Source organism: Molossus molossus, unplaced genomic scaffold (assembly GCF_014108415.1).
Source record: "Molossus molossus isolate mMolMol1 unplaced genomic scaffold, mMolMol1.p scaffold_m16_p_4, whole genome shotgun sequence".
In the NCBI taxonomy this organism is placed as follows: Eukaryota; Metazoa; Chordata; class Mammalia; order Chiroptera; family Molossidae; genus Molossus; species Molossus molossus.
In genome coordinates, this window is record NW_023425377.1 from 87,090,487 (window position 1) to 87,234,665 (window position 144,179).

Here is a 144,179-nt window from a genome sequence, read left to right on the forward strand (position 1 = left end):
GTCATACAGTCATAGTAGGAAATTTTAAGCCCCATTGACATCAATGGATAGATCTTTCAGACAGAAAATCAATAAGAAAATGGCGGCCTTGAATAATACACTAGGTCAGATGAGGTACTCAGAGCATTTCACTCCAAAGCAACAGAATACACATTCTTTTCGAGAGCACATGGGAAATTTTTCAGTATAGGCTACATGTTAGGATAAAAAACAAGTCTCAATAAAATTTAAAAAGATTGAAATGATATCAGGTATCTTCTTTGACCATAATGGAATGAAACTAGAAATCAATCACAACAAAAAAACTGAAAAACACACAAACACCTGGAGGCTAAATAACATGTTACTAAACAATGAATAAGTTAACAATGAGTTCAAGGAAGAAATCAAAATATACATTGAAACAAATGAAAATGAGAACAGCCCCAAATCTATGTGACATAGCTAAAGCAGTACAAAGATGGCAAGTCATAGCATTACAGGCCTACCTGAAGAAAAAAGAAAAATTTCAAATAAACAATCTAACTTTATACTTAAAGAAACTAGAAAAAGAACAATATGAAAAGCCCAAAGTGAGTAGAGGAAAGAAAATAATAAAGATCAGAGGAAAAATAAACAAAATAGAGCATAAAAAAATATAAACAGTAAATGAAACCAGAAGCTGTTTCTTTGAAAAGATTTAAAAGATTGATGAAACTTTAACCAGACTCATCAAAAAAAAAAAAAAAAAAAAAAGAGAGAGAGAGAGAGAGAGAAAACCCAAATAAATAAAACCAGAAATGAAAGAGGAGAAGTGACAACTGACACCAAAGAAATACAAAGGATTGTAAATATATATATATATATTATGAACAACTACAAGCCAATAAATTGGACAATCTGGACATAATGGATAAGTTTCTAGAAACATACAGTCTTCCGAAACTGAATCAGAAAGAATCAGACAATCTGAATAGACAAATGATAACTAGTGAAATTAAAGCATTAATCAAGAAACTCTCTGACAAACCTCAGAGGGATGGGGTGGGAGGGGTGGGAGAAGATAAACCAAAGAACTTATATGCATATATACACAACCAATGGACACAGACATTAGGTTGGGGAAAGAAGGAGGGGGTTGAGAGAGGGGAGGAGGTGGTCAATGGGGGGAAAAAAGGAGGGACATCTGTAATACTTTCAGTAATAAAAAAAATAATAAATTACAAAGCAATATATATATATATATATATATATATATATATATATCCCAACAAACAAAAGTACTGGATTGGATGGCTTCACGGGTGAATTTTATCAAACATTCAAAGAACTAATACCTATCCTTCTCAAACTATCCCAAAAATTCAAAAGAAGATCCCAAGCTCATTTTACAAGGCCAGTATTATCCTAACTCCAAAACCAGATAAGCACTATGAAGAAAGAAAATTATAGGCCAATATCCCTGATGAATATAGATGCTAAAATCTTCAACAGAATATTAGCAAACCGAATCCAACAATACATTTAAAAAATCATACACCATGATCAAGTGGGATTTCTTCCAGGGATGCAAGGTTGGTAAAATATCTTCACATAATAAATGTGATACACCACAAACAAAATGAAGGATAAAAACAACATGATCATATCAATAGATGCAGAAAAAATATTTGATAAAATCCAGCACCCATTTATGATAAAAACTCTCAGCAAAGTGGGAATAGAGGGAACATAACTCAACATAATAAAGGTGATCTACAACCAACCAAAAACCAACATCATATTCAATGGGCAAAAACTACAAATATTTTCCTTAAGATCAAGAATAAGACAAGGATGTCTGCTTTCATCACTCTTATTCAGAAGAGTACTGGTAGTCTTAGCCACAACAATCAGACAAAAAGAAGAGATAAAAGACATCCAAAAGCCTTCAGAAAGGAAGTAAAACTGTCATTATTTTCAGATGACATGATACTATATTGATAGAACCATAAAGATTCCACATAGAAAGAACTACAACTGATAAATGAATTCAGTAAAGTAGCAGGATACAAAATAAGTATTCAGAAAACAGTTGCATTTTTATGCACCAATAATAAACTATTAGAAAACAATCCCATTTATAATTGCATAAAAAAAATACCTAGGAGTAAATTTAACCAAGGATGTAAAAGTCTGGACTCATAAATTTACAAGACACTGGAGAAAGAAATTTAAGAAGATGCATATAAGTGGAAGCATATACCGTGTTAATGAATAGAAAGAATAAATGTTATTAAAATGTCCACACTGCCCAAAGCAATCTATAGATTCAACACAATTCTTATCAAGATACCAATGGTATATTTCATAGATCTAGAACAAAAGAAAAAATAAACAAATGAGACTACATCAAACTAAAAAGTTTTGCACAGCAAAGCAAACTATCAACAAAATTAAGACACCTCACTGAACAGTAGAACGTATTCGCCAATGATACATCTGATAAGGGATTAATACCCAAAATTTATAAAGAATTTATAAAACTCAACACACACACACACAAAAGACAACACAACATGGGCAAAGGACCTGAATAGCCCTGACCAGGTTGCTCAGTTGGTTGGAGTGTCATCCCACACACCAAAAGTTTGTGGGTTCGATTCCCAGTCAGGGCACATACATAGGTTGTGGGTTTCATTTCTGGTTGGATCTTGTACCAGAGGTAACCAATCAATGTCTCTCTCTTATATCAATGTCTCTCTCTCTCTCTCTCTTCCTCCTTTCCTCTCCCTTCCACTCTCTCTAAAAAATAAATACACATATCCTCGAGTGAAGTTTAAAAAAAATGGGCAAAGGACCTGAATAGAAAAGATTAAAATTAAAACCATAATGACATATCACCTCATACCTGCCAGAATGGCTATCACCAATAAATCAACAAACAACAGTGGTGATGAGGATGTGGAAAAAAGGGAACACTGTGCACTATTGGTGAGAATGCAGATTGGAGCAACAACTTAGGAAAATAGTATGGAATTGCCTCAAAAAATTAAAAACAGAACTGCCTTATGACCCAGCAATTCCACTTCTGGGAATATATCCAAAAAAATGAAGAACACAAATTTGGAAGAATATATGCACTCCTGTGTTCATTGAAACATTATTTACAATAGCCAAGTGTTTATCAGCAGAGTGGATAAAAAAGCAGTGGTACATTTACACAATGGAATACTACTCTGCTGTCAAAAAGGATAAAATTTTACCATTTGCAATAGCATGGATGGACCAGGAGAGTATTAAGTCAGTCAGAAAAAAAAACAAATGCCATGTGATTTCACTCATATGTGAATCTAATGAACAAAATAAACTAACAAACTAAATAGAAACAGACTCATAGAGAATAGAGTGACAGTGGTCAGAGGGGAGGGGCTTGGTGTCTGGGTGAAAAGAGTAAGGGGATTAAGAAAAATAAGTCATAGCCTAGCTGGTGTGCTCAGTTGATTGAGCATCATCCTATGGACTGAGAAATCCTGGTTGGATTCCTAGTCAGGGCACATGCCCAGGCTGCAGGCTTGATCCCCCAGTAGGGGGCGTGCAGGAGGCAGCTGATTGATGTTTATCTCTTACATCGATGTTTCTATCTCTCCCTTTCTCTCTCTGTAAAAAAAATCAGTAAAAACATATTTTAAAAAAAGAAAGAAAAAAGTCGTAGACACAGACAGCAGTCCTTTGTTTTTTTTCTGACTGGCTTAATACTCTCCTGGCGATTACCAGAGGAAAAGGGGGAGGTAGAGGAGAGAGTATAGGGCGAATAAATGGTGATGGAAGGAGACTTGACTAGGGTTGGTGAACACACAATAAATATATAGATGATACATTGTAGAATTGTACACCTGAAACCTATAAAATTTTGTTAACCAATGTCACCCCAATACATTCAATTAAAAAAAGACTATGCCCATCTCTGCAAATTTCTCTCTGAGATTACTGTGCACAATAACCCAAATGGTTATTACTTAAATTACCTAAAGGCATAGGTTGATATTAAGATTGACTAATATTTTCAAAGTTATTTGTGCTGATTTAGACTATGTTATTTAAATGAGAGGGTATGAATAAGGAAAATATCAAAATATTTTTAAAAATATATTGTAATATGCAATTCAGTTTCACATTTTTCTTTTTCTGGATTATAAACCTTGTGTTTAAGCTTTCATCCAAGAAATTATAATTGAGCATTTTCATTCAATTCATATTCATAATTACAGATACCCAAAACATACTAAGGGGGCATGGAAAATTTTGAAAACCTTAATAAGCTATAATCATTTTAAAGGATTAATTTAATCAGAATAGAAATTTGCCTAAAGAAAAAATCAGCAATATTTTTGGACATACATTGTGTGTGTGTGTGTGTGTGTGTGTGTATATATATATATATATATATTTGCATATATTTATGTTTGAGCCACAACCATTAACCATTTGACAGTTTATTCTGGCATAAAACTGAAGGTCATATGTTTAGTCTTAATGTGTGACAGATGACTTTCTTTTACAATCTCTGACCACACCCTTAATTCCAGCCATACTAGTCACAAATTTATTGTCACAGACAGAAAAAAACAAGTCCAAGTATAAGCAAATGGGCTAACATCATCATCATTTGCATGTTCATAGCAAGTCTTGAAATCATGCTCATTTATTTCTATTTGTCATATGTGCACATTATATGGCAATATAATCCTAGATTGGATCACGAATATAGGGAAGGGAGGTGGTTTTCAAGTGGCTATAAATATGAGATGTATATAGTATAAATGACTCTTGAAATTGTCAAAGAAACTGGAGAATGATGACTCCTTTGTTCAGGTAAAATCTTACTCATCTCTTAGAACCCAGCTTGGAAATCATTTGTTTAGGAAGCTTAATTAATCTATTCTTCATTTACTCCCACCTGTAGATAATTTGTTTTTTATTGTACTACCTCTATGTATTTTTAATGACTCCTGTAGTTACTCCATCTACTGTAATTTATTTATTTGCTGTCTTATTAGATCACAAACTCATCATAGGGATGAATTTCTATGCCTCCAGCTTCTAGTTCAATGCTTTCTACATTAAAAGCATTCATTGAAGATGTGTTGATGCATGTTGCTAAGTGAAAGAACCAAGTCTGAAAAGACTACATACTGTATAATTTCAAATACATGACATTCTGGAAAAGGGCAAACTACAGAAACAATAAAAAGATCAGTGCTTGCTCCCTGGCCGGTGTGGCTCAGTTGGCTCAGTGTAGTGCTGTGCACCAAAAGGTTACCTGTTCTATTTCTGGTTTCATTCCTGGTCAGGGAACATGATGAGTTGCAATGTTTTATCCTCACAAAAAAAAAAAATCTTAAAAGGAAGTAGATCAGAGGTTGCCAGGGTTTGGGTAGAGGGGAAGAGGATTTTTAGGGCAGTGAGACTATTTGTATGATACTTTAACGATGGATATATGACACATATTTATCAAAACACACAGTATTGTTCAACACAAAGAATGAGACCAGTGTAAACTATGGCCTTTAGTTAATAATAATGTATCAATATTTAGATCGCCAATTGTAACAAATGTACCACACTAATGCAAGATAATAATCAGAGAAATATGTGGAGTTGGGCCTAAGGGTGGAGAGGCGAGAGGACACTGGAGCTCTGTACTTTCTGCTTAGTTTTTCTATAAACCTAAAACTGTTCTGAAAATTCAAGTCACTTCACCTAAGAAATGTATTAAAAAATAATATATTTAGAGGACATGATTTTGTTTCAAGTTCCTAAGCAAGGTTAATTTTTTTCTTGAACAATACAACTGCCATTAGAGTATTTGAAAACTCTAATGTCAGCATGTTAAGATAAATGTGGTCAAGCTGTAGTTTGAATATCTCAGATTCTTTACATTTCTGACACACTGCCAGTAATCATTACTTGACAAGGCAAGTAAGTATCTCCTCAGGGAATCTTCCCTACGTCTGAACATACTTTCTAGCTGTCAACAGCCATATCCTCTATCTGCTAATGTTTAAAGTGTATGTGCACACAAAGGAAGGGTTTTATGTGTAGCAGTAGCATTTATGTGAGGATTTTAGTGTAGTTTTTTTTAAGTTTTGTTTTATTTTATTTTATTTTTGTTACAGTTGTTTCTCCTATTTTACCCTATTGACACCCTCTTCCCCATCCCCCCCCACCCCGCCCCGTCCCTGGCTTTGTTGTCCATGTCCATTGGTTATGCATACAAGCATATAAGTTCTGTGGTTTATCTCTTCCCTCCCCTCACCACCCCCTCTTCTGAGGGTTGTCAGTCTGTAACCTACTTCCATGTTTCTGGGTCTACCCTATTCCTCAGACTGTTATGTTCATTATATTCCACCAATAAGTAAGATGATGTGGTATTTGTCTTTTTCTGCTTAACTTGTTTCACTTAGGATAATACTTTCCAGGTCCCACCATGTCATCTCAAAGGATAAGAGACTTTTCTTTCTTACAGCTGCACAGTACTCCATTGTGTATATGTACCAATGCCTTTTTATCCATTCGTCTACTGATGGACACTTGGGCTGTTTCCAGATCTTAGCTATTGTAAATAGTGCTGCTACAAACATGGGGGTACATATATTCTTTCTGATTGGTGTTTCAGGCTTCTTAGGGTATATTCCTAGAAGTGGGATCACTGGGTCAAATGGAAGTTCAATTTTTAATTTTTTGAGGTAATACCATATTGTTTTCCATAGTGGCTTTTATGTGGAATTTTTATAATGTAAATTTCTTACACCAATAGATTGTGTTCAAATAGCATGCTTTTACCTCAAATCTGTAATGTTTAGTCTGTTTTCTCTATCAAGACAAAGTTTTAGCCCTGACCAGGTGGCTCGTTTGATTGCAGCACTATCCCATACACCAAAAGGCTGCAGGTTCAATTCCCAGTCAGAGTACATAGCTAGATTTTGAATTCAATCCCTGGTCGGGGCCCATATAGAAGGTAACCAATTAATGATGTTTTTCTGTCTCTCTCTAAAAATCAATAAATAAATTTAAAAAAAAAAAACATATCCTTTGGTGAGGATTAAAAAAAAGATAAAGTTTTAAAATATTGCCCCAATATATACTTGTCACTACTGTGTATCCAATGCTATGAAACTCAAAGACATTGATGTAATTAAATATTTTAAAATAAGTTAACTAGAATCTCTTGTCTTCCAATAAATGTTATTGCTGTTGTTGTTTTTCATTACAAACTAAATTCCAGGCCTTGTGTGAGGAGCTGGGAATATGACAGAATATCATAGTTCCTACCATTAAGGACTTTATGCTTTCTTGAGTGAAAGGGACAAGTGAACAGATAACTAGAATACAATAGATTTATTTCTACAATAATAAGTAAGTTTAAGTTTATTGATGAGTAGAAATTGTCCACAAAACTATTGCTTTTACTGTCATTCTGAAGATGTTGCAGAGTTAAAATAGCCTGGCTAAGAAAACAGATTAGAAAAGGAGAGAAAAGATGAAGAAATAATAAGGCGACCACCATCATGTCTGACAATTCAAAGAGATATGGCACATGGGAGGAGGATCGCTTTCTGTGGGCAGTAGGAGGTGAGAAGAGGACAGTGATAAATATACATATGAAATTTCAGGAACAAGAATTGGGCTTTAGAGTCAAGAACTATCTGCATTTAGATAATACTGATGCCACAGAAATGAATCTGCAGGTTCAGGGAGTCTGTACAGTGTGTGGAGATACGAGAAGGCATTAATATTTAGAAGTTGGCATTAACAGGTTAAGAGAAGAAGAAGACCTTACAAAGAACTCTGAAAAATTAGATGGCAAAAACATAGGGTGCAAGGTCATAAAAGTCAAGGCAAAAAAAAAGTTTCAAGAAGAGATAGAGAGGGTAAGGTGGGGAAGAGAAGTAAAAGATAGTAACAAAGTATCGTTGTCACCAAAATGTGTCCTTTGCTACTTGGATAGTGCAACATGGACATTGTCATTGTCTTAAGAGAAAATTTAAGATGGCTTGGTTTCCTCTCCCTATTCTTGGTGCATTGCTCAGTGTCTATCATCTATTCACTTATTCAAGAAATATTTATGAAAGGTCTATTATGTCCCCCGAAATGGAGCTCTTTAGAAAGAGAAAGTTAAATCTTTGAGGTGCTTGGGATACATTAAAAACAAAACAGAAAAAGCAAGAGAGGCCTGATAGGCAAGAAGTAGAATGTTCCATAATCTGGAGGTCTAAAGTTTAAAAGCCTCAAAAATATTATAATAATGCATTGTGATTACTGAATGCCTAAGTAAGGAAAAAAGTTCAAAAGTACAAACTGAATATTTATATTTTTAAAAAGTTTTATAGCAGAATATCTTGGACAAATATTCATTTAACTATCGTCCATCATATCTTAAATAATTTTAAATATTTTCCTAGGTTTTTAAAATTACTTCACCGAGAAATTCAGGTAGGTACAACAAAAACGGTGGACTTCTTTGGAGTTGTTGAACACAGAAAACATTTAGAAGAATATTTTTGATTTTTTGATTTAGGTAAAGTTTTATAAAAAACAAACAAGCAAAAAAAAAAACAACAGAAGATGATTGGGTACAACATTGTGCAGACTCTTGTATTCATGTGTCAGGGCAGAGAAGTAAAAGCAGAATTTCAGGAGGAAAATCTAAAGAAGTGCAGATGTGTTAGGGAGAGACTGGTTTTATATTTGCCAGCAATTCTCAAGGAGATAAAAGAAAATGAAAGTGGGGGTCTGCTTTAGTTCATTTAAAAAACAGTCTTTATTTTTTAGAGCAGTTTTAGGTTCACAACAACAACAAAAAAAGAGCAAAAGGTATAGAAGTTTCCTATAGACCCTATACCCTCCCCTTCATGCATCGCCTCCCTCACTATCAACCAGTTGGCACCCACTAGAGTGGTACAGTTGTTACTGAAGATGAACCTACATTGACATATCACTATCAACCAGAGCCATAGTTTATATTAGGGTCACCCCTAGTATAATGGACAAATGTATTATGACATCTATCCACCACTATAGTCGCATACAGACTCATCACTGTCCTAAAACAATGCTGTGTGCTACTTTTTTCATCACTCTCTTCCCTGTAAGGCCTGGCAAACTCTAGTCTTTACATCTCCATATTTCTGCCTTTTCCAGAATGTCATGAAGTTGAAATTATGCAATATGTAGCCTTTTCAGATTGGCTACTTGAACGTAGTAATGTATAGCAAAATTCCTCCATGTCTTTTCATGGCTTGACAGCTCGTTCAGCACTGAGTAATAGTTCATGAAGTACTATACATAGTTTATCCTTGTACCTACTAAAGTGCATCTTGGTTGCTTCCAAGTTTTGGCAATTATGAGTACAGCTCCAGTAGACATTTGTGTGCAGGTTTCTGTGTGAAACTATTTTCAATTCATTTGGGTAAATTCCAAGGAGCATGATTGTTGGATCTTATGGTAAGAGTGGGTTTAGTTTTGTGAAGAAGCTGCAAACTGTCTTCCAAAGTGGCTATAGCATTGTGCATTCCCAGTAGCAATGAGCGAGTTCCCCTTGTTCCACAGCCTTACCAGCATTTGTTGCTGTCAGTGTTCTGGATTTTTACCATTCTAATAGGTGTGCAGTAGTATCTCATTGTTGTTTTAATTTGCATTTCTCTAATGGTATACAAGTGGAGAATCTTTTCATGGGTGTATTTGCCATCTGTGTAGCTTTATTGGTGAAGGGTCTATTAAGATCTTCGGACCATTTTTTACTCCGGTTGTTTGTTTTCTTAACTGTTGACTTTTGAGTTCTTTGTAAATTTTGGATTGCAGTGCTTTATCAGATGTATCTTTTGCAAATATTTTCTGCCCATCTGTGGCTTGTCTTCTCATTCTCTTGAAGGTCTCTTTCATAGAGAAGAATTTTTACATTTTAATGAGGTCCAGCTCATCAGTTCTTTCACAAGTTGTACCTTTGATGTTGAATTTACAAAGTCATTGCCAAACTCAAGTTTGTTTAAATTTGCTCCAATGGTATCTTTCAGGAATTTTGTACTTTTGCATTTCACATTTAGGTCTGTGATCCATTTTGAGTTAATTTTTGTGAAGGGTACTGTAAAGGTCTGTGTGTAGATTCACGTTTTTGCATATGAATGTCTACCAGCCCAGAGGGACCTTTCAATTGTTCTGATTAAAGAAAGGGGCCCAGGTAATGAGACCTGGTTTAGTATAAGAGCATGGAAGGAGTAACTTTGTGAAGGAGTCATCTACCAGAATTGAACCCCATATATCAGAACATACATTGGGAAAGACTTGCCCTAAGTTCTAGAAATGTGGAAAGCTTTAATGTGCAATACTGTACTTTTTAACCTGCCCAGGCAGAAACCCTTGCCAGATCTTTGTCACTACTGGTTGCTATGGCACAGGCCATTTCACTCTGCCAGCTAGTGAGTCCCCACTGTGTAAACTAATCACCCCAGTGTAGTAGAGGCAGGCAGGTGTTTCTTCCCTCCCTTTCTCTGGAGAAAATCATGAATAGTCTGAGTCCTTGGGGGTGGGGGGCTCATTCCCTCCTTTCTGAGTAGTTAGAGCATGGTGTTGACCCAATTTTGACCAATAACAGCCAGTTTGTATATTACTGACAACTTGCAAAGAATTTTATCTTCTTTCAGTTTTGGTCTAATTTGCATTGTGGACAAAGACCATCTGGAAAAGACCACAGCACTCTGTGGTCCCTTGCTTACATTCCAGTATTATTTTGTGAGTCCAGAGGTCACCCTGAGGAGGGAAGAGCTGTCATCATTTCCAGTACTCAGGGGAGAAGGAAAATTGGTTTCCTTTTCCCCAGAGGGTGTCATATAACTTCCGGCACTACTGAAGGGAAGCTGTTCCTCAGGTACTACCATGAGCCCTGTATCCAGAATTTGGTTTGCTGTGTCACTTGGGGTAAGACTCCAGGGGCCAGGCTGAAGCCATAATTGATACAGGATACTTCATGTGGTTAATAAGGTCCAGAGGAGACTGCACCAAACTAGAGAGAATACCTCTTCTGAAAGTGCATCCACAGATGTTCCAGTCACTATGGCTATATGAGATGAGTGTGTACCCTTCATGCCAGTGTTTTTTCATGGAGTTGTGATCATTGCCAGAACAAATGAGGGTTTGTTTATACCTATAGCCTCTGAACTGTTGACCTCAAGACCACTGCTGACCAGTCGAGAAAATAAAAATCCAGAAAAGGGAAATCCCAGAGTCCAAGGATGTGGCTTTTACTTCCCAGCTAGGATTTTTGTTGACTTAGATAGAAATGGTCCTTACTGCTTGTCAATATTGCCTGCCACTAATGGTTGGCTATGCTGCCCATGGAATGAAGAGAAAGATGGTCAAGTTAATATAAGGTTGTCTGCCTGGCAGGTGTGGCTCAGTGAATTGAGTGTTGTCCCATTGACTGAGAGGTCCCGGTTGAATTCTGGGTCAGGGCACATGTCCAGGTTGAGGGCTCAATCCCCAGTAAGGGGCATGCATGAGGCAGCCAATCAATGTTTCTCTCTCACATAGATGTTTCTATCTCTCTCTCCCTTCCTCTCTCTCTAAAAAAAAAAACAATAAAAACATACTTTAAAAAATATGTATATAGGGTTGTCAGACCTGGATTCTTAACAAAAAGTGGATCCAAAGTTTCATTTTTATAAGTTTTATTGAAATGTAACTGACATGCTATAAATTGTTAATATTTAAAGTGTACAATTGGACAAGTTTTGACATATATATAAATCTATGAAACCATCATAATCATATCAATGAACACATCCATCACTCCTATATTTACCATTTGCTCTTTTATAATCTCTCTCTGTTCTCACGGGTCCTCAAGGCAACTTTGATTTTCTTTCTTTGGCAGTAAATTAGTTTGTACTTTCTAGAATTTTATATGATTAGAATCATAAAGTGTTTTTTATTCTGGTATTCTTCCACATGCATAATTACTTTAAAATTCATAAATGTTACGTATGTGAGTAGTTTATTATTTTTGTTGTGAAGCAATATTCTGCTGCATAGCTATACCATTATTTATCCATTCATCTGCTAATGGACATTTGGGCTGTTTCTGGTTTTTAGCTATTAAAAATAAAATTGCATATTTAAAGGGTACAATTTGATGTGTACTACAAGCTTAAACTCTTAAAACCAAGTTTCTTCTTGCCCTTTTTAATATATCCCTTGTGATTTATGAAATTATTAGAACAAGGACATCTCCTATCTTTTGGAATAGGTATAAATGGAGAGGAATGTGCTAGAAAGCTCCCTGAACTTTCTCCAACCTCCCATCACTGTCTTTCATCTCATGGCCATTCTTCATCTGTCTCTACCACATTACTGGATTATTTTATTAAAAAACCCAAACATCATGTAATTTAATGTATAACCTGTTCAGAATACATTTTGAAATGTAATTTCTTATAAACTTACAAACTAATAAGATTTAAACTATGACAAAAAAATGGGTAAGGTGAATAAATCAACAAATCAAAGAATAAAAAAAAAAAAAAAAAAAAAACTAACAATGACCAAGAAGTATATGAAAAATATCCAACCCTACTAACAATAAAGATATTCAAATAGAAACAAATTTTGTGCCCACATTTGGCAAGATCTAAAATTGTGACAGTAGTAGACAATTAATAGAGAAATGGTCACTCTCATAGCAGTTGGTAGGAATATAAATTAGTATCACATTTTTGGAAGGCTAACCTAGCATTTCCTTTTAATTCACAAAGTTTACTGTTAATCTAAAAAAATAATTTAACAAGTAAAAGAAAATTAAAATGCAAATAATTTAAATGCCAAAATAGAAAATCAGTAAATTAACTTATAAATTTCTGCATATTCCTTCCACAGAATATTCTGTTATTTAAAATAATGCTATTAATAGGACAGCAAATCCATTTCAATTCATTTGCCAAATTTTTACAAACCATATGAATAACCACAAGCCATAGACAAAAGTGATAAAATTATTAAAATATGTATATTTTATTATGGATCACATTGTCATTATTTAATACAATTAAGACTGCTTAATGTATATGTTTAAATGTGAACAATTTTCTTATAATGTTAGCAAAATCATGCATATCTTAGCAATATTTTGTCAATGGCACTATAATTTAAACAATCAATTCATTTAATTACACTCTTTTTGTAGACCACATAAATTTAATGGAACAGACATTTGAAATACAATATGTGTTCATAAGAATATGATTTTTAAAAGTTATAAAGCTATATGAGTAACAAGGAAAGCGTTTTCTGGCATTATTCGGCAACAGACCCATTACTTCTTAGCCCTGTTAAATTTTCATTATGATGGTTATACCATACATACAAAAAAGAATGTTCTTGTTTATTGAGCCCAAATATTATGGTATGATTGGCCATTATGTTCACAACCTACTCTCAAATGATTCGGGGGGGGGGGGAATTCCCTTTATTATTTTTTAAGACAGTCTCTAAATTATTTCAAAATAAAAAGTAATTTAAAAATCTTACCAAGGGAACTCACTCATAAATCACACCTGTGACATTACAGCTCACTGACACCATGACAGGCTGTATCTCTGCAAATATCTCACATATAACAGACTGAAGTATATTTTAAATTACACGTCAGTAGCCCTGGCCGGTTTGGCTCAGCGGTTAAATCATTGGCCTGTGGTCCTGAGAGACCCGGGTTCGGTTCCCGCTAAGGGCGCGTACCTCTGTTGCGGTTTGTCCCCGGCCCTGGTTGGGTCGTGTGGGTGGCAGCCACTCGACGTGTCCCTTCCACGTTGATGTTTCTCTCTCTCTTTCTCCCTCCACACTCTATCTGAACAAAAAATTGAAAGAAAAAAATAAAGATCATCTTTAAAAAAAATAAATAAATAAATAAATAAATAAATAAATTACACGTCAGTATTTTCCACCTTACATACTGAATAAACTCAGTGTTTCATAAGGTCACATACTGTTTTACCAGAGGTAAATATAACTATACATTTATTATAAGTCAATTTATCCCATCGTATACTCTTCAAAACCAAAATAGACATTCCATTTACTAAAAACAGTTTATATTTGCCATTTACTTTGTGCATTTTACTTGGAATGTAAGTTTCTAAAAAGAAAAGAGAGAACTATTAATAATGAACTTCTATGTCATATGACTATTATGTTTGCCATCCTAATGTAGTTGTGTATCTTTTTGAAACTGATTGAAGTTTATAAAATGTTAACTTTAAAAAGAAAATTATTAAACCACACTTTTTCCTTCTATGCCTTTCTCAAATCTAGACTTGTTTTGCCTACCTGACTTTTCGGTCTGGAAATTGTATTACATTAGTTTGCATAAGAAATTCTTATTAAACACAGGCTGGCTCCTAGTAGTAATCATCTTGCCTCACTAAGAGTTCAAAAATAATTGGTTCAATATTCATGCATCAAGTTATACTGAAAATGATGTCAAAGTCATCCCACTACAACTTCTGGAATTTATCTATGCTAACCTCTTCCCCTACCCCACTTCCCCCACCCTCATCTTGACCTGTCTTTTGAAAACATATCCATTTGTGCATTTCTGGTCTTCTGTCATATTTTCCTCTGAGTCTGTTCACAGCAGGTCTTCAATCACACACACAAAAATGCTTAGACATTGAAGAATTTGTGGATTAATAATTAACTCATTTTAAAAGTATCCAGGTGATGTCTTTAAATCTTCTAAACTTTTTATGATCTCCAGAACAAGTCTGCTTTGTTCTTTCTAGTTCAAATAATATTCTCCTGGATAAAAAAAGACCACAAACAAAATAGCATCATAAAAGTATGGGTATTAAATATTCACTATTATCTGTTATGTCACCTCCTTTAGCTCCTCTTCACTTTTACATAAAGTTCACTTTTACATAAAGTACATGCATATATGTCCATAAACATATCTTATGTATTTGTTTATCATTTTGCTTTGCTTCACATATTTTAAAGAGCCTATTTATTACCTGCCCCATGATTTTGAAATCTCAGTTCATAACAGACTTATCACCAATAAAACTCTTCTTCAAATGCTGTGCCTTTCTTTTCATCCTTCTACCAGTCTTCACACAGCCACCCCTTTCTTCTTCTCTCAATCTCCTTTCCTCAGAGACCTCCTCCCTTCAGGTCTGGAAATCATAGACTCCTTCTTTGTCCCCCATTCATGTCACTCCACCTCAATCTGTTTTAGCGCTTTTGTAGCACTTACACTTCCTGCAATCATCGTTTTTTCTGTCTCCTTTAACTAGAAGGTAAACTCCATGAAGGCAGGAATACTAGTGTTACCCCAGTGCTTAATACTGACCCAACCACATAAACAATATCAAGTAAATATCTATCAAATGCAGTGCTAATACTCAAAGCATTAACTGGCACAGCACAGACACTGACCGATCTGAACAGGTGCGTGAACGACTGGAGATCCCACCACTGAGCGAGCACTAGCCTTAGTTCATGGATACGTGATTCTAAGCTTATGTCATCTGTCCAGAAACTAGTTACTGATTTCCCTCTGGGCTTTTTAAAATTTTAGAACACTTTTCAAATCTGTACCTATAGTAGTGATCACTTTCAGCTGTAAAGCAGAATTGTTTTATTGCAAATCTAACAAATATGTCCAATAACATTTCTTTATATCGATGACTACTTATAAGATCTTTCTGATATTCTTCTCTGAATTTTCTATAATCTGATTGTTGAAAGATGAATTCTAATTTCAGCGTTTTTTTATTTGGTCAATATGAATTCCAACATGCCAAATTTATTATATAGTCTCAATATACAAATCGATTCTTTCTTTTGGAGTAGAATCCAATACAGTTATATTATTTCTTTTTAACTTCATCTATCTCCAGAGACTCAAAACTGATAATAAAGTAAGTTAAGCATTTTTCTTATGCTTTGATTTTTTCAGTTGAAAATAGACAAAATATACACCCCGGTCTATCACCTGCTCTACTCACATCTACCAAGAAATAAATTGTTTAAAGTCAGACCTCATTTCTTCATATTTAAAATTCCTTGCAACCACTTTAAGTAGGAAAAAGTGATTTTAAGTTAAACTGAACTGATTTATGCAAGCTAGATTTCAGTATGTACTGTACAAAATTAATAATTTCACAATGCCACCTAACCATGGTTGTTTAATACCCAAGATCTTATTCCTACTATGTAATTCAAAAATTACCTAAATATATCAATGATGTCTTCTAAAATTTCATCCAATTTCAACACAAATCAGAAAAAAAAATGGTGGTAGATAATAAGCATCACAAAATTTGGCAGATTTTCAAATGTGCAGCAGAAAAATATAGCGGCAACACACAGGATGGTGTCGTATTGGTCAGCTCTGCCATTTACTAATGGTGTGCAGTTAGACAACTGTCTTAACATCTCTAAGCCTCACTTTCCTCTGCTGTAAACCAGAAGATATTGTAGCACCAACCTCATAGCAACATGTTAGGGAATAAAAGAGATAATGTGTGTAAACCTCTATAATGCCTATTACAGGGCAAGCCCTTAATAAATAACTACCATCTTTGTTATCATCATCATCATTACTACTATTTTGGAAACATGCTCCTGGAAACTAATGCACATCTATTTAACCATGTCAAGCTACTGTAATCCTGACCACCACAATTCACTCCTCTGCCTAGTCTAATGTAGTTTCCGAGTAACTTTTGGTACCCATAAGTCCCATTAATTTTCCCCAGGAAGATAGCATAAAATGTGCTCCTTGAAATAGTGAATCTAGCTTCCAAAATTCTCCCAGAAGAAATAGCTCTTCCTTGTTCTGCTCTCATTCTTTGTTTTCTATTTGCAGGGAATTCTAAGTCTGGCTTGTAAAGAGTTTGGGGGAGGAAGTGAGAGAAAGGGAAAGGAGATGAGGGGGAAGACAGGGGTTTGGGGAAGGGAGGATAAGCAGCTTCCTTCTTTAGAGAGATATATGAGCTCTCATTAATTCAAGCCCTACTGTTACAGAAGAGGAAATAGGATTTGATTTGCAGATGCTCACACAGCTCGATCACATCAGCCTATATAAGGACAAATTCCCTTGACTTCCAAGTCACAGATTCCTGATGTTCTGAAGCTGGTTTTCTGTTATGCATCTAACTCAGAACCAAAAATAAATTCATTAATGAATGTTTTTCTGCCTTAATTTATAAGAGCTGTTCAATGTACCATGTTAAAAACCCTAAGAATTTATGAAACATGGAAAATCATGTATTGCGATGTCTCTTCAATGCCTGGGCAACATGCTTCTGAAAGTTGGCAGTACCCCTTCCACTCCTCCCTGGACTGCTCCTAGACATCTGTCAGGATTCAGGAGAAACAGTACATTCTAGAGGGGCCTACTCTCCCCTCACCCCAGCTCACTCCATTAAGTCTTTCTGACTCACACTCCCATACACCTGCCTATGTCCAAATTATTGTCTCCCTCCCAGCCAGCTTAGGTTACAAGTGCTATTGGGTGGGACCATTTATTTTATTTACTGCATGGTTTCATGTCCTAGTGCAGGATGTATCTTTGGTGCTCAAGAAACATTTGTTGAATAAATTGTACAATTCATATACAATTAACATATGAAATAGAAGTTACTTTGGAGCAGTTGTTCAAAACTGATGCTAGACAGTGTGGGGACACAGGTGTGGCGTTTAATCAGAAGTTCCTCTATCTCAATTCTCGAGTCATCTGCCAGAGAGAAATTTCTCCCCCTCACCACGGCCCGTCACCACACATCACTGCCATGCGACCATTTGGCAGCTGTGACCTTGGCTATTCCCATCGCCCTTGCATTCCACTTCTTACCATTCACAGGGATGGGATGCCTTGTCAATTATAATTCACAAGTCTGGCTTAGTCCTTAATGCATCTATAAGGTTCCCAAATATAGTTTAGCCAGCAAACAGACTTCCATTTCAAAATTGTAAAACCATCTGTTATGGGATGAATTGTGTCACCTCCCCCCACAATTCATCTGGTAGAGGCCTAACCCCCAGGACCTCAGAATATAACTATATTTGGAGATAGGGCCTTTAAATAACTGATTAAGTTAAAATGAGGCTGTTAAGATGGACCCTGCTGTCATCTGACTGGTGTCCTTATAAGGAGAGGAAACTTGAATAGGCAGGAAGATATTCGGGGCTCATGCACCCAGGGAAAACCATGTGAAGACACAGGCAGAAGGTGCCCATCTGCAAGCCAAGGAGAGAGGCCGCAGAAGAAACCAAACCTGCCAACACGTTGATCTTGAACTTTCAGCCTCCAGAACTGTGAGAAAATAAATTTCTGTTGTCTAAGCCACAGACTCTGTATAGTGTTGTTATGGCAGCCCTAGCAGACTAATACATTATGAAAAGTTAAAATCTCTCACCTGTACTATGGAGCTAAAAGATCTGTCCTTCTCATCATTATATTTCCATTGTTAACTAAGGGTTTATCTCTAAATCTATGACTACATATAAACATTAAGGAAGAACCTGGTAATAATAATTTATCAATCACCATATAGTGCCCAGCACCATTCTGGGCATTTCATAGAATGTCAATTTATTCCCCACTTAACAGCTCAGAAGACTTGGGACCACAGAGGTTGATTAACCAGACCACAATCACAAAATTAGCAAAGAGGAAGAAACTGCATTTGAGCATCTATTTGTCTAAGACAGGTAAGTGTGGTAGAAACAGCAAAGGCTTTGGAACCACATGAAATGAAGTGGGTTTGAACCCAGATTTGTTTCTAAATTTCAAAGTGTGACCTTTGGATAGGTCACTTGTCTTCCATGAACCTTAGTTTTATTTATAAATCAAGAATAATAGTTACCTTGCACGGTTGGTAAAATGATTACATGAAATAATGTGGGAAGAAACAAGAACATAGTAAATACTCTAGAACAGTCAGCTCCTCTGTTGTAACTTACAAAGGCAAAGCCAAGACAAGAATCCTAGACTCCAGTGCTAGTGGAAACTGCCTTATTTATGCAAGGCTTTTGGTTTCAATAAAGAAAAAAACAACTTATTGCTATATCAATTTATTTATTTATTTTTTAAATTTATTTTTATTAATTCATTTTTGTTACAGATGTTTCTCCTTTTTTTCCCCCATTGACATTCTCCTCCCCATCCCCCCATCCCGTCCCCAGCTTTGTTGTCCATGTCCATTGGTTATGTGTACATGTATATAAGTTCTGTGGTTTATCTCTTTCCTCCCCTCACCACCCCCTCTTCTGAGGGTTGTCAGTCTGTACCCTACTTCCACGTCTCTGGATCTATCTTATTCCTCAGGCAGTTATGTTCATTATATTCCACAAATAAATGAGATCATATGGTATTCGTCTTTTTCTGCTTGGCTTGTTTTGCTTAGGATAATACTTTAATATCCAGGTTCCTCCATGTCATCTCAAAGATAAGAGACCTTTCTTTCTTACAGCTGCATAGTACTCCATTGTGTATTTGTACCATCGCTTTTTTATTCATTCGTCTACTGATGGACACTTGGGCTGTTTCCAGATCTTAGCTGTTGTAAATAGTGCTGCTATGAACATGGAGGTACATATATTCTTTCTGATTGGTGTTTAAGGCTTCTTAGGGTATATTCCTAGAAGTGGGATCACTGGGTCAAATGGAAGTTCAATTTTTAATTTTTTTAATATTTTGAGGTAACACGATATTGTTTTCCACAGTGGCTGCACCAGTCTGCATTCCCACCAGCAGTGTACTAGAGTCTCTTTTTCTCCACACCCTTGCCAACTTGTTGTTTGATAATTTGTTGATGGTGGTCATTCTGACAGGTGTGAGGTGATTCCTCATTGTTGTTTTAATTTTCATCTCTCTGATGATTAGTGATGTTGAGCAATTTCTTCATATGTCTCTTAGCCATTTGTATGTCCTGTTTGGAGAGGTATCTATTTAGTTCCTCAGCCCATTTTTTTTTTTTTTATCCTCATCCGAGGACATTTTTCCATTTTTTGTACAGACAGAGTGGGAGGGAGAGAGAGGAAGAGAGAGAGAGGGAAACATCGATGTGAAAGGGACACATCGAGTGGCTGCCACCCGCACGACCAACCAGGGCCGGGGACAAACTGCAACCGAGGTACATGCCCTTAGCAGGAACCGAACCCGGGTCTCTCCGGACCGCAGGCGGACGCTCTTACCGCTCAGCCAAACCGGCCAGGGCCTTCTGCCCATTTTTAAATTGGGTTCTTTGTCTTCATTTTTTTGAGTTGTGTGAGGAATATATATATATATATATATATATATATATATATATATATATATATCAGTGAAAATTCTGCTGCGTATGATGTCCTAAACTATATCAATTTATATGTGATCATTTACAAATTAAATAAACTTATATTTATGAGGTGACTAATCTCTGTCTGACTGGGCCTGTGACTGGTTGATACCTGGGATATCTGTGTTCACTCCTGGGCACAGGATGAAGGGAAATCAGATTAAGACTGGTTTGCCTTAGCAGTTCAGAACTGAGTCAACTAAGACAAGTGCGTTTCTGAAAATATATTTTTGATAAAGAAATTCTGATTTGAATTTGTCTAATTTTAACTTGTATTTTCTAAAGAAATCACTATTCAATCATGGTTAAAAGTACTGCTTAGCTACAATGATCTCAAAATAAAAAGTTTAATTATAAAATAATAAATGCAGTGCTGCTCAGGAGTCAGTCACATGTTGAGTCAAAGACAGCTCCTTCAATATTCTAGATAAGTGACCTGGGCCCAACTCCCTAACCTTCTCAAACCTGTTCGCCTCATCTGTAAAATGGCCACAATAATAATTACTTCACAGATGGATTGTAAATAGTAAATGCAATTATATATTTACAGTGCTTAGTGATAATAGCATTTACATAACATTTGCTATGTGCCAGAAACTGGTCTAAGCACTTGACTTGTATTTATTTAATTCAATGTAGTCTTCACACCACCTTCATGAAATAGGTACTATTATCACCCTCATTTTACTGATGAGGAAACTGAGATTCAGGGAAGCTAAATAACTTGCTCAAGGTCACGCAGTTTGGAGCAGTGGAGCTGGATTCAAACCCAGGCAGTCTCTCTGATTCTAGAGGCTATGCTTTAGTGTTTAAGGGATGTCTGCTCCTGAATAAATGTCCAATACCCAGTACCCACAGTTGCCTGAAGAAAAAAAAGCATCCCTTTTAATTTGACTGCCACTTCATTTTGCATCATTTGACTTATAAAAACTTTTAAATGACTAAATAAAATATAACCTGTAAATAGGAATGCTTTCTCAAAAATATATAAATGGTGGTTTGTTTCAGATTTAACTTAGTTTAGGGTAAGAATCATTCTTTTAATAACTCAAATCATGTTGATGATAGAAATATATAGCTAATGTACATGAAACTGAGTGGTGCTATGAAAAAGAAATATACATCAGCCCTGGCCGGTTTGGCTCAGTGGTTAGAGCATCGGCCTGCGGTCCAGAGAGACCGGGGCTCAGTTCCCGCTAAGGGCACGTACCTCGGTTGCAGTTTGTCTCCAGCCCCAGTTGGGGTCATGTAGGAGGCGGTCACTTGATGTGTCCCTTCCACTTCGATGTTTCTCTCTCTCTCTTTCTTCCTCTCTCTCCCTCCCATTCTACCTGAACAAAAATGGAAAAATGTCCTTGGGTAAGGATAAAAAAAAAAAAAATGTGCATCAAAACCCACCAGTGGGGGGGTGGGGGGGTTAGAGATGTGTTTACTGGTTTTATAATATACTATACATAATGCCTATACATATGGACATTTAATATAAAATATCAAAACATTCTTCTTCATACTAATGTACTTTTTCTTTTTTCTTTCAGCATTATACTTATGATTACTGTGTTATTATAAAGGACACACATAAGATGAGGTACAGGAGGGATGCAGGGCTTCTGTGCTCCCTCCACGAAGTTAGGAGACATACCACTCCTCCAGCATATTGATATGTTCACCAACCACAAAGCTCCACTGAGCTTTGGTGTCCAGGGTTTTATTGAAGTTTCATTATCTAGCATGATTGATTATATCACTGGCCATGTGATTGAATTCAATCTCCAGCCTGCTCCCCACTCCCCCAACCTCACTGCTCTCCAGAGGTAGGACTGTCTCAAAGTTTTAACCCTCTAATGTTGTAGTGGGATTTCTAGTGATCAGCCTGGTCCTAGAGGACAAAGAATCACCTCATTAGCATAGCAAAGACATCACTTAGGAAATCCCAAGGCCTTTCGGAAGTCTATGAATCCTAGACAAAAAGGAGACAAATTATCATAGTACAGCTGGAAAGATTGACTAGAAGTTCAGTAGTGAGTCATTAATATTTTGTATGACTGAGGAGCCTCCGCCAACCCTGGCTTCTGAGTCATCCCTCCTCACTCCAGCTACCTACCTCCATGTGAGCAAAACATTGTCATGTGAACAAAACAAGCCCCGATTTCTCTGAGCCCTTGTTAGTTGAATCTTCTGTTATACACGTTTGAACCCATTCCCAACTTATATGCGTTTTCTACAGGTCTAGAATCCTAAATACTTATTGAAGACTGATAATGTATAAAGCACTGGGTAAGGTGCACAAATAATTGTTAAATATAGTCACACCTTCCAGGAATGCACAACACTGGCAGGGGAAGAGATCAGGACACATGGGCACGTTGTATCCTTTTTGAAGTCAGAGTGGTTTGCATCCAGGCTCTCACTCACAAAATGAGAAAAATAATGCATTCCTTACTGTGGACTGATGTGTGGAAGGTGAGAGTTCATCTTTCTTTTCTTAATTTAATTTTTTAAAAATTAAATTTACTGGGGTGACATTGGTTAATAAGATTATGCAGATTTCAGGTGTACATTCTTATGATACATGATCTATATATTGCATTGTGTGCCCACAACCCAAGTCAAATAATCTTCTATCGCCACAAATTTGGTCTCCTTTACCTTCCCTCTGGTAACCATTGCACTGATGTCTGTGTCTATGAGTTTCAGCTGTTGTTGTTTTTTAATTTTTTCTTTATTGATTTTAGAGAAATAGGAAGGGAGAGGGAGAGAGAGATAGGAACATTGATGAGAGAGAACATTGATCAGCCACCTCCTGCATGCCCCTCACTGGGGATTTGACCCACAACCTGGGCATGTGCCCTGACTGGGAATCAAACCAGTGACCCCTTGATGCTTGGGTCAACACTTAACCACTGAGCCACATCAGCTGGGCAAGTTTCAGTTTTATATTCCACATATGAGTGAAATCATATGGTTCTTAGCTTTTTCTGACTGACATATTTCGCTTAGCATAATATTCTCAAGGTCCATATATGTTGTTGTAAATGTCAGTATTTCATTTTTCCTTAAGGCTGAATACTATTCCATTTGTCTTAGAAAATATTTTATGAATTTGACCCCAAAGGCAAAGGCAGTAAAGGCGAGAACAAATGAATGAGACTGTATCAAACTAAAAAGCTCTGCACAGCAAAAGAACCGGCTAACAAAACAAAAAGGCAAACCAACCAAAAGGCAAACAACAGCTCTGAAAAGGGGCCAATATCCAAAATATATAAAGAGTTCATATAATTCAACACCCAACAAACAAACAATCCAATTAAAAAATTAGCAGAGGACCTGAATAGACACTTCTCCCAAGACATACAAGTGGCCAACAGATATATGAAAAGATGTTCAATTTCATCTATTAGGGAAACACAAATCATCAAAACTACTATGAAATACCTCCTCATGCCTCTTGGAATGGTTGTTATCAATAAGACAGGTAATAATAACTGGTGGAGAGGTTGTAGAGAAAAAGGAACCCTCATTCACTGCTGGTGGGAATGTAAACTGATACAGCTTACATTCCTTAAAATATTAAGAATAGAGTTACCATATGACCCAGCAATCCCTCTTCTGGGTATCTACCCGAAAACTTGAAAACACTTATTTGCAATGATATATGCACCTCTGTGTTCATTGCAGCATTATTCACAGTGGCCAAGACAAGGCAACAACTGAAGTGTCCTTCGATGGATGCTTAGATAAAGAAGATGTGGCACGTATATCCAATGTATTTTTTAATTGCTTTTGTTAGAGAGAGAGAGAGAGCTAGAAACATCAATGTGAGAGAGAAACATTGATTGGCTGACTCCTGCACACCCCATACTAGGAATGGAGCTCAAAACTCAGGCATGTGCCCTGACCAGGAATCGAACCAAGGCCTCTCAGTCCATGGGCTGATGCTCAATCCCCTGAGCCACACTGGCCGGGCACAACGTATTTTTTGCCATCTTACTTTCAAGTTGTGTTAAGAGATAACCATAGTATACAAAAAGTCTCACCATCTAGTTCAAATTTTCCAGCTTCTCTTGACTGATCACCCATCTCATGTTTATCTGAACTTCATTCGACAAGTACAAACATATTTTGAGCTGGATGCTGGAACCATCCAGAGATAAAGATACAGCTCTCCTTGAAGACACTCAGAGATAGTGAGGTAATTATCACAACATGATGGGCATATCCATGGTAGAGTTTCCACAGCTCAGTTGGCAGACAAGTGAAGAAAGTGGGAGGTGAAAGTCAGACCAGATGCTGTACCACAAAGGCCTGAAGCTGGGAGGGTGAGGTAGGTTTTAACCTACCTGGTTTCCTAGCACGTGGAGACGGCCTACAGCAAAGACATGGGGCATTGAATGCCTCCTAGGCAATTCTCTGCAGTTTAAATATTTTAAGGATTTAAAAAATGAAGATGTCTAAATATGATCCAATCTATGTTTTAGAATATTCACTTGGAGGACTGTGGATATTGAATTGGGTTTAAGAAATGTGGAGGCAAAAAATTAACTCAGAAGGCTAATTGCTGTTGCCCTCATCACTGGTGAACACATCAGGGTCTGAACAAAGACAATGGCAGTGGAAACTGAGAAGAAAGAAAAGGGTAAGAGGTACACACCATTTATTACATTCCAGTCTTTTCTATGTACTGAACACAAATAAACAAAATAAAACAAAAACAACAGCAACAAACACTGCGTCACATTTTCCTCTATCTCATATGTATTTTATATTAATCCAGAAGTAGTTAGAACTAATATTTACTGTGCCTTCTGAATTTACTAATTATTGTCAAAGCATGTCCTTTTCTATCCTTTTCCTCTTCTTGAAACTATTTTCCCACATGTGCTGCAACAATGGTCTCTTAACATGTTCCCATGTCACTTTAGTGGTTCCTTCTGTCTCCTTCGTTAGTTTTTTCCAGGTTTAAAAAAAAAAAAAAAAGGGTTCATTTTCTTCTCCTGTGTTCTGTGCATGTGCTAGAGGTGTTGGGTTTTATTTGTTGCTTTCCGTTTTTGTCCTCTGCTGTTTATTCAATAGGATAGCTCAAGTTATTCACTCTTCACATTACAATTTTAATGATCATGATAGAATATAACTATCTCTTTCCTTGTCTTAATTTCTCAAATTTTTTTCAGGACCCATTTTTCAAAGCAACTTTGAGGACCTGCTTCATTGGCTTCCTGACAACATATATCTCTCTTACGCGGAGTCCCCAAACATGCCTTCCCTGCTGAGCCAATCTGCCTGTGTGTCCTGTAAGCAGCAAAAAAGTACACAAACATGACCTTCCCAGCTATTAGATTTCTTTGTTCATGAAAATAAATGTCAACAGGTATTAAGCTTACAAAAATAAAACTGAAGCCTGCCGGTACTAACATGAAAAAAGGAAAGGGAAAGAAAAAAGTGCCTGGGTCAGCAAAATAGCCCTGCCTGAGTGCATCTCAGCACACAGCTCCCACTCAAGTTCCTGGAGGACAGGGAACCTCTGTCCCACACTTAACTCCGAGCTCCGAAGCAAGTATGACTCAACGAGTAAGCATTCCATTGAACCAACAATTCAGCAGGCTGACAGCGACCTGGAAGTCCTGTGCAAGTAAAAGATGCCAGTTCTTGCAGAGCGCTCTCAAGATGACACTCAGTTGATACTGATCTGAAACAGAAGTATCAACAGGGCTCTTAAAGTACCAGCTTTGAAATGATAGATTCCAGGATTTCGGAGCAGAGCACAGTTCACTTATTTATCATGTCCAGAATCTGTACAAGTTTGTCAAAAACACAGCTAAGTAAAAAATAGTGGTGTTACTTAACTCAGCTGCCCCCATCCCCACCCCCGAAGGCCATGAGATAGGAATTCAGACAAAAACTTAAATTGGGACAAAAGATCAACATCCCTAAGTGTTGCTTTGTTTGTGCCTTTTTTTTTGGTCATGGTGCGGGTGGAGGGGTGGGTGATGTAAGGGAACGGAGGACCTGGGGGATGGAGGAAGAAACCAAGCTCCCAAGCCTTTTCCTCTGCCCTTCTTTTATGCAGGTGGTCTTTAGTGCACTGAAGGGAAATCTTTATTTTAATTTTATTTTTCAATTACAGTTTACATTCAATATTATTTTATATTAGTTTCAGATATACAGCATAGTGGTTAGATAATCATGTAGTTCACAAAGTGCCCTCCTCCTCTGTTTCCAGTACCCACCTGGCACCATACAGAGCTATTGCAATGTTATTGATGGAGGGAAATCTTTTTTCAGAAATAACCTTTCTGCTTTTCCTATGAGCTCACAGCCAGAAGTGGAGGGAGGGCTGTGACCTGGGTTCAGCTGAGAGTCAGGAAGGCAAAGATCGCACAGCTCGGTGCCTGGGAGCGCTCAGGGCAAGGTGACATAGTTCTGGTTGCCCCGGCGTTGGCCTGACAGTTTCATCCCCGCCCACTCGCAGGAGGGCGCCAGGCCGGGGTGCACGCGCGCGCCCGGGAACATAAAAGCGGCGGCGGCGCGGAGACGCCGGAGCAGCGGCCGCACCATGCACGTGAACGGCAAAGTGGCGCTGGTGACCGGCGCGGCGCAGGGCATCGGCCGAGCGGTGGCAGAGGCGCTGCTGCACAAGGGCGCCAAGGTAAGACCTGTGCGGGGCCGCAGAAACTTCTCGGTTCACCTAGAGACTCATCCCTCATCCCCGCCACTCCAAGAGGCTCCTGGGGAGATTGGGAGGCTGCGCTCCAAGTGCCCAACCTTGCCACTTCCAAAAGCCGCCGATGCTCGGGAGCAGACATCGAAAGCAGCGGGGAGAAGAACTGACCTTTAATTACCAAATGTCAGGTCCCAAAGAGGAGCGTTTTGTCTTTTTTTTTACTGTTTATTTACGTCTGGGTGTCTGTTTCAAGAGCTGCGCAGGACCTGGACTCTTATCCTCTATCCACAGGTAGCGCTGGTAGATTGGAATCATGAAGCAGGTATGAAGTGTAAAGCTGCTCTGGATGAGCAGTTTGAACCTCAGAAGACACTATTCATCCAGTGCGATGTGGCGGACCAGGAACAACTGAGAGGTAAGAGAGGGGATCCATCCATCAATGGGAACACGCCCCGAACAAGCAATAAACTGAAGGCAGCCCTGGCCCAGAGAGCCAGCTGGCGACAGGCAGCTGGGCCTCCTCCCAGAGAGCCCCTACCTCTAAGCTCCAAGAGATAGCTTGGAGTGTTGTCTTCTGACATCCCAATAGCCATTAAAACGAAGAGGGAGGGAGCCCAAGTCTGCCTGAGAACTCCTTTTATTTTAGTCATTTGGTAGTACATAATGTAATAAAAATTCATTTGTGTATTCAAAGACAGAGCTGCTAAAAGTAATTATTAAATGACTGAATCTGCAGAAGGAACTTGAAAAGTTAAACAGAGGCTAAGGAACTATGGCAAACTTCCACCAGAAAGCTGGAAGACGCAGAGTCCAATAACAATGAAATGTGGCTGTGTTTCTCTTTTAAAATGTACTAGAGTGCAAGGTCAAGGGTCATCATCACAGACAAGCTAGATGCTGTTAACCACATGTTCTTTTTGGTTTTTCCCCCTATGAGATGGTAGTTTAAAAATAATACTAGCTGTACTACAGTGTGAGAATGGCAGAAGAAAAGTTTCTATCAGACTTTCCTCAATGCTTTCCTGTTTCCGTCTACTCACTTAAAATAGAACAACCTACTTGTGAAATATCAGGGACAATATTGGCATATAAACAGAATTGGTCATATAGAGACCCAATAGATGTGTATAAAAAAATACATTTTGGGGGAGAAAAATAAATATTTGTATCTCACAAAGTTTTGCCGAAAGACTGAATAAATTATTGGGCACATCTTTTATCCAGGGAGCAAAAAGTTTGCATAAAAGTCAGTCTGCTCCTCCTGTTCTTAAAGGAACACCGAAGTGTGACTCTCTTTGAAAATGTTGGGCTATTCTGTAAGAGAGTGAAAATAGAACAGGATGTTAGAAGAGTGTTCCCCCACAGTTAAGGGAAATTCTTTTAAAGGGAGATATGTAATTAAAATCTGAAAATGCTAATAAAGATCTATAACATGGAGTCCAAGCATTAGTAGAAGAGATCTATAAACAGTGCTGGTGGAACACATTTTGCCAGAGGATAAAGTTTTGTTGATTGCGCATGATATTTTGGATTAAGAATAGAGGCATGTCAAATCTCAACATCCATGCAGATGGAATAAGCAACAGTATAGATCATCTGGAAGCTATTTCTGACTGAATTTATGTAGTTTCACATGTGACATTTAACCTTAATTGTTTTGCTTTTCTGTATTTAAAATTAGTACCTTAGCTGTAAACACATTCCTTAAGGATAAGTGATTGTGGAGGAGGAAACTCAGACACATAATGAGTGACCAGGAGAAGGCATGTGGTCATGAGAAATCCACATGTTGTCTGGACATCAGCGTTATTTGCACTTCAGAAAAACACGGCATTGACTCTTCCAATTTCAGGATTTAGTGCTGCCTACAGCTTTTGAAACGGTTTAGATATGTGGCTAAATCATAAAAATACAGGGGTGAAAATGTTCTTGGAGATGAACGAGACAGAACTCATTTTATAAATGAAGAAATGCAACACAGGGGGTGGGAATGGGTAGGTAAATTATAAAGAGTGCCACGGCATGTAGATGTCACCAAGAACTAGTTGTTTGAGCCCAAAATTCAGTGGTATGTTAGAAAGAAGATGGTACATCATACATTGGTAAGAGCAGAATATAAGAAATGCAGTGGAGACCAAAATGAGAAAAGAAAATTAAAGAAGCAATTAGACATACATATTTAATAGCCTAATTTCTGATCATGTGGATGTGGAGTTCTATTAGGATGGAATACAAAAAAAAAAAAAAAAAAAAACGAGAGAGAATATTTCTTAGATGTTTTCTACTAGAATCAATGTGAGATCTTAAGAAGCATTGAAAAAATTCCATGAAAAAGTAAACAGTTTTTATTTTGTTGTTTTTCATTCTAATATGGTAAAGGATACTGTAAATGGTGCATATTAAAAAATCTTGACACTGTTTTTGACAATTAATTTGTATAAGGATATATTTATTTTGGAACTGATTAATTCATATCCTCCTCAATATGTCTAATGGTTGCTAAAAATTCTATGATTTTACCTTTTTTTTTTTCTATGGCTGTACTTTATTCAAGGAACTCATATGTTGGTCCCAAGACCTGAGAACACACATTGTCATTTGGAAGAGCTACTGGAATTGTTATCGACAGTCTGAAGTAATAGAACTAGAACCAATTGTAGGCCCAGGGAAACAGTTTAAATCAATATAACTGTGTAAAAGTCAACTCTGAGAAATAATGTGTTTCTCAATACAAAGGTATTGAGACCTAGTATGAACTGGTTTAGTGGGTTTGTAAGAACTGGCTATGTAGTTGGATAATGGAATGAGTGACCTGCAGGCCTCAGAATCTATGCAAAGTTTATGTTGGCTGAACACAGTTTTTATACAAACTGGTAATACAAAGTAGTAATAACTGTGACAAAGAGAAAAGAAGGAAACAGTACACATTGAAGTTACAGTAATCAAGCAAAATCAACTGAATGAAAAGTTGATTTTACTCACTAGGATCTCAAAACTTTCCACAATTATGAGAATGGATTTGAGTACCCAAGAAGACATGTTTAATATTATAGTTTATGAAGATAATACAACTTATTATATTTGTATAGTCTACGCCACAGAGCTTCAATAACTTCTTAAGGACAGAGAGATGCTGGCTGCCCAACTGACTTTTGAGAGCTCTTAGCTTAGGAGGTTCAGTTCTCTAAAATTTATACCATTAAGTTACTGCTTAGCAAACTTTAATGTGCATACAGATAATCTATAAATCTCATTAAAGTTAAAATTCTGGATTCAGTAGGTCTGTGGTGGTCATAGATTCCACCTTTCTAAGAAGTTCCCAGGTGATATTGATTGATGCTGCTGGATCACAAATCATGCCCTGAGGAGCAAGGCATGAAGTCACTGCCTAGAGTATAATCTTCACGATCAGGGTGGATAAATAAAAATTCATTTCATGGCATAGGACATTACTTACATATATATGGAAAGTAAGAACTAATCTATAATGTCTCTTTTTTGATGTTAGATACTTTCAGGAAAGTTGTAGACCACTTTGGAAAACTGGACATTTTGGTCAATAACGCCGGAGTGAATAATGAGAAACACTGGGAAAAAACACTGCAGATTAACTTGGTAAGCTATCGGAGCCATGTTTCTTGACTAAAAGTATTTAGTGATGTGATGTTCTTCAAGGAAAATGGTTCTTATATTCATAGAAGCAACACAATGACTTGTGATATAGAAAAAGAGAAGTTACAGGAAGCCAGAAAAAAAAAAGCACTTCCTTTTACAAATAGAAAAAAATCAGAGATTTTTTAATCATGAAAATAAATCTGTCTTAAAATAATATGAGAAAATATGAAAAGGAACATAGTTTTTTGCATTACTTTGGAATTGGTGGACGGCGGCCCACTGGCCACACTAGCCACAATTTGTTTTTGTATGACTCACAAGCTGAAAATGGATTTTATATTGAAAATGATTAAAACAAGTGAAAAGAAATGTGAAAAGGATGACAGCTAGAGTCATTCATTTACACGTTGTCTCTGGCTACTTTTATGCCACAATAGCAGAGCTGAGTAATTGTAACACAGGCCCTGTGATACACCCATAAAACATTTATTATCCTGTCCTTTACAGAAAAAAAAAAAAAAAAAAAAATTCCCAACCCTGGTTTCATTTATTTATTTAAAAATAAATCTTAATATAATTCCAGTAATATAACAGAAAACAAGACCAAAGTTACTTTTTAACTTTGTAATTACTAAGATCTTTATCCTAGTGTGTATGTGTCTGTATGTACATGTGTATGTGTGTAATTTTCACAATGTTTGATGACTATTTAGCTCTTACTTAAGTTATAAAAATGTAATTTAGAAAGTAAAATTTCTGTTACATCCATTGTATCACATGTTTTTTGGTTACCCCATTTTATAAACACACTTGACATAAGATATTGGGGTTTAGTAAAACCCAAACCTCAGCTGAAGCAAAATGTCCCAGCTGAGCTGTGCGTGGGTTCACCCTGCCCTTGCTGAAGTTATTCTCACTTGAGAAGCGGGCATGGGTAAAGTACAGGGAGTGCCCCTACTTCACGCTATCCAACTAGGAGGTTATAAACTCCTTCAAAAAAGGAACTATGTTATGTTCTTTTTTATTCCTCTCTCAGTAATCAGCACAAATGCTTGGTCAATAAATGTTTGACTGGAATCAACATTCCCAGGAGTCATTAATTGTATTAATACCTGGATGGGTGTAATGACAATTACAATAATTCACAAAAGAGCTGAATCTATAAGCATCACTTTGATAAGGGCACAAAATTGCTCCCCAAATTTGATAGATGCCTAAACTCCTTTAAGTGGAAACAAAAGCTACCATTTGAAAGTACAGACACCCTCCTTATAGTTTTTTTGAAATTTGTTTCAAATGTTCCTGGATATCATTATATTTCAAAATAATCGTAAGACCTATTTATCAAATTTCCTTCAAAGTCTTTCTGGTGTATGTCAGCTAATCTGCCTGACTGTATTATAAACACGTAATAGTTGGACCATAAATTGGGGTGTGTGTGTGTGTGTGTGTGTGTGTGTGTGTGTATTTAGAGAAACCTGACAACTACTTTTCCTGAGTTAAGACAATTCTATGATTTTTCTTCTACTTTAAACTAGTAATGTAAGTAAAGTAAAATTATATTTTTATTTTCTCATTGTGAAAGAATTATCTTGGCTAGTTTTTACTATGATATTTCAATGTCTAATACATCATTAAGTTTGCTTAATTACACCCGATTTTATTTTATATTTGTGTGTCTCTGCTTATAAATGATTTTAGTTTATAATTTTATTTTCTTATAACATTTTTATTTGATTGAATGACACTTATTCCTTTGCTGACTTTATCTCCTTGATCTGCTAATTTTTGAATAGAATGCAATCATATCTCAAATGACAATCTAATCTGCCTGACTCTATATTATAAACATATAATATTTGGACCATAAATTGCCGGTGCTTGTAATTTATTGATTTTTTTATTTGATTTTTTTAAGTTGGATCTCCCTTTGCAACCTATGATGTTTTGATCCATTCTGTGTTTCCATGTTTTCATTTACTTAGACATACCTTTTTCTATTACATTATTTTGAAAATGTAAGTAAACTTTTATGTTAAATTTGTCTCTTGCTGATGGTATACTATGAGATCTTATTTTTTTAAATCACATTTGGAACATCTGTTTTTATATTTGTGAATTTAAGTCATTTATTTTTATTTTTATTTTTTCATAAGATTTATTTCTTCCACTTTATTTCATATTTTATATTTACTAACTTTTTGTTTTTGTTTTTGTTCTCTATTTCTTTCTTAAATTCCATTAGATAACTTTAATTTTCTTCTTCTGGTAAGAAAATTGTACATTTTATATTTAATCTCTGGTGGTTACACTGAATTATTATGAACCATATATCTTTATATCCTTTGGTTGTCAGATGAAACAAACAATATAAAGCCAATTGGGAGTTTTATGAATTTTTTGTTTGTTTGTTTGTTTGTTTGTTTTTTATCCTCACCCGAGGACATTTTTTGTTCAGGTAGAGTGGGAGGGAGAGAGAGGAAGAGAGAGAGAGAGAGAGAAACATCCATGTGAAAGGGAAACATCGAGTGGCTGCCACCCGCACGACCGACCAGGGCCGGGGACAAACTGCAACCAAGGTACATGCCTTTAGTGGGAACCAAACCCGGGTCTCTCAGGACCGCAGGCTGATGCTCTAACCGCTGAGCCAAACAGGCCAGGGCGGTTTTATGAATTTTTAAGAATATGTTTTAAAAACTTATGCTACTCTTCAAAACCACATAGTGACAAGAATTTGTTTTCTTTGCATCAAGCTATCCTAATATAAAAGCACAAATTTTGCCGCAGCAACTTTCTCCCTTTAGCATCACTCTTGATATTTATAATAGTTTCATCAGTAATACGTAGCTACAGATACTTTTTAAGTAAAGGTCACTAGAGCATAAAATTCCTATATTCAGGGTGTTCATAATGGACACCTACTGTGTCTTTCTTCTGAAAAATCAGATGTTAGAAAAGTGCAATGATCAGAGTTAAATATAAGAAACATAAAAATAGTGAAGAGATTGTCCCAAAGGATTCGAATTATCTGTCTTCATCTAGCTGAGAGGGCATATTTGCTTGAACATAGTTTAGGTGGGTAAACACCTGCTCCAAACTGGGAAGTTCTTGCAACATCTGAAAATAGAAAATTCTGGAAGACCAGGGGAATTTCATTTGACCCACTCTCCTGGATTGCTTCTAATGAGATTTAGCTGGCCTTTATTTTTCTTTGGACTCTTCTAATACAGGCCACTCCATAGCTTAACACCTGGGACTGATGACAATTGTTTAATTTTACACAGAACAAAATATAACCTTTGTTACCCATATATAACTAGAAAACATGTTACTTCACTTCCTACTTAAGACACCCATTGCAAGAGTAGATTGGAGTCTGACCAATCATTGACTTTCCAACTTGATTATCTCTGTTAGTGTAATGCAAATATTTGCTTTTGGTTTATATAATAATTTTTAGACACTGTTCTGAATATAATTTGCCTCCTTATACAATCCTATGTGTTCTTTGCACATTTTTTATATGTTCCTGTCCTTGTAAGAGAGTAACCATTTAGTTAAAGGACCTTACTGCATCTCTCCCTCTTCTGAAATCTCATATGACATATTCATACTACTCTTATGTGATGTACCAACTTTTAAATTTTATTAAATTATTATTTTTAGAATGACTTTCTTACATGCATATACTCTAAGCTCTTTCAAGGCAGAAAATTATTGTTTTGTGTACAGAGCAGATGTTCAGCTAATATTTATTGTCTAAATAAACTGCCATTCTATGATACTTTAAATCCATGGATATTCAATTTTGTGTTTTAATACTGTGTTTGGATTATTTCCTAATACATCAGTATTGCCAAATAGTATTAGCATCTGTCTTTCACTTTAACTTCTTACCAAACTTACCTCTTCCTTATTCTTCTGCCTCAACACTGTTCCCACACAAGAAACACACTAAACCTCTTCCCAGTCTTTTGTTTCCATTGGTTATTCTGTACTTCCTCCTTAGTCTGAAGCCACCGCATCAGCCTTACTAAGAGTGTTCAAAAAGAAGTCTTTGTATGTTTATCAAAGGTTACTGTAGCAATTGGGCAGAAGTAGAATTAGCTTTGAATATTGATAAGGACATTCTATAATGTACTTATTTTACATTCTGAAGTTTGGATAAACCTAAATAATTCACGCCCCACAGTGGGATTTATACTCTAATTTGGACATAACTAACAGATATTGAATCCCTTAGTATAGTCAAATAAAAATTAAACAAAATAGCCCTGGTGGGTTCGGCTCAGCGATTAGAGCATTGGCCTGCAGATTGAAGGGTCATGGGTTCGATTCCCAGTCAAAGTCACATACCTGTGTTGCAAGTTCAATCCCTGCCCATGATCAGGGTCATGAGGGAAGCAGCCAATCAATGTTTCTCCCTCCCTTTCACTCTATCTAAAAATTAATGGAAAAAATATCCTAAGGTGAGGATTAACAACAACAACAGAAACATTAAAATAGATGGCTTTTGTTGGTGATTTCTTTTTCAGAAATACAAGAGTTGACTAAAGATTTGAACTTGGCAAGGGTAGGCATTTAGAATTAGTCAAAACTAGATTTTAGTCCTGAATTTGGAATTCATGAACTTTTATTTCTCCGATCTTGAATTTCCCAGTTTGTGAAAAAATAAAGGTAACTTCTAAGGATGGGTAAGCTTAAATAAACCATAATTTGTATGAAACATCCAGCACAGTGCTACTACATAGTATTCACTCAATAAATTGCATTTTTCTCCAAAGCATAAAATTTATATTTTCTTCATTCTCACTAACTCATTTCTATGTGTGTTGGGTTCCTCTGTCCTCAAAATTAAAAGTTGAAGAAATGGATAGAAACATTGTTGTCAAACGTACTTACCCCTTTTCTTGGCTACTAAGACCTTCATTACAAATCAAATTAGTAACTACTTTCTGTATGTCTATTCTATAGTAACTAGAGATCCAGTTGAATGAACTATTATTACAGTTAGGCAGAACTTAAATTGTAAGTAATTTCTGCAAGGGGGGAAAACAATAATATTTACACCCTACACAAGCCAAAGTGGGAAAATGTTGAACATAAAAAAGGATTTCAGAAAGAGAAAGATCGTGTATATCACCATATTCCTTGAAAACTGATTGGAGAAAAGGCAAGAACCTGAAAGCTAAAGCATTAGACCTCGTCACGTAGACATATTCCAAGAAAGTTTTCATTTGAAAAGTTACTCAGTTCTTACCCTGATGATGGATGGAAAATTTATTCTTTGTTCTCCTCCTCCACCAGAGACCTGGGAATTAGTCTTGTTTTTGTTGTTTAATTTACAATAAAGCTCACACATTCCCAAAATTTCTATCTGGCTGCATCTTGTAGATGTTGAAAACACAAAAGTGGAGTGTCAGCACAGTAAATACCTGAGAATAAAAGCATAGTGCCAGCACGCGTAAACAGAAATTCTGTTCAGACATGCTGGAGACTAGGGCAGAAGCTAACAACATCTAACTACCTTCAGTAATTTTAGCCATCTACATTTCTCTTTCTTATATAAACTGTTCATGTTTTGTGTTTCCATTTGAAAGGGAACCATGCGGAGATTTTACTCATCCTCCTTAAGCTTACTTAATATCAAACTGACACGTGGCTTAAGTGAATAGAATCTTGAATTTACTCTTTTGTTCTAAACTCCTGTTAGGTAGAGAGGCAACTCTGAATGCTTTTCAAAAAAACTCCCAAGGGGCTTTTTAAATTAAAAGAAGGTAAACACTAATATGTACCCTCAGTTCCAAACTCATTGTCTATTGTACCATTTTCTTTGCAATATCATAAGGAATGAAAAAAAAGTAAGAATTAAGATGTCCAAAGAAAATTTTCAACTTTTAGAAGTCTGAATTGGAAGGGAGAGAGTTCTTAAATTAAAAGGGAAAATGGAGTTTCAATATAAGTTTCATATCACATGTTGTTTTGGGTAGTGGTGAATTGTTAAATATTAGAATAAAACAGAAAAGCTGCATACATATGATGAGTAGTGACGCAGAATAAACCATCAAAGGCACACTTGTAAGCCATGATGAACACAATGAAGTGACAGACATTACTGAAGATGGTCTGTCCCATGTAACAGAAAATCTGCCACTCGAACTGGCTCAAAGTTCTGTGACCTCACACAGCAGGATTGCAGTGTCAGGACTGTTTGATGTCGCATCTCAATGATATCATGAGGACCCAGTTTCTTAACTACTCTTCCACCTGCCATCCTTTATGCTAGCTTCGTAAGGATGCTAGCAATATTCATTCCAGCCATTGCATCCATACAGCGTAATGCAAAAAAAAAAAGGAAAGAAAAGAAATGTAGTAACTTCTTTCTGGTTTTCTAAAAAGTAACAAAATTTTTCTCATGAGTGTCTTCTTCCACCTCTCTTCCTCAGCCCAGACCCCCACCCCTCCCACCTCCCGCGGGCTACTCCTCAGGTCTTACTGGCCAGAAATGAGTTGCACTGCCAACTCCTGAATCAGTCACTGGCAAAGGGAGTGAGATTTCCATGACTGAATTAGATTAACCAGTGTCTAAAGCTGGTAGATTACTTTCCTCTGTATTATGTGGGAAAGAAGTAGATACAAATGCAAAAAAAGGTTTTATTAGGGAAAAAAGCAAATGAAAACTGTAAGAAATTAAGGGTATCTGCTATTATATACTGCAAGACCTAAGAGAATTAAACAGAGCAGGTGAAGAGAACCATATGCTTCTAATAAAGGGAAATGAATTTTGTATCTAATATTTAGAAAAGAAAAAGTATACAGAATTCTTCAAGATGTTGAGAATTGCGTTAAAGTTGACAAAACACCATAGGGTTACAATTTTTATCAAAAAATCTCAGATTGGTCAACTAAGTGAAATTTTGCAGAGATGTGATGAGCTCCACAACTTTAGGCAAACAAAAGAGATCCCAGGTCAATGACTTGATTAAAATAAAGAGCCATTTCAAAACCCTTTATTGAGAGCAGTTGCAGAAATCTAGCCAGGGGCCAGGGATAGCAATAAGAATAATGGTTTGTGATTATATGACAGAGTATAATGTCTCTGTTCCTTTTCCCATTCATGCCCCTGGATTAGGTTTCTGTTATCAGTGGAACCTATCTTGGTTTGGAGTACATGAGTAAGCAAAATGGAGGCGAAGGTGGCATCATTATCAATATGTCATCTTTGGCAGGTAAGGACACTTGTTTTGTTGATAATAATTTCTTATTGGTGATCTGAACCACAAAAGTAAATCTTCAAAAGTATATTTATTATCATCTTGGGTTTGAAGTGGAGACTTTGTGTGTTTTTTTGGGGGGAGGGGGGCAATGGCTCTATAGAATTGTCTACTGCATATCAAAAATTTGAACTATATGTTTATTTGTGTTATTTTAAATTGTGACTTCTTAAGTTATCTTACTGCAATATTATTAAAAAGCACACACACACACACATTTTTCCCAGAGTTACTATTTTTCAAAGGTTATTGTGAGGTTCCTGATCAGTAATATATGTGAAAATACCTTTGACAAAGTGAAAAGTACAAAATGGTCCTGGCCAGTTTGGCTCAGAAGTTTGAACACTGGCCTATGAGCCAAAGGATCTCAGGTTCGAGTCCAGTCAAGGGCACGTATTTCGGTTGCAGGTTCAATCCCCAGCCTCATTGGGGTTATGCGGGAGGCAACCAATCCATGTGTCTCTCTCACATCAATGTTTCTTTCTCTCCCTTCCTCCCTCTCTCCCACTCTGTCTAGCATTCAATGGAAAAATATCCTTTGGTGAGGATTAAAAAAAAAGTACAAAACAAAGTCAAGGTATCTCTACTCCCATGTGCCTTTAGTAAGAACATGGAGTTTTAAAATATGGCAGATGTACTGGTTGGCATGTGCTTTTGGGAAGCCAAACTCGACCTCTACTTTATCAGGATCTTTGGCTGGGCCTGAGAATCAAGCTGACATGAAATAGATTCACTGGAGAAAAGCATACCGATTTTTACACACACATGGGAACGTCCAGTGGAAAATGCAGACCCAAAGAAGTGGCTAGGCTTAAGTGTTTATAAACGAGGTTGAACAAAGAGAAGCAACTGTGAAAAAGTAACTACAATATGCAGGGAGGCTAAAAGAAGATAAGAGTTATTTTATTTTACCAAAGTTTGTTTGTACAGATTTCTCTTGGCCTTGATTCCTGGTCTCTGGTGATAAAAATGTTTCTTTCTTCCTGGTATACGTAGGGCATCTTTTTCATTAGTTTTTTTTTTTAACTCTTGCTTTAAGGAAGAAAGGGAAGGTCCAAGTGCCTTTCTTGCACCTGCTGTTTTACAAGTCTTTGTGCCTCAAAAAATAATCTGTATGCCAAAGTGGGGGTAGCCTCATCTGCCACCCTTCAATGCTAAACTGCTATCATAAATAGACCCAAGTATGTGATGGCTTAAACACAGGCTCCTCTTATTCCTCATTCATCTATCAGCCCAGGGTGAGCCTCTTGTTGCAGGCCACCTCTGTCATATGCAGTCATTTGGAAAACAAGGCTGGCAGAAGCTGTGTCTTCACCATGGAGCTCACAAGATGACTGTGGCATCGGTGGACTCCTTCCCTCCTGCAGAAAGAGAACACTGAGGAGGCATCATTGCCCTTTTGAAAACCCCACCCAGTAATGGCACACCTCACTTACACTCACATTCCAGTCTGGAATTTGATCTCATGGCTCATCTAACTACTGGAGAGTCTGGGAAATGCAGTCTAGCTATGTGCCTAAGGAAAAGTACATTCCAGTGCACAGTTCATCGTCTCTATCACAACGTGTAATCCAAACAGGCTTACTTAGGGCTGTATGATCTGCTATCAGCTGATACCACATTACCATTGGAGGTACTTAGCCAGACCTCTTACTTTTAAAATTCTAAGGGGGAAAAAAAATCAATGGTTGTTGAATAGTTCAAGGGGCATTATGAAGTTTTTGATGTCTGAGCAATAGTGACAGCAAGTCTAAACTATTCATGTTAAAAAATAGTGAGACTTTCTTAAATTATCTGGTTGGTTTCGGTTAGTGCAGTCATTTCATAATAGGTGCCCTCTGACCTTGTCCTCCACCTCCCAGCTCCAGTAATGTCTGAGCAGTCAGGTTTGGAGGTACCTGTGACCACACCAGTGTCTGATTCTCAACATTTTTCTTATTCCTCTGGGAATTATTGTCAGATGGTCCTTAAACCAACAAAACCTGCCACCAGTGGAGACTTGGAAATCTTCTTTAGAAGTTCTCGGAAAAAAAGACTCGTTTTCTGGGTTGCTTAAGGACAAAATTACATCCCTAAAGTTATCACAGGCCTAATTCTATAATTTGTTCAGGATAATCTGGTTATTATTCCTAATATGACACCTACTAACATTTCCATCCTAAGTATACATTAAGAGATAAGAGGTAACATATTTGGCCTCAGAAAGGACCAAATTTTAGATTCTGGGAGGCCAAAACCTTAATGGTAAATTGTCAAGGCAAAATCCACATGATTTTAAAATAAAACCATAAGAAAGAAATGTATAAATGATTAGAAAATTAACAAAAAATATTTAATGTTTTATTTAAAATATAAATGTGAAAACATCTCGGGTGGTGGTCAAGGGACAATTGCATGGACCTCTCTCTAAAGCTAAGAGGGCTAGCAAAGCTTGCACCATAAGCCCTATTTGGGAAGCCCCTTGCCCTGTATCTCTGGAGACAGTGATTTCTTCTTGGGAAGCATGGAAGGCCTCGGGGTTGGATCAATTTAGGACTCGCTGGAGGATGTTCTTTATCATAAGAGGAGGTTTACTTGCCCTAAGGATCATAAATAGTACTGCCTTTTATCCAATAAGAATACTTAAACATATAATAATCAGCATTCATTGAGCACTCACTGTTTACATGCTACTCGTTTAAACATTATGTATGAGGTTATCTCATTTAACACTCGCAATGAGCCCGTGAAACGGATTTTATAATCTCCATTTTGTAGATGAGGAAACCATGGCAGGAGAGTTCTGGTTTCTTCCAATAGCCTTTACTTCAAGGAAGTAGTCGAGCTGGAATTCAAGCCTGATAAAAGACGTCTTGTGTCTTAACCACTGGATTGTCTAACTCTCCCATCTATGAGTGTGACTGCTAATCTCTCTAGCCATATCCATCTTTGCCTGTGAAGTAAAAACAGAATTCTTACAACATAACTAAGCCAGTGTAATTTTCTAGGATCTTCAGGCCCCTGCACCGCTTTGATCTTTTGTCATTTTTTTAAAATATTTTTTTCTTTATTGATTTTAGAAAGAGGAGAGGAGAGATATTAATATTTTGCTGAGATATAATAATTAACAAGAAAAATACCTTAGCTTTCTTCATGTTTATGGCTCTTGTGGAACAAATAAAAATAAAAGTGAAAATAATGTTAATATATAATGAGTTAATATAATTGATAATTAGACCTCTATATTCTCAATTAGATGGGCAAAAACATAAACCTACAATTCACAGAACAGATAGAACAAATGGCTAGTAAACAGGAATAAACGGTCAACCTCATGAGTAATCAGGGTGATGCAAATGCAAACAGAAGAGAAATGTAATGTTTTAGCGCTCAGATCAAGGCAGAGTTAGTATAAGTAGTCCCGATTGGCCAGAATGTGGTGAGAAGGGGTTGTCAGATACTGTCAGTATACGCAAGCCAATGCTTTCATCTTAAAATTACATTTCTACACCTTCAGTGAAATCTTAAACTTTTGCCCCATTGGACACACAGAGTAAAGGCCTGAAAATATTTGGGGAGCTCACTGAAGTCAAAACATGCCACTGAGAAGTGGCATTACAATTAGAGGCCCAATTTGCTTTCTTGGCTAAGAGCTTGGTTTATCACACTACCCACCCCTGGGTGTTAACTCACTTCTTACCTATCTCAGAGCCAATATTTGGAACCAAGTGTGGACGTCTCTCTAGTCATGCAGATAGAACAACGGATGGATATAAATAGAATGATAAGCTTGTTCTGGTTTTAAATGACCGTTCTAGCAGTCTTACAGTTAATGAACTGCTTCTCTGATATGCTTCCTGACACGCAGGGTGACTCTGTTTGTAATGGTTAAATAGCTTATATCTTTGTCCCTTCTACTTGATTCAGTACATTCATCAGTATGAAGAAAAGCACCCTCCCTTCTTAATGCTCGGCCTCCACACTGGTGCACTCACACTGTTTCCTGTTGCCAGTGCCCAACCTGGACAGCCTCTGCTTTACCTCTCCGCCCACCCAGGGCTTTGTCACGAAGGTGCCCTCATCTCAGAAAGAATATAAAAATGTACTGCCTTGTGTTTTATCCACTCACCAAGGGCTTCTCTTCTTTCCATAATGAAATAGATTCGTTTGACAAAAATTCAGAATTTTGTAATAGTAGGAGATAAATGAGGACCTCTCAGAAATGTTATCAACAACTTTACACCCTTGAAGTCATAGCATGTTGGTAGAGGTCAGATGATCAAAATAGTCTTTGAGGAATGCTAGAGTCAAATTATGTTTCACCCAGCTTTACTGAGGTCTAATTAACAAAATTTTAGGGAAAGTATTTCTAATGTTTGCTCCCTTTGATTTTCCAAACTTTCCTTCCTCACAGATTTGTCCTGTGATCCCCCGGTGCCCCGTCACTGTTTACACTATTAAGGCAGGGCTGTGGGTTATATTCAGCTCAACCAGTCTGTCATGATCTCTTGCATAGATTTCGTGGAGTCCTTCACTGTCATAGTAAAAACCTTGACACACTGGTTTGGGCAGAGATGTTAATGAGTAATGACCACTGACGCAGACCGCATATCAAATGCAATTAATAAGTTTAACAAACATAGGAGTAGTTAGAGTGGAGAGTGATTCCTCAGCATATTGAGGGAAGGGTGTGCTCCAGTCTGGAGGCCCAGAAGTTCTTCTGATCTTTGTTAACCACATAGACATTTCTATATTAGTTTTTATTTGTAAACACAATATATAAACCTGCACTGATTTCATCACATTCATTCTAGTAAAAGAAGTTGGAAGGAACAACAGAGAAGAGTGGAGCCTGGTTTAATGCAGATAATTAAATGCCTGTGTTCCCATAAAACATCCCATAAAAGTCAGGTGTGTTTTTTTATATATTTAGTTGCTCAAAATGGTGAGGAGGGCAAAGTAGTTGTCACAGGGAAAAGAATCTGCCTGTAATCCTGCTTCCACCTGCCTACACACTCAGCTACTGAGGTCCTTGTGCTCTGGGGACAGTCTCTGTGCCTCTAAGTCACTCGCTGGCATTTTGTGGGAGATCTCATGAAAGCCTTATTTACTCTGAGTTGAAAACATGAGAGTCTCAAGAAAATACTTGAACATCATAATTTTATTTTTAGCATATCTTAACTATCAAACCAAGGACATACTCCTTTGCACTGTAAGTTTTATCTCAAATAATATAATTAGCTTGCAATTTGTTTAATGGCAGAAGTGCTAAAGTTACCACTTTGAGTAATAAATCCAAGTTAATCCAACATACATTGAACATTCACAGAAAAGAAATGGGGACATAAAGGTAACCAGGCAAAGTTTCTACTCCAAGAGCTATACAATCAGTATCTTGTATCAGTATGGCAGAACAAAATAGCATAGCATAGACATTTAAAGAGAAATATGATATTGAGTTGCAAGGTGTTGGGACTCCCATGGCCTGAAGAGCCATGGACTGGAATATCACAACAGACCATAAATTTCAAGCAAAAAACATTGATCACCTTTCTTCATCTCCAGGCCAAAAATAAATCATGTGGTATCTGTGCAACTATGCTTAATATAAGGCTCGGGGCTCAACATAGTTAGCAACTGCCAAGTTCCAGGCATTGTGATAAACTATTAGCCTTATGATATCACATTTAATTTTTTAAGTCCCTACAATAGAGGCCAATTTAAAAATATTCAATTTAGAGTTGAACAACTAGTATCAAACAGACTTTCATAACTTGGAAAATGTGGTGAGAATTGGCAGTAGTAATAAAAGCAACTTTATTTTGCTATATTTTAGTATATGTCATGGACTGGATGAACCTACATTTCTGGATCTTAATTGGTCTGATGCCAACTGTTATGAATATGTGAGCCACCTTTCTTGATTAGTACTGGCAAAGTTCTCCATGCTGTTCATTTTAAAGTCTTATACAGTAAAATTATTAAGAAGATAAACTAGAAGGAATAAGTAGGAAAGATTAAATAGTTATGAATTAGCCTTTTGAGGAGTGGATCAAAAGGTTTAGGGTTTCCTAACCTGGAGGATAAAAAGACTACTAGGAAATGAATAGTCTTCTAGAACTTAACATGTATAGATATTCCCTAGGGACTTTGTTAATATGCAGATTCTGGCTCAGTGGGTCTGGGGGTGGGTCCTACAATTCTACTCCTGAAATTCTGATTCTGATCCTCAGACCACACTTTGAGGAGCCAGTTTCCAGTTTGCAAAGGGATATCCTTCCAGTAGCTAGGAATCTCATCTCAGCACAGACAGTGATTGAACTTTCAGGAAGGTGGGTTTTGGTGGAAAATTAAGAGCAATCTTCTGAGAATTAACAATGTTGATTCCTAAAGTTACCATCCTGGAAAGATTTTAATTAGAGAAGATGTAGTAGCTTTATGAAAGCTTATACCACTTTTTATGTCAAGTCACACTTCAGACCTGCTTTGATTATGTCAAACATGAGACTGAGGGTAAAAGCAGCAACAGATGAAATGTTCTATTATGTGGGAAAATCTCATAATGAGGAAGTCCACCAGTTACTTCTGTCAGCCTTCTGCACAAACATAAATAGATTCTCAGTAGTTCTCTTTTTTTCCCTTCATATTAGAGAAGTGATGGTTAAAAAACAAAAAACAAAAAAAAACAGAAGGATGGGTAGACAGCTTTGGGATTTTTTTTTAATGGTAAAGAAAATGTGAGAGATTCAGATTTCTGCTATTTTGGCACTGCTACCGAGTTCAAGTTTGTCAGGCAAAGATCAATATCCTTAGGTTCTCAATATTTTTCTAAGTTGAATTTCTTTAGCACTTCTGTATAGTTTATTTTACAGTGTTTTTATTTATTTACTTTTTAAAAATATGTTTGATAATCCAGTACAATGGCCCTATCTGAGAAAATTTCAAGTTTTTGCAGTCTTTTTTTTAGCTTTTTATCTTCTATGAGATCTAGAAATTAAAGTTAATTTTTAAAAATATGGGTAGAAAGAATATAAAAGATAGAACAAATGTGGAAATAAAAATTATGTTTTATTTTTCTAAATGACTTCCTTATTTCTTCTATAATGATATATGTAGTGTTCAGGCATTTATTATTATTTTTTTATAATTATCTCCTCAGTCTGTGGTCGTTTGATGTTATTATCCTGAATGGTTATAGAAAATATGTCTCCTTGTGGATAGAATTTCTCCCTCTATTGATATCTTTTTTCTAAACTATAGTTATGACAGACATAAACCTGTTTCTAATTAAACCTGTTATATTTTGAGCAAAACCATTTTACAGTTTTACAAGTAAACTTGCACAATGGTGGTCTTAGAATAAGTATTAAAAATTTACCCTCATTTAATGTGAGTTATTCATTTTTAAGCCCAAATAAAATATCTCTCATGACATTATACACAGTGACATCTCTTTAGAGCCTGCTGTCTCATTATCACAGTCCTTTGCTTTGTTGTTACTCTTAAGTCCTTTAACATTCAGACAAATGAATTCCCTGTGCATATGGGAATTAATTTGCAGGTTTTAAAAACCCAACTTAATTCCATCAACTTATTGGTCTTATGTCATTATACTGGTAAAACTCCCCTGAAATTGGTCCAGCCAGTTTGGCTCACTGGTTGAGCATCAACCCATGCACCAAGAGGTCACTGGTTTGATTCCCAGTTAGGACACATGCCCAGGTTGTGGGCCCAATCCGCAGGGGGGCAGCCAATCGATGTTCTCTCTCATTGATGTTTCTATCTCTCTCTCTAAAATTAAAAAAAAATATATTGGGTAGGATTGAGCTGACTGTTCAGCCAGTAAAGTGCTTGCTACCCTACCCCTGCCCCAAGGGTCCTCCCATTAGTTTTACATGTTCTAGTAGAGTATATTTAAATACTACTTTATTATACTTTTATATATTTGTACTTGAAAGGTACTAAACACATCGATCTTACTTAAATGTCCTTCTATAAATCCTTTTAAACTAGGATTGGCAACAATCCACCGTTTACCAAGGTTCAGAAACCAAACCAAGTTAGGACTCTACCAGAATGGTGGCATTTTAATACAAAAAAATACATCTTCATAAAAAGGTACAAGGTGGATAAATAGGTAAATAAGCCTATAAAACAGAACTTTCAGATGTTTCATTTTAAGAAAAAATGTTGAACTTTAATTTATATTTTTATAAAATGAATAGCAAATAGTAGTGCTCATTATATGCCAAGCCCTGTTTTCAGTATTGTATGTAAATTAGCTCATTCAAGACTTATAGTAGTTACTATCTCTACTGTATTTCACAGAAGAAAAACACTGTCTACACAGCAGTTACTCCTCCAAAGCTAATATAGCTCATTGTAGTGGATTCAGGCTTTGAGCTCAGCCAGTCTGGCACCCAAAGTCCAAAACCATTGTGCTATAGTCCCTCTTGACAAACTCAGTTAAGAGGACATTTTAAGTGGCTAAGCATTATAAGGAGTAACATTCTGGTAAATGGTGGTCCTCCTATGAGTTTTATATGTTTCAATTGACTATATTTAAAACATGTTTTCATTTTATTTGGCACTTAGTTGGTACCAAATACATATTTTTAAAATGAATTCACCCCTATAAAACCTTTGACTTAGTGCACACTATATTCTGGGGAAGAAAACTAATGGAATATATGACATTAAAAAACCCAAACCTCCTTCTCTGGAGCTTGATAAAGAGTAAGAGACCCTAACTGGAGATCCGAAATTTAAATCTAAGAATCGTGTATGTGTGTGTGTGTGTGTGTGTGTGTGTGTGTGTGAGTGAGAGAGAGAGAGAGACAGATACAGAAATTGAGAGAATGCATTTAATCCCAAGGAGTGGATAAGGTCACCTAGGGAAAGAGTGTGCACAGAAAAAGCAGAGAGGACCAGCATATTCATGTGTCTATCTGGTCAATTAGAAAGAGCCAACAAAGGACACGGGTAGGAGCTGCTAGTGCCTGGGAGGCAGAAAGGCACCAGTGTAAATTTAGAGGAAAGTGTTTCAAGGGTTATTATTTCAAGCAGAGTCAACTGTGTTGGTTGCTACTGAGGAAGGTATGAAGCAAAATAAAGACAAGAGGTTTAACTTCAACAAGATATTGGTCACTGGCAACCTCAGATCTGTTTGCCTGGAGTGGTCAGATGAAAGCCTGGTTAGAGTGAGTTGTGGAGCAAATGGGAGGTGATGAGTAGAGGCAATGAATGCAACTCTTTTTTTCTTTAAATACTTTTTTTTTTTTTTTTTTTTATCCTCACCCGAGGACATTTTTTCATTTTCTGTTCAGATAGAGTGGGAGGGAGAGAGAGGAAGAAGGAAGAGAGAGAGAGAGAAACATCAATGTGAAGGGACACATCGAGTGGCTGCCACCCACACGACCAACCAGGGCCGGGGACAAACTGCAACTGAGGTACATGCCCTTAGCGGGAACCGAACCCGGGTCTCTCTGTACCGCAGGCCGACGCTCCAACCGCTGAGCCAAACTGGCCAGGGCTTTAAATACTTTTTAAAATTGATTTTAGAAAGAGGGAAGGGGAGAGGGAGAGAGAGATAGAAACACTGATGAGAGAGAACATCGATTGGCTATCTCCTGCATGCCTCCCAATAGTGATCGGGCCCACAACCCGGGCATGTGTCCTAACCAGGAATCAAACCGGCGACCTCCTGGTGCATGGGTGGATGCTCAACCATTGAGCCACACTGGCCGGGGAATGAATATAACTCTTTTGAGTAGTTTTGTTGTCAAGAGAAATGGTGCGGTAGCTGGAGAAAGATGTCAGACTAAAAGAGATACTATTTTTCGATGAATGATATTGAGACATGTTCCTATCTCAAAGAGAGTGACTCTCATTTGATTCTGCACTTAATAACAGTGACCACTCTAGGTCTCTTGAAATACTTTTATCGTTAATTTCTCTGACACAACATTTAGCTTGTTTTCTTCCTATCCCTACCAGCTCCTCCTTCTCAGTATCTCTTTTTCTTTTTATTCGTATGGAATTTATTAGGGTGACGTTGGTTAATAAAATTATATAGGTCTCAAATGTACAATTCTATAATACATCATATGTATATTGAATTGTGTGTTTACTCCCCAAATTCAAGTCCCCTTCCATCACTGTTTATCCCCCCTTTACCCTCTTCTACCTGCCCTCACCCTCTTTTCCCTCTGGTAATCACCATACTGTTGTCTGTGTCTATGAGGGTTATTTTTTGGCTTGATCCCTTCACCTCTTCTCAGTCTCATTTGCTTATTCACTATCCTCCATCATAAAGGGCTAACCTGTATGGTCGTATAGGTTATAAGCTGCACAAACATTAGGGGACCCTGTTTATGCTAACTACCACATGAATGGTGACCCCAGAGTCATACCATGCACACTCCGCACAGTTGGCACAATTCTATTTGTTGATCTTATTACCAGTGTCAGAACATATTTTTATTTGAAGCACATAGAAACATTATACGATGCTGTGTGGGTTTAAGGTCAGTAATAGAAGTGTGGTTAGCCAATACTGAAGCTAAACCACAATGGCAGTAATATTATACTTATGAAGGAATTGAATCTTGAGAACCAATAAAAAATGTTTGATTTCTGAAAAATGTTCACCTAAAGTAATTGTAAAAAAAAAACAAAACAAAAAACTTGAACAAGACATTTTCTCCCTCCATTTAATTTACCTTTTCAAAGAAACAAACTGAGGTAGAGATAGTAAATCTCTACATTGAAAATCAGTTGTGCTGCTTGAACCTGAGTCTTGACCTCTCTCCTTGAACAACACAAGCTTCAGCATCTGCTCCAGCTTCTCCACAAACTATTGGACCCTGGGTTTTGTACAGTCGCCAAGTCATCTGCCCCAGCTGTCTAGTAGTGTGTCCAGGTTCTATGCAGGTGCCAAGAACTTGGGTTCCTGGATCCATGTGTCCCAATCTACCATCATGTGGGGCAGCCGGGGTCTGGGTTATTGGCTTCAGGATGGCTGGAGGTCTGAAGGGCATAGGGGCATCCAGAGTGAGAAGGAGACTATGTAATGCCTGAGTGACCACCAGGCCTCCTACCTGGAGACGTTGAAAAGCCTGGAGGCTAATCAAAGACTGGAGAGCAAACTCTGGGAACATATGTAAAAGAAGGGACCCCAGGTCAGAGACTAGGGGCATTATTTCAAGACCATCAAGGTCCTGAGGGCTCAGATCTTTGCAGGTTCTGTGGACAATGCCTGCATTATTCTGCAGAGTGACAATGCCTGTTTTGTTACTGATGACTTCAGAGTCAAGAATGAGATGGGGTTGGCCATGTACTAGTCTATGGAGAGTGACATAAATGGGATCCAAATGTCACTGATGGTACTAGTGTCACTCAGCTACAGCTGGAGACTGAGATCGAGGCTCTCAAGGAGGAGCTGCTCTTTGTGAAGAAGAACCACAAGGAGGAAGTAAATAGTCTGCAAATCAGATTGCCAACTCTGGGTTGACCGTAGAGTTGGATGCCCCCATATCTCAGGATCTCAGCAAGATCATGGCAGACATCTGGGCCCAGTATGACAAGCTGGCTGAGAAGAACTGGGAGGAGCTTGACAAGTACTCATCCCAGCATACTGAGGAGAACACCACAGTGGTCATCTCTCAGACCACTGACATAGGAGCTACTGAGTTTAGTCATGGAGATGAGATATATGGTCCAGTCCTTGGACATTGACCTGGACTCAATAAGGAATCTGAAGGCCAGTTTGAAGAACAGCCTGAAGGAGTGGAGATGTGCTATGCCATGCAGATGGAACAGCTCAATGGGATCCTGCTGCACCTAGAGTCAGAGCTGACCCAGCCATGGGCAGAGGGTCTGTGCCAAACCCAGGGGTATGAGGCCCTGCTGAACATTAAGGTAAAGCTGGAGGTTGAAATCGCCACTAACTGGTACCTGCTGAAAGAATGGGAGGACCTTGATTTTGGTGATGCCCTGGACAACAGCAGCTCCATACAATCCATCCAAAAGACCATTACCCACAAGACTGTGGATGGCAAAATGGTATCTGAGTTCAACAACACCCAAATTCTGAGACACTAAGGCAGCAGAAGTGGGGCATCCCTTGCGGGGGAGGGCGGGCACAAAAAGTTAGGATATCATTGAAAAAAGGGAAAAGAAAAAAGAAAATTATTTGCAAATTGGGGAAAAGACACTGCAGATCATTAACCCATCCTACCTTTTGGAAACATAAGAAGCAACAGTTAACATCTACATGTATTGTGGAGATAAAGAAAAGCTCTCTATTTAACAAAATTAATTCAACTTGCCTAAATAATTGGAGAGAACCCACATATCTATCAAAGGTGAATGTATGTACAATTGATGGGTTTAACCTTACAGTGAAATACTATTCAGAAAAAAAGAAAACAATGAGCTATTGATACACACTACCACATGGATAAATCTTGTTTTTTTTTTGTTTGTTTGTTTTTAATCTCACCCGAGGATATTTTTCCATTTTTTTGACAGATAGGAGGGAGAGAGGGGAAGGGAGAGAGAGTGAGAAACATCGACGTGAAGGGACACATCGAGTGGCTGCCACCCGCACGACCAACCAGGGCCGGGGACAAACTGCAACCGAGGTACGTGCCCTTAGCAGGAACTGAACCCAGGTCTCTCCAGACCGCAGGCCGACACTCTAACCGCTGAGCCAAACTGGCCAGGGCCACATGGATAAATCTTAAAATAATTATCCTGAGTGAAAGAGATCAGACAAAAAAGAATTTTACTATATGATTACATTTACATAAACTTCCAGAAAAATACAACGAATCTATTATGACACAAAGCAGCAGATCAGTGGCAGCCTTGGGGGAGGGAAAAGGCAGAAGGAAGGGATGACAAAGGGACATGAGTAAACTTAGGGTGATGGATAGGTCCATCATCCTGATTGTAGTTGTGGTTTCATGGATGTCCACATATGTCAAAACTTATATGTGAATTATACCTCAATAAAGCTGTAAAAAAAATTTAAAGAAAAAAGGATGCTCAATTTCTGCATGTCTGAAATTAATTTATGCAACTTTTGATCTAATATCAAAAAGTGAAACACAGTAATTGTTTTCTAGGATAGCAGTGAAAATGTCATTAGAATGTTACAACAAGATTCATAAAACCAAGTGCCACTTTAAAATGCAAATTCTTTCACTTTCTGGTTGCATTTTTAGTTCTACCTTTATTTATTTATTATTTTTTAATCCTCAATCAAGGATATTCTTCCACTGGTTTTTAGAGACACTGAAAGGGAAGGAGGGAGGGAGGGAAGGAGGAAGGGAGGGAGGGAAGGAGGGAGAGAGAGAGAGAGAAAGAGAGAGAGAGAGATGTAGGAGAGACAACTCTATTGGCCACCTCCCACGCAGTTGAGGTTCAAACCTGCAACTGAGGTGTGCACCCTTGACTGGGAATTGAACCTGAGACCTTTTGGTCCTGGGGCTGAGGCTCTGACCCCTGAGCCAAACCAGCCAGAGCCAGTTCTACCTTTAAAGGAAAGTATATGTCTTGTGCTTACTTCTTAAACACAAACAACACAACAGTATTTGATTTATTGCACTTCTATGACACTTTAAACTAGCTTGGATTCAGAAGTTCAGTACCTGCACATATGTAACACACATTCATTCCAAATTCATCTTCAACAACATTAATGAACAGTGTCCGTGTGCTTTTTGTGGCTGTGTCAGCTAGCTTATCTCTGATGAAGTTTCCTTCTGCATTTCTAGTCGGTGGTGAACTCCATCCTACAACCATACTGCCTTTGTCTGAGAATCATTTAAGAAGAGGGTAAAACAGCGACTAACTTCAAAGAACAAGAAGCAGCAATGCCTGGTGCAACTATTTATTGCCTTTATCTCAGCTCCTAATGCTAGTGTGTACCCCGTGCAGGCATCATGACTTCTTGTTGACTGATATTGCCAAACTTAATTAACTTACACATTTTACTTAACCTAGAAACAAAACAAAACAAGAAGGGAACCACCTGTTACAGTACTTTGAGATCACTGGGTGGATGCACAATGTGTGAACTATCATTCTCAGAATTTAAACTGCTCCTGGCAGGCACCCAGGGAGCAGTTAAGGTGTGCATTTATTGCTGGACTTTGGCACAAGACTGGTGGCGTTCTAGGACTAGTTAGGTGGGTGGAGATGAGCATGCCTCAGCAAAATAATTGAGTATCATGAACATGACTTTTGATAGCAATAACATTAGAGTAATCAGGGATCACTGTTTCTTGACTCAGAAACCACAAATTTAAAAAATGAAAATGAGTTACTTCAAGAAATTAGTTAAAAATCAAAATATACAAATTAAAAGTCTTACTATTGATTAGATGGAGAATTGACAGTTATGAGAAATAATCTTGATAGTAATAGGTACTACAGTAATACAATTTTTTCTTGTTTTTTGTTTTTGTGTATGTGTGTGTGGGTTGGGGGGGGTTGGGCCAGTAGGTAAGGAAGAAAAGATGCTATACATATTACAATATTACTTTTTCTCCAGACCGTAAATTTAATCATAACTTTGATTAGTTACTATTATGTATATGTGGAAAATCAAACAAATTCTAATATTGCTTGAATTCTATTGTTGAGTACATGATTATGAAAGGAAATAAAATAGAACTATAGATTTTTATTTCTGGTTTTCTTTTCCGAGGTCATAGGGCATGAAGATCAAGACTTTACTATAGATCAAAATAAAATTAACTTTTAGTTTTCTTAAACATTTAGAAGTGTGATGGGTGACAGAAAAATGCATACTAATTTATAATGAAAACAAATAATAATCTCTAAATTCCACTTAAGCAATTTGAACTTCTTCAGCCATTTGGAAGTCTTTAAAAATATAGAATGCATACTTTTAAAAATCCAGATTTAAAGACTGAAAATGAGATGGTAATTTACTGACTTTAAAGATGATTCTCGTTATGTTTTAGATAACATTGACTTCTCTTGACAGGGAGTCAGGGAGACAGAAAAAGGTACATATCATTCTTGGCTGCATTCCTCAGCTGTAACTTGCCTACCATGAGTTCTGGACAGTGCAGTAAGTAGACAGAGATAGAGATCCTGGAAGGAAAGAACCATGCTAAGACTAGTGAGTTCTACAAAGTCGTCTGGTGATCATTTTAGTGTGTTTTCTAGATTAATTTAAAAATGAACAGGTACACAGTATTCATTTGCATAGTAATTATTGAGTTTGATCTGCTTATTGTTTAATAAAATTGCTTCAATTTTTTGTTTGTTTTAGGACTCATGCCAGTTGCACAACAGCCTGTTTACTGTGCTTCGAAGCATGGCATAATCGGATTCACGCGCTCAGCAGCGGTGAGGACATGACCACCACAATATCTCTTTTTCTCTCTCATGTACATATATGTAGCATGAGCCCTATCTAGTCAAGGGGAATAAATTCAGAATTTAATACATCTGAGTAAAAGAAAAATATTATATTTCTATCTTTATTATAAAAAATACTTTCAGATCACATAAAGGACCAAATAAAGAAGAGATCATTTTTAAATGAGGTAGATTCTAAACACAGATGTGTTATTGAAAAATACGCTAAGGCTAAATAATGGGAAGACAGTCTTTAATTTTAAAATTGACTCCAAATCTAAAAAGTATTAGCTTCAGCCTTCTTTAAATAGAATTTTTAGTATGCTGCAGCCACTGGAGACGCAATAAAAATGAGTGAGAGCCTGGGGGCAGGCAGAAGGGGTAGGGCAGGAATTTGCTTGGGAGAGTAGTCAAGGATGACGTTTCTATGGAGGTCTAGCGTGAAAGGTGTACAGAGCTTATAGAAAATATGTTAGACCTAAATGACTACATACATTGATAATGTAAAGTGGAAATGCCTGCCTTTTCATAATGACTGGGGAAAAAAAGGTAGTTTGGATGAAGCTAGATGAGTAAGGGGAAGTATGATGAGAAATGACTGAAAATGTAAGTATGAGCCAGACCAGGAGGAATTTATGGATTATAGTAATGAGCTTGGATCTTATTCAATGTGAAGCCATTACACACAGGAGTGACAAGATCAGATTTCCCTTTCAGCAAGACCATTCTGGCTGCTATTTAGAAAATACATTGAGAGGACAAGTGTAGAAGAGGTGAGGACATTAGAAAGTCTCTGCAGTGGTTAGTCTAGATGAGAAAGAGAATGAGACCAGACAGATGAAGAGAAAAATATTAACAGAAGAAATACTACGGATAAAGAGAACAAGAAGATAAGCAACTCTCACAATCTTAATTTAAATGTATTGAAATTTTTAATTTAATTTGCAAAGACTTAATTCAGCTTAATGAACACATAAGGTACTAAAAAGCACAATAAAGCTCAACAACCAGAAATCTCGTATTTACGATTACAAGACTGCAAACTTACACAGTCTACTCTTATTTCTGGCAGTTATGTTCTCAGATCACTCGTACACACTGAATTAGAGAAGTTTCTTTGAGCCTCTGGTCACAGTTTCATCAGTCAATTAATGCATGTGAATTTCTGTTTGAAGTTTTATGTGAATTTCTGCCTAAATATACCTTATTTAATTTGTATTGTATTGACACTGAACTTATGGCCACTGGCACTTATACCTCATGCTTGAGTGCAGCTTACCTAACACCCGCATTGGCTCTGTAAGGCACAGTACAGCCCTCTTAGCAACAGGAGACAGCACTTCAGCACTATGCTGTGTGGGGGTGTGGGGTGCATTTTAAATAGCAATAGCGAAATCAATAGCAAAAAGCACAAAAAGAAAAACGTGGACTAAGTACACTGTGAAAAGGACAATTGTTTATAGTTAGAAGAGCTGAAACAAGAAAACAGAACATTATTTTGTTTGATTTTATTTGGAACATCGGCATTGGGCAGCTTATGTTTCTCGCTGCTCTGTGCTTGCCCACGAATGACCCGAAAGCTCCCTATTTATTTTGGTAGGGTTACAAATAAATTTTAGTAAGTAAGCAAATAGAATCCTCAAATAATCAACTACATTTTGTTTTATAAATAGTTCAAATAAGTCAATAGTTTGAAAACTAAGCCAAAGATTAATAGTCTGAAACTACTTACATTTGTCTTCCAGATAATTAAGAGTATCTTTAGTATCAATCAAAGTCTTAAAACTTTCCACTAAGAGCATTTTCTTTTTTTTAAGTGCAAACTATTTTATTTTATTTTATTTTATTTTATTTTTGTTAGAGATGTTTCTCCTTTTTTACCCCATTGATACCCTCCTCCCCACCCCACCCCCACCCCCGTCCCTGGCTTTGTTGTTCATGTCCACTGGTTATGCATACATGCATATAAGTTCTGTGGTTTATCTCTTCCCACCCCCCACCACCCCCTCTTCTGAGGGTTGTCAGTCTGTACCCTACTTCTGTTCCACTAACAGCATTTTCAAGCAAATATTCTGTTACACAACCTTAATCTTTGAAAGAAAACTTGGGATATTAATTTTAAACCAGCTTCTTGCCTTCAAGTTCCTGCAGAGTTCACTAGATAAGAGCAGCTTAGATAATTATTTTTAGGAGTTGTCCAGTAATACTGATTTTTAAAAAATTAATTAGGTGAAGATTTCAGGAATTAATTCATCACTTTAGATACACATTCTTTTACTTTCTGCTACCAGCCAACTTTCACATCGTGATTGTTATAAAGCCCAGAGGAAATCTGACTACTGTTATTCATATCAGAGTCTTTTGAATAACTTTAATTATCAGTTTGTCTTGTGGGGTGCATTTATAAAACTACGGAAACCTGCAGCCGTCTTTTTTCAATTGGCAGATGGCTGCTATTCTTATGAACAGTGGTGTGAGAATGAATGCCATTTGCCCAGGCTTTGTCAATACACCCATCCTTGAATCCATTGAAAAAGAAGAAAACATGGGACAATATATAGAATATACGGGCCCCATCAAGGATATGATGAAATACTATGGGATTTTGGAGTAAGTAAAACTGTACCTATCTTTTTTATATATGATGGAGCATTGTACTAACTACACATAAGTAATAAATAGTGGGAAAAAAATAAGGTTTTAAATTTGAGAAACTAATGCTAACTTCAAAATTTTGGTTTGGCCAACTCTAAAATAAATTTTTTTCTGGGTTGCTGAAGAGAATGTGTTTATACATTAGGAATTTTGCTATAAGATATAGACAATGCATCATTAATACCTTCAGCCACAATCAGATATTATTTAGAAAGGTGATGTTTAGTTGCCTTTGGAAGGAATGATTCCTTATCTGCCTAAATTCCAAGCGATATTTACATATAGTCTTTGTGAAACTTCATATGGCCCCCTAACTTCAACCCTCTTTTTTTATTAATTTGTTTTTGTTACAGATGTTTCTCCTTTATCCCCATTGACACCCTCCTCCCGATCCCCCCCACCCTTCCCCAGCTTTGTTGTCTATGTCCATTGTTCAACCATTTTTTAAAAAAAACATGTTTTTATTGATTTTTTTAGAGAGAGAGGAAAGGAGAGAGGGATAGAAACATAGATGTGAGAGAGATACATCTACTGACTGCTTCCTGCATGCCCCCTACTAGGGATCGAGCCAGCCACCCCAGCATGTGCCCTGACCGGAATCTAACTGGGTCCTCTCTGTTCATGGGATGGTGCTCAATCCACTGAGCGGCACCATCCAGGCCTTCAACCACTTTTATAATAATCAGTTGATCACACATATGTTTGGTGAACAAGGCCTGAGTTAGAGCAGTTGGAGTTTCACAGTACAAAGTCATAGCTATCGTACTGATGGAATCAGACCATCTGGGATCAAGTCCGGCTGCATTTATGACCATGAATTTATCCATCAGGCTCAGTTTTCTCACAGGTAAAATGGGGATAATACTAAAACTAACTTAGGGGACTTTTGAGAGTCCACAAATAAGTTGATAGATATAAAGTACTTAAAACAGCAAAAGATTCAATAAATGTTAGCTAAAATTCTTTCTATTTGTACTCTAATGACATTTCTATCTGATGAAATCTAAGATCTACTGATACGGTAAAAATTAGAAAATAATTTTGTCAATTTAATAATAAATATAAATTTATAAGTCCTTCCTGTCAAAATGGCAGAAGGTTAGACATAGAAATCTACCACTAAATTTATTATATAATTTAATTTAGTTAATATGTAATTGAATAAAAAAATGGAGGTAACAATAGTTTCCCAATATACATTTCCCTATTATATGTTAAAGGTAGTAAATTATTCAAAAGTACCCCAAAATTGAAGTGAAAATTGTGCCTTCATCTTCAGTCTTAAAATGCCAGTGTTTCACCCTGCCTGGTGTGGCTCAGTTGATTGAATGTTCCCTTAGGCGCAGGGAGGTTGCTGGTTCGATTCTCAATCAGGGCCAATTGATGTTTCTCTCTCTCCCTTTCCCTTCCTCTTTCTTTCTAAGATTAAATAAATAAATAAATAAATACACCACGTTTCCTTTACTTTTAGCCCATCGATGATTGCCAATGGATCAATAACCCTCATTGAAGATGATGCTTTAAATGGCGCTATTATGAAGATCACAACTTCTAAGGGAATTCATTTTCAAGACTATGATGCAACTCCATTTCATGTAAAGGCTCAGTGAACATCTTATTTATCAGCCATAATTGAAAATAATCACAAATGACTCATATTCAGACCATATCTTCATTTGGATATAGCTTTTAGAATGAAATGTTATTGTGTGACACTTTCTTTCATACATTTGATGTTAGCTTTGTTTCCTACATGATTAGTCAAATATATATTTCAAAAATTAGGAACTGTCAAAAATATAATGTGGACCAAAGCTAGGTTTTATCCTTAATGATTAAAACAAAGGATATCCAAGGAATATTCTGCTTTTCAAAAAATGTATTTAAATTCGTGGTTCATAAATATTAAAGATTTTTAGAACATCATTTTAAATGAGATACTTCAATTGTTACTTAAATAAAAACAGATGTAAAAAAAAAACCCTCATTTTTTTTATATATATTACTATTTAAAAGAGGGAGGCTACCTACAATGGCAAATATTTAGTAACAATAACTTTTACCTATTTACCATCTTTCAGCTGAACATTTCAGCTCTTTAAAAATGTGGCATGCCCGCCCAGTGTGGCTCAGTGGTTGAACATTGACCTATACACCAGGAGGTCGCCAGTTCCATTCCCTGCCCAGGTTGTGGGCCAAATCCCCAGTGGGGGGCATGCAGGAGGCGGCCAATCGATGTTCTCTCTTATTGATGTTTCTATCTTTGTCTCCCTTTCCCTTCCTCTCTCTCTAAAATCAATAGAGAAAAAAAAGATGGGGGTATTTGGGAGCAGTAGTTAAGGAATACATTACAGGGTGCATTCATCTGAAATGAAAAATCTGACGTATGGAAAAGTGACAGAATGTAACTGGCTAAGATGTTGATCCACAGTTCAGCTTCCCATCTGGGAAGAAACATGTCTTTCCTCTTTGCTTACTTTAAGAACTTCAATTGAGTCCAAAAATCTCAGGAATGAAATTCTTAATAGTTATAGCAAGAAGGAGAGTCTCCTAAAATGTTATATTTAAGATATGTTCATTAAGAAAAAAATACAAATGTAATTTTTTTCAAATTACTTCTTTATTTGTACCAGTTTCAAAAGTGCCTATTTTCAATGAAACTTTTTTTCCTTATCTCCCGAAGTTACTTAGTGTTCTGTGTATAGCTATGAAAAAGAAACCAATTTTGTTGCAGCATCAACTGTAAATTTTTTTGTATGTTCAAAGCAATAATAAAAAAGGTCAAAATAGCCCTGGCCGGTTTGGCTCAGCGGTTAGAGCGTCCGCCTGCGGTCCGGAGAGACCCGGGTTTGGTTCCCGCTAAGGGCATGTACCTCGGTTGCAGTTTGTTCCCGGCCCTGGTTGGTCGTGCGGGTGGCAGCCACTCGATGTGTCCCTTCACATTGATGTTTCCCTCTCTCTCTTTTCCTCTCTCTCCCTTCCACTCTATCTGTACAAAAAATGGAAAAATGTCCTCGGGTGAGGATAAAAAAACAAAACAAAAAACAAAAAAGGTCAAAATAGCTGTGACAGTTTTCTGTTTTCCCTGTCAGATATTTTAAGATAGGATTATTAAATGCACCTTCTTTGGGTAACCCTATTTGCAAACAATAATTAAAGCTAATAATAGTGAAAGCACAAGATCTCTAATCCAATCATTTCCTCTTATAACTTGTAAAAAATACAAAATAGAAATATTGTATAAGTGATTCACTCTGTCTACTAACTCCAGATGTCCCAGCTTGGTACAAAATTTATTTATGTGAGATGAATAAATATTTCCTAGAGATACTGGAGTGTTGCTATATCTAGCTGTGTTTTAATTCTGCTGTGGAGAACAAATTGTTTTCATTTTTAAAAAGGTATTTGAATATGAGTAACTGTTGTCTAGATCTTTATATAATGTATTTTTAAAAACACCAATAAATGAACATCAGTGAATGTCTAATAGAGAGAAGTTGTATAACTAGGCACAAACTTGTTCATACGTTATGAACAATGTGGGTACTATATGTGGTGTGTCACTTATTGTATGTATTTTTCCACCTTAATATTTAAAGCTGTAGCTTATACTTTTCATTTATGGCTAATACTTTGTATTGGCAGCTTTCAGTATACTTTCTATGTTGATTTTTAATTTTTCTTAAAGTCAGTAAACTATGCAGACATTTACAACTGAGTAGAACTTAAAAATGTGATTTATATTTTTAAAAGCTATTTTACATTAACATTTATCTTCCTTAAATAGTTTTAAATAATTTGAATAATATGCATTTTTCAAATGTCTTTTTCCTAATAAATGAAATGGGGCTCGCAGAGCAGCAAAATTAAAAATGTATGGACACTGAAAAATGTCATTGATAATGACATTGAAATGTCCAACGAACTTATTTTCCCATATAAAAATAATTTTAGATACTTATAGTACCATTTAAGATATAAATGATTATGTAATGATTTCTGTCTGTTTTTGCTTTATTCATAAATTTAGGACAGAAGCGATCTGAAAATGTACATTTTTAATAAATTTTAAATTCACATACTAAATATTTGATGCATGAATTTTTTTCTTACATTAGAATTTCAAAAGGCACATTTCAGTGTACTGGAAAAAGTGACTGGATCCAAGGTCACAAATGATGTCATCAGTTTTCCATCTCTGTCTGCTTGTTGGCTTCCCTCCTAGGCAGCTTTCTCCATATGATGCTTCCAGGAGCTACAGCCTGATTCTCACCAGCTTCCAATGTGGCAAAACAAGAGCTTGTTCTTGGCAGCAGAGTGCACTTGTCTTTCTTAGCTTATATGCCAATTCCTGAGACACTCCTTGTAGTCAGAGAGATAGTTACTCTGCTTGACCAGAACCAAATGTTGTGCTTTCCTCAGAGCTGGTAGAAGTGGAGTGTTTGGGAGTAGCAGTGGACAGGAAATTGACTTGACCTATGGACGAAGAAAAGGAGAGGGATAATTTCCAAGAGGAAAATTATGCTGCCATTACTAGAAAGTGGGTGAAGACATGCTGAGCTTTTTAACAGAAACAAGAGATAGCCTCTGTAGAGGAAGACAAAGAGTGAACAAAGTATTAGTTATGCCTTGATCCTTTAGATAAATTATCAAGGACTATCATGCCTAGATCTATGGTTTTCAAATTGTATGTATCATATTGGATAGGATATGAAAGAAGGAAAAAGAGGGAAATGAATAGAAAATGCAGCAGGCATCTCATGCATATATGATTTTGCTCATTCTCGAAGTAAAATGGACTTCTTATTTTGGGCCAAAGTGAAAAGGGTCCAAAAGCTACTTGTTTTAATATTCACTGCAATCATTGCCTCTAGATAGCCTTTATTTCTGAATTTCTTACTATGTTACCATTTTAATTCTATAGTTCCATTCAAACTTATTAGCACTACTTCTAATTCCTCTTATTAAAATTTCATCAGTGGCATATAGTTATACTAAATGTTAATAGAAATGTATCAGTTTAACTTTGAACAATTAAATTATCTCCTACCCCCAGTTTTCAAGTGATGCATCTACAAATATATTCACTCATTCAACAAATACTTACTGAGCAATTTGGGGGCAAAATGTATATACACAAGTCTTAATATATTGTGTTCTATATAGCTATTGGGGAGATATATATTGAGAAAGATCTGGTCTGAAAATTGGCACTGAAGTCTGAACAATCTACTGGTTATAAAAATACTGGAACTCTAGAGCCAAACATGAAATGATGATACAGCCCAGTGTCAACTGGAGAATGGAAATGACTAGGTATTCCATTACCAAACACGATTTATTCAGGAAAAATAAAGGATTGCAATCCAGAGCATGCAGACATGGAAAACCTCACACCTGCACGCATGGCCCTCAAACAATGACAGAGAAGGAACTTAAGAAGGGGAGTGGAAACTAAGGGGAGGGGCAGTTACAACCACAGAGCTCTGTTGTAAAGATTGAGGTCTTCCAATAGGGTTCTCATGATGACATAGACTGCTTTTATTTGAAATTGTACTCCATGGTCGATTCAGTGCAATCAGGCAATGAAAGGAAATGGCAGTGTAAAAATTGGAAAGGAAAAAACAACTGTCATTATTTGCAGTGGATGTGACTGTCAATTATACAAATGTCCAAGAGACTGAAATATTAGAATTCATGATGACTTTAGCAATTGTTACAGATTTAAAATATGACCACAATTCTTTTTGGCTTCCCTCAACAAGAGGTGGAATCTATTTCTCCATCCCTTGAATATGGGGTGGCCTTGTGACCTCCTTTGTCAAAACAGTGCAGGAGAATCAATATTGTATGATTTCTGAAGGTTTTTGAATGCAGACTTCTGCTTTTGTGTGTGGAATCCTGCCACATCATGAATAAGCATGAGGATAATATGCTGGTGGATGAGAGACCACATAGAGAAGATCCAAAACAGTTTAATCAGTCAGTTCCTAGCCAACCCAGCAGCCAGCATCAGATGCTTGAGTGAGGCCCATAGGAGATTAACCAAGGCTGATGCACACAACAGAACTAACTGCTCAGCTGAGCCCAGCCCAAATTGCTGACCCACAGAACTGTGAGATAAATAGCTGTTTTTGTTTGTTTGTTTTTTATCCTCACCCGAGGATATTTTTCCATTTTCTGTACAGATAGAGTGGGAAGGAGAGAGAGAGAGAAACATCGACGTGAAGGGACACATCGAGTGGCTGCCACCCGTACGACCAACCAGGGCCGGGGACAAACTGCAACCAAAGTACATGCCCTTAGCGGGAACCAAACCCGGGTCTCTCCGGACGGCAGGCCGACGCTCTAACCGCTGAGCAAAACTGGCCAGGGCTAAATAGCTGTTTTAATACACTAACATATGGGTTCTTTGCAAAGCAGCAAATGTTAACTGATGCAAGACATCTCTGAAAACAAAGATATTACAGATAAAAAGTGAAAATCTTAAAACAGAAAAAAACACATTTAAAATAGAGTATGCTTAATAACAAAAAAAAAATTACCAAGTACCTTCTAGCTTTCTTGGGAAGAAAATAAAAATGAAGAGAGAAGGGGAGGGGAGGGGAGGGACAGAAGAAGGGAAGGAAGGAGGAAGGAAGGAAGGAAGGAAGGAAGGAAGGAAGGAAGGAAGGAAGGAAGGAAGGAAGGAGGGAAGGAGGGAGGAAAGGGAAGGAAGGGAAGGAAGGAAAGAGGAGAGAAGAAAAGAAAAGAAGAAAGGAAGAGAGAAAGAAAAATAAAACTAAAAATCTTGATCAAATAAAATTTAAAAAACTCATTGATGTCATAGGAAAGCTACACAGGCAATCAGAATTTGAGATGCTGGACAAGAGAAGTTCACTAAAATGGTTGTAGTGTTTTCTATTGAGGCCAATTTTTGAATTCATAGAGATGCTGAGAAACTGAGCAGAGCATGGCTACTAAGTTGCAGAGAAGTAGAATAGCACAGAATTAAAGTGTTAAATGGCTGGGGTGGGGAACAATTGGAGTTTAGGACTACTATGAAACCAGAATTTGAGAGGAAAACAATATAGAGAGAAAAGAAGTATAGAAAAGAAAGATCTGAGCCAGTTTCACTACAAGCCATTCAACAGTCCATAAGCAGCTTGTTTTGAGAGGCAGACAAACTAAGTTCAAGGTGGCTGCTGAGAGGCTGAGAAAACTAAGCCTAGCTCTCATCTGATCATGTGTGAGGAAGAAAAATTGTTTCCTTTATGATTGTGAGTAACAAAAATCTCTCAGGCTTTCATTTGAGGCCCCCCAAGTAACTATACTTGACAAGTAAGGGCAATCTGGAAAAAAAAGACCAGACTTTTTACAAAGTCTAAAACCCAGATTCAAATGAGCTTAATTCGAGATTTAACTGATGTACTACGATTTTAGAAGTCTGCCATAAGCCAATGAAAACATTCTCTGGAAAAAAAATTCTTATCCGAAGCTTCTCTAATTTTTCATACATAATTTCTAGCATTCATTAAGAATATCTAGACTGAAATAAAAAGAACAAAAAAAAGGATGGAAAAAAAAAAAGCATGAGAGAAATATGAACCTTAAAATAGTCTAACATAGGTACAGTTAGCATTCCAGGAAAGAAGAAAATAAAAAGCCAGAAACAAAATTTGAAAGTAATGTTCAACAATTTTCCAAAAGTAATTCAAATAGCTGATATAAGAAACAATACAAATAACAAGAAGAAAAGCACACCTGCCATATAAAGGTAAAAAACTACTGAAAATCGATGAGCAGACCAAAAAAATAAAACAGCCTGAAGGAAAAAAGACAAATTATCTTCAAAGTAATAACAACAACAAATTGGCAAGTGTCTTCATAACAGAAACTACATATGTCAGAAGACAGTAAAATACTATTTCAAAGTTCCAAAAGAAACAAACAATAAAGCCAGAGTTCTATTCATGCAGTAAGAAAAAGATACATATTTCAAAAGTAAAGGTACAATAAAGAAGGTATTTAAAAAAAAAAACAAAAACAGAGAATTTGGCCCTGGCTGATTTTGCTCAGTGGTTAGAGCATTGACCTGCGGTCCAGAAAGACCCAGGTTCGGTTCCTGCTAAGGGCATGTACCTCGATTGCAGTTGTCCCTGGCCCTGGTTGGGTCATGCAGGTGGCAGCTTACTCGATGTGTCCCTTTCACGTTGATGTTTCTCTCTCTCTCTCCCTCCCTCCCTCCCTCTCCCTCCTGCTCTATCTGAACAAAAAATGAAAAAATGTCCTCGTGTGAGGATTAAATAAATAAATAAATAATAAAAAACAGAGAATTTGTTACAATAGATTTACATTCAAAGAAATACAAACAAGGAGTTTTTCAGGCATCAAAAAGATCCCCAGAGGGGAAGAGAAATGCAGGAGATATAAAGGGTAATGAAAAAGAAAAAAGTGTGAGGAAATAACAATATTTATTGTAGTAAGCAATGAAAATGATGACTTTAGCATATAAAAAAATATGAAAGCACAAGAGCAAAAGTCAAGAGGGAGCGAACAGTTAAAATGTTCTAAATTATTTATATTTTGGGGGATTTGGTAAAAAACACTAATTAATATTAGATTTAATAAATCAATAGTGCCCAGTGTAATATATAAGATGAATAATGTATAAGCCAGTCAGAGAAAGACAAAGATCTCATTTATATGTAGAATCTAATGACCAAAAAATACTGATGAACAAAACAGAACCAGAGGAATGATACATGGAACAGACTGACAGATGTCAGAAGAGAGGAGGGTGGGGGGACTGGATGAAAGAAAGTGAAGGGATTAGCCAAAGTATAACCCATGGACACAAACAATAGTGTGGTGATGACCAGAGGAAGAGGGTGCTGGGGCTGGGTGGAGGTGGGTGAAGGGGGGAGGGTGGATGAGAGACATCTGTAATAGTGTCAACAATAAAAATAAAATAAAAAACGAAATTCAAATAATCATAGTTGATAAGTCCAAAGAATATAAAGAAGAAAAAATAGTACAAATAATGGGAGACCCAAAAGAAAACAAATGGGTGCATGAGCGATCAAATCATAAACGCAACCATCTTTACATCTCTTTACAGTTAGAATAAAATTTTCCCATGGCAGTTAGAATAAAATGCTGTTTGATCTCACCTGTGTTCACGCCCTTCCTCTCTGACTTCTCTCTAGGCTCCCTGGCTTCTCTGACCCTTGAATGTGTCAAACTTGCTCTCTCCTCAGGGCCCTTGCACTCACTCTTCTGACTAGATAGCTCTTTCCCACATATCATTGGCTCTAATATAACCTCCTCAGTATGACCTCCCATGAAGACCAATCTAAATTAACCATTTAGCTATTCTACTCTAGACTATCATGTCACCCTTGCTTTTGCTTTTATCTTTATAAGATTGATTCTCTGTGAATTTATCTGTTATTATTACTTTTTACTTCAGTATGGTTTTTCTACTCTACTACAATATAAGCTCTGTACAAACAAGGACTTTATTTGTTTCAGTGCATAGAACATGGTGTGCATCAAGTAAATATTGTTGAATGAATGGATGAATGAATGAATGGTCTGTTAAATGGCTAAAGCATCCTAAACTGTCTTAAAAAATGTAAGTTCCCCTAAACTGGATGTAATATTTCCACTCTTGTTTGTATTGATCAGATGACTTCTGTGGTACTGTGTTTAAGTATCACATTTTAAAAGGGTTTGAATATCCGGAGTTTAGGTTTTATCTTAAGTGCAATGGGAGAAGTATACAAAACTTCAAATTTTGGAGTTGTAAAGAAGACAGAATAGACGTAGTTTTCTTCAGAGAATAGGATTATGAGTAGCTGGAGATACAAGGAATGTGGTATAAGGTATCATGAGAACCAGGATACTCTAAATGAGATTATTTTGCCCTGGAGGCAAATTCATTGATCATTGAAATGGTTGAGGCTTATATAGCCACCTATTAGGGATCTTGTAGACAGCATTTCTGCATAAAGGGGAAGTTGGACCAAAAAAGCTTTAAATCTCTTTTATCTTTGTTTCTACTTTATAGTACTATATAGGGGTCGTTGCAGTTAAGTGTATAGCAAGTAAATACCACTCATAGTAATACTTCCCTTAATCAGAAGGGGTCAGTATGGTTTTTATTCACTATTTTGCTTTATTCTAACCTTTGTCCAGTTTCTCTTATTTATTTAATACCAGAAATATTTTGGTAGGAGGCTTTCCAGAACTGCGTGGCCCCATTCCACTGCTTCTGCACATGCTATCTCATCATATAGTTCTCTGGACACCTGCTGCCAGCCTTTTTAAATGAGTCACAGTGGCCACCTAATTTTGGATTCATCCAGTGCTTATTGTATTTAGATTTTATGTCAAAGAGCTTACAACATGCGAATTGATGAATGGTCTGTGCCATTCTTCCTGTCCATGGGAATGGGTGTGGGATTTCCTTGGTAAGGAGGATGTTTGGAGTATCAGTTTTCTTAAGTAAATTGTATCGTCCTTATCTGATGGCCCTTAAAGTGTTATCATAAAATTTATCTTTTTAAAAAAATAAAAATGTCTTTTTCCTTTATTGATTTTAGAGAGAGAGGAAGGGACAAGGAGAGAGAGACAGAAACATCGATGAGAAAGAACATCGATTGGCTGCCTCCTGCATGCCCACCTCTGGGGATTTGGCCCACAACCTGGGCATGTGCTTATCTTTTTCAGTCTCCTTTCCCTATATCTTCTTGGTGAAAAGATTTTGTAAGTTTTGTGGAGGTGGACATTCTCCATTTATGAAATCGAGTTGGAAAACTGGATTTACTTGCGGAGGATCATTTGTTTTTCCCAGCCCTTTTCCTCTGATCCATTTCTTCTGCCCAAAGTCAAGTTCTCATAACATCTTGCATGTGCTAACGTTGTTTTAATTTTTATCATAGCTACTTCGCAGCTTCCAGAGTCTGTCCTAGTCAATTAACCCTAAATAGTGTTGATGTAATCTAACACAAGCCTCTAACTGGGTCACTCCCCAGCTCAAAACCTTCTGCTTCCTTTTTACAAGGGCACAAAGTCCAGACAGACATTCCAGACCTTTCACAATTAAGCCACAATTCACCAGTCTCACCTTCTCTGGGCTAATCTTTATCAAATTACAGGATACTCAAATTCCACTCCTGGATTTTGCTTTATTTCCTTTTCTTTTCATCTGTAAATCTTCTTGAGAGGGAGTAGGAGAAAGTGCAAGAGGAATGGATAGGATAGAAATCTTGCACATGGAAGAAAATTAATATCACAGAAAGTGTAGGGCGGTGATGGGCATTTTAGGATAAAGATAGTAGGAAGAGACTTGGATGGATTTCGGGGAAATATGTTTTTCATACTTAGCCTATTATAAAAGCATAAGGAATAGATTTTTAAAAATTTAATTGTATGCATACAGATGTTTGCAATCATTGTTGATTCTGATTCAGTGGAACAATGAATAAGCTTTTCATATGATAATCATGTTACCTAAGACAGAAAAGCAGGCCTTTCCATGGTTGCCAAATAGCTCATTGGTACGTAGTAAGAGCTTATTACTTGCCGGTTGATTTCAACTATTTTGGTATTGGGGAGAGGGTATCCGTCATAATTCCAAACTGTCCATCCATACAGGACTTTATCCTGGGCAATTCTTTCTTGTATGTTCTAAAACATTACACATCAGGCCCCAGGGTTGCTGGATTTCTGGGTCGCTCTGTCTCTCAATATCATTTCATATACAGTGCAACAGAGCAGTGATTGATCTCTGCTTTCCATTATCTTTTTTCATCTTATTACAAGTTGTGGTGAGTGACTAATGAGAAATGTTGAACTCCAAACAGTTCTGTTTTTTGTCAGTGCTGTAAAATAGTCAAAACTTAGAAAACTAAGCAGAATAGCACACAGACACACACACACACATAACCCAACAATGACTAGGAAAGCAGAAAAAATAGACTGGCCATCTCCAGTAAAACTTTCTTTTTTCAAAAGCTACTCATTTTTCAAGGTTTCTAAGGCAAATGCTAGTGTCTTTTTTCATTACCACCTCTTGGCTACTTGACCAATCTATAGTAAAGAGAAAAGGCTGAGTCACCTCCATAGTAATTTTCAGTTGTAAGCTTCCCTGAATCCATCTCTATTGGGGTTCTTCCCCTTTAATTAAGAAACAAACAATAAATAAAGGGGAAACTAGCCCTTCTTTAAACTCTCCCTTATTTAACTTAAATATAGTCAATCAATTCTGTTGTTTCAGCTTGTCTGTGACAAACCATATTTTAATGATGCATGAACCTACATGTTAAAAATGAAAGTAATGAAATACTTCTCTATTCTTCTCTGCCCCATTATCTAGGCAACAAAGTTGCTTTTCTTTAATTTAGTGCTGTTATGGTTTAAAACAGTCATTTCCCCCAATAAAAGAAAAATATATGAAAAAAGTTAATTTTCTTGAAGCTCTTAATCAGGATATTTACAGAATAAATTTTAAATTTTAATTTAATTTTAAATTTAAATTTCATTTAATATCATAAACTCCAAAAATACCAATAACTCTACCTTCAATTTTCCATACATTTATTGAATAGCCATCTTGTGTCAAGCACAGTACTAGACACCACAGAATTAATGATAAAAAAAGTCACATGCCTGCCTTTAAGGATCTCACAATCATGTTCAGAAAATAAACATGTAGAGAAAAAAACATTATCATTCTATGTTATAAAGATTGCAATAGATTTATGGATAAAGCTGATGGGAATTTTATAATTGAAACTCTGCTTGAAGAGGTTAGTGAAGGAAAAGACTTCATGAAAAAGGAGACACTTGATCCCAGCCTTAAAAGATTTTTAAGAATTTGGGAGGAAGATGTTCCAGCGAGAGAAAAACTGTATGATTAGTTCAACTAACTATAATTAGTCCCTTGGGAGTTCAGCGTAGAACTTAGGCCTGAAGCTGTATGAAGCATCCTGTGTGTCATTCTCAGATGTTTGTTCTTTTTCTTGGCTGATAGGGAACCTTTCATGGATGTTAATAAGAAGTAATGTGAACAGGTTTGTGTTTGAGAAGATAATCTTGGAGTAGGTTCAGAATGGAATAGATAAGGGCTGGCCTGAAAGTCTAGATAACTAAGTCCAGAAAATATTCCAAAATTCCATGGGAGAGATGATAGAGGCCTCCACAAATGCAGTAATAATGGAGATAAAGAGGTAATCGTGGATGGGAGCACAGTTCAGAGCCAGAATCAGCAGTGTCACATGGGCAATGGGCCGTGGAGAGCAGTCATGGTTTGCTCGATGCCATGTACAAAGCCTTCAAAAGCATCATCAGCAGCCATGAATAATATACATTGAGGACTTACTCTGTTCCCAACAGCATGCCAAACATTGCCTTTCAAATAATGTAACAATCTGTAAGATAGACACCATTAGTATCCCAATACTGGAAAATAAATGAAGTATAAACTACCTAGGGGGAAATTATTGAAGTGTAACTGTAGTCCCAGAAACCTTAAGCTAGAATTATCCTTTAAATTTTTTTAAACTTTGTTATTTATTTCCTCCATATCCACATGAGGTGGGGATCAAATATAAAATCCACTTTATTTTAATAAATGGGGAAGTTGACTGATCTGGGAGAAAAAAAAAAAAAAAATGATGGCAGCTCAGGAATAAAATTCAGTCTCATTACGCCCATGCTGGAGAACTTTTCTGGCTCTTCCAGAATTGCTAATTAGAGAAGATGTCTCCAGTCTGTATTTCACAAATTACATTTCTGCAGAAGAGATTCTAGAAAAAACATAGATGATTTCAGGCCTTTGGTTTCAAGCAAAGGAAATTATAGGGACACCAAGGTGTATTTCCGAACTCAAGGGACAGAAAGGCAGCTAATGGCAGAAACAAGTGGACCCAGGATCTCAAAAGTGTCAGCACTGCCATTTCTTCTTGGTCTCTCTGACTCTTTTCTCTGGGGACTCCGTTTACTCCCACATCTCAAAGATACGTGACGGGAATTGCCGTATCTATATTGTCCTAGTCTGAGTGAGTGTGGATGGATCCGAGTGGCCCTTAGACGGACAGGCATCCTTTCCAGGGAGGGTATTCATCTTAACCCCTGAGCTGCTGGGAGAGGTTCTGGTCACCCATGAACATGGATGTATAGTTCACATTCATTTCAATGTTTAATATTGAAATGGGGTCTTTATTTGAAGTCTGGTAAGGTTTGTGACCAGAAGTATCTTATAGGAACTTAACGTTTGTTCTTATCAATTAGCCTGGTAAAACTCATTTTGTTTTACGTTATTTTGCTTAAAGTAGCTGTTTCTAAGAACCTATCTATGATGTTAAGGGTTTACTGTACCAAAGTATTGATTTGATGTACTTAACCATCTTTGTATTTCATTTTAAAACTCTTCAAGGAAACAGTTTTGTTATTCAAAGAAAAATTGGTATTGACATCTCAGTGTGTTAAAATCACTATTGACCTATGATTTGGGGCCAAGATGAAAGACCTGGGAGAGTAGACACACAGATCAATACCGCTCCTGCCACTGACAAGGGTTCAAGACGTTCCTTTATCTAATATTTGTATCTGATTTGAATAAATGGAATTCTGCCACCTGAGACTGTAGCTGACATTTTTCACCACTTAATTGGATTTTGGAGTTCTTTTATGTTTCTTTTTAGATTTAGTAAAATCTGTTGGTGCTTGTATATGTTTTGTGACTTTGTCTGATTGAAATGTCACACTAGTTACTGCATTCTGGTTTGTCCTATCCACAGAGTAAAGCACACGGCCACTAATTGCTCTCACACTTTTACCTATATTACCACACTCTTGGCATACTACTTGGCATACATAATTACTTTTGCTCTGAAACTCTTACAAGGATTCCAGTTGATCCAATTCTGGTATGGTGTCTGTCTGTTGACAGGACTGTGACAGGAGAGAGGAATTATAGAGAAGTCTCTAAAGTACCCATGAGAATGAAGGGTGCTGGGAAGACAATTTTGTAAAATTCCGGATAGAGAGGGAATAGAACTCATGGGATTCAACTTGCATTGCTCTATGTACATTGAGAAACAGAAAAGATTTAAATTCTCAGCTTTGACAATGGAATATTTCACAGTAGTCATCGTCCCAACTCCTTACCCTTCTCTTTAAGGGCTGCTCTTATACTCATTCCCATGTCTTCTCCCTAACAATGTCCACCATGCCTGCTCTTTGGAGTAGCAAACAGAGCTCCACATCTTTCTCCGTTTCACCACACGCAGATGAAAAAGACATGCAGTCAGAGCCAGAAGGGCAAGAGCCAACCATGTCATAGTCCAAGCTTGACACAGTGATTTAATTGTGCATCTTAGTAGCATGTTTTCCTAGGTAAGTTTTATTAAACAGTCTAAAAAAGTAACTTGTCAAGACAAGGTCTAAAAGCAAATCAGGAACAATCGCTCAAGTAAAAATTCTAGGCACCAGAGGAACATACAGAGATATTTTTGGACATAGAGATTCTGGCAACAACAAAGTTGGGGTTTGGAACAAGGCTGCCACAGGCCCTTATGTCAACACCAAGAAGAAAAGTAAAAATTTGCTACTTTCTGTCACTGGGGTGTCCTTAAATATTTTAATGTGATGATCTGAAAGTGAAAAAAATTGAAGACAGAGTTTCTTCTGCCTTTTCCTTTCATTTATTTACAAGAAAACCACTGTAATGATGTAGGAGTTATCATAAGGACACCAAATTAAACTGTCTAAGTATTGATTGTTAGAAGACACAATAGCCACAGAATCAAGGAAATGAGGATCAAAAAAATTGATTCCTAGCCACGGCTGGTTTGGCTCGGTGGTTAGAGAGTTGGCCTATGGACCAAAGAGTTGAGGGTTCGATTCCAACAAAGGGCACGTCGTACCTTGGTTGTGGTTCATCCCCGGCCCTAGTTAGGGTCATGTGGGAGGCAGCCAGTTGATATGTCTCTCTCTCATCGATGTTTCTCTCTTTCCCTCCCTCCCTCCCTCCCTCTCACTCTATCTGAAGATAAAAAAAAAAAATTATATCCTCCGGTGAGAATTTAAAATAAATAAATAAATAAATAAATAAATAAATAAATAAATAAATAAATAAATAAAATAGATTTCTAGATAACCCTTTAAGTTGCAAATTGGTTCTTCCCTCAGAATTCTATTTTCATAAATTAGATATTCATAGAAACCCAGCCTTCAGATGCAGGATGAAATTATAAACCTTACACTATGCCATGTGGAATTCACAGCTTTGGCTGGGTATTATCTTGGTCCCTTTCCTCAGAAGTTAATTGTATGTGGCGTCTTAGAACTTCTCTATATGGCTGGGGGCTAAAAATGGCATTTAATTATATGTACTACAAAGTTCTCACATGGTTAAATATGCATATCAGTTCTAAGGAACAAGTAGAGATCTGGTTACTATAGAATAGAAAGGAACTTTCTTTGCCAAACTAAATACAGGTCACATGCAATTTTCCTGTTTGGCAAACAAAACTCTCTACCTGTTTTTCTGTACATTTTTCAAAGGGTGAAAGAATAGACTCCACATAGAGAAACTTCGTGACTAATAGTTGGTTATGTACATTGAATTTATTTCACTTTTACTAATTGTACTTAGATTTTTTTTTTTTGGAGACACCCCTACCCCACTGTGCCATAGCCATGAACTTTGAATGGATTGACTCCATCCCAGTTCCAAGCTATATTCTTTTTCCTCACTTAAAACAAACAAACAAACAAAAAAATGGTCCAGTAGGGGCTTTCATGTAAGCCCAAATCTATCAGCATTTGGTTTCTTCCTAATCACAGTGATTGGCTCCATCAGAGTAAACATTAAGACTTTTGTTCAATGATTATAAAAAGTAACAATCTCTCTCCCCTTGGGTATGAATCAAGTAACATGTTGCCCTTGTTGCTACTGGCAGCTATTTTGTGAATATGATTAAGCCAACCAGGGAAAGAAGCCAGAATACTAGAAGGGGGTATAGCCAAGAGAATCACAGAACACTGGGATACTGCCTTAATCAAAACATGCCTGGACTTTTCAGAAAAGTGAGCCAGTCTGATTTATTATTTATTCTAATTTCAATTGGAGGTCTGTTATTTGCAACCAAAAGAATCGTAACTAATGTAGGAAGCATCTGCAAAGGTGGACTTATCCAGGAAATGAACACAAGAATACAGTGAAGGTAAAATTGTTTACTACTATTTATTTCATTCACTGTAGCATTCATGAACTCAAGAATTTCAGATGGAAAAAAAAGAGTTAATTAGGATCAAGCACTCTTTTTTTACATATATATTATCTAATTATCTAATAGGTAGTAGTCAATTCCAATGCTTTTTAAAAAATAAATTCAATGCTAACTTTTATCGTCCTGTTAGAAAAATATGCTCAGAAAGGGGAGTAAGCCATCCAGAGGTTGCTTAGTCTAAAATTTTTTCTTCACTACTGGACTGTTCTATTGCATAAAATACCCAACATTAGTCACACTTACACAATAAGGCTTTTAAAGATCTTAATATTAAAAATTATAATCTTAGATGGGCAATGTAGGAGCAATCATTTAGTATTAAACAACTCAGCAGGCATTCATTTATCATATTAGCTCCAGCAGAGAAAGAACCCTCAGGAAATGGAATACATATTGTATTAGGTGGAGGAAGCAAGAGTTCTGGACCATGATAACCACAAAAGAAAGTAGGTCTGAGTAGAGACCAGATCACAATGATGGGTAGGAGGGAGGAAAGAGTAATAAAGTGATAAAGATTATTTAAAAATGAACCTCACTTACTTTAGTTTCTTCCAGAGCCAGCCTATGTAGAAATGTTGATAAAGAACATCCTAATTTTGGGGCTACTTATTTATAGGAGCATAAATCCTGACACCAACAGTTGGCAAAGTAATAAAAACATTTTCTAGGACTAGAAGAGGGTTCAACCCAGCAACCTGCTACAAACAAATGGAACAGGTACCACATTTTAAACCTTACAATTTGCCTTCCTGCTCCTTTTCCATACCCCCTTTTCTCTATCACATTCATTGTCAATGATTTTTCTTGGCAATCTGTTCTTACAAGATACATAATTTCTCTGCTGCACTTCTCATCCAAACTGAAAATGACCTAGCTTTGTGAGAAATGTCTACTTGTCTCACTTCTCACTGGAAGACAGCAATGATTAACTGCTAGAATCGCATCCAGTTATAACTGAAGCTAGTTGGCTCGGTTCTTATTCAATAAACTTTGCATTTCTAAAAGAAATGGAGTTTTTCTTTTTCTTCCCATTCTGCTATGTACTGCATCATTAACTGCCTTTTCTCTAACACATCAAATAAGCTCTTATTTGATTTTGGGGGTGGAGGGGTGTTCCAAATATTTATGGAGTTGCTTGAAAAATTTTTTTTATAAAAATCACTTTGGGCAGCCCTGGCCTGTTTGACTCAGTGGTTAGAGCATCAGCCTGCGGTCCAGGGAGATCTGGGTTAGGTTCCCGCTAAGGGCACGTACCTCGGTTGCAGTTTGTCCCCGGCCCTGGTTGGGTTGTGTGGGTGGCAGCCACTCGATGTGTCCCTTTCACGTTGATGTTTCTCTCTCTCTTCTTCCCACTCTATCTGAACTAAATAAATAAATAAATAAATAAATAAATAAATAAATCACTTTGGGCAAATATTTTTTTTTAAAAAACTTGAAATATGTTTTAATTTCTTCTGAGAAAGAAAACTATGATTATATTAAGGTGTAAAACTACACTTGACCACTTGGTATTGACTTTATATTTTATAAAAATTTATAATATTAAGAAAACTCTAGTGTATGAAATTTCAATATTAACAAAAATGAATGCCATGCGTGTGCAGTTGTCTTGAAGTAAAAAATTCTGCTCTATATATCTGGTTATGGTTTCCTCTCAGGAAAAGAAAAGATCATCATTTAATCCTCATTTGAACTCCTCATGGTACAGTGGGGGTTCACAACGAGCCACCCCAGATAGACCTCAGTGGGATGTGATTAATCTGAGCTAAAGGCAACTCAGACCCTGTGGGCTATAGAGAAACATCTGTCCCCCTTTCCTCCATCTATCTAGAAGGACTTGAATGAGGAGCCTGGCCCAAAGTAAGAGATTATCAGCAATCATCTTTTTTACACACCTATATGGCAGGCAAACTACTAATTACTAAACACGTGCTCTCCCTGCAATGACCTTCTGAAGCCAAGGTGCTGAGATGGTTTGTATACCTCATTTTCCCTTTCTGTCCCAGGACTCTCAATTATTGGGTGAGGTCAGGGGGTAGGTCTCTGATTCTCTCATGTATGCAGTATTCTTGTGCGCACAAAATTAAATTTGATTTTTTTCCTTGAGACTAGGTCTCCTGATTTGATTATTCAGCCAGCCAAAAGAACCAGAGGAGGGAAAATGGAATTTCCCCCTTCCCTACGGTGCCAGTTTGCCAGTAGATTAATGCCAAATCTTCCTATTTTTTGATATTTTAACCTTTTATTTTGTTTAATCAGGAAATATATAAAATTACAGTTTTTCTAGGTTTCTAAATTTCACACCGGTCCACTTGCCAGCAACCTTTCCTCTCCATAGGGTTTCTGGCAGAAGTAATCTAAGCCAGGTAGAATATCAAAGTTTATCAAACCACAGGATCTACAATGTCTTGATTTTCTTCATTACTCCCCATCCCACACACCCACTCCCACCCTAGAAATTAGTAATGCAATCCAGAAAGGAACATTGCAGTTACTAAACCAAATAGAGTATAGCAGAGAATCCTAGACTTAGAAGAAAGATTAATTTAAATGTGTTCACAGATTTCTAATCCATGCCAAAATATTAAAATTCAGGAGGTCTACTTGCACACCATTCTCACTATGGCCCTCATGATCAGTTGATAATTATATTTCATTCTTATAGCCAAAGAATCTGCATCCAATTTCCAGAAAATATGTGAAGTACTTATTAAAAAACAAACAAACAAAAAAACTATTGAAAAATTGGCATAAGGCAAACTCAGGAACTTATTTTTAAATTTCCTCTGAAAATCTCTACCTCAAAGACAGGAGCTTTAATTATCTAAATGATAGCTTTAGAATATGGTTATATTTTCTAAAATATTTTTAAATTAAATTTATTGGGGTGACATTGTTTAATAACATTATATAAGCTTCAGGTGTACATCATCTATATGTTTCATTGTGTGCTCATTACCAAAGTCTAGCTAAAATCTTAAAAAAATAAATTCTCATTATGATTTCTAGCCTTAAGTGTACTGGTGTATTTCCAAGGTAAAACAACAAAAACAAAACTATAGAAGCCACCAGATTCAGTATGTGGACAAAATACTGAATATATTTATATTTTTATAAAACCAACATTTTCAACATTAAAGGATCCACCTTAATTTATCATTCTTATCTTTCTAGTTCCCTAAACATCACTAAACAACTTCTAAATCTAAAATAATCATATAAATAATATACGTAGTTCAACTGCAAGCTTTAGATTGTGAATATAAAATATAAGAGGAATGCTGGTGGGAATGTAAACTGGTACAACCACTATGGAAAACAGTAGGGAGGTTCCATGAAAAATTAAGAATAGAGTTACCACATGACCCAGCAACCCCTCTTTTAGGTATCTACCCCCCAAAATTGAAAACATATATTTATTAAGTTATATGTACCCCTGTGTTTATTGCAACATTATTCATGGTGGCCAAGACATGGAAACAACTGAAATGTCCTTTGATAGATGATTGGATAAAGAAGATGTAACACGTACTATATTCAATGGAATACTACTCAGTCCTAAGAAGAGATGAAATATTGACATTTCCGACATGGATGTTTAGTAAGAATATCATGCTACGTGAATTAAGTAAGATGCAAAAAGTTAAGAACCATATGATTTCACTCATATGTGAGATAGAAAACTGAAAACAACAGATGAATAAACAGGACAAACAAACAAAAACTCATAGACACAGACAACTGTATGGTGGTTACCAGAGGGAAAGGGGGTGGGGAGTAGTAAACGGTAAAGGGGGTCAAATATATGGTGAATGAAGGAGATTTAACTTTGGGTGGTAAACACATAATGTAATGTATAGATGATGCATCATGGAATAGTACACTTGAAACCAATACAGTTTTATTTACTAATGTCACTTCAATAAATTTAATTTTTTAAAAGAGAAATGAAATAGACACATGCTCTTTCATTTTCCTACTTTGGACCTAAGGATCTACCTCCTTCTACTTTTACTCTGCCTCTCCCACATGTTTTCAAGGAAATGGACCAAAACAGTCATTGAATATTAAGATCAAATATTTTAGGACTATAGCAATGTTTGTGTTCTAATAATAATAATGATAATACCTTGAGATTAAAATGTCTTTCTTTTAAAGCATTTGAGTGTATTGTCTTTGTTTTTATTGTTAATAGATTACTCAATGTTCTTGTGTCATCCTTAAGGGCACCTGACTCACTGGCCAAACTAAGCTTGTAACCTGAGCTTCCAACTAACATCTAATGTTCATTCCACTAGATTATATATTGGCCAATTCACAAGGTATCCACCTCAATGACAGAGTCCAAAGGCCTTGAAATAACAGCAGGAGGTCACACAAATTAGGATTACTTTCCTTCCGGGAGTGATCTCTGTTCCTTTGTGATAGAACTAATTTGTATTTTGAAAACCAGCTTCTTGCTTTTTCTTGTATAATTATTACCTAACGAAAGACTTGTCTGAGCTGATGCCTATGGGTCTAACTATATACACATACTTTTGTTAAAATATGGGGTCAAGAGTATTTAAAAAATACTAAACTTTACATTGGAAAGGAAAGTTTTAATTTTTAGGGGTTATGAAATTTTCTATAAGTAAAATCCAATTTACTACAAATAGTAGATGTCTAGATGTTAACAATGTCTTCCTTAGGTGAGCCTTTGTGGTCTTAACTTGCTTGTTCATACTGTTTCTTTTTTCTTTAACTTTGAATGTGGCCTTTTGTTATATTTTATAGCAAAGATTCTATCTAGAGCTGTTTGCAACTATATTAGATTTAAGATTACCTCAGGGACTAGAGCTTCATATAATTCAGACTGTGGTAAATCATATAAACATTTCAGTCTTTGTTTAAAAGAAGTCATTTTTATTACATGCCTTTTTTTTTTTTCTTCTGGGCAGAGTGCCTTTACCTGCCCTGTTTTCTTCTGTTTTATCAGTCTCCTTTATTTACATAATGGTTTCCTTTACCTTATAACTTACAATTGATTTGACATGAAGCTGTTTCTTTCTGGATCAGAAAAAAGAAAATATGTCATGTAGTATTATCCTTCTTTTAATCAAACCATCTGGACATCTGGAAACAGAGTCTAAACCTGTCATCTTCTTATGATACAAAGCAAATATGTATTATTCTATGGAAGAAACTAAAACAGAGGTGTTCTTTCCTCATCTCTCCACCTCATGGAAAGAAGCTTGATTTATAGGGATGTCTGTGAAGAGCAGTCTGTACCAGAGAGGAACTGCCTAGCAGTGCCCCCCGCTCCCCCGCCAAAAAAAACCACAAAAAAACATAAAAACCCCACAACAATAACAAAAATAGAATTTCATCTAACACTCTCAGATCCTTTGAAAGTTTTCTCAAACTTAATTTATTTTTTGCCAGAGGCTTTAGGTATATAGGAAAAGGAGGATAATCTTCTACCAAAATGTTCTTAGTGGATGGCAACCAAGGAGAAAACAATGGTGTGTTGTTTCCTCAGCTATTCAGCCAAGTTTGTGTTGTAAGACTTCATCAACAAGGAGTGTTTACAGCATACAGAAACTGTGAGATGTGCCAGGTGCCATGTTAAGTGCGATCCTACATAGCTAAGTTGTTCTACTTCCTTATTTACCCTTTCAAAATAACAGGGTAACACCCTGGTGTATTCCTCTGAACAGTAAAGAGCAAGAGATAGAGACTGTGAAGGTAATAGGATTTAACCTATTTCAGTCAGCTGCTGTTACACAACTGAAAAAAAAATGCATTTCCAGGTAGCATGAGACTTAAAGGGACATAAAATACATTATACATTTGACCCACTGAATACTGAATCCACAGCTCAGTTATCAAAATATCGAAGAATCAGTAATAGGAGCTAAAACAGTAAGGGCTTTTCTTTCTCTGTTCTAACATAGAATTATTCTCTGCTAGCTAATCACATACAACATCAGAAACACAGTTTTTTTATATAAAGCTAATGTCTTCGACTCACCAATATTTTTATAAACAACAAAACAGGAGAGTTTTGCTTTGTACAAAGCAATCTGTCTATAAAGTATTCATATCCACAACTGTAACATACACAGACAATGCCATTATACCTTATTTATCTGGACAATTCTATGATTCTCAGAGTTGAGCCATGATTTTTATTATAGTCACTTGTACAGAATGACAGTACACACCAAAACAATCCTTGAAGATTCTATGTTACCTTTATTCATCTCTGTGGACTAATGTTCTCTTTTCTCCCTAACCCCACTCCTGAACAGCTTCTTCTCCCATCAACCCCACCCCCATCCCCAAACCATTTCTAGGATCTAAGATGTGTTTGGTATTCTCTGTGGCCTCATTCTACAGATTTGTCTATTGTATATCACTTTTCACTTGTGAGGGGCCTCCAGGCTGCATCTCATGCTATAAAAACAAGACTCAGGTTTAGCAAACCCTACATGCATGCTCAACTTTCTCTCACCAATATTTACAAAATACCCTCATTGTCTATAGCTTTTCTTGATAGCTGAGCTCAGACCCTGAATGACAGGTTAAGTCTTATAGGTCTCTGAGATTTTAGACTCCCTCAGGCTAGATTTCTAGAACTTGGAAGCAATTTTGAGAAAGCATTTTCAAACCTTTACTCTAAGAAACTAGAAACAAAACTTCCCATTATAACTATTCCAACGTGCATCTTTAAGGAACCAAAGCCAAATTATTTTTATCCAGCTCAAAGAAAATATTGGTGCTTTTCAAAATCCATCACAGTTCCTTTAGAGCTCAACTCTTTTCATTGGCAAAATTCTCTGGATTATATTGGGAACTTCCATACACAGACTTTTAAATCACAGGTTGGTTGTTTTAATTTAAGTGAAGACTTCCCACATATGCTATAAAACAAGATTTATAATTCTCATTGGATCTTTGTACCCGAAAATAAACTTTATTTAAAGCCACATCTTCCTATGAGGTTTGACAAAAGAAGGCAGCCAGATTTGAAAGGTTAAGAATTCTGTGATAGAACTTGATTCATGGCTTCTAATAAAGATATTTTAATGTTCCTGCCAAGTTCAGCAACAAGGCTTGCCAGAACATATAATCTCAAGTAAGCCTACCCCTTAATTTTGTGTGAGAAAACAGGCCCAACAGCAACAGCACTGGATATGAGTTAATCTCTGTATCACCTTCCCCAGTAAAGACCAGCTGTACTAGCAAGAAACAACACATCAATAATAACTAGTAGTATTCAGAGCCATCAGTAAGAAGAGGGGGATTCTGATCAATTGAGTACGTATCTACATAGGAAAACCCCTTGTTTGAATTACCCACTCAATATGTTTGTTTGTTTTTCCCCATTAAACAGAGATAGCTTTTGATTATTCAACAATTGGGGTGAGAAGGAGGAGGGAGGAGACAAGACCAATCAAAGCAATAAATAACATAACTCAATTGTGGTTGGCTTTCAACTTTGTTTTTGTACTTGTAATGGAATAGGGGTGTGTCTGAAATTCTGGGAATGTGCATTTCAGGTAAAGTAACAAAATTATACCATAGGTCCCTGAATCAGAAAAGCTGTAAAGTCATTTTAGCTCTTCATCTGCTCAATGTCTGTTCATCTCCATTTCCTACTAGAGATGGATATCTCCACTTCTCCAATTATTGCCTGACTTTATTAAGTGGAGTGGCATATTTCTCATTTCTTAACCAAAAAAAATGAAAGCTCACTTTTCCAGGGAATGATGATATAAAAACCTGAATAATAGAGATTTCATTGTTTCCTAAGAAAATTAGTGAATTACAGTTAACTTGCTTCTTAGGAAATTGTCATGCATTTCAGAGATTTTTAGCCTAATGCACTTGATAATTGCATATATTTTGCAAAATGAGATTGCTTCTAAAACTTTTACCTATCTCATCTCACACACATCCACACCCTCCTCAATACCCACACACATCACACATCCTTGAGACTGAGAAATGAGACACATACCCAGATAGTGGCACAGAATGGGAAATTCAAGGAACGCCAGGGGGAGATTTGTCCTCTAGCAATGAAACAGTGACAGACAACACAAGAGCCTTTTTCACCTGGAAGAGAAAACCCTCCCCAATGCTGGGTCTGAGATATTTCAAGACAACGAGTATTTTAAACTTTATTTAACCTACACGTTCTTTCCATTTGGCAGGTGAGATACAGTAAGCGTTCACTTGCAGAGATACTGCCATTTCTGTGGCCTTTTACAAAAGAAAGTTTTAGCCCATGATTTGGATGTTTTACAATCATTTCCCTATTGCCAAACCTTTGTGATTAAACAAATAGAGTGTACAGATGCCTTAAAGCTGGAAAAATTGTTTACCAGAAAATGTTTCATTTTAATCAGAGTTGTCTCAGGAGGACAGATATCTCTAAACAATGCTCAGGGACTTGGCTAACATATTGGAAATGGAAAGTATGGTTTTATGGCCAAGTTTTGGAGATGTCTGCACACTATCTAAATGATTGAATCATATACATGTTGAATCAAAGTGACAAATATCAGTTATATAAATTAAATTTGTAAAGGTAACCTAATGATAGGACATTTAAATTAAAAATTAGGAATGCATCCCTTTTCTAAAACAAAAGTGGAAAAATGAACATTTCATGTTTTATCGATCTATGCAAAAGCAAGTAATATAAAATGTTTTTAAATTGACAAAGCATATTAATTTTTAGTTTGATGCTTTCAACTGACATCTTTAATATAAGGAATATTATATGTCAGTCAAGCATTCACGAGATTATCAGTAAAATTCAGCTTAACTCATCTTGGCATTTTTGCTCAATGTGAAAAAATTTTGTTCTGAAAAAAACAGGTCAAAAAACAACAGCAGCAATGAAGAAATATAAATTCATATTCATAAGCCAACATTAGATAAGAAATAAACAAAAAGAAATCCAAATGCTCTTTGACACAGTTGGCATAAAGGATGCCTGAAGCATGGGTCATAAGTACAAAGTCAAATAGATGGGAAAGTTTAAAGAGAAAAGACCAATATTTCTTCTATAATACATCTAGGACAACTGTGATAGACACTAGAAAAATATGTTATGCAATAAAAGGGAAAAAGTGGTCATTATTTTTAAAGGATTTGATCTTAGTTAAAGGGTGATGCACAAACTACAGACTACATATCTTTGGGGTTTTTTTAGAAGATACCAATTTAGATGATTCTTTGTTAGATTCTTCACATCATTACTTTGGAATAGCTGCATTTAAACTATAAATTTACACAGTAATAGGGCAATCAGAGACACACATAAAATTTTAAATGACTCACTCTAGACTTTGGAACTTTTTATAAGGCTTTCAGCAGGTTCAAAATCTCCATTAAGATATATATATATATATATATATATATATATATATATATGCTATATATATATATGGTTGTGGACAGAAGTCAGAGATTAGAAGCAGGAGAAGCATTCCAATGTTCCATTCTGGCTAGAAGATGGAGGGGCCATGTGTCAAGAAATGTGAGCAGGCTCTAAATGCACAGAACAGACCTTGACTGACAGCCAGCAGGGAATCAGCGATCTCAGCTCTATACCACAAGGAACTGAATTCTGCCAACATCAAAAAATAAACTTGGAAGATGGATCCACTTCTCCACCCCCACCCCATAACCTCCAGATGACAACTCAGTCCAGATCACACTTAGATTTCAGCCTTGTGATACCTGGAGAAGAGAATCTGGCCCTGCCATACTAGACTGTTGACTTCCAGAATTGTGCTGGCCATGGTTTTTCTATTCCATTATCACCCAGGGGAGTCAATTGTTCATTTAATCATCATGTTAACTCATAGTCCTGGGCAAAAGAGAATCCTTGTCATGTCAACGTCAGGGGAAGAAATGAAAGATTGGGGCCTGCCTCTGAGGCTACAACATTTTTTAATCTACTTGAATGATGACATACTGACACATTTTCATTATGTTTTCAAACTGATGTGGTGCTTCAAGTATTAAATTGAAGTTGGTGGGGGAAATTGAAATAAAGAGTTGCATAATAGAGCTAAGAAGAAAACACAGTAGAAATAAAAGACAGGGAATAGGCTATGAGTAAGCATGACCTGAGGATAAACCATGTGTTTACCATCTTTAGAAATTAGTGGTGCTCCTTCCTTTTAAAGTCAGCAGTGCTATTATTGTACTATTGTTAAAAGTTTCATATTTAAAATAGTTTGTGGCATACGCAAACTGTAATTCTTCACTCACTAACAACCAGACTCTGGGTTTAATTCAAATATTTTCGAAGTTAGAGAAATGAAATTTGAAATATTAGGTTGAACAATATAAAACTGCATATATAACCATTTACGACCTCCAAAAATGGCAGTTTCATATGGTTCAATTTAACAGATTGTCAGGAGAATATTAAAAACATGACAGGGCTATAGCCATACAATTAATCTTGATGAAGAGAAATGAATAGTGACTGAATAACTGGTAGTTCTCTTCATGGAAGACATTAAAGGAAAAAGTGGGCTTTGCCTTTAAGAGAAAGTACCTTTATAATTTACTTTTATAATAAGGAATATGTCTCTGAGAGTGGGGGAAATGCTATTTACTGTAATTGGCTACCTTTCTTGAAGGTTTAAGGCATGAATGAATATTTTTGTGTGGAACAGAATAAGTTAAAGAACATTTATTTTTAGTTAAAAAAAATAAGATTGCATGATTGGGACACACATTAAATCACAAGAAGAAAAACCGGAACACTCATCCCACAGAGAGAAGGTACTGCGTCTCAGAGAACCTCCTCTGAGCTCCTCTTATATTTCTTTGTAAGTCGGTACCATTTTTATTGTCCCAGCCTAGATTTCATGGTAAATCGTTTCAGTGATGTCCAAAAATCACCTCTGTTAACCTTGCATTTTGTCATACCAGCAATGGTAATTCTCTATCTTGGGTTAATCTTGTGGTTTCCATCATTCTCATACTCACTACCACTGATTCTACCCATTCAAAGTGCATGGTAAGCAAATTCAACCAGGCTTGAACTAGTTAGGAATCTTTTTCTTCACTATTTGCACTAGAGGATAGTTTAAATAATCTCATCAGTCCTCAGATTCCTAATACTTCCTATACATCCAAACCCAGAGGCTGTATCACTGAAAAGATTTAAGCCATTAACAGTAAACTTTTATTTCTTTCTTTTCTAATCTAAAAAGTTTATCCTTCTTTGCTTTTCCTTCTAGCCACTTGTTCAATTTTGTCACGAAGAAATATTCTGCTCCCATTTTCTTTTCTTTTTTTTTTAATTAATTAATTTATTTTTGTTACAGATGTTTCTCCTTTTCCCCCCACTGATTTCCCCTCCCTCTCCCTCCTCGCCCTGTCCCCAACTTTGTTGTCCATGTCCATTGTTCATGCACACATGCATATAAGTTCTGTGGTTTATCTCTCCCCCACCACCCACTCTTGTGGGGATTGTCAGTCTGTACCCCACTTCCACATCTCTGGGACTACCCCATTCCTCAGACTGTTATGTTCATTATATCTGATCCCATTTTCCAAACTAACCCCTTTACCTGTCGTAAGAATCTTGTTTTCGCCTGCCTCTTCTCCACCCTTGTTTTGTAAATTATCTCTGTAATCTCGAATGAACTCTTCCCTGTTGGCTTGATTGCAAGCAATCTCCCAGTTTTCCTTTTATTCTATCTAAATGGTATTGCTCAGTCTCCTGTACAAGCTTCATTTTTATCATTTTGACACATCAACGAGGGCTGGCTTTCTGGGGAGATTTTATTTGTATTTTTCTCTCCCCGTATTCTCTACCTTGGTCCTCTCAAGTCTAGATACCCTCTCTGTTTTATTTACTGCTTCTGCATAAATTACTATGGCCTTTACATTGAATTTGCTAAGAAAACAATCCTGCTACTAGCCTGGCAAGTGTGGCTCAGTGGTTGAGCATCAACCCATGCATCAAGAGGTCGCCGGTTTGATTTCTGGTCAGGGTACCTGACCAGATTGTGGGCCTGATCCCCAGGGGGACATGCAGGAGGTGGCCCAACTGATTTTTTCTCTCATTGATGTTCTCTCTCTCCCTCTGCCTTGCTCTGTCTCTAAAATCAATTAAAAAACAGAAACAAAAACAAAAAACCCTGCTACTAGGAAGAATTGGAGAGCCTAAAGTACCATCTCATCCTCAGGTAACTTTACAGAATACTATTCAGATTTTCTACTTCATGTGTGTCAGTTTGGGTAATTGGTGCCATTCAAAGAACATGTCTATTTAATTAAAATTATCAAATGTATTGGCATCACATGGTTCATATTACTTTATTGTTCTTTAAATGTTGAAAGGATCTACAGTGATAGTTCCTCTTTTATTCCTGATATCAATTTATGTCTTCTTTCTTCTTTATTGATCTTCTTTTTTCTTTATTGATAGTATGTATTTATGACCATGTATTTATTTATTTACTTATTTTTTAACTGATCTTCTTAATGAGGTCTTTCCATTCTACCTATTTGGAACCTGATAGACTCTCAGTCCTGTGTGAGATCTTCGCCTGACCTCATGGAGTTTCACTGCATCAATGCACAGATTAGATTCAACAATCAAGTCGAGGGAACTGTTATAAACATTTCTGTAGCTCTTTTTCTGCTTCCTCTCTGCCGCTTTGCCACAGATATTGAAGCTCCTCACTCTACATGAATTCTGAATCTGTCTCTTCAGTGGAATCTGTGAAATCACTCTTTCTGCTTTGTTTCCCCTTCCTCTGAAGCAATACAGAAAGGGTCTACAGGCAGAAAACTAGGTCATTGCAGGGCTCATCTTATTTGTACTTTTTCAAGGGTCATTGTCCTGTACTTCCTGTTTCTAATGTATAAACTCTGTTGTTTCATATATTTTACCAGTGGAAAGACAAGATCATGGTCAATTACTTGATTGGGGCAGAATTAGAATTTCTTTAACTTGGGGTGTCTTTTGGATATGCCCATTCCATCATTTATGTATGACCTTGTTGCCATGTATATGTTCCCTATTGTCAGAATCTAGCTACAGTTGTTCTCTGGACCCCTGTCTTGACAGTTTTTCTTTAAAACACACACACACATGTTTAATGGGACTCATCAGCCTTCACTAAGAGTCATGCATTGAATGAAATATCCTAGATATTGAAAAAGTAATGGCAATTTAAGTACCTATTTTTTTATTAATTTATTTTTGTTACAGATGTTTCTCCTTTTTTTCCCCATTGACACCCTCCTCCCAATCCCCAAACCCCATCCCCAGCTTTGTTCTCCGTGTCCATTGATACATGCATCTAAGTTCTGTCGTTATCTCTTCCCTCCACCCACCACCCCCACTTCTGAGGGTTGTCAGTCTGCACCTTACTTCCACATATCTGGGTCTACCCTATTCCTCAGACTATTTTGTTTATTATACTCCAAAATAAGTGAGATCATGTTGTATTTGTCTTTTTCTGCTTGGCTTGTTTCGCTTAGGATCATACTTTTCAGGTCCCTCCATGTCGTCTCAAAGGATAAGAAATCTTTCTTTCTTACAGCTGCATAGTACTCCATTTTGTACATGTACCACTGCTTTTTTATCCATTAGTCTACTGATGGACACTTGGGCTGTTTCCAGATCTTATCTATTGTAAACAGTGCTGCTATGAACATGGGGGTACATATATTCTTTCTGATTGGTGTTTCAGGCTTCTTAGGGCATATTCCTAGAAGTGGGATCACTGGGTCAAATGGCAATTCAATTTTTAATTTTTTGAGGTAACACCATAGTATTTTTTATAGTGGATGCACCAGCCTGCATTGCCACCAGCAGTGTACTAGAGTCCCCTTTTCTCCACACCCTCGCCAACACTTGTTGTTTGATGATTTGTTGATGGCGGCCATTCTGACAGGTGTGAGGTGATACCTCATTGTTGTTTTAATTTGCATCTCTCTGATGACTAGTGATGTTGTGCATTTCTTCATATGTCTCTTGGCCATTTGTATGTCCTGTTTGGAGAGGTATCTATTTAGTTCCTCTGCCCATTTTTTTGTTGGGTTCTTTGTCTTTCTTTTGTTGAGTTGTATAAGTACTCTATATATTTTGGAAATTAAGCCCTTATCTGATGTTATCATTGGCAATGATGCTCTCCCATAGAGTGGGTTGCCTTTTCATTTTGATGGTTGTTTCTTTGGCTGTGCAGAAAGAAGCTTTTGAGTTTGATGTAGTCTCATGTGTTCATTTTTTCCTTTGTTTCTGTTGCCTTAGGTGATGTATCAGTAAAATTCTGCTGCGTATGATGTCTGAAATTTTGTTGCCTACATTTTCTTCTAGAATTTTTATGGATTCATGTGTCACATTTAAGTCTTTTATTCATTTTGACTTTATTCTTGTGTATGGTGTAAGTTGATGGCCTAGTTTCATCTTTTTGCATGTAGCCGTCCAATTTCCCAACACCACTTATTAAAGAGGCTGTCTTTACTCCATTGTATGCTCTTGCCTCCTTTGTCAAATATTAATGGAGCATAATGTCTTGGGTCCTTTTTTGGGTTCTCTGTTCTGTTTCACTTGTCTATATGCCTGTTCTTGTGCCAGTATCAGGCCGTTTTGATTACAGTAGCTTTGTAGTATAACCTGATATTCGGTATTGTGATCCCACCTACTTTATCCTTCTTTTTCAAGATTGCTGTAGCTATTTGGGGTCCTTTTTGGTTCCATATGAACTTTTGAAGTATTTGTTCTAGTTCTGTGATGTTTGTCATTGGTATTTTGATGAGGACTGCATTGAATCTATAGATTTCTTTGGGTAATACAGACATTTTAATGATGTTAATTCTTCCAATCCATGAATAGGGTATGTGCTTCCACTTTTTTATATCTTTTTCTATTTCTTTTTTCAATGTCCTGTAATTTTCTGCAGATAGGTCCTTTACTTCTTTGGTTAAGTTTATTTCTAGGTATCTTAATTTTTTTGCTGTGATTATAAATGGGATTTTTTTTTTAGTTTCTCTTTCTGTAAATTCATCATTGATGTGTAAGAATGCCATCAACTTCTTGACTTTAATTTTGTATCCTGCTACTTTGCCAAATTCATTTATTAAATCTAGTAGATTTTTGATGGAGTCCTTAGGGTTTTCTATGTATAATATCATGTCATCTGCAAATAATGGCAGTTTTATTCCTTCCTTTCCAATTTGGATCCTTTTTATTTATTTTTTTCATGTGTCATTGCTGTGGCTAAGACTTCCAGTACTATGTTAAATAAGAGTGGTGAAAGTGGGCATCCCTGTCTTGTTTCTGTTCTTACGGGGAACATTTTCAGTTTCTGCCTATTGAGTATGATGTTGGCTGTAGGTCTTTCATATATGGCCTTTATTATGTCGAGATATGATCCCTCTATTCCCAGATTGCTGAGCATTTTTATCAGAAATGGGTTCTGGATTTTGTCAAATGCTTTTTCAGCATATATTGATATGATCATGTGTTTTTTATTCTTCATTCTGTTTATGTGGTGTATCAAATGTATAGATTTGTGAATATTATACCAGCCTTGCATCCCTGGGATGAATCCCACTTGGTCATGGTGAATAATTTTTTTGATATACTACTGAATCCGATTTGTTCATATTTTGTTCAGGATTTTGGCATCTATGTTCATCAGGGATATTGGCCTGTAGTTTTCTTTCTTTGTAGTGTCTTTTTCTGGTTTTGGATTTAGAATTATGCTGGCCTTATAAAACAAGTTTGGAAGTCTTCCTTCTTGAATTTTTTGAAATAATTTGAGGAGAATGGGTGTTAGTTCTTGTTTGAATGTTTGCTAAAACTCCCCCATGAAGCCATCTGGGCCTGGGCTTTTGTTTGCTGGGAGAGTCTTGATTACCTCTTCAATTTCCTTAGTTGTTATTGGTCTGTTTAAGTTTTCTGTCTCTTCCCGACCCAGTTTTGGGAGACTATGTGTTTCTAGAAATTTGTCCATTTCGCTTTTATTGTTGAATTTGTTGCCATATAATTGTTCATAGTATTTGTTAACTATCTTTTGTATTTCTGTGGTGTCAGTTGTTACTTTTCCTCTTTTATTTCTGGTTCTCTCTCTTTGTTTCTTGGTGAGCCTAGCTAAGGGTCCATCAATCCTGTTTATCTTTTTGAAAAACCAGCTCTTTGTTTCATTGATTCTTTGAATTGTTTTTTGTTTTTTTGTGGTTTTTTTTTTGGTCTCTTTGTCATTTATTTCTCCTCTGATCTTTACTGTTTTATTCTTTCTACTTTATTTGGGGTTATCTTTTTGTTTGCTTTCTATTTCTTTAAGTTTTGAAGTTAGATAGTCTATTAAAATTTTTTCTTGTTTCTTGAAGTAGGCCTGTAGTGCTATGAACTTCCCTCTCAGATCTGCTTTCACTGCATCTCATAGATTTTGTGTTGTGTATTTCTTTTCATTTGTTTCCAAGAAGTTTTAAATTCATTTCTTGATCTCCTCAGTAACCCATTCATTGTTTAATAACATGCTATTTAGCCTCCAAGTTTTCAAATTTCTTTGCATGTTCTTGTTGCAATTGATTTCTAGTTGCATGCCATTGTGATCTGAGAAGATGCATGATATGATTTCAATCTTCTTGAACTGTATAGACTTAGTTTGTGTCCTAACATGTGGTCTATCTTTGAGAATGCCCCATGTGCGCTTGAGAAGAATGTGAATTCTCTAGTTTTGGGTGCAATTCTCTGTAGATATCTATTATTTCCATTTGGTGTAGTGTTTCATTTAGTCTCTTTTTCCTTGTTAATTTTTTGTCTAGGGGATCTATCCAGTGATGTCAGTGGGGTGTTGAAGTCCCCTGAGATGATTGTATTGCTGTCGATTTCTCCTTTGAAGTTCTCCAGAAGATTTTTAATATATTTTGGTGCTTCTATATTTGGTACATATACATTTACCAAGATTATATCTTCCTGTTGGATAGATCCTTTCAATGTTATGTAGTGGCCTTCTTTGTCTCTAGTTATGGCCTTCATTTTGAAATCTATTTTATCAGATATGAGTATTGCTACTCCAGATTTATTTTTCTTTCTGTTTGCTTGGAAGATTTCTTTTCCATCCCTTCCCTTTCAATCTATGTCTATCTTTTGTTGTGAGGTGGGTCTTTTGTAAACATATATATGAGGCATGCTTTCTTATCCAATCAGCTACTCTGTGTCTTTTTATCAAATAATTCCATTTACATTTAAGGTGATTATTGATATGTACTTACATATTGCCATTTTTGTTTAGTGTGGTTCTATTTTTCTTTCTGTTCCTTCTACTAATGACAGCAGTCCTTTTAACATTTCTTGCAGTGCTGTTTTGATGCTAATGTATTCCCTTCGCCTTTTTTTTGTCTGGGATGCTCTTTATTTGACCTTTAATTTTGAATGATAGCCTTGCTGAGCAGAGTAGTCTTGAATTCACAACCTTGTTTTTCATGACCTGGATTACTTCATGCCATTCCCTTCTGGCCTGTAGTGTTTCTGTTGAGAAGTCAGCTGAGGAGCTTTAGGGTGGTTCCTTTGTAGGTAATCTGTTGCTTATCTCTTGCTGCCTTTATGATTTTCTCTTTGTCTTTAATTTTTGGAATTTTAATTACTATGTCTTGGTGTGGGCTAGTTTGAGTTCTTCTTAGTTGGGGTTCTCTGTACTTCTTGAATTTGAATGCCTTCTTCCTTCACCAAATTAGGAAAGTTTTCTGTCACTATTTCTTCAAATATATTTTATAACCCTTGCTCATTTTCTTCTTCTTCGGGTACTCCTATGATGTCATTATTATTAAGTTTCCAGTTGTCCCACAGTTCTCTTAAGCTATCTTCCTGTTTTTTAATTGTTTTTTTTGTTTGTTTGTTTGTTTGTTTGTTTTATTTTTCTGATTGGTTGATTTTTTTTCTACCCTGTCTTCTAATTCACTGATTTGAACCTCAGCTTTCTCTACTCTGTTGTTTAGTCCTTCCAGTGTGTTCTTTATTTCTGCTATGTCATTCTTTATTTCTTCTTGGTGGTTTTTAATTTCCAATTGGTTGATTTTCAATGTTTCTATGTCTTCACTCATGGTGTTGATGTCCTTACTCATGCTGTTGATCTTCCTTCATATCATGACTCTAAATTCTTGCTCTGTTAACTTGCTTAACTGCATTTTATTTATCTCATCTTCGGTAGAGGTCTCTTGTTCTTTTATTTGAGATTTGTTTTTTTGTTTCACCATTATCTCAGTGGGTTTTGGAGCCTGCCAAATTTTTCCTGTGGGTCTTGGTGTTCTGCTGTTTGTGGTTCCTTCTACTGGATTTGGATGAGTGTGGGAGGACCCACGTTAAACACCACTGTCAAGTCCTGGGTAGAGTTGCAAGCCCAAGAATGGTTCAGTTATCCTCTTGCTTTTTGCCTGGAGGCTATTAGTCAGGTTACTTGAAGAGCCTTGGGTTCTCAGTTGAATGAAAAACTCCCTCAGGTGTTCAGCATAAAAGGATTTCCAGAGTGTGGGGCAGATGCTGGTTATGAATGAGCTTCAATTTGCATTTCAGTGGCCCACCAGGTGGGGTTGAATCTCTGAGGGAGGATCCGCTGCCTCTCCCCAGAGCCCTGGGAAGGAGTAAGATGGCCACAGTCCTCTGGGGCCACAACTCAGCAAAAGTTCTGAGCACTCTTCAAATCCTGAGTGTCCCCACACAATTCCAGTCCATTCCGCCCTCCGTCTGCCTGAGCACAAGGTGAGTGGCTGTGGCTAATTTAGCACTCTGTCCTCGCTCTGTGCCTTGGAGCTGCTTGTGTTTTAACCCCAAGGGCGCTGCTCACAGCTAAGACAGCTGCTGTCCACTCTTGCACCTCTGCAATGATCGATTCAGTGTCTCTGGTTATATGGTCCTTGCAAGGTGCTTTTCTGTTGCTTTTTCCCAAGATTTGACTTTACTTTAGTTATAATTTCAGTTTGGTCTTGTGAGAGGGTTTGTGTAGCTTCCATTCACTCCACCGCCATATTGGAATCCCCAAATACTTATTTTTTGACCAATCTTCTATTCTTGCATAACAGTGATAGAATGGAATGGTGAGGTGCCACATTTTAAACAGCAAATTTTTCAGGAATTTTAATACATTCTTTAATCCTTCCTTTTGAAAGAGGTGAGCAAGTAGCTTTCCTCTCACAGAGGGGACAGAGGGCATCAGACCACTAGGTATGGAGAAAAATATCTGAAAAAGGGAGAAGACATCCCACTCAAGTTAGTTCCTCAGGCCTTTTCTCTCTCTACAGAACAAGCCAGCTTTCTGTCCTTCCCTAGTCGCCTTGAGGTCAGTTCAGCCTCTCATCTTCCAGTAAACCATGTAGGGTCAGGGGGGTCTTCTTCCTATTTGGAACAGAAGTGTGGCTCAAGCAGAAATGTGAAAAGGTAGAATGTGATTTGGAGTAGGCATAAATTACTTTTATAAGCAGTTAAAAAAAGGAAAATTGTAGAAAATAGTAAATTATTATTTCTAGTTACAGAACAGAGATAAGCAGATTGATCAATGAGTCAGCATGTCCCCTAAATATAATAAGCCATGTCATTCTGCTTCTGATAATTATTAAAACCTATTACACTAAAAATGAGTTTATTGTTTAATCAGTAAACTATGAAAGATATGTGATTTTGCTTCAGATGTCTTAGAACCCTCACTAATAACAAATATGGTGAATCTCTAAAAGGAAACTATGTTAAGTATACTTGACCTGCAATATGTTGGATTGAGCGACCAGCTTATAAAAGCAACTGATAGTTTCACAAATTTTGAGAGTCAATAAACACAGCCATTATAAAACAAATTATATAAACTTACAACTAAATAAATTATATTAAGAACTACAGCAATAAATACTCATAATTCATCACTTTCTAATTATGGTATGAATAGGTACCTCAAAATATACTCCTTTGGCATACTGATTATTTTGAACTGTGGTACTTGAAAAAGAGCAAATGTGGGGAGAAGTTTTCTCTGAACTCTCCTCATCTGCTTAATCATCTTTCCTAAAAATTATTTCCTCTCTCCTAAGAATCCTACATCCCCCCTCCTCTTTCCCTATTAAGATGACATTTAATGCTGAATTCTAAGCCACTTCAGGAGTTACTCATCTTTTCTCGAATAACTCCCATGTACATATGAGGTACGCATGTTAATAAAATGTTTACTTTCCTCTTGTTGATCTGTGTTTAATTACTGAGAAGGAAAATTATTTTTCTTCCTATACAGTTACTACATGTTACTACTATCTAGGTTCTTGAAGTTATTTATGTCTATTTTATCTGTCTGGTAGAAACACTATAGAATGGTGTGCTGCTCTGCATCGCTTCCCAACAAATGCTACAAATTAGGACTTTTTAGTTTTTCAGTAAAGCCCGTTGTTAAACATTTACCAGCACACTACTGCTCATGGAAAACTATTTTCTCTGAACAAGCAAGACCAGTGTCCTGAGAACACACTTTCAGAAATGCTGACCTACAAGAAAAAAGTTCTTTCCAGCTCTGTCTCCTAACAGTTTCTATATTTATTTTTTGCCACAGCAGTATTTAACTTACCTGTTTTCCTCAACTCCTACTGATTCTCATTAGTCTCAATGCAGACACAGTCCTTTTAATGAAACCTTCTCTGGTATCTCTATACAGAAATCAAGAGATCCTTGCTGCCTCCATTGAAGCTTGAATGTGCCACTCTTGCAATACTATTGTCCTACTATAATTCAGTGATTAATTCAACAAATATTCATTCTGCCCCTATATGTATCAGGTATTGGACTAGATGTTGGGAATAACTTTAAATTTAGAGTGAGGAAGATAAAATTGAATAATACATCAAATATCATTTTTGACAAATGCTCAAAAAAATTGTAAATGTCTATTTCTATTTAATCTACAAAACTATGGCTTTCTTCAATGTTAAAGATTCTTTTTAATATTTCTTTTCTTAGTATCAAGCACCTAATAGAATATATATGTTACTGAGATAGAGAATACACAGGGAGGGGAAAAAACTTGCTTATAGGTTATTTGTATTTATTGATAAGTATCAAAGGATCAATATATATTGCAGATCTATATATATATATATATATATATATATATATATATATATACACAAATATATACACATACGTGTGTGTGTGTGTGTGTGTGTATCTTATTGTTCAGTGTAAGTTAACTCACAGGAGAAAAGATCAAGGAAGAAAAAGTAAGGCATTTAGAGAATTAACAGTAGTAGAGATAAAGTAGAGTTAAGATTAGATTGTGATTGTGGAAATGAAAAGGGAGAAATCTGAAAATATCAGCATGAATTAGTTGGAAATGATGAGGTAGAAGGCAAGAACAGTAGTAAAAGATACAGAGCTACCTCCAACAGTCTAGAATATCATGACCTTGGAACAATAGCCTCATCTTTACACTGATCCAATCACTGGCAATGTTTTTGCCTGGAAAGAGGTGTTTCGGGGCATTTGCATTGGAATGTGCATGCATGTAAGACAGTCTGGGGCTGAAAATAAAAAATTAACTTTCATTCAACCTGTCCCTGTCTACCAGCTAGAATCATTCAACCAGCTAGACCACCATTAATTTCATTTCATCCTCCAAATAACACATTATTATATTTTTTCAAGATAAGAATTCCCTAGCTTACTAAAAACAGATAAGTTCCAAGTGTCTTGTTGGCAAACGCCCACTAAGAATAATATAAGCATTCAGTTGGAGGGAACTCCCTTATTTGCTGCCAAATCATCTTCTTTTTTCCAAAAGTCATATACAGCTTCTAGAATAATTTCCTAATTTCAACATGATGCACATAATTGAGTTTGCAAACAAAATCATGAGCTTTACATATTGGGATCACAACCAAATTTGTCTTCTTGGGAGCATTTAAGTTTAAAACATTAACATATCATGAGAAGTTACAATACCCATTTGCCTACAAAGCAAATAATTCAACAATTTCTTAGACATTCTCACAAAGGAAATGTAGACATATAACCTGAAATAAGAACAGAGACTTAAAAGTACGAGAATTCAAGAAACAGATCTAACAGTATCATAGACTGTCCTCTCATGTTTATGCACATTCTTCTGTAGATTGGTTTTAGGGCTATTTGTTTTGAAATCCTATAACCATTTGTATTTGACAGTGACACTGGAAAAGTGCTTTTTTAATTTCATATCCCATTTAATTCTAAAATACTTAGAACTACAGGTATTCTAGTCCATAAGGTACTTTGAAATTATGTATTCTAATTTTGTTGATTTATTTGTTGTCAGTAATTTTTTATCACAGATGTCTTTGAAAATGTGATATTATCTCTGAACTCTCTGTTGAGAAAATTGCTTGTGTTCTGTGTGTCACACAGAAGTTTCAATCTGTCAGCTCCCTAAAGCCTGTTTATGAATGATATTATTGTTTTAGTGAGGAGGGCAGGACCCTCGGGCCCCAGGTCAACCATCTCTGATTTGGCTCTAACATCTTATCTGCAAGGAAAAAAAATGAAACTCAGAGAGGCTAAGTGACTTGGCCAAAGGTCACACAACAAATGAGGAGCAGAGCTACCAGTGAAATTGAACTGCCTCCTTAACTTAGGGCTTGTATGTTTCTACTACCTACTGGGAATTTAAATAACCACAAACTATCAGGATTTTGAATATCAGCCCCTCTCTTCCAAGACTGTATCATCACAATCAAGAGATAGTAAGGTCAGAAGTTGAGACATTTGGCTTATTTCTGAGTGATTGACTGATTGAGGCTATTGCAAGGATATCAAGACTTTTTCTGCCTCGATCTCTATCTGTAAAATAAAAACAATTCTTTCTAGCCAATTCTAACAACTATTGCAAGAATAAGTGATATCATGATCTATAGCATATAATATCAACAGCATATAACTGCAGGAAAAATTTCCTTCAAAAACAGAATAATAACCTATGTTTCTCAGAGCAGTATAACCTAGGAAGAACTGCAAAGTCACACTGTTGGTACCAAAATAAGTATCAAAAATGTGCCTGACTCTCTGGAAAAATCAGTGGGACACTATGTTGTCATTAATAAAAATTTCAAGCTGTGTTCCCAGTGCCCCTCCTATAAAAGCCATCTTAGCTGCTATATGACATCCACCTTTCTCCTCCTCCTCTGGCTCCAGTATCTATGAAGAGGCTTCTGAAGGTTCCCAACTGTCTTATCATTGCTGCTAATAGTGAGTCTATTTCCTATTTACACCATCTCCCCACCAAAGTGGCCACTAAAGTGCCAAGCTGGTGAAGGTGCTTGCAGGAACGTTATTTGCATGATTTTTACTGATGGCCAACCAAATGGCCCAGCATCATGGTACTGTACTCTAGATGTACCCCACTGAAAAGCAGATCACACTCTGTTATATTTACCCTGAAGGAAGGCTACTTAGCATTCCTAATGTCCCAAAGAGACTTACCTATTTTTAGTGGATGGTGCATACGTAGTACCAAATAAATAAATGCTGATGGAGATGCATAATGGAACACCAAATTTGCAATACTGTCATTATTTCAATGTGTTACTATAATCCCTTGATTATGTTGCCAGTAAACATATTGAGTCTTGGTCATGCTGGCGAAATAAATATAAGAATAATACAGACACCCAAGTAGACTTATCTAAAATGATATTTAAATATTTTGTAAAATATTCTTTTCCCATTTTTTTGCTTTATCCTCACCTGAGAACATTTTTGCATTTATCTTCAGATAGAGCAGGAGGGAGAAAGGGAGGAGGTGAGAGAGAGAGAAACATCAATGTGAGAGAGACATATCGAGTGGTTGCCACCCACAAGAGCCCAACCACGGCCCAGGACAAACTGCAACCAAGGTACGTGGCCATAGTGGGAACCAAACCCAGGACTCTTCGGTCTGCGGGCCAACATTCTAACTGCTGAGCTAAACCGGCTAGAGTTCTTTTGTCTCTTAAATTTCAATTTCTGATAAAGTTAATTGAGAAAGTTTGTTGAATACATATAATTATTTAAATGGTAAACTTGACTTTATGCTAATAAATACAGTAATAGATATTTTTACTCTGTATTGTGAATCTTTTAGACCAAAAGACATTAAACTGGAAAATATGCATATCAGTGTATGAGCTTGAGAGAGACAAGGAGGTGGTTGGTTACCACAAGGAAAGGAGGTGAGGAGAGGATGAAAAGAGTAAAAGGGGTTAAATATATGGTGATGGAAGGAGACTTTGGACAGTGAACACACAATGCAATACACAGATGATGCGATACGATTGTACACCTGAAACTTATATAATCTTAATAACCAATGTTGCCTCAATAAATTTAATTTAGAAAAGCCAAGGGGACCATCATTTGCAAAGAAATTTAAGGACACTATTTACACTTTGGGTTTTCTTTCCTCACCAGTTTTATAATCAAGGTAAATACATTTAACCCAGAGAAAGAAAGAACTAGAAGTTATTACTATTCCCATTTATTTCTCCAGAGTCTTATTAAAAGTTTTACTCATTCACGTAACAAATACAAGTGGTACTATACGTTAGACACTGCTTTATCCAAGGGATACTGTGCTGGATAAGCAAAATATAAATCACACTTCTGGACAATTTACAGTCACATGGGAAATACAGACAAATAAAGAGGCAAATGCTAGGGCTGGTGCTTCACACATTAGGCCACGAAGGAGGATATTGAAAACAAAAGGAGAAGTCTGTACAATGACCCAGAATAAATGTTTGCAGAAGCAAAATCAATTCAGTCTGGCTGAAATGCAGAATGTGAGAAGGAACCCTGACTGCAAAGGAAGCAGCAGAGGTAATTAATTACTCAGGGGACAAATTAAGAAGGGTCTTAGGGTTCTTAAAAAAAAAAAAAGTTTAATTTTATCCACAAAAATGGAGAAATATTGATGACTTGATGGTAGACTGGTGGTATTAGGTTTCCATTCTAAACTGTTCTGACTCTAGCCTGAAAATGTTGCCACAGAACGTCTGGAGAAGCAAGCTAAGGGCAAGGAGGTCAGTATGACATAATTGTCCGATAGCTATCTGTTTCTCACAACTCTTTGAAATATTGCTTTAGGTGTATCACAGTCACTTCTCCAGTCTACTTAAAGTTGCTGTTTACTGGCACAGTGTATTCATGGGCTATATGTCAAAGGTGAAATGAATCATAATCATCCATCAAGAAACAGTATGTCTAGTGAACAGCCATCAGCTATCTGGTGGAAGATCTGTTTCACAAATGGCTTAATTACCCAATGTAGAGGGCAATAGATACGTCTGCAGACCTACAGATATCTAAAGTAGAGGTTTCCAGGGCTAAACTTTAAAAACACCCAGGGAAACATGAAAAAAGATGGGTGCCCAGGTTCCACTCCAAACATATTGCATCAAACTCCCTGTGGATTAAAACCCAGGTATTAGTATTTTTTAAACTCTCAGTTTATTCTGTTGTGCAGCCTAAGTCATGAGCTAGGATTCTGATGACTGACCCAGGGTGTTCCCATTACAAAGTTCAAGGCATGTAGACTCTGTGTTTCCCTAGTAAAGGCCTGAGCTGTGACATTATGTGCTTGGAGGCCTTAGAATCTCTTCTTGCTCACACAGCAAGCAGCCACAGAAAATGGTGTCAGATGTGTGTGTGGACAGAAAGGGCACAGGTTAAAAAAGACTTTTGTTTGGCAAAATAAAATTTTGTTAATAAAAGTTAGTGAACAGAGAATAAAAATGATCAAAATTGTTGTTTTACTGGTCTAGATTCATCCTTAGAAAGAGCTATATAAATATTTGAGAAGAAAACATAGGAAACGAAAGCATGTATAGAGCAGTGTTTGTGGTGTTTAAAAGAGAAAGAGAGAGATGAGAGAGAGAAAGACAGAGACAGAGAAAAATAAAAAAGAAACAAGTTGGTGAACAGAGAGTAAACAGGCAGGAACCAGGTTTCCCTGGCTAGAAGTCATCAGCTGTCTCTAAAGTGTTGAGACTTACACAGAAGCATGTCACTGTCACGTTCATTCTACCTTTAATAATCCTCCTGCAACAATCAGCAGCTTTCTTAGAGTGAATATTCAAACTTCTGGGAATTGAAACACTATTTTTACCTAATAAATATTAAACAATTACAAGCATCCCAGAAAATATCTCTTCAGACAATACTGAAGCTTTCATGATATAGAATCCCCAAATTAACAGTGATATTTACTATTTATTTAATACCTATTATGAACTGGGTTTCATTTGTCAAGTTTCCATGCAACCCAGTGATTTATTTATTATTAGTTTCACTTTCTAAATAATGAAACGGAAGGCCAAATTTCTTTATCAAGATGATAAAGCTATTTCTTTCCCAAGATTCAAAACTCGCATTTGTAACCATCCAGCAGAACTGCTTCCCACATGGGACTTTCTCAAAAGTAGAAATATAAGATAAGAGGTTTTTAAAATATGTTTTCCCAAATAATAAGGACAAGAGGTATCAAAAAAGTATCTCCAGGGTGTCAGTAAATGGCATTTGGAATAAAGATAAGAATGTATGCATATTAATCAAAGCTAGGAAAGAGTTGTGTTTCTCTGAAATGGACAATGCATTGCCCCTTTGAGTTAGATATGAACAAACACAAAAAATAGATATGAAACTTTTATTCTTATAACTCTCACATAACTATGAGACCAAAAAAAAACTTATAAACAAGAAGCAACCCCACAATTGTATTAACAACATTAATTTAACATGGCAGCTGATATCAGTTTCCTGAAATAAAATGACATGGGAATTGTCGTGTCATTTAGCTCTTCCATGGCATGATGACTGCATTATTTAAATATTAAATCCCTTCTTTTATTTTGTTAGTCCTTGCCAATTAAAATAACTGTGCATTAGGATCCCCGCTAAAGAAGCTCACCCAGATATCCCTGCACCAACTATCTTCTCCCTATTTAGTGCAGGGTGCTACTTCACATTTCTTTTTTTCCCATTGAAAATGAACGTCCCTGAGATTTTCTTTCTTATAACTAGGGTTATCGTGACTACTAAGATAAAGACAACTCTAGAGGAGTGTTTTTCTTTTCAGATTTCCAACACACACACAAAAAAGAAGAGGAGACTGGAATGCAGATGGAAGTCAGTGGAGGAAGAGCACAAAGCAGTCATTCTTTGGAAGGTACACTCTCCTTTTGCACCATTTTATTCACCAGTTTTCAATCTCAAGGTGCACTTTAAAATAAAGTGATAACATAGGAACCACTTTAATAGCAAAGCAATTTTGTACACAGGTTATTTTAAAGTACAGAAATGGTGAGTGCACGAAACAGACTCAAGTCATTCCCTTGCACACACCTTTCACTTGATGTGTGTACACATACACAATTTTACATTGATCCAAACATGGTACCATATAATATTCTGAGCCTATAACCTAGTCTATTGAGGAGTATGTCTTTGCCTGAAAACATAACATTGAAATATCACTTCTTGTACTATACTTATACTGTAAGTACATTTGGGTGTAGAAATAGTCATACTAAAAAAGATGGGAGTATTTCACAAGCAGGTAAACTCTGCAAGAGATGTTATGACTAAAATTATGAATAAGCAGTTTGTATAAAGAGGAAAATGTGTTGCCTATGGTTTGCTAGAATGAAGTCTCTTCTGGGGTAAGGCTTTGGGATCTTTTTGCTCAGTTCACAGAATGCACAAAGTACATGAAGACTGGGTGTGACAGGGTTCATCTATTGTCACTAGACACTTTATTAAATGGATCTTTAAAGAAGGAGACAATGAATCCTGCCTTTTAAAATCCAAGTCAACCACCATTTTTCTTTTCTAAGCAGGGCAGATTCAGGAATTGGCAGGGTACAAATATGACCTCTGTTCTTCCAAGCATTTGCTGGAGAAAATGAGCACAAGACTTGATTACTCTTGTACCAGAGAAGAACTTTGAGAACTGAAATTCAGAGTCCTGGAGCACAGAGTTTATGGGGCTCCTTGAGAGAGGTAGGCACTCAAAGCTTCATGGATATGTACAGAGGTGCAAAAAAAATATTCACCAAAATCTCACTGTTACATCACAGTGAACAGTTTTCATTTTATTTTAACTTTCTTACACGTCTTGGTAGTGGTGATTTTTTTTTTTTAAACAATAAACTGTCTTAGTCCTATAATAAAAAAAACACATGCATAACCTCATTCTATTGTAAAACAGAAAAAATGATTACTAAACGTTTAAAAAACTAAATTCTTGGCTCAACTCAAAGACATTTGGAAACCCAGGGACTTTCTAAAACCATTCAAAATGAGTCCTTAGCTCAAGCAACTGCAGGGCTGCAGTAGTCAAAGAATCCAACTATTTCTGGGTAACTCAATCTTATGCTTTTAAATCAAATTAATTAAGCTCTCCAAATAATACATACCTATTTCTTACAATGTATATTTCAGATTAAGTTTTTTTAATATTGCCAAAATATTTACGGCAATAACACAAAATTATAAACTGACACTTTTGAGTCACTGCATACATTTTATTATTGAAGTTTTATATTTGCTAAAATACTCTTTATTGATCCATCTAGTACTGGTGGGTGTACCTGCCTCATGTTCTTTAGTTTATTGGTCTAAAAATGTAGCAATAACTACCATAAATTGAGGATCTACCTATGCCAAGCATGGTGCTACACAAATTACATATATCATCTCATTTTTTTTTACCTTAAAAAAGTTCTATAGATTTGATTAAGTCTTTATTCCTTTATAAACGAAAAACTGAGCCTCCCAGGAGGATGAAGAACTTGCCTATTTTTGTAAACTCTCCTGTCACTGCTCACTCCTTTATAAGTAGAAGATGTAAGATTCGGTACTATTGTTATGACAGTACTATGAGAAACACAGAGAGAAGGTAAAATAAAGTAGCTCTTGCCATGGCCAATTTGGCTCAGCGGTAAGAGCATCGGCCTATGGACCACAGAATCATGGGTTTGATTCCAGTCAAGGGTACGTACCTCAGTTGCAGATTGTCCCTGGCCCTGTTTGGGGTCGTGCTGGAGGCAACCAATCAATGTGTCACTCTCATATCAATGTTTCTCTCTCTCTTTCTCTCCCCCTCCTACTCTATCTGAAAATCAATGGAAAAATATTCTACGGTGATGATTTAAAATAAATAAATTAGCTCTTTGACCTGTAAAAAAACAAAAACAAACCATAAAACCCACTAACTTAAATGAGGAACAGGATTGGCTTTTCCTATCACTGAGAAAAATCACTTGGTTGTTGGCTTAACAAACTGTTTTCACTGGAGAATGTATATGATTAACACTGACGAGTTAACAGTGGGTGACTAGCTTGCTAGCAGCAAGTGGTATCTGTGTTAAGAAGTAATACTTTGCCTGTCTTTTGACTTTCTATTTTTAAATGTTATATAATTTTAGTTAAATATCAACTTGCAGTTGTCTAAGCTTTCCTTTCACTGGTCACCCAGTTATAAGGATAAAATGTAAGACTCTGTACAATTGTTATGATAATCTAACACTTTTATTTTGTCAAATCCCTCAAGAGAAATTGTTCAAAATCATTCACTGTTAAACTAATTTTCCAAGACTAAGTTCTCGGTGTAGTAGAGGTAGTCTGCTTCACATTCAATTCCATTATCTTATCAGATTGGAATTTTTCCTGGCTTTAGGACAGCCTTCTATTGAAAAATATTTTTAAATAAACTTTTAATATCCTACACGAATCTACAAGGTAATTTTATGCAGAAATGCATAAAATTAATTAACTTTGAAAAGTGAAAAGGATGGATTGAGGCAGAGGAATAAAAACCCCAACTACTGCCTATCTTGATTTTGAAGTTCAGGTTTTATTCTATTTTAATGAAAAATCTCATAACATAATTCAAAGATTCAGAAATCAAACCTTTGCAAATAGCCTTTGTTTTTGAGACTCTTTAAAGTACATTTTCATTTTGAACTGACAAGAAGGTACCTGGTAGCTACCCGTTATCTTCAGACGCAGTAGCTCTATTTACATGGCCACTGCCAAAGTATGAGTCGCTGGGTCAGATGGTGACATGTCCACATTTCATATTATTTAACCCATTATTTCAGGAAACAGATAAGGAAAAATACACCCTCTCTAAGCCAATCATTTTAGCACCAATGCCAAATTTCACATAAAGAAAATGTTGCATTCCTTAAGTAATCTAAATATGCACCTCAGCATTATATTTTTTGAAAGAGACAACACTTTTGTAAAATTTTATTTTCCCCTTACCCCTAGGCTGAAAAGGCTGGTAAATTGCCAAACCAAAATTTTTGAAAACTGAAAAAGTAATTCCTGTTGTTTGCATTGGAATCCTTAGCACACACATAGCACCACAAATCACAACAGAAAAAAAATTTTAAAGCAGGTATTATGATTAATTGAATGCAAAGTCACATTTCAGCCAAGTGGTATTGGCCTCTACTTAATGTTTCCTTCCTCTCCAATTTCTTCCCCTCTTCTTCTCCATCCTTCTGCCCCTTTTTTCTTTCTTGTCAAAATTCCCATTGGTTTCAGATTTCCACCAAGATTTTCAAGTCGATTGTTGCATACCTTGAGAAAAGCAGTTCCCACATTTCCAGTCATTTCAAGGCAATGTTAGATAAGAATCCAAAATTAAGTACATGTATGGGTATTTTTACACTGGTCTAGGAGAAAATACAAACCTTGAAGTGTTTTGACAGGGTTCACCACTTTATGAAAATCTAGACTCTTCTAATTTGTCAAAGAAATGGAGGCCTATTGAAGGCATTTGTCCAAATTATGAAAAGGACCAATTTAATGGTTTTGCTTTAAAAAGAAATGAAAACAATATAATTATGTTATAGTGAATTCAAAATATTTTATTATTCACTTTTGCAATTAACATCTCTCTTAAAATTAAAGATATGCTTTGCTTTCTCTTTTCTCCAAAGATTCAGTTTGGTTGAGGTTCTGTAAAGAACTTAATAGTTTACTTTAGACTAAATACACTTAAAATTCATTAAATATCAGCATGAAATCTTTTAATAAAACATTCTGCATGTTTTTATGCCCAGCCGGTGTGGCTCAGTGGTCGAGCATCGTCCCATGCACTAAGAGGTCACAGGTTTGATTCCTGGTCAGGACACATGCCCAGGTTGTGGGCTTGATCCCCAGTGGGGGGCATGCAGGAGGCTGCCAATCAATGTTCTCTCTCATCAATGTTTCTATCTCTCTCTAAAATCAATGAAGAAAAAACAATTTTTTAAACAATGTTTTTATTTTTTATATATCTAACTTACTAAAGTCTGAAAACCAACTCAGGATTTATCTTGGCAGGTGAGCACAGAGAAAAATGAAAGCAATCAATTTGTTCTCTTTAGCATCTATAATTATAGCACCTCTGCACAGTGCATTGTAAAGCCCTTTACATCCACATCTGAGAACTAAACACAACCGGGAATTGTAATAGCTTTTCTGATGGAAAGAAAATTTGGTCATCATATTGTGAAATAATTTAAGAGAATTCATATGCATGTATGTGAAGTAAGTGGAACACAAAAAACATGATCTCCTTCTTCTGAAAGACTAAACAGAATATAAACAAATGTACCATGAATTAAAGAGCAGTTAAATATTTACTCATTTGAAATGAATATATAGTGATAAAGATCAAAAGAAACAATAAGTAAGGAAACTACCTCTTTACTGAAAGATGTCCTTCAGGCAATATTGTAAGAAATTTGCCCATTTAACTCAGTAAAGAGACTGAAGAAAGTGATTAATATATTAATACCCCGTTTTCTATGTGTCGATTTTACCAATGTTTGTCAGATTCCACACACAGTTGAAGTGAAGCAGTGTTTGCAGTCTTATAGCTCCCATGGCACAGGGAAAATGTGCACAAATAATACACCAAATGTGTAAGTACCACACCTGAGGTATTGACAGAATACAATGGAATCACAAGCGCAGAGATGTATATCATGTCTAGGGGTGTTGCATAATATTTTATGAAGAAAGTAAATGTTAGCTGAGGAACCAATGATTGCACGGAGCTCCTTAGACAGCTATTTTCAGAGGAAAGCTGCTGCAAAGATGTGGAAGAGAGAAAAAAAAAATCATATTTTGGAAAACTAAGTGTTTCGGAAGAGCTATAGTATAAAACAAGGAGATGCTAAAGATTTTGTCCATTTTATCAAGGATATTGAGGAGCCACTGAAAGATTTTTATTGGCTTTTTTCTTCTTTTTGTTGTCAATCAATGGAAATGTTCAAATGAGGAAAACATAAAGAAGAAAATCAAACATGCTTTATATCCCATCAGCAAATAATCATGTGGCTTGAGACATTGTACACCACAGCCCTGCCTCTAATAGCTTTGCAGTGCTACTGATATGAGGCAAATATGTCTCCAGTTTTCCTGGAATCAACCATACATCTCACCAGAACTTTCTCCATTTATTTTTCACAACCATGAATTCTTCTGTCAGTTTGGGTTCCTTCCAGTTGATTAAATTTTCCCTAGACTTTGCAGACCCTTCTTTGCTTTTGTGCTATGTGGCTGCCATTTTTTACTGTTGGCACTAAGAAACTTAGTTTGCTTTTTCATTTTAAACATGTCCTTGTTTTTCTTCTAATGTATCGATCCATCAAAAGGGTTTTAGAAGTTTGTTCATAAAAGAAGCTTGGACAGAAACTCAGAGCATGTTTTCTTGTTTCATTTCAGAATAAGTTCATGTAAGTGGCCCTGCTGGGCCAAGAAGTGCTATTTAAAGGTGTTTGGTACATAGTGCAGCTTGCTTTCTGGAAAAATACCAGGTTTCATTCCTATTAGTAGCATGTGAGATGCTGTTTTCTGGCATGTTTACTGACCCTGAGTGTTATCTTTTATCTTTTCAAACAGTTGAGGGATTCTAAAGAGCCCTGGCGATAAAATCCAGATTGTTCTTTATTATTATCACTCTTCCTGCTGTGTGCAGTATCGATGGAAGGTGGGGTGTGCTTCGGCTGTAGTATGAGGATAAGGTGGCCAGTGAGATAATCAAGATGAGAAATGGACAGAGGAAATGGCAGTAAGAAGAGATAAGGAAACAAATTGGGAAGATATTAAGAAAGTACAAATAGTGCGACCAAGAACATGTTGCTCCAGGAAAGATGAAAAATAATTGAGAAAATGTCTGCTTTCTACAAAACACTGCATACACATTTGTTCCTATCAATCTCACAACAAACTTAGAAAATGATTTATTTTTCTGATTGTAAAATAAGTTCAAGTACATACCTTGTTTTATTGCACTTTGCTTTATTAAGCTTCACACTATTGTGTTCTTTTAGAAATTGAAGGCTTGAGGGAACCTTTGGTTGAGCAAGTCTATCAGCACCATTTTCTCCAACAGGCTCAGATGATAGCATTTTTAGCAATAAAATATTTTTAATTGATATGCATATTTGTTTTTTTAGACATAATGCTATTGCACACTTTTGTTTATGACAGTATCACGTAAACATAACTTTTACATGCACTGGGAAAACAAAAAAATTGTGTGGCTCCCTTTATTGTGATATGTACTTTATTTTGGGTGTTTGGAACTAAACCCACAATATCTTAGAGGCATGCCTGTACCCATTTAGAAAGCTGCATTGTAAGTAATCTACCCTCTCTTACCCTACCCCCCAAGTGTTGTACACTTTACCCCAAACCACACTGTACTATACCAGCTTCTGAGATGATGTTTGGGTTTCTAATTTGAGCATCTGGGTATTTAATGAAACTTCTAGGCCCAAGATGGAGCTTCTCCTGTCCAGGTGTTGTCACCAAACAACTTTCGTAACTTTGTGCCCCTATAAATGTTATTCTTGACCAGAAATGGTATATGCAGCCTGCGAATTCCCAAACACCAAACAACGAGGCAGCTCTAGTTTCTATGCATACTTTCTTGTTCCTTGATCGTTCTAAATAAAGTCAGACATACAACCTCAGCCAATCAACTTAAGCTGAGAAATTCCTTCTTGGTTCCTGCTGGCCTCTTTCTACTACAGCACGCAGCCTTGGATTCCAAAATGGCAGCAGAGTGAATGGAAGCTACAAAGACCATCTCCCAGAACCAAACTGGAATTACAACTAAAATAAAGACAAAGCGCAGAGTGAGGGAAAGAATGTTAAAATAGCCACAGCCACTCACCTTGGGCTTTAGCACAGAGATGGCAGTCTGGGTTGGAACTATGTGGGGACAATTGGGATTTGGGGGCACTCAGAGCTTTTGCTGAACTGTAGCCACTCAGGACTGTGGCCATCTTACTTTTTCCCAGGGCTCTGGGGGGAGGCCACTGCCCCTCCTGCAGAGATTCAACCCCATCCAGGTAGGCCATTGAAATGCAAAATGAAGCTCATTGACAACAAGCATCTGCCACACCCTCAGCAAATCCCCTTATGCTGAACACCTGTGGGAGTTTTTTATTCAACTGAGAACACAAGTCTTTTAAATAGCCTCCAGGCAAAAAGATAGAGCATAACTGGACCTTTCCTGGGCTTTCAAATCGACCTAGGAAAGTAAGACTTAAGAGTTCTGTTTAATGTGGGCCCACCCAGGCTCATCCAAACTCAGTAAAGGGAGCCACAAACAGCAGAACACCAACACCCACAGGGAAAATTTGGCAGCCTACAAAATCCACTGAGATAGGCCAAAATGGTAAAACCAAGAAACAAATCTAAAATGAAAGAACAAGAAACCTCTACCAAAGAAGAGATAAATAAAATGTAGTTAAGCACGTTAACAGAGCTAGAATTGAGAGCCATGATCTGGAGGAAGATTAACAGCATTAGTAAGAACATCAACACCATGAGAAAAGACATAGAAACATTGAAAATCAAATAATTGAAAATTAAAGACCACCAAGAAGAAATGAAGAATAACAGAGCAGAAATAAACAACACACTGAAAGGACTAAACAACAGAGTAGAGAAAACTGAGGATCAAATCAGTGAAATAGAAGACAGGGTGGAAAAAATCAACCAATCAGAAAACCAAAACAAACAAACAAAAAAAAACAATTAAAAAACAGGAAGACAGCTTAAGAGAACTGTTGAACAACTGGAAACGTAACAATATTCAAATCATAGGAGTCCCAAAAGAAGAAGAAAATTAGCAAAGGTTAGAGAATATATTTGAAGAAATAGTGACAGAAAACTTCCCTAATTTGGTGAAGGAAGAAGGCATTCAAGTTCAAGAATCACAGAGAGCCCCAACTAAGAACACAAACAGGCCCACCCCAAGCAACATAGTAATTAAAATGCCAAAAATTAAAGACAAACAGAATCCTAAAGGCATCAAGACATAAGCAACAGGTTACCTACAAAGGAAACCCCATAAGGCTCTCAGCTGATTCCTCAACAGAAACACTACAGGCCAGAAGAGAATAGCATGAAGTAATCAAGATCATGAGAAACAAGGATCTGAATCGAAGACTAATCTACTCAGCAAGACTATCATTCAAAATTGAAGGTCAAATAAAGAGCTTCCCAGACAAAAATAGGCTAAGGGAATATATTAGCACCAAACCAGCACTGCAAGAAATGTTAAAAGGACTGCTGTAATTAGTAGAAGGACAAGAAGAAAAATAGAACTACACTAAACAACAAAGGCAATAAATAACTACATATCAATAATCACCTTAAATGTAAATGGATTGAAATCTCCAATAAAAAGATACAGAGTAGCTGACTGGATAAAAAATATGACTCATATATATATTGTTTACAAGAGACCCATCTCATAACAAAAGATTCACATAGGTTGAAAGTGAAGGGATGGAAAAAAATCTTCCAAGCAAACAGAAAGAAAAAATAAATCTGGAGTAGCAATACTCATATCTGATAAAATAGATTTCAAAATGAAGGCCATAACTAGAGACAAAGAAGGCCACTACATAATATTGAAAGGATCTATCCAACAGGAAGATATAATCTTGGTAAACATACATGCACCCAATATAGAAGCACCAAAATATATTAAAAATCTTCTGGAAAACTTCAAAGGAGAAATGACAGCAATACTGTCATAGCAGGGGACTTCAACACCCTGTTGACATCACTGGATAGATCCTCTAGACAAAAAATTAGCAAGGAAACAGAGACTGTAAATGAAACACTAGACCAAGTAGACTTAATGGATATCTACAGAGAATTACACCCCAAAATTGCAGAATTCACATTCTTCTCAGGTGTACATGGGACATTGTCAAAGTTAGACCACATGTTAGGACACAAACTAAGTTTATACAAGTTCAAGAAAATTTAAATCATATCAAGCATCTTCTCAGATCACAATGGCATGAAACTAGAAATCAATTCCAACAAGAACATGCAAAGACACTTGAACACATGGAGGCTAAATAGCATGTTATTAAACAATGAATGGGTTACTTAGGAGATCAAGGAAGAAATTTAAGACTTCCTGAAAACCAATAAAAATGAACACATAACAACACAAAATCTGTGGGATTCAGTGAAAGCAGTTCTGAGAGAGAAGTTCATAGTACTACAGGCCTACCACAAGAAACAAGAAAAATTTCTAATAGTCTATCTAACCTCACAACTTAAAGAACCAGAAAGCAAACAACAAGAAAACCCCAAATCAAGTAGAACAAAGGAAATAGTAAAGATCAGAACAGAAATAAATGACACAGAGACCAAAAAAAAACAATTCAAAGAATCAATGAAACAAAAAGCTGGTTTTTTCAAAAAGATAAACAAGATTTATGGACCCTTAGCTAGACTCACCAATAAACAAAGAGAGCCCAAATACACAAAATCAGAAATGAAAGAGGAAAAGTAACAACTGACACCACAGAAATACAAAGGATTGTTAATAAATACTATGAACAATTATATGGCAACAAATTCGACAATCTAAGCAAAATGGACAAATTTCTAGAAACACATAGTCTTCCAAAACTGGACCGGAAAGAGATAGAAAATGTGAACAAACCAATAACAACTAAGAAAATTGAAGATGTAATCAAGACTTTCCCAGTAAGCAAAAGCCCAGGCCCTGTTGGCTTCACGGGGGAGTTTTACTAAACATTCAAAGAACTAACACTCATTCTCCTCAAACTATTTCGAAAACCTCAAGAGGAAGAAAGACTTCCAAACTTGTTTTATAAGGTCAGCATAATTCTAATTCCAAAATCAGAAATAGACACTATAAAGAAAGAAAACTACAGGCCAATATCCCTGATGAACATAGATGCTAAATCCTGAACAAAAGACTAGCAAATTAAATCCAGAAATACATCAAAAATATTATTCACCATGACTAAGTGGGATTCATCCCAGGGATGCAAGGCTGGTATAATATTCACAAATCAATACACTTGATACACCACATAAACAAAATAAAGAATAAAAACCACATGATCATATCAATAGATGCTGAAAAAGCATTCGACAAAAACCAGTACCCATTTTTGATAAAACGCTCAGCAATGTGGGAATAGAGGGATCATATCTTGACATAATAAAGGCCATACATGGAAGACTTACAGCCAATATCATACTCAATGGGAAGAAACTAAAAGTATTCCTGCCCTGGCCGGTTTGGCTCAGCGGTTGGAGCATTGGCCTGCGGACCAAGGATTCCCGGGTTCGGTTCCCGCTAAGGGCACGTACCTCGGTTGCAGTTTGTCCCAGCCCTGGTTGGTCGTGCGGGTGGCAGCCACTCGATGTGTCCCTTCACATCGATGTTTCTCTCTCTCTCTTCCTCCCTCTCTCCCTCCTGTTCTATCTGAAGATAAATGAAAAAAAAAACAATTTTTAAAAGTATTCCCCTTAAGAACAGGAACAAGACAGGGATGCCCACTTTTGCCACTCTTATTTAACATAGTACTGGAAGTCTTAGCCACAACAATCACACAGGAAGAAAAAATAAAAGGGATCAAAATTGGAAAGAAGGAAGTAAAACTCATTATTTGCAGATGACATGATATTATACACAGAAAACCCTAAAGAATCCATCAAAAATCTACTAGACTCAATAAATAAATTTGGCAAAGTAGCAGGATACAAAATTAATGTTAAGAAATCAATGGTATTCTTACACACCAATGATGAAATCACAGAAAGAGAAATTAAAAAGACAATCCTCTTTACCATTGCGGCAAAACATATAAGGTACCTAGTAATAAACTTAACCAAAGAAGTAAAAACCTATTTGCAGAAAACTACAGGACATTAAATAAAGAATAGAGGAAGATATAAAAAGTGGAAGCAAATACCTTGTTCATGGATTGCAAGAATTAACATCATTAAAATGTCCATATTACCCAAAGAAATCTGTAGATTCAATGCAATCCTCATCAAAATATCAATAACTGAAAAGTCCAGGAAAATGGCGGCGAAGTGAATGGAGCGACACAGACCATCTCCCAAGACCAAACTGGATTTACAACGAAAATAAAGGCAAATCGTCAGGAAAGGGCAGCCGAAAGACACCTTGGAGGAACACATAACCAGAAACACCCACTCAATCCTGGTAGGCTTGCGAGGACACGAGAGAGGGGCAGGAGCCCACGGTCCGCAGCGGCCTGGGCAGGGGCAGGGAACTCGGCGGGCAGTTACTGCTACCGCCTCCCTCGCCACCCTGCATGGGCCCTGGGAACTCTGTAGCCTGCTAAGCTCTCGGCTGGAGACGCACAGACTCGTGGGCACCAGGGGACGCGCCGGGACCAGGGAACTCGGCGGGAAGTTACTGCTACCGCCTCCCTTGCCACCCTGCATGGGCCCTGGGAACTCTGTAGCCTGCTAAGCTCTCGGCTGGAGACGCACAGACTCGTGGGCACCAGGGGACTCGGCAGCACGCTCCTAACAAAGCTGAGTCCCTCGAACTCTGCGTGCTAAGCCCTCAGCGGGCGCCACGCAGACTCACAGGGACCAGGGGACTGTGCTGGACGATACTGCCACCTCTGCAGTGTCCCGCTACCGCGGCTCAGTCCTGGGGCTTCTGCTGAGCGCAACCCCTCCGCTGGTGCCACAGCCGCAGCCGCCCTTGGCTGGAAACAGCACCCTCGGGTTAAAAGTCCCAGGCAGCTCCAGGACGCAGAGTCCGGACAGAGGCTAAATTGGCAGCAGCCACTCACCTTGGGCTCCGGCAGAGGGAAGGCAGACAGGACTGGAACTGTGTGGGGACACTCGGGTTTTGGAGGGTGCTAAGAGCTTTTGCTGAGTGCAGCCACGCAGGACTGTGGTCATTTTACTTCTTCTCAGGGCCCTGGGGAGAGGCGGCGGCCCCACCCTCAGAGATTCAACCCCACCTGGTGGCCATTGAAATGCTAATTGAGGCCAATTAACAACGAACACCTGCCTCACTCTCAGGAAATCCTCTTACACTGAGCACCTGAGGGAGTTTTTCAGGCAACTCAGAAACCAAGGGTCTGCAGGTGACCTCTACTAATAGCATCCAGGCAAAAAAAAAAGCTAGAGGATAACTACCATTCCCTGGGTGTGCAACACTAACCAGAAAAGCTAAGACTTGACGGTGGTGTTTAAAGTGGGTCCTCCCTGGCACATCCAAACCCAGGAGAGGGAGCCACAAACAGCAGAACACCAACACACACTGGGAAAATTTGGCAGACTCCAAAGCTCACTGTGATAGCCAAAATGGTGAGAAACAGAAACAAAAGCCAAATGAAAGAACAAGAGACCTCTACGGAAGATGAAATAAATGATGTGCAGTTAAGCAAGTTAACAGAACTAGAATTTAGAGCCATGATGTGGCGGAAGCTCAACAGCATGTGTAAGGACATGAGCACCATGAGTAAAGACATAGAAATGTTGAAAATAAACCAGTTGGAAATGAAAAACCAACAGGAAGAAATGAAGAATGACATATCAGAAATGAAAAACACATTGGAAGGTCTAAAAAGCAGAGTAGGCGAAGCTGAGGACCGGATCAGTGAATTAGAAAACAGGCTAGAAGAAATCAACCAATCAGAAAACAAAAAGGAAAAAAATGATTAAAAAACAGGAAGACAGCTTAAGAGAACTGTGGGGAAACTGGAAACGAAATAATATTCTCATCATAGGAGTACCTGAAGAAGAAAGTAAGCGAGGGCTAGAGAATATATTTAAAGAAATAATGACAGAAAACTTCCCTAATTTGGTGAAGGAAGAAGGCATTCAAGTTCAAGAAGCTCAGAGAGCCCCAAGTAAGAAGAACCCAAACAGGTCCACACCAAGACACATAGTAATCAAACTGCCAAAAATTAAAGACAAAGAGAGAATCCTAAAAGCAGCAAGAGGTAAGCAACAGGTTACCTACAAAGGAAACCCCATAAGGCTCTCAGCAGACTTTTCACAAGAAACACTACAGGCTAGAAGGGAATGGCATGAAGTAATCAAGGTCTTGAAAAACAAGGATCTGAATCCAAGACTACTCTACCCAGCAAGCCTATCATTCAAAATAGAAGGTCAAATAAAGAACTTTTCAGACAAAAAAAAAAGGCTAAGGGAATACATTAGCACCAAACCAGCATTGCAAAAAATGATAAAAGGACTGCTGTAATTACCAGGAGAAATGGGAAGGAAAATAGAACCACACTAAACAAAAATGGCAATAAATAAGTACATATCAATAATCATCTTAAATGTAAATGGACTGAATGCTCCCATAAAAAGACACAGAGTAGCTGATTGGATAAGAAAGCATGACTCATCTATATGTTCTTTACAAGAGACTCACCTCACAACAAAAGACTCACATTGATTGAAAGTGAAGGGATGGAAAAAAATCTTTCAAGCAAATGGAAAAGAAAAAAAAGCTGGGGTATCAATACTTATATCTGATAAAATAGACTTCAGAATGAAGGCCATAACTAGAGACAAAGAAGGCCACTACGTAATATTGAAAGGATCTATCCAACAGGAAGATATAACCTTGATAAACATATATGCACCCAATATAGGAGCACCAAAATATATTTAAAAACTATTGGAGGACTTCAAAGGAGAAATTGATAGCAATACAATCATAGCAGGGGACTTCAACACACCGCTCACATCACTGGATAGATCCTCTAGACAAAAAATTAGCAAGGAAACAGAGACTCTAAATGAAGCACTAGACCAAATGGATTTAATAGATATCTACAGAGAATTACACCCCAAAACTACAGAATTCACATTCTTCTCAAGTGCACATGGAACATTCTCAAAGATAGACCACATGTTAGGGCACAAACTAAATCTCTACAAGTTCAAGAAGACTGAAATTATATCAAGCACCTTCTCAGACCACAATGGCATGAAACTAGAAATCAATTGCAAGAAGAACATACAAAGACATTTGAACACATGGAAGCTAAATAGCATGTTATTAAACAATGAATGGGTCACCAAGGAGATCAAGGAAGAAATCAAAAACTTCCTGGAAACCAATGAAAATGAAGACACAACAACACAAAATCTATGGGATGCAGCGAAAGCAGTTCTGAGAGGGAAGTTCATAGCACTACAGGCCTACCTCAAAAAAGAAGAAAAATCTCTAATAGACTACCTAACCTCACAACATAAAGAACTAGAGAGCAAACAAAAAGAAAACCCCAGAGCAAGTAGAAGGAAGGAAATAGTAAGGATCAGAGCAGAAATAAATGACATAGAGACCAAAAAAACAATTCAGAGGATCAATAAAAGAAAGAGCTGGTTTTTCGAAAAGATAAACAAGATTGATAGTCCCTTAGCTAGACTCACCAAGAAACAAAGAGAGAGAACCCAAATACATAAAATCAGAAATGAAAGAGGAGAGATAACAACGGACACAACAGAAATACAAAAAGATCGTTAACAACTACTATGAACAATTATATGGCAACAAATTTGAAAATCTAGGCGAAATGGACAAATTTCTAGAAACACATAGTCTCCCAAAACTGGATCAGGAACAGATAGAAAACTTGAACAGACCAATAACAAGAGAAGGAATTGAAGATGTATTCAAGACTCTCCCAGCAAACAAAAGCCCAGTCCCGGATGGCTTCACGGGGGAGTTTTACCGAACATTCAAAGAAGAACTAATAACCATTCTCCTCAAACTATTTCAAAAAATTCAAGAAGAAGGAAGACTTCCAAACTCCTTTTATGAAGCCAGCATAATTCTAATTCCAAAGCCAGAAAAAGACACAACAAAGAAAGAAAACTACAGGTCAATATCCCTGATGAACATAGATGCCAAAATCCTGAACAAAATACTAGCAAATCGAATCCAGCAATACACCAAAGAAATTATCCACCATGACCAAGTGGGATTCATCCCAGGGATGCAAGGCTGGTACAATATTTGCAAATCCATAAATGTGATACACCACATAAATAAAATGAATAATAAAAACCACATGATAATATCAATAGATGCTGAAAAAGCCTTTGACAAAATCCAGCATCCATTTCTGATAAAAACACTCAGCAGTGTGGGAATAGAGGGATCATATCTAGACATAATAAAGGCCATATATGAAAGACCTACAGCCAACATCATACTCAATGGGCAAAAACTAAAAGCATTTCCCTTAAGAACAGGAACAAGGCAAGGATGCCCACTTTCGCCACTCCAATTTAACATAGTACTGGAAGTCTTAGCCACAGCAATCAGACAGGAAGAAAAAATAAAAGGGATCCAAATTGGAAAGGAGGAAGTGAAATTGTTATTATTTGCAGATGACATGATACTGTACATAGAAAACCCCAAAGACTCCACCAAAAGTTTACTAGACTTAATAAAAGAGTTTGGCAAAGTAGCAGGATACAAAATTAACATCAAGAAATCAATGGCATTCTTATACACCAATGATGAACTCACAGAAAGAGAAACTAAGAAAACAATCCCATTTACCATTGTGGCAAAAAAATTAAGATACCTAGGAATAAACTTAACCAAAGAAATAAAGGACCTATTCGCAGAAAACTACAGGTCATTGAAAAAAGAAATAGAGCAAGATATAACATACCCTGTTCATGGATTGGGAGAATTAACATCATTAAAATGTCCATATTACCCAAAGCAATATATGGATTCAACGCAATCCCCATCAAAATACCAACGCCATACTTCACAGAATTAATACAATTACTTCAAAAGTTCATATGGAACCAAAAAAAGCCTCGAATAGCCACAGCAATCTTGAAAAGGAAGAACAAAGTTGGAGGGATCACAATACCAGATTTCAGGTTATACTACAAAGCCACTATAATCAAAACAGCCTGGTACTGGCACAAGAACAGGTATATAGACCATTGGAACAGAATAAAGAACCCAGAGATGGACCCAAGGCAATATGCTCAATTAATATTTGACAAAGGTGGCAAAAGCATACAGTGGAGTAAGGACAGCCAGCCTCTTTAATAAATGGTGCTGGGAAAATTGGACAGCTACTTGCAGAAAAATGAAACTAGACCATCAACTTACACCCTACACCAGAATAAACTCAAAATGGATAAAAGACTTAAATGTAACTCATGAATCCATAAAAATCCTAGAAGAGACTGTGGGCAACAAAATTTCAGACATCATACGCAGCAGAATTTTTACTGACACATCACCTAAGGCAATAGAAACAAAGGAGAAAATGAACACATGGGACTATATCAAACTCAAAAGCTTCTGCACAGCAAAAGATACAATCATCAAAACGGAAAGGCTACCCACTGTATGGGAGAACATAATTGCCAATGATATATCAGATAAGGGGTTAATTTCCAATACATATAGAGTGCTCATACAACTCCACAAAAGGAAGACAAAGAATCCAATTAAAAAATGGGCAGAGGAACTAAATAGAGACCTCTCCAAACAGGACATACAAATGGGTAACAAACATATGAAGAAATGCTCATCATCACTAATCATCAGAGAGATGCAAATCAAAACAACAATGAGATATCACCTCTCACCTGTCAGAATGGCTGCCATCAACAAATCATCAAACAACAAGTGTTGGCAAGGGTGTGGAGAAAAGGGGACTCTAGTGCACTGCTAGTGGGAATGCAAACTGGTGTAGCCACTATGGAAAACAATATGGTGTCACCTCAAAAAACTAAAAATTGATCTTCCATTTGACCCAGTGATCCCACTTCTAGGAATATACCCTAAGAAGCCTGAAACACCAATCAGAAAGAATATATGTACCCCCATGTTCATAGCAGCACTGTTTACAATAGCTAAGATCTGGAAACAGCCCAAGTGACCATCAGTAGACTAATAGATAAAAAAGCAGTGGTACATATACACAATGGAGTACTATGCAGCTATAAGAAAGAAAGATCTCTTATCCTTTGAGACGACATGTAGGGACCTATAAAATATTATGCTAAGCGAAACAAGCCAAACAGAGAAAGACAAATATCACATGATCTCACTTATTTGTAGAATATAATGAACATAACAGTCTGAGGAACAGGGTAGTCTGAGAGATGTGGAAGTAGGGTGCAGACTGACAACCCTCAGAAGAGGAAATGGTGCCCTGGCCGGTTTGGCTCAGTGGTTAGAGCATCGGCCTGCGGTCCGGAGAGACCCGGGTTCGGTTCCCGCTAAGGGCACGTATTTCGGTTGCAGTTTGTCCCCGGCCCTGGTTGGTCGTGCGGGTGGCAGCCACTCGATGTGTCCCTTCACGTCGATGTTTCTCTCTCTCTCTCCCTTCCTCTCTCTCCCTCCTTCTCTATCTGTACAAAAAATGGAAAAATATCCTCTGGTGAGGATAAAAAAAAACAAAAAAAAGAAGAGGAAATGGTGATGGAGGGAAGAGATAAACCACAGAACTTATATGCATGTACATATAACCTATGGACACAGACAACAAAGTCAGGGATTAGGTGGAGGGATGTGGAGGAGCATGTCTATGGGGAAAAAAAGGAGAAACATCTGTAACAAAAATAAATAAATTAATTAATTAATTAAGGAAAAATCACCTAGCCAGATATATATTGTATTGTGTTATAAAAAATTAAACTCATTGAACTGAAAAAAAAAAAAAAAGCACAGAGTCTTTCCCCTTACTTTGCAGTTGTCTGGACTCTTCAGAATAAAGACTACCTGGTTCATGAAGTGTGAAATAAAATTTGTTTAGGTCAACTAAACTGTTGTCTTTGATTATTTTTCATATTGGTGATGATTCCATTAACTAGACTGAGAAAAAGAAGATAAAGAGCCACTATAGTAAGATAATAAATTTAGCCATGCATTGAATGAGAGGTGCTTGTGAAACATACAATTATAGAATTAAGTAGATATAGAAAAGTGTGGATTTGGAATTAAGAGAAAGAGCTGGATCATAAATTTAAAGTTTTGGTAGATATTGGGATATTTGGCCCCTAGTACACCTCAGTCATAAAGCAAGGCAAACCTTTTTTATCAATTTGATATATCAAACATATGAATATAATACATTGTATGATTATAGTGTACATTTCTCAATAATTTTCCTTCCTCAAAGAACTAAACAGACTCAAAAAAAGATAACATCTAATCTACATACTATGCCCAGAGCAAGAATGTTCAGAGTGAAAAAGAATGGAAGGGAGAAGGCAGAGAACAATACCTTATAAAGGACAGCTGTTGGCTATATGTACATTGAGTTAAGTGTCTTGAAGAAGTGAGATTTTAAAATATATATCTGGACATTGTATGTTTAGGAAAGAATGAGAGAAAGGAAGGCTTTGTTTAACTATGACATGTCAGAAGTTGGTGGCTCACTTTAGCTCCAAAATGCCGGATTCTGGGGCAAAACAGGCCAAAATGTGGCTTTAAAATCCAGCTCCAGCAGTAAACCAATGATTTTAATAAAGCATAAAAATGCTGACAGCCTACCCAGGAAAACAATTTCTATCACTCACTATGTACCAAAAGACTAAAACATCAAACTAAATACCTAGTCATGTGAATCCTTGTCTTAGCTTTAAGGTTAACAAAGTGGAAGGCTTTTGAACAAAATAAATGGATAATGATTTAGAATGTTGGTGTCGATTAAATTTGGTAATCTAATGAGTGAATACCAATATATTCTTAGGAACCAATCTGGTACTTTCTTCTACATTAAAATTTTGCTTTCTTAGTTCTTCTCAAATATTTCAAAGAGAACTAGCAAGCCAGACATTTGACTTGCCTTCTCTTTTTTAAAAAGGCCATTTCATATGAGATTATGCAAAATCAAAACCATTCATATGTTCCTTCTATTGACTATTTAGAGTCAATCAGCTCTGTCAGGAGCAGTAGCACAAAAACATGTTTTAGTGCCTCTGAGACTCAACCTGGCAGGTAAGTGTACCAGCTGCCCCCTGGGAAACTGTAATGTCCTTAAAGGTGTAGATAACTTAATGTCCTTAAAGGTGAAGGTAACTGTAATACCAGAATAAATATAAAATATAAAATATAAAATATCCCCTTGCAAGAATTTCTACAGGAAATCACTATGTGCAATTTTATGGAAATAAAATATTTTAAACTTTTGGTTTAAGTAGAAAAGGGAAAAGGTGACATGGAGATTTTCCCCCCACCACATTTTACCTAAAGTTTACCAAAGACAGTGAAACCCCAGTTTCTGTTATTCAATGTTAAATCAAAATGACTCCAAAATTAGATTGATTAGAAAGCAAATTCAAGTTTCTGTGCAAGTTGTTTAGTTATGAGTGTATTAAAATTTGAATATCGACTATGTATATTAATAAATAGGTGACTAAATAATGCATAATAGAAAAATCATAGTTACATAAACATGGATTTGATCCTTTCAAAGGGAAGCCCTAGATTCATGACCATGAGCCCATCTGTGGCCGGATGTGAGACCCCATCTGCTTTATTAAAACACTGTGAACTAAAGAACTAGAGGATGGCTTTTATTTAGCTAATGTCACCTATTTTTCATTAATGAGTTTTGACACATTTGCCATCTCTAAACTTTATTCTTGCTTTGTAGGATTGAATTTTTTTAACCACCATTATTTAACTTACACCAGTTTCTACAGACTTCCAAAAACAGAGCCTATGATGGGAAGTAAGTTAGGAGCTGAGAACATTTTCTGGTATTTTCAATGAATTATGAGACTTGAAACAAAATTCAAAGTTTATATAATTTAATTCCCTTGGTCATTTCTCAGTCAAGGCTGTCAAGATCAAGAAAGGTCTGTTTCTTGGCTTTTTACTCAAGTCAGTTTCCAACATAGGATCACTTTCATTTCAGAAACTTTTCAAAGTAATTCCAAAATTTATTAAGTTAAAATTTAAATAATGAACAAAATTATCCAATTGAACTTGAAGTATACTGTAATTTTATTTTTACATTTAATTATTGGACAACAGCCTTTAGTAAAATGTAAAATAATATTGTTGCATAATATATATATATATATATATATATATATATATATATATATTTAGGAAAATGAGAATATACAGATTTTAACATTTAAAATGTCTATGTGATTCTAATCACTATAAAAAAAAGTGTATATTTCTAAATTAGACCATATTAAAAATATATAAATTTTAGGATCAAAAACTTGGATATAGATGTAAAGGTGTAACTTTAAATAAAAAGTGGACCAGTCCTGGCCATGTAATTGAGTTGGTTGGAGTGTCTTCCCAAACACCAAGAAGTGGCAAGTTTGATTCCCCATCAGGGCACATATGGGAGGCAACGAGTCAATGTTTCTCTCTCACCTCAAAGTTGCTGTCTCTCTCTCTCCTCCTTTCTCTCTCAAATAATAATGATAATAATCAATAAAATCATATTCTCAGGTGAAGATGAAAAAAAGGAGACCAAAATGTACATACCATGTTGCATCCTGTTTTCTTTAATTAGATGGGATAATGAACATTTTTCAGGTTCAGATGTATTTACCTACAATATCATTCAGTGGCTATAAGGAGGACATTTAATGTATATGCTATAATTTATTGAAAAAATCCTCTATTATTGGTCACTCAGAGATTTTTTATGTTTATCTACTATAAAGAATTTTGTGCTGTACATTCTATATCTAAATATTTGGTTATATCCTTAATAATTTATTTAGGATGATTTTGAAGTAAAGGAATTGTTGGGTGAAGAGATATATATTTTTTAAGCATCTGACATCTATTTTTGCCCAAGAACAGGTAATAGAAATGATGACACTTTAAAACCTCACTTATCGAATTCTAAAATAGTCTACCACAGAAAAAAATTTCTGAGAAATGTGGAAACAAGGTAGCCCCAGTTTGACAAATCTGATCATAGGAAGTAGCACTCTAGTTTTTATTTGGGGAGCTTTATTTAATTTCACTAGTACCAAGTAGAGAAAAGTCATTTCAGGACACAGCACATTTTATTTCTCTTAACTTCTGTTTTCTTCCTTATAAAGAATTTAACATGACTTTGGGTGGTGAACACATAATACAATATACAGTTAATATATTATAGAATTTTACACCTGAAACCTATATAATTTTATTAACCAGTGTCACACCAATAAATCCAATAAAAAATTTAAAAAAAAAATTAATACTTGATGAGGGTAAGAGAACAAAAATGAAACTCGTTTGATTTTAATTGTTTTTAAACCGTTTAAACATTGAGTTAGTGAGTTATCTGGACAGGGATTAAAACAATATTAAAATTAGAAATAGCCCTGGCCGGTTTGGCTCAGCGGTTGGAGCATCGGCCTGTGGACCAGAGAGTCCCAGGTTCAGTTCCCACTAGGGGCACGTACCAAAAATAAATAAATAAATAAATAAATAAATAAATAAATAAATAAATAAAATTGTAAATATTATCTTTGGAAGTGCATTTGACCTTATGAACATTGCTGTTTTCTTAGCTATTGTATTATCACTTTTTAGCTTTATACAATTGCCTTTCTCCTCTTGCTTCCCATCAATTTTCACTCACACCAGAGAAGGCTGATTGAGAGGTAATTAAGCCTTTGGTCACACATACACAATTCATAAATTAAACATTTTGCATTTGCTTCAACATATTTTAGAAAAGATGAAAGAGGGGAACCTATAGAAAGACTTTTTGTAATTATACTGACTTACTACTAGGGGACTGGTGAACTTTAACTCTAAAGAGCCAAATAGTAAATATACCAGTTTCGCAGTCCATTGGGTCTCTGTCACAACTACTAAACTTTGCTCCAGCCATAGGCATGACATAAACGAATGAGTGAGATTGTGTTTGAATAAAACTGTATTAACAAAAACAGGTGGTGGGTTGATCTAGTGGTTGTAGCTTACTCTATCTGCTCTGAACTCTCTTTCCATTTAAAACTTTCCCAAAACTTAATCACAACAGATTCTGTTTTTGGACTACCAACCAACATTTGCATTTTCCATTTTATTTTCTGGAATGATTCCCACAACTTCGTAGGACGAGAAAAGAAAAATGCGGATGAATGAGTAACATTTATCTATCTCTCTTGCCCACTTCCCACCCACATAATCCCCATGAAGAGTTCTTTGCAGTTTCCACTCACCTTGTATAGGAGCGAATTAGTGTTAACTCATGGGAAGTCTTCACAAAATTCACATCCTTGTGGAATTTGTCACCTCTTGAGTTCTTCAGTGGTGGCCCCATACTTTCCAGTCTGACCTTCTAGATAATTCCAAAATCTCTGAATTGATTCAACCTAGAATCACTGAGGTTTCTACTCTGGTCCCCCAGGGAGGCAGGGTTTGTCAAGTACAGCATTTCCCTTGCCCTCTCAAGGCTCAACAATGACATCCTTTGTTACTCTGATGCAACTCTTAGTGTGTGGTAGAGAAAATATCTCATATTTTTCTAGATCTGCCAGAAATGTGTCAAGGCTAATTTTGCTCTCATTAGTGTAACATATTGGATTTGTTTGTACCATAGACTTTTTTATTTTATTTGGAACAAGATATTTGCATAGCTTTACACCCTTTGGCAATTGAACATAATGATCAATATGGTTACTCAGAAATTTGACGACATTTGTCATGATAGATATGGTCCAAAATGTCAGATTTCAAACATTTTGTAAATAAGAAAACCCAAATGAAGTTTATATCACTAAGGAAATTAGAAGTCAAAACAAATTTTATGCCTACCTTGAATCTTCTACAGTATTTTACTAACAATGGAATACTTAGTGATTTCCCCTGATATTTGATTTTACCCACATATATATGCATAATTTTCTCTATATATATTTATATATCTATATCTATCTATCATCTCTCTCTATATATATATGTGTGTGTGTGTGTGTATATATATATATATATATGTATAGCATATGAAGTTAAAACATTTTCTTCAGTTGCTTTAGTGCCTTCAATCTCTCACTTTCTACTAAATGTTTGGTAGAGTATGTAGCATGTTTAAGCATCTCCTATATTATAAAAGTTCTGTTTTGTTTTTTGCTAATCACACATACCCTTCCAGCTTTCCCCCTTCTTGTCTTTCTCCTACCTCCTAATAATGTTTCAGATCTTGCCTGGTAAGACTTCATGTATACCATGGTTACCTCTTAACACAACTTAAAAGTAAGATTGAAAAACATACATTGTGCCCAGCTGGTGTGGGTAGCTCAGTGGATTGAGCATCATCCCATGGACTGAGAGGTCCTGATTCGATTCGCAATCAGGGCACATGCCCAGGTTGTGGGTTCAATCCCCAGTAGGGGGTGTGCAGGAGGCAGCCAATTGATGCTTCTCTCTCACTTCGCTGTTTCTATCTCTCTCTCCCTTCTTCTCTCTCTAAAAATTAATAAACACATATTTAAAATAATAATATTATTTTTTCAGATTTTTCTCTTTTCCCAATGGTCCCACCACTGTTCTATTTCAAGTTACCCTAATTCCTCAGATGGGTTATTAAAACTGACTTCTAACTTGCTTGTTTCTGTGCTTTCTCCCAGATCATTCTCCACAGTGAAGCTCAAAAGTGTGAATGTGTTACCGTGAACCTCTGAGTCCTTGTTTATAACACTTCAATGGCTTCCTGATGCTCTTGAGAGCTCAGAGGACTCATAAAACTCTTCCTATGTGTCTAGCCTACTTTTTGCTGCTTTCACCTCACACAGCAAGCACCATTAGTATGATTCTTTTAACACATCTCCTCTCTTCCAGAAATAATCTTAACTATTCTCTTTGCCTAGTTAGCTTCTGTTCATCTTTGAAGTTTCAGCTTACATGTCACACCAGAAACTTTTTTCTGATGCAACCTCGTCTCTGGTCTGTCTAGATAGTCCTGCCATGCACTCTCATGACGTTATTTTCTCTAAAATTGAATATTACACTTTAAGTTATTACCTGTTTGATTTTTTTCCCCCACTAAATTGTAAGGTCAGTGTGGTCAGGAAACCTTTTTATTTTTTTGTTATATAAATAAAACAATAATAATGGACACATACATATGTCCTTATTCAGATAATAGTTAAATAGAAGAAGCAGATATTACGCAAATAATCCAACTATTAAATAAAAAAGTAACACTAGACTGAGAACAGTCCTTAAAGTTCTTTTTTTTTTTTTAATTTATTGATTTTGGAGAGAGAGGGAAAAACATCAATTTGTTGTTCCACTTATTTACTCACGTATTGGTTGATTCTTGTATGTGACCTGACTGGGGGATCAAACCCACAACCTTGGCATATTGAGCCGATGCTCTAACCAACTGAGCTACCCGGCCAGGGCCTGAGAATAGTTCTATTAAGTAAAATTGAGTGCTTTGAAACACAGAGTCCTGGAACTACTGGAGGATTTAAACAGACATGATTCCATTCAAAAAATTTTTAAATCATTTGTTTTGCATCAAAAAAATAAGATCACCAGATAAAAGGCCGTTACATTATTCCAGCCAGTAGCAATGGTAACAGATATTTACCTAATAATTAATTATTTATTACAGAATAAAAAATGCTCAGGTTATAACAAGGTGAGAGTCTTGATTCATAGTTTCAAATTAAAAAACAAAAATGTGTAACTCTTGGGAAATCTTTGAAGACTTCACAAGGTCAGTCTTAGAACAGTTAGTTCCACTCCAAGTTTCCTTGTTCCTGGAATCCTAAAGTCTGTCTTTAAAGCTAGAAACAAAGCTACACTTTATGTCTGCTTATTTTCCATTTTCTCTCACATAGTGTCAAAATTTTGGTGCTTATGGTGCTGCTGGAAAAGCCCCAAAGAAGCACTAGCCCTCTCCAGTTGACCAGCTAAACCTCAAGGTCACAGCAGCCCAAGGCTGAGCATGATGCCTGATGATCTCAGAAAACACATATGGCAATGGGTAAACACTTGTTTTCTGAGATCCCTGTCACACATATTCATTTAAGAATTGGAAGGGAAAGAGACGTGAGTAAGCACATGATCACCAAATCAACTCCTTTGAAATAAAAGAGGAACAAGAAGCAGAAAAGAAGATAGAAAATAGAGAAATAAATAGTTTTTATTTGTACCATGCATTGTGTCTTTTTGCCATCAAAAGAATGAATGAAATACAAGGAACTGAAATACAAGATGCCTGGGGAAGCTAGGTACCTGCAGCTTTTACATCAGGCATTGCAAAATTAGGCTCCTACAACCACATTTTAAAACACCTTCAATGAAACAGAATAAAAAAATAAAATAAAATAAAAAACTAGTTCTGTACACAGAAGAAGCTATACTAAAAATGTTTTAATTTAAAAAATTTTAATCATTGGGAAAAAAATCTGGCGTATTACATGACTCATCGTTCTAATCATTTTAATTGTGTAATATATAAATAGCCAGTTTCTAATAAACTTACACAATGTTGAGATTACTGAATCCCTCAAAAAGTATTTTCCTGATTCATACTTTCTTCCTGGCTATGTCACGTGACTAATGTAACTCCATGACCCAAAATTTTAGTATGGTTGAAACACTTGATGATGTGGAATATTTACTGCCTTTGTCTTTAATATGCACTTAACATGGGCTTGCATAACTCTTTCACCAGTGTGGTGGCCCAAAGTTGTTTGCTGCTTGGGTGTAGCAGCAGATGACTAACAGACTAGATTATTTAAAGATGGTATTTCAACAGGAAATACATTCCCAACATCAGAGCCCATTTCTAATGAAAACATTTTAGACATACTCCTATCTCCTTGGAAATTCAAGTCCCCTTAGATAAGAATCCTTCCCATTTCTCCCCTGAGATCCTCTTTAGATAAGTGAATGAACTAATCTTCCTTCAACATCTATACCTTCTCATCAGCACCACCACAGTCTGATTTCCAGACAAGGCCGAAGTTATACGTGAATTCCTTTTACCCTAATTTAATGGTAGATGATGTTTCTTTTTCTTTTTCTTTTTTTTTCCTTTATTGATTTTAGAGAGAGAGGAAGTGAGATGGAGAGAGAGAGAGAAACATCAATGAGAGAGAACACCGACTGGCCACCTCCTGCATGCCCCAGCTGGGAACCGGGCCCACAACCTGGGTGTGACCCTTGGTGCATGGGTCCATGCGCAACCACTGATTCACACCGGCTGGACTAGGTGATGTTTCTTTACTACTTACATGATCTGTGTTGGAGAAATTTCTCTCCTGAGTATTCAGTATTCAAGGTGGCAGTTGGTTTGGATTTTGCAGTCTTTCTTTAATGAGGTGGTTCAGCTTAACATTTTCCCCTTTTCTCTCCTCTCCTCTCCTCTTTTCTTTTCTTCTAATTCACAGAGAGGCAGCATACACTTTAGGGGTTGAGAGAACTTCTACTAAATCTTTTTTTTTTTTTTAATCCTCACCTGAGGATATTCTTTCATTTATCTTCAGATAGAGTGGGAGGAGGAAGAGAGAGAGTGAGGAACATCGATGTGAGAGAGACACATTGGTTGCCTCCTGCACAATCCCAAACAGGGCCGGGGACGAACCACAACTGATGTATGTATCCTTGACCGGAATTGAACCTATGACTCTTTGGTCCATGGGCCGATGCTCTAACGTGAACCATCCAGGGCCTACTGAACATTCTTTCTAACCTCCTAGAACAGTTACCATTTAGCAGAAATTAGTTTCTAACTTCACTAGCAATATGGCTTGGAAAATTATAGTGTCAATTCCTAATTACATCTGGGCAGGAGCCCATCTTAGACAATGTGGTCTTTATGTTGTTTATAAAAACATCTTGGAAAGATAACTCTGTTTTGATAAATTAAACTTTCTTAGCTGAGGTTTTATAAACAAATAAGGATACAGCTATAGAAATACCAGGGAGTTTTATCAAATGTCACTCATACCCTGGAGTCTAACTTTGTCCTTATCTTTGATTATAAATTGCCTCAATCTCTATTTCAAATTATTTATTTGTTAGAATGATAAAATAAATGGGACTTTCCTGTAATGAATGTAATTTTACAACTTGTTCCTGAGATTAATTTTTGACTAAAAAGCTTATTGTGATCTTAGTAAGTCCTCTTTTTTTTTTTTTTTTCATTATTATAGACATTCAGGAAACATTTATCAGAGGGTTCTTGTGCTTTAGAAATAATTCCATGTTAGGTTTGAATATGTCAACAATGCTTAATTGGATGAATACAATCTTATAACTAACAACCAGCTTTAACCACCTCAGCTTTACCCATAACTCCTATAGCTCAGACTCATCCAGCCAGGCATTTTCACAAGAAAGATGGATTTCTCCCTTAGAATCATTCTCATATCAGCTACTAGGGATACAATCTGTTACTGACATCTTTCAGATGACTCTATTAATCATAAGCCCCTATGTGCCACTGTGACTATCCAATAGAGACTTAAAATCCTAGTGACACATATTAATTAGACACACATATTAGCTAGAAATCTAACTTAATATTTACATATAGATCAGCACATTTAACATTCATATAGGAAGGAACCCATCCTGCTGAATGTCTAACCTCTAAAGGAGTGAAGTTCATACCTGAGTTCATACCTCTAGCATAGAATCAGCTGGAGTAAAAGTTCATTTTTTTCATAGCCGGGAACTTGCACAGCTATTGCCTGTATTTCACAAGTAATGCACAAAAATGAGAGCGGGTACTGCTACTCCATAGAGGGAAGGAATTCAGACTGTATGCCATCCCTGTCTCTGGTCATGACATAATAACTGGATTTGCAGTTCTACAGCTCAGGAAAGATACAGGTCCAACAGCACAATGTAGCGAAAAGTAGTGGGCAGCCCCCTGCTGTTCCTCATGGGCTCCAGGCTCCTACCTGGAGACTTAGCTTTAGCTGTCCCCTCTTCCTAGAGCATTCTCTCCCTGGATCTCTTCCTGGCCTGCCCTTTTCCCTCCATCAGTCTTTACTCAGATCTCACCTTCTCAATAACACCCACCCTAACCCCAGTGTGAACATTGACATTCTATCCTACTCTACCCTTGCGGTCCCAAACTCCCTTATTCTGTTGTCCTTTTCCCCTTCTTATACTACTAAGTAACTGCTCTTTCGCTATGGTTATGATGTATTGACAGTCTCCCCCTGCTAGAGTGTGAGTTCCACAAGGGCAGGGATCTGTTATCTATAGAAGCCATCTCTCTGCTTCCTCTTTTAACTCCACTCTTTCCCTCTCTAATCATGACTTCCTGATCCAGTATTTCCTACTCTCTCATATTAGTGACCTGGTTCTTCCCCTGGACTGATGGCTAGTCTCTTGATCCCTTTACACAATCTAGCTCTTTAGTACCTTTGTGGCTTCATCTCCTAATGTTCAGCCTGAAACACTGATCAGCAACTTTAAACTGCCTTAATTAGAGTCCCAGACAACTTCTATCCTTTAATTTTTAGTTCTGCCCAGCTCCAGCCCTGGGAAATCTACTTTTCACAACTATCTTCTTAACTCTCAAACACCAAAATAGAAGACATAACACTGTACCTACGAGGACCACGGAAACATTGGCTGTCTATAATTATCTATAGCAGTGCCCTCACAGCAGCTCAACCTCACTGTTATTAATTCTGCTGATTCTCCAGCACTTGCTTGGATCCTTTCCTCAATCCTCAGCCACTCAGTCTGAGTACTCAGTCTGGGTTTTGCCTCTATATTGATTCAGAAGATAAACTTTGTACAAGTCCCTCATCTACCCTCAAACCATCTTCCACCCCAAACCATCTCTATAGACCTCTACCTCTAAAGTTTTCTGCATTTTCAGGTGCCAACTCTACTTTCACTCCTTATTCAGAGGAAGAGGTACCTTTTTTCCTTGCCAAAACCAGTCTCTTCTGTCTACATTAGGGTGTTCTGCCTGTTCCACCTCTTCTGGAATCCCCTTCCTTCAGATAAATCTTCTTCCCCAAATATGCAATGTTTTGCTCTTCTTCTTGACTGCCTACAACCATGTTAACAGCAACCCAGTTCTGCAAACCTTATCTCTTACTCAAACATATTGTTGAACTACCCACACTCAATATTTTCTCCTCTATTGTAACCATTTTCTTATACATAATTTACTCCTCAAGATTTCCCCACTGTACTTTAAGTTTTTCATATGTAGGGATTCTCATCGTCAAATCTCATGGTCTTTTCTCAGTCCTCACCTTGATGTCTGTGGCATTTGCTATTTTTAATCAGTTCTTTCTCAGCCCATCCTCTTGTTTCAACCCCAGGGACTTTCCTATTCTCCTACTTCATTACCCACTTTGTCCTATGGTTTTCTTTCATGGTTCCTCTTCTTTCTCCTACATCATAAATCCAGACATTTCATGAATCTTAATCATTGACTTTCTGTTCTCTGGCACTTTTCCTGTTTTACATCAGTTTCTTCTTGGGATTTTCTTGTCCTGGTCAATGGTATCATCATTCTCTCAGGAATTAACTATTCCAGACCCAGTTCTACACTTCTCCAGATTCACCAGCCCATAGCTTTCTGATGTCCTTCCAAGATGAGCACCTGGCACCAGCATGTTCTTGTAATTACAGAGGAGATTTTGATCTTCCCTGTAAAGAGGCGCATTACACATTATTTCCTTCATAGCAGAGGCTAGTTTTAGCGCACCATCTGTTCACCCCATTGCACCCAATTCCCAGGTTGCTTGAGAAGCACTCTTGACATACCTTGTCCAAGGTCTCTTGCTGCATACTTCTAATCTCTCACCCGAGCTCTCTTTTTGCTGTTCAAGCACGAGAAGGTATTGGACTGCATGAAGTCCAAGCACTTGAACTAGCTCCCCCAACTAGGACCTGAGGCAGGTGAGCAGGCAAACAGCAGACTCTGTAACATCATCTGGCTGGCTCACCCAGAGCCCTAGACAAGATCTTAGCTGCTCTGGGATCTGTCTTCCGCCAAATGCTGCCCAAGTGCTGGAGAATTAATGTCCTGTGCTTTGAACTTGGATCAATAAGAGATGGAAGAGAGCAAGTATCTGCCAGATAAAATCAACTTCATTCTCCCCTCCCTCCATCAGATAGCTAGAAGTCAGAGTGATTCCATGTAGTCTTTCCAGAAAACCCCTATGGGCCTGAGTATTCATCTGTGTTTGCTATAAAGCTGTAGCTGCTCGGTATTTGATTTCTCTCCTTGCCTAGCTTTCTATTTTTCCTTGCCTGAGAATCCACGCCCCAATAAAATGTTGCCAAGTAAGTGTTGCCTTAGGCTTCTAGTTTTTAGGAAAATCAGGCTAAAACAGGTACCCAGAAATCCTCAATAGCTTTGTCACCCTCAATCCTGTCAATTATTGATTCACTATAGTTCTGATTACTTTTCCTTATAATGTTTTTCTCATTTATTCCTTCCTTTGACTTTTTGGAATCACCATCTTAGTCTCTGCCCTTACCACCTTACACCTGGAATACTACAAAAAAATAAATAAATAAATAATCTCTCAACTAGTTGTATTAGTCAGAGTTTTCCAGAGAAACAAAACCAATAATGTATGTAGCTCCAGTCTGAAGGCTGGCAGCCTCATAACTCAGGAAGAGCCAATGTTTCCATTGAAATAGGAAAGTAGGAAAAATTGATGTCCCAGCTAATGGCAGTCAGGCTGCAGGAAATTTCCTCTTACTCATGAGAAAGTCAGCTTTTTTGTTCTCTTCAAGCTTTCAGTTGATTGGATGCTGTCCACTCACATTAGGGAGGGCATCTGCTTTACTCAGTCTGGCAATTCAAAGGTTAATCTCATCCAGAAATCGCCTCGTAGATATACCCAGAATAATGTTTGACCAAGTGTCTGGGCACCTCATGGTCTGGTCCGGTTGACACATAAAATTTACCATCACACTCATAGTTTCCCCTTTGGTCTCTGATCCCCCATCTCCACTGCACACTATAGCTAATTTAATCTTCTCAAAAATGCCACCTCTATTTTTTTCAGTAGACTTAACAACTCATCATTTTTAGTATAATGTCTAAATGTCTTTACCTGGGATAAAATATTCTTCATTTCATTTCTCCTGCTAACTGACAAAGTCTATCCCCTTATCATGCCTGTACTCTTATTCTCTATTCCAGAGATATTCATTGGATACTCATTTTTATCTCATGAACAAGCCACACTTCTACAACATTGTACATGTCAACCTTCCTCTTGACATTGTCTATGTAAACTCCATAAGGACAGAAATCATATCCATTTTGTGCCCCCTATGCAGTGATAAACATTAGTTGTGTATTGGATAATGACTAGATCTTCTAGCTTGAAACATTGTTTGGACCCAAAGCAGAGGGAAATTAGACATGAAAATATGTAACTCTGGCTCATCACTGGTTTTGTCATGCCATATTGGAGTAGACCCTGAAATGCTGGTGTGGATCCTTATAACCCATAACATTGCCAAAGTGCTCATCTGAGTTGATGAATTCCTCATTCCCTGTGAGTTGAAAGTTAGGAGCTCCTGTGGAGGAACAAAAGAGGCATAAGGGAGCTTCAACCGCTCACTTCCATTCTTGATCTGCCAACTCCTATCTTGTTTGTTTGCTAATAAAGCAGCAATTTGAAGTGAAGTCAACTAAAACCAAGTCTAAGCAGTCATGTGACCAGTCTTCAAACCTGAACCAAACTATATGGTCTGTAGTATTTCCAATAAGAAACAAATAAACATTTGTTAAATGAAGGAGGAAAAGTGAATCAATAAAACTCTCATCATCTCTGAAGGAACAATTCAAATCATACTTTTTTCAAAAAGCTTTTCCCAACTGTGTTTTTACTGTAGACCAAAATGACCTTTCCTACATTTTTTTTTTTTTTTGGCAGTTTTATGAGTACCCCTCACTTGGTTCTTAATGATTTGAATTTTTGTTTTAAAATTATTTCTGCAAGTATATGTCTTACTTATGCAACCATACTACAAGCTCACTGAAGAAAAATCCATGTTTTATATTTCTTTGTTTTCCCAGAGTTAACATAATATTTGCAAAAAATAAGTTCTCAAACATCTTCCTTTGTTCTTCCTCCCTTCCTTCTCCTAACCTTTCTTTTTTTTTTCTTCCTTCCTTCCTTCCTTCCTTCCTTCCTTCCTTCCTTCCTTCCTTCCTTCCTTCCTTCCTTCCTTCTTTTCTTCTTACTTTCTTACTTTATTTTGTTCTTTCTTTTTTATAATGCCATGTAGTGGCCTGAGAGGTTAGGTAGGAATAGTGGAGAGGTGAAGCTTACATAAATTCTACTTCTGAACTTCTATAAGCCAAGAAAATTTTGTTTGTTTGTTTGTTTGTTTGTTTGTTTGTTATTAGGCTCTGAAGAACTATATATCAGATTTAGGCTGGTTGAATTATTAATGATGAAAAAAGCAGGATGCTAAGGCATGCTGATTCTTTTCATATCATTCAAGAGCATATTACTACCAAGTAGAAAGAAATATAACAAAAGCTTAACTACAAGTAGGCAAAGGAGTTACAGTTTTAATTCCTCTTTAAATTTTATAATTGTTTCAAAATGTCTTTAACAAGTATTTCCTTTATAGTAAAAAAGACAATCAAATGTTATTTTCAAAAGAGAGAAGCATTTAAATAGACTTATACTGTGTTACTTCAATGATAATAAGCTTTTAGAGTGGAAGTTACTCTGTAGATCTACTTTAACACTGAAAGAATAAATAAATCAGGATTCTTTGCTTCTAGTTCCAGTGTTACTATGATTGAAGTCAACATCTTAAGGCCATGGTTTTTTATTATTTGAAAAGATCTGTGTAATTTCATGTCCAGCATCCTAACAAGTCAATTCTGTTTGCCTTTAGGATGATGTGGTAAGCCCCACAATGTCTACCATGGCTGTATTTTTTACCCTCACTTCTTATTCTAAAATAGTGGATTTGATTTATAAATTATGAATCTGGGAAAATAATTTAGAAATTCTCTGATTAGTAGTCACCCTCCTAGAACGATGCAGAGTAATTAGTTGTCATGTCTTAGCATCATTCTATATGGAGGCAAGAATTATATATAATATGAATGTACATTAATGAGTTTTAACTGCAGTCCATCTTGGTAAGAAAAAAGGGGGGGGTAGTATTTCAGTGTTCTTCATAATGATACCATCAAGACCTATGAATTAAAATACAAAGAACAGATTGATGATTGACAGAGGAGAAAGGGGTTTGGTAACTGGGTAAAAAAGTTGAAGGAATTGAGAAGTACAGATTGGTAGTTACAAAATAGTCATGAGGATGTTAAGTATAGCATAGGGGATATAGTCAATAATATTGTAATAACTATATATGGTGCCAGGTGGGTACTGGACATATTAGGATAACATTTTATAAAGTATATGATTGTCTAATCACTATGCTATATACCTGAAACTATTACAAAATAAGATTAAATTCAAACTGTAATTGAAAAGTAAAAATTTAAAAATATGCATATTAAATCAACAAGATAAAAAAAAAAAAAAAAAAAAAACCTATGAATTAGAGTATCTAAGGCCTTTGGATCCTGGAAGCCAATTCATGATTCATGATCTATAATAGGCAGATGTTTCTAAAATATCATTTTCTTAGAGTTGTACATACTGAAACAACACGTGGTCAGAATAAACTAGAATTACTAAAAAATGGGCAAGAGAAGTATGAGTTGACAGCTCCCAAAAAAAGCAATGCTAGAGCTATTTTAAGCCAGTTTTCCTTTGTGTCCTGAATGAATTTTCAAAGACTCATATCAGACTTCACAGTTTTGGAATTAAATGCATGTTTTTTAAGTAACCATGACATGAGTAACATTAACTGCAATTACTCATGAAAGTGAAATAGAAAGTCAATATTTATAATTTCATCAATGTGGTAGGCAGAATAATGGCCTTCCAAAGATATTCACATCCTAGTATCTGGAATCCTGTGACTATTTTACATTACATGGCAAGGGGGAATTAAGGTTTGCAGGCAGACTTAAGGGTGCTAATACAATGACCTTGAGATGAAAGATTATCTTGAATTATGTAGGTGGGCTCAAGGCAATCATAAGGGTCCTTATAAGTAAAATAAAAAAGGGAATCAGAATAGTGGGTGTCAGAGTCAAACAACATGAGAAAAACTTGACCAGCCATTGCTGGCTTTGAGATGGAAGAAGCTGCAGGTGGCCTCTAGAAACTGGAAAGGCAGAAAAATGAATGCTTTCTTCAAGCCTCCAGCAAGAAACACATCTCACAGTCAACACAGTGATTTTAGCCCAGTTGAAATCCATTTTGACTCTGACATTTGGAATGGTAAGATAATAAATTGGTGGTGTTTTTAACCATTAGATTTATCATAATTTGTTACAGCAGCAATAGGAAACTAATATAATAAGTAAATATTTTAAATCCCTGAATCCTTTTGTTTGAATACATACTTTTATTTACTACTACATAACACTTTAACTCAGTCTACATATTCATCTACAAAAGTCACTACATTTGTTTAGGACATGGATGGTGATTTATTTGTCCTTTTATTCTTAATGGCTGGTTCCTAGAAGTTAAATAAATTGGTAATCTCTGCTCACCTTACATGACAATAACGTGCTATCGGATCACGATCATGGACAGCTCCATCCTTACAGTACTTGACAATCAGTACAGGACAATTTCAGTGTAATAATTCATCTTAAGCATTATCTCATTTTTCTCTGGGTTTTACTCCAATCATAAAATATTAAAGATGGATAATATTAAATTGTGTCCACCACCCTCATTTTAGATTAGGGCACTGAGACACAGATTGTTAGATTGTTCTATTCATTATTGGTGAATCCAGCAATAGATCTTGAATCAGTCTTCTTTCCAAAACAAAATGTTTCTTCTGTGAATTCAAACTTGTCTTGATTGGCAAGTGACAGAACATTAACAGTATTTCATGTCTTGACAGCAAATGCGAGAATGACCTAATGAATATTAATAAAAGCACAACCATTTTATCAAAAGAGAGCAGCACATTTGGTTGTGAATGGGGAGGGGAAGTTTTATCAATGTGATCCAGCAAAGTACTACTTGACTAGAGTAAGTATTTATATAGAGGAGTACAAAAATATTATCTATAAAATTGGTTATACACAACAGCAAAAAATCAATCCTCCTGGTGATTTGGTTTAAAAAATATTTACTTTCAAAGCTGAACTAGTATGCTACTTTTTCTGATTCAATCTTCAAGCTGTAGAAAAACAAATGATCTTCAAACATATGGCTGTGTGCCAGTGAACTACTGGAAAAAGACAACAGGCTTGCCATTAAAAATACTTTTAAGGTGAGTATGTCCTGTCACAGTAAACACCGAATAGAACTTTCTGGTATTGGGTTTTTGTTGTCAATCAATTGAATTCAATTTTCTGTTCTTAGTTTGGGTCAGGAAGAACAAAACACATTCACTAGGTATTTTGTGAGGTCAAACATTCTTTTTCTAAAAAATAAAATAAAAGCGGGCAGCTGGCCTTGGAATGTTATTATCAACTTGAAACGTAGAGGCATTTTTTTCTATTTGCTTTCCCTTTCTATCTTCTTAGAACCTTTATCTTCTCTACTGGCTACTTCTGCCTCTTCCCTTTTGTCCTTCTTTCTTTTTCAACTGACAAATGTTGTGCCTTTAGTAGTTAACAAGTACCAGAAAACTAATTGGACCCTGAAGCATGGAGACATGGTTTGAGAAGTTGGTTTTTTTTAGCTTGATGGAAGAAGATTGGTTTTAGTTTGGTTTTTAATTAAATGCCTAGAGTTGTTTCCCTCCACTCTTCTACATCAGAATGTTTGTGTTTTACTATGTAGAGCAAGTTATCTTAAGTAACTTATTTTATGATTATTGTGTTTGTGCTTTCCTATAATTATTAACTGGCACCTAGTATTGATGGCTTCTCTTCTAAATGTAGTGGGTGATATGTTACTACTACAATTTAATTATATCAATTCATTGTAATAGTTTAATTACTTTAAAGGAAAACAAACTCCACCAAATGTCAGACAAGCAGTAAATATATAACGTGTAAAAATCAAAGTATTTGGATTCAGTTCAACAGGGGAAGAAGCAATCCTCAGTCAGTTAAAGTAAGCCTGGTACACTTTGCAGTTACAGGTGGCCATCAAGGTCATCTAGCCAAACTACACTGGTTTGTAATTTAAAAAACTGAGGCCCATAAACTTTAAATGAGGAATGTAAACCTACAAAATTAGTTGCAGGCAGAAATGAGACTGAGCTTTGTCCCCTTTACTCTCAGACCAATAGAATGCTGATCCTGAAATATGAATCTGGTCTTTGCTCCCATGCAGGAGAAACAAGTGTCCTCAGTTCCTCAGAGGGCACCAGACTAGAGGGATAGGACTCCAGCTCCCCAGATGTAACTCCAGGGGAGCAGTATGCCTCAGGGTGCCCAGCGCAGTTCTGCTTAACATTCAACGTCCTAGTAATCCAGTAAGATCCCTTTGCATAATCTTAAAGGCATACAAATTCCAGCCTCAATCATAGGAATAAGCTGGAAAAAAATAAGAAAAATCTATATCTACATGGCTTCTGAACATCCCCAAATATAGCCTGGGTATTTGAAGAACATAACAAAACAACAACAACAACTGAGGCCAAATAGGAAATCTACAGAGTAAACATTAAAAGAAATTTGGGCCAAATAAAAAGTCTATAGAGTTGGTATCTTGTACACAGAAAAATTCAAGCGGCGCCATGCAGGAAACGGGCTTCTGAGTTTTTCAGTCCATCTATGAACAAGTGTTCACGTATATACAAACTAGACTACATTTGGCGGTCTCCTTCTGATTTATCTAAAATATCAGAAAACATGATGTTACTCAGCTGTGCTCCTGTCTATGTAAAGAAGGGAGACCATTGCCCTGGCCGATTTGGCTCAGCGGTTAGAGCGTCAGCCTGTGGTCCAGAGAGATCCGGGTTTGGTTTCCGCTAAGGGCATGTACCTTGGTTGCAGTTTGTCCCCGGCCCTGGTTGGGTCGTGCAGGTGGCAATCAATCGATGTGTCCCTTTCACATCGATATTTCTCTCTCTCTCTCTCCCTCCCACTCTATCTGAACACAATATTAAAAAATGTCCTCAGGTGAGGATTAAAAAAAATAATAAGAAGAAGGGAGACCATTTATAAGCATTTCATACAAATGAAAGAACACGAGGTAGCCATACCTGGCTCTGACCCATGGTGACCCCTGCACAGGATTCTCTCTGACAGGGCATAAAGCAGAGAGCATCAGTTTTGTTTGTTTGTTTTTGTTTGTTTGTTTTTTCTGTAAAAGATCAGATAATAAATAGTCTAGGCTTTCTGGACCATACTGACTGTGTTGAAACTACTTAATTTTGCCAATGTAGCATGAGCAGCTCTATTCACTAAGCAAAGGAATGAATATGGCTGTGTTCCAATTATACTTTATTTATGAACTCCAATTTGAACTTCAAATAATTTCAGGTCATAAAATAGTCGTTTTCTTTAGAATTATTTTAGCCATTTAAATATATGAAAACAAATCAGCTCCAAAGCCATTCAAAACCAGGTGGCAGTCACATTCAGCCCATAGGCTATCATTTACCAACCCTTGGTTACAAGGACACTGTGTAGAATATTTGGTAATTATTTCCTGTAATGTAACCCAAATATTACTAATCAGTGCTTCAACAGTTCCAAACAATGTAAGCCCCTTCATGGTTTCAATATGCATAGCCACTTGGATGAGGTTCACGGGTTTATTTTCTAGGGGGATATATAGTAAGAATCAGATAGTAATTCCCTGGGCCTGGACTTCTGAAATTTGGGGGTTAAATTCCAATCTAAGGTTAGAGTCTGGTGATGTACTATGGCAATTGAACACGTGTAGTTAACTTTTCCAGAGAGGGCATTCTGAATAATCATGCTAAGAGTGCATTTTATAGCTCCAATCAACCCTTCCTCTCAACAAAACACCCATTGAAAGTCACTTCTGGAGTAAATACTGATAATATGTAGTGTATAGAAGAATACAGAAGAATAGAAATGGAGATAAAGTGATGCCAAAACTAACATAGTATCATTTACAAGTTTCTAAATAGACCATCAGACTATGAATTAGTTGTTTCTAAGTATATTGTTATCATAAAGAACTATAGCATAGACCCTTTGAAATAGCAATCCTAAAAAATTCTGTTTGAGACTCTTAGAATACAGATTATTATTTTTCCATCAGTGATTATCACAAGTGGAAAAATTAAAATAAAATCTGTCTTTCTAATTTTTGTTTATTCTTTGACTGTCTAAAGTGTGGACTGTACCTTAGTTTTTGTGTGTTTTTTTGTTTGTTTTTTTACTGTTGACATTATTTCAGGCTTGATTGAACACCTGTTCTGTCAGGCAACTACTCACAGCAGATGCAAAGGTGGACATGGCATCATTCCACTCTTCAAGCTGTTCATAATCTCCATGGAAGGCACTCACACCTATAGGTATTAAGGTCACTGAGCCCTAAGCATCTCTGTTTCCCCTATCCCTCTCCAGTTTTACCAGACCCAGCTCCTAAATCCTCAGCATTTCAGCAGTGCTCTGTGAATTCTTCTTCTTCTTTTTTTTTTTTTTTTTTGGTGTCTCCTACTCTCTATGAATCTCTTATAAATTCCCAAAGCCAATGTCACAAGGAGGAAGACTCAGCCAGGAAGGATCTCAAGGAACGTAGGGCCAGTTCTAAACTGATGAATTAGCACGCACTTCCCATACCCATCCTACGCACCAAAATAACTCCCTAAGAGGAGAAAACACAGAGCAGGTGTTAAGATACCAAAGAGATATTACTAGCCAGCAACTATTATCTGAAATTGATAATTATGCAAGTAAGGGATGGGTTTGGCAGATTTAACTCATTTCAAGGTAGGCAAACCTTTATCACAGTTCTAATATGATTTTCTTTGAAATCAGACCCTAAGCTGAAACACATAAAGGATAAAACCCTAGCTCCAGGGGACCCATCTTCCTAGACTTTTCTGAGCAAGAAGTCTATTGTAATTTTTCTTTCACAGCAGTTACCTTGCTGGTCCCCAGTAGGAGCCTGAGTCCTGTACTTTTGAAGTATCATAAAAGAACTTTTCCTTGCTATGAAGAAATATATAGTTTTTCTGCAGCTATAGATGGGAAACTTTTGCCCCCTCACTCTCCTTGGAGAACAATTGCACATAAAATTCTGAACTTCAACAGAAAAAAATAACCCATTATTTTCTAAGTCAACATTGTGTTTGCTTCTTACTAAGGCAACAGTAAATCCTTAGGAGAAATAGACGTTACTTTATTTTACTAAAACTGGCATAAGGTCAGCTTTGGGTAGAACTGTGAAGTGGAAATTTACCTTCAGCATTGCCCACCCTCTTTTCTGCATTCTCTCCTCCTTTTTGGCAACCCAATTCCACTGAAGCGCTTAGCACTTCATGCTTTTCTACCTTAAGAAAAGAATGGCCACTGATGGGTTCCATGGAATTGAAAGTCAAAGTTGACTTTGTCTCTGCCTGACCAGTTTGGCTAGTAAGTTAGAGCATCAGTCCATGGACCAATGAGTCACAGTGCCATTCGGGTCAAGGGACCTTAGGTCATTTTCGGTTTGTCCCCGGCCCTGGTCAGGGTCATGCGGGAGTCAACCAGTCAATGTGTCTCTCTCACTTTGATATTTCTCTCTCTCTCTCTCTCTCTCTCTCTCTCTCCCCTTCCTCCCTCCCACTCCATCTGAAAATAAATGGAAAAATATACTCAGGTGAGGATTTAAAAAAACAAAAAAAAAGTTGACTTTGTCTCTGATAATATTGCACTTAACCTCTCCTGAAAAGAAAGAAAAAATGCTACAAGTATCTAGAAATGCAGAATAAAATATAACAAACATTCTTTGAAAAAAATATACAAAGATTATTCAACTAAACATACTTTTTTATTTTTTTAATCCTCACCAGAGGATATTTTTCCATTTATCTTCAGATAGAGTAGGAGGGAGGGAGAGAGAGAAACATGGATGTGAAACATCGATTGGCTGCCTCCCACATGACCCTGACCAGGGCTGGGGATGAACTGCAACCAAGGTATGTGCCCTTGACAGGAATCAAACACGTAACTTATTGGTCCACGGACCAATGCTCTAACTGCTAAGCCAGACTGGCCAAAGCTCAACTAAACATGCTCTTATCATACAATCCAGCAATCGTACTTTTTGGTATTTACCCAAAGGAGTTGCAAACTTATGTCCACACAGAAACTTGTACATGGATTGTTATAGCAGATTTATTAGCAATAGCCAAAATGTTGAAGCAACACGATGCCCTTCAGTACGTGGATGGATAAATAAGCTGTGGCACATCCTGACAATGAATGTTCAAAAAGAAATGAGCTATGAAAAAAACATGGAGGAACCATAAATGCAAATTACTAAATGGATCTGAAAATCCTATATACTGCATTTCAATTATACAGCACTCTGGGAATAGCAAATCTGTGGAGACAGTAAAAGCATCAGTGCTTGCCAGGGGTTGAGTGTGAGAGAATGAATAGATAGAACACAGATCATTGTTAGGACAGTGAAAATACTCTGTATGATACTACAATGATGGATAAATGTATTATACATTTGTCTAAACCCATAGAATGTACAACACCAAGCATAAATGCTAGTGTAAACTGTGAGCTTTGGGTGATTATAATGTATCAATGTAGGTTCATAAGTTATAAGAAAGGGACCACGTTTGTGAGTGATGCTGATAATGAAGCAAGCTATTTGTGTTTGTAGGTAGAGGGTATGTGGGAAATCTCTGTGCCTTCTGCTCAATTTTGCTATGAACCGAACACTGCTCTAAAAAAATAACAATATAAAGTTTTTTTTTAAAAAAAAAGATAAATTCAACCTAGAAATCAAAACTACAAACTACAACCACTAAATCATTTCACGTTCATCAGAATGACAAATATTTTTAAAATCGACAATTTAAGTGTGTCCAAGAATGTGAACAAATTTATTCACTGCTGGTTGGAGTATACCTGGAAAAACCATTATGAGTCCAACTTTCAAACTCTAGTTAGGTTGGAAATGCATACACTCTATAACTCAGGAATTCCACCCTAGAAAAACTTCCCAGTAATGCTGTCAAACTTGCGCACAGGAGTCGTGGTTAGAAATCTGATATCAGCAGTGGGTTTGTAACAGCAAGGAACTGGAAACAAGATAAATGTTCATCAACTGGAGAATGGATACATTTTGTTTTCTTGTGTGTGATCTCATTCAACAATAAAACAAATGTTCTAGTCCTACAAGTTTAATATGGTTGATTCTTACAAACATAATGGCAAGTTACAAAAAATGTGCCAAATTTTGTTTATATAAAGTTTAAAGATGTACAAAGTTATTACCTATTTTTAGCAATACATATATATGTCACAATGCAGTTGGGTAGGAAAAAAATAATTATCAATAGTAATGATAACTTGTTTCCTAAGCAGGATGATGTGGACATGAGTAGTCATGGTATTATTTTTGTATTGTTTGACATGTTTTATTTCACATTATTAATTTTCTCTATATTATATATCAGTATATCTAAAATATGCATGTGTTTATATATTATTTCATTATACAGGATTTAAATAAATAAGCGAATATTTAAAATGTTAACATTTTGATTTGTTTTAAAAATCACTACTGTATTTTTAAAGCAGAGAAGTCTTTGGCAATGGAATTTGGAAATAAGACCTTCCTTGCCTTTAAATTACACTGCTCATTTTCTCTACCTTTTTGACTTGTAATCAGAGACAAATCTGGACACGTGAGCCTTAGTTTTCTGCACACATAATTACTACCAAACCACTTAGACTCTCTGATGGGCTCTAAATGCATTGCCTAGAGTTATTGCTTAGTGAGTTTACTTTTTAAATTGCTTGCTCCAACTGTTGTTCCTCTAAGAGTCAAGGACACATGGATCTAAAAATGAAATAACCTAAAATTCTGAACTTGACCACTTCTAGGGCAAAGCCAATCCTTCTGATCTGTCTCTCATCTTTCAAAAGGGAATGAAGAAATGAAAACTGGCCCTGGCCAGTTTGGCTCAGTGGTTAGCTTGGACCGAAGGGTCATGTGTTTGATTCCCAGTCAAGCGCACATACCTGGGTTGCAGGTTTGATCCCCCGGTCAGGGGGTTGTGCAGGAGGCTACAAATCGATGTGACTCTCTCACATCTCTCTCTTTCTCTCTCTTTTCCCTCCCTCCCTCCCTTCCATTCTCTAAAAAAAGAAATAGGAACTATGCAGCCCTGATGCCCATGTAGCCCCTCCCCACAGTTTCAGTCATTCGCTCATCCACCTTGTATTTTACTATCAGGTCTCTAGAAACAAGCTAATTACTAAATGCTTCCTGCTTAATCAGCTCAGGATCTAGCCAAACAAAATAATCACAATTCACTGCTAATAGGCAAGAATTACAGTTATCTTTCCTATAAATAATGATCTCTTTTTGCAATAAGGTTATACAAGTTGAGACTTCTTATTATTTTTCCTACTGGTTCAAGCACATTGTGTTTCCATGAGTCATTTGGTCATTAGCAGTTCATACCTTCTGCACTGAACAGCATGGTGAAAGAGGCGGCGAAAACCTAATTAGTACCACTGGGAGTTTGAGGATGCATAATGACTCTCTTAGGATGTCTCACTGCAGCATTATATTTTTCTATGATGGAGGTAGGAAGGTAGCTTATATATTTTACTCTTTTCCATGATCAGAAAAATGGCAACAAGGGCCAATTCTGTTAAGATACCTGAATTTATTACAAGTTTCCCAGTTAATTTGAAGAAGTAGTCATGGTATGTGCAAACATTTCGCTGTTTTTTTTTTGGGGGGGGGGGGGTTGCATACCTGTTTGTAAAACTGTGTTTTTATGTTTGCAATATTTGAAAAAAAAAAAAGAAAATAATTGGAATATTGGAAGCTTTGAATGTAGGGGCTTAATGAAGAATGACACATTCATAAAATGGAATATTAAGCATTCATTTAAAGTAATGTTTGAAAATATAGAGACATATTCACTGATTTGGAAACATATTCACAATATATTGTTAAGTAAAAGAAGTAGATCTCAAGGCAGTATATATAGCATGATCTCCTGTTATGTTTAAAAATAACAATACAGCCCTGGCCAGTGGGCTCAGTAGTTAGAGTGTCGGCCTGTGGTCCAGAGAGACCTGGGTTTGGTTCCTAAGGGCATGTACCTCGGTTGCAGTTTGTCCCCGGCCCTGGTTGGTCGTGTGGGTGGCAGCCACTCCATATGTCCCTTTCACGTTGATGTTTCTCTCTCTCTCTCTCTCTCCCTCTCTCTCTTCCTCCCTCCCTCCCTCCCACTGTATCTAAACAAAAAATGGAAAAATGTCCTTGGGTAAGGATAAAAAAAAAAAATTACAATACATAGTATGAAGTTGAAGGATATACAAGATGAATAGTAAAGTGATTACCCCTGTGCTGTTGTAATTACAAATGCTTTTTTTTTTTTTTTTTTAACTCTTTGAATATCTGGATCTTTCAGTTATTTCATGACAATTCTATATTACTTGTGTAATAAAAAGGAAAGAAAAGAAATCC

At 36.7% G+C, this 144,179-nt stretch overlaps 1 protein-coding gene across 2 annotated transcripts; it reads left to right on the forward strand.

Annotated features, from left to right (window-relative positions):
• Window positions 1-26,898: 26,898 nt before the first annotated feature.
• Window positions 26,899-57,914, forward strand: HPGD (15-hydroxyprostaglandin dehydrogenase). 2 transcript variants are annotated; one of them, XM_036240629.1, is made up of 7 exons: window positions 26,899-27,000; window positions 27,307-27,430; window positions 30,524-30,630; window positions 37,763-37,859; window positions 53,194-53,270; window positions 55,729-55,892; window positions 57,409-57,912. In XM_036240629.1, exons 1-7 carry the CDS (start codon window positions 26,908-26,910, stop codon window positions 57,545-57,547), a joined length of 801 nt encoding a protein of 266 aa, XP_036096522.1. In that variant the 5' UTR covers window positions 26,899-26,907; the 3' UTR covers window positions 57,548-57,912. The 2 variants fall into 2 exon arrangements, with proteins under 2 accessions (XP_036096522.1, XP_036096524.1); XM_036240631.1 differs by lacking the exon at window positions 55,729-55,892 and having other exon boundaries at window positions 57,409-57,914.
• The last annotated feature ends 86,265 nt before the right edge of the window (window positions 57,915-144,179 follow it).

Bases quoted from the DNA above. Each gene is read 5' to 3' on its own strand.
- HPGD (XM_036240629.1), top strand. From the start codon at position 26,908: ATGCACGTGAACGGCAAAGTGGCGCTGGTGACCGGCGCGGCGCAGGGC. The intron at 37,860-53,193 runs GTAAGGACACTT...TGTTTGTTTTAG, and splicing joins CAATATGTCATCTTTGGCAG to GACTCATGCCAGTTGCACAA. The intron at 53,271-55,728 runs GTGAGGACATGA...TTCAATTGGCAG, and splicing joins GATTCACGCGCTCAGCAGCG to ATGGCTGCTATTCTTATGAA.